Source organism: Chamaea fasciata, unplaced genomic scaffold (genome assembly GCF_029207755.1).
Source record: "Chamaea fasciata isolate MVZ Bird 193981 ecotype frontalis unplaced genomic scaffold, bChaFas1.0.hap1 SCAF_4, whole genome shotgun sequence".
Lineage (NCBI taxonomy): Eukaryota > Metazoa > Chordata > Aves > Passeriformes > Sylviidae > Chamaea > Chamaea fasciata.
Genome location: NW_027094089.1, coordinates 77799990 through 77911320, shown reverse-complemented (window position 1 = coordinate 77911320; position 111331 = coordinate 77799990). Strand labels below are relative to the sequence as shown.

Sequence of the window (111331 nt, the reverse complement as noted above, 5' to 3'; positions counted from 1 at the left end):
TTGCACAGTTAAATGAACCAAGCTGAGAGCAGAATGTGTGGAAAGAAATTTCCCAACGTTCCAACCCCCGTGAATTTTAGCACAAAGGAATGAGAAGGGAACATGTATCTGACTGCCTGTTCCAGGAAGGTGAGAAGTTAATCATCCAAGAGCAACCTAGGTCTGTTCTGCCTTTATTCAGGAATGTCCTGATCTACTTCAGTTCAAGAAGGTGGTCCAGGAAAACATTCCTAAAGGACTACAGATCTATGATATCAGGGGCAGGCCCTCCTCCTCTGCAGGACATTCCCAATTTTCAAACCATTCCTCAGCATTTGAGCATCACTCTGTAATTTCAGTGTGGGCTGCCCAGACTGACCATCCTGTGCTGGTCACTTTTGGTTTGATGGAGTCCCATGTTTCTGTTTGCAGACTGAATGGTTTTACCTCTGGAGTCAATGACTCCTTACAGAGAGATTCAAATTTCGGCATGGAATTTTCTCCTTGAAGCAGTGGCACATAAAAAGAAGATTAATTTCTGATTCCTTGCTTTGATTTGAGGTGGTTCATAAATTCAGTTTTAGGTGATTTTGTACTGAATAAAAAAAGCCAGTTTGGGCAAAAACATCCAAAAAGTCACATGTTACAAGCTGATACTCCAGAATAAACTTATTCTCCTGGTTACAGCCAGGTCTGTAATTTTCTACATAGTTAGAGGCATTTATACTTGCAGTATAACAACCTCTCACAGCAGCTTATCCTGTCTCTTTAGAGGGAAATCATCTTCTCACTAGTCATTATTTAGGTCAGTTTGTGATTTATTGATTTTTTTCTTTTAAATACAAGTGTTTGAGAAAAGGTAAAGATGAAAAAGAAGACAAAGCAAATAAAATGCAAAAATCAGTTGTGCATTTTAAATCTGTGCTTCACTTGCACATTTGGATCCAAACTGTTGGTCATGCAAATTGTTCAGAAGATGTTGACAGACCCTTCAATAAATTCCCATTTCTCTTCCACAAAGACTTCTCTCCACAAATACAGAAAGGATGAAAGAGTAACTGCAGGGAGACAGGACAAACCTCCTGAGGCAACTCAAGCACAGACCTTGATGGTGATGGAGAACTCAGAGAGCAAGAGCTCTTGAAATGTGTTTCAGGCCACATTTAATTCAGGGGATGGAGAAAACTACTGGAAACACTATTTAAAATATTGATTAATGCAGGAGAACTTGCAGGAGGCATGATTGAATTTGGTTACACGGTTACACTGAGGCTGGAAAATGCCCTTCCCATGATTCAGGAGGCCAGTCAGAGCCATCCTTAAATAACTGGTGTGTTTTAACAAAATAATCATGGCATTGATGGATCAACATTGACTGGAGGAAAGGGAAGAAGGGTAGCCCCTTGGATGGAAAATTGCTCAGCTTAACTGCAGAGTGCAAGAAGATAATAAACTATTGACATCTCAGCCCTTGGAGAGGGAGATGATGTAAAAAGTGACAAATCAAAAAGTCACCATGAATTTGTCAAGAACTGGGGAACAGTTGTTCAGGGAGCAGCACTGAAAGGTGTGGTGGTGCGGGTTTTGGTTTTATATTTGTTCCTCTGTTGTGGTTTATTCCTTGTACCCCCTCCTGTTCACTTCCCTTAGTTCATTCCAAGTTGCTTGTCCAGCTCCTTTAGTTGCCAATCATGTTACATAACCAGCTGGTCCTGTCCATCACTCGGGGGCCTCTCCCTGCATCCAGAAGGTTCCAGGAGAGGCGTCGAGTGATTGGGCAGGATTCAGTCTTCTCTCTCCCCTTTTCCTATGATTTGTTGTTATCCCTGTATGTTGAGTCACTCCCTGACTGTTTCTCATTGGTCCCATGTTGTTCCCATCCCTCTGTAACACCCCCCCTTATAGGCCGGCTCCCTCGGGTGCTCTGGGTCTCTCCTGAGGCAGAGCCCTGGGTTGCGGACCTAGTGTCCAATAAACTCAGTTGCTTCATCTCAGTTGAGTCCCTCCTTTGTGCTTCCTGCCTTCGCCATATCCCTGCTCCTGGTGACAAGATCCCCGGTGTTGCCGTGGTGCAAGGGCTGGCCGGAGCCGAGCGACACGGGGCACCGCATCAGAGTGGTGCCCCACGTGGGGCATCCAGTGAGCAGCTGACAGGAGCGGCAGTGTGGTGGCCGACATGGCTTGGCCCATAGCCAGTCGGACCCTGCAAGGAGATTCCTGTCCCTTGTGGATTTTACTGAGGAAGATCGGTGCGCCACACACCATCAGTGGAAGCAGCCCTTCGTGAGAAGGGTGCACTCCTGAAGGGCGAAGAGGACAGCTTCCCAGCGCCCAGGGGAGTCCTCTTCAGGCGGAAAGTCCCGGCACAACCTGTTTTCCAGTTCCTGACCAGAGAAGTGGTAAGTGCTGCTGCTTCTCAGAAAGCAAGCACTTTTTTCTTTTTTGCAGAGGTTTTAATAAACCTCGAGGCTGTTAAGCTTTAATTGGGAGACTCACTCAAAGGGTCCTGCTTCGGGGTGTTTTCAGACTGCGTGGTCCCTGGGGCCGGGGGGGGGGGGGGAGGTCCTTTCCTGCCCTCCTTGGGTTATTTCCGGGTCTGGGTTTTGATTTTGTTCAGTTCCTTTACATTTTTTGGGTTTGCGGGTTGGCTGCCCCCTGACATGTGGTCAGGGTGGGAGTTTTTGCTGATCCCTTTTTCATTGTGTGAGGCACCCTGGGGGAGTGTACTTCAAGGTACACTATCCGGTTTGAAGTGTATTTGGCAGTGGTTAATCTGCTTTAAAGTGTTGATTTCTGTGGTTGTGCTGTGGAGGTGGTGGTCTCTTAACATCGAGCTGTAATGGGTGCACGGCTCTCCACCACTCAAAAAGGATTTTATTGTAATGTAGTTGGTTTGTTAACAGTTAGTAATGTTAAATTCTCCACGGGCGAGTTGAAAAGGTTTATTAGACAGCTCTTCCTCCACTTCCCAAAACGTCTCCAGATTCTGTCACTGACCCCTGCTTTTGGGATGTGATGATTTTTAAATTTTCCTATTTGGCAAAATCCGGAGATCTGCAAGCTGCAAAATTAAGGTTTTGGCCAGTGCAGATTAAAACTGCACTTCTGAAGATAAAGGGAGTGGAGAAAGAGCAGTCCTGCAGAGAAAAGTTCGTTTCTCCCAGTTCTGCTACCCCTTCTGTCAGTCCCCGAACCCCTCATCCCCAGTCAGGAATCCTAAAGGGAGCAGTGGGAAAGCCTGTGCAGTCGTAGTCCGACTGCTCGGGGTTTTTCCCGTTGCAGCCCTGGCCAGGCAGCTCGGGATTATTCCCTTCCCCGCTCTTACCCTTTAATAAACCCTGAGTTCGTTTCGGTTTGGCTGAAGGTGAAACATGACAAAATGGCGCCTTCAGCCACAGTTTTCAAGATGGCGGTGACCACATGACGCGGTCATCTTCTTTGTCTTCTTTTCCCGCCATTTCCCCTTCTTTTTCCTACAATCCTTTTCATCCCTCTTCCAACCCGTTCCTTTCCCAAACCCCTCCTTCTTCCCGAGACGTCATGTCTCCACCCTTTCCCTGGACTCTTCCCTCTCACTCTGCCCAAGGATCCGCTCCTCCCCTGATGTCCCAAACCACTCCCCCAGAATGCCCCAGGCTCCGCCCTCCTTCCAGTTCCCACAGTCTTCCTTCCGGTTCCCGCGGCTGGGACTCAGAGGAGGAGGAGCTGAAAGCCAGAAGTGCCAGCCCCAGCCAGGTCCCATCCTTTGCTCCGTTTACTTACCAGAGGACAAGGGGTGGGAACACAACTAATATCACCTGGCAAGCACTATCCCAGCATGTTGTCAAGGATTTGGTTAAGGCACTCAAGGAGTATGGACAGGATAGTCCGTACTTCCAGAGATTGTTGAACGCCCAGCTCGCCGGGATGGTGGCAGTCACATTTGATCTAAAATATCTTTTCAAGTGCCTCAATAGTAAAACAGAGTATAAACTCTGGGAGGCCACTTGGAGAGATTTTTTAAAGGAAGCCCTCCCGAGCTTGTTGAGAAATCCTGACACTGCCAAGGACATGCATGGGGATGAAATCACCCTAGATCATTTAATGTGCAAGGGTGATTGGGCGGCAGCCTCCGATCAAGCCATGGCCATTCCAAAACCTGTTCTTGAACTTGAAACAGCCAAGGCAGAAAGGGCGCTTTTGGAAATGCCACCTCTTGGTCCCCTCCCGAACTATCTCGAGGTTTTCCAAGGTTCCGCGGAGCCATACCTGCAGTTCATTGAAAGGCTGACAGCTGCTGTGGGACAGAAAGTTAAAAAGCAGCACGCGAGGGAGGAAGTCCTCGAGCAAGTGGTGTTCTCGCATGCCAATGAGAGATGCAAAGCAGCAATTACGACACTGCTTGATAGCCTCCTACCACACTACAGGACATGCTGCAGGTTGTTGCTGACATGGTTCCGCTAATGGGCCCACAGCCAGGATGACAGGGGAGGACGACAGAACTGCTGCGGCAGCCAAGGCACTGGAAACAACGCCTGCCCCATACACGCCAAGACACATTAAGCGGTCCTTTTGGGGGCCTTCTGACAGACCTTGCGCGTTGTGTGGGAAGAGGGGGCACTGGTGCCAGCAATGTCCTCTCAAGTTGGAATTTGATAAGTTCAGGAACGGAAAAGGGGAAGGGGAGAAAAGGGGTGGTAAGGGGAAAAACCCGTTTAAACATCTACAAAAAAACTAAGGGTGAGTGTGGGACCACCCAGTGCGATGACGCAAATCAGGTGGCCCGAGCCAAGGGGGGAGGGAAGGGGAAAGGGAGAGAGGCTCCTGAGAAAAATGACATCTTTTCTCACGTCTCCTACTCAGATTAAGACACAGGGTCCTCTTCGGGATCCTTCTCCAGACGTGACACAGGGTCCTCTTTTAGAGGATTCGCCACCTGATTTGACAACACCTTTCATTTTGCCTCCACCAGAAACGTCCTTAACAACATTGATCAACGAGCCTTTTCGCCTTAGCCTTGTTGAGCCGCTGCTCCTTCGCGACAGGGACTGGCACACGGCGGTTGTCGCCGAAAACCAAGGTACCTGGCATCGCATTGAGGGGAAGTATGTCATCATTGGGGATTGTAAGTGTACCCCTGAAGAAGTCGAAGTTGCTCCAGGGATGCTAACCTCCAACCCTGAGCACTTTGTGTTATGGCTGCACTGCCTTAACCCACCAGTTTTCCTCCCCAAAGGGCAGATCATCACCCAGGTGATCCTGTTCCTGATTGGTCTGAGGTAAGAGGGGCTGAAGGCACTCCTGTTGTTAACGCGGTCAGGGTCATTGGGGAGGACAAACCCAAAGAGACCTGTAAGATCACGGTGCGTGGGGAGACCAAGGTCATCAAAGGTCTCCTGGACACGGGGGCGGATGTGACAATCATACTGAAAAGGTTGTGGCCGTCACATTGGGCTCTGCAATGCATGCCTGGACACGCTGAAGGTGTAGGAGAGCTTCAATTGGCACGACAGTCAAAGAGCATGGTAAAAATTGAGGGGCCAAAAGGACAATTGGCGACCCTTCGTCCTTTCCTTTTGGACTACAAGGCACCCCTGTGGGGCAGAGATCTGATGGCCCAGTGGGGGGTCAAGATTGACATACTCGACCCTCCACAAAGTTTTTGGGCAGCGGCTGCTGAGGAGCACCCCATCCAAAAGCTGAATTGGCACAAGAATGAACCAGTATGGGTAGATGAGCGGCCGCTTTCTAAACAAAAATTGAAGGCGCTCAATGAACTGGTTGAGGAGCAGCTGAGAAAGGGCAACATCGAGGAGACCACCTCGCCATGGAACTCCCTGGTGTTTGTCATTCAAAAATCAGATGAGACCAAGTGGCGACTCCTCCACGACCTCCGAAAAATTAATTATGTAATTGAAGATATGGGGTCTCTACAGCCAGGGACACCTTCCCCAACCATGCTCCCCAAATATTGGAATCTGGCCACTGTTGACATAAAAGATTGTTTCTTCCAAATTCCTCTACACCCCGACGATGCCCCGCGCTTTGCATTCTCGGTTCCTACCATCAACCGAGAGGCTTCTCAGAGGAGGTAGGTATTGCCACAGGGCATGAAGAACAGCCCTGTGATCTGCCAGTGGTACGTCTCCTCCCTGCTGTCTCCTGTCTGTGGAGCCGCACACCAGGCCATCATTCATCATTACATGGATGATGTCCTCATGTGTGCCCCAACCGATGACCTGTTGACCCAAGCGCTTGACCTTACGGTGGCTGCACTGGTTGCTGCAGGGTTCGAGTTGCATGAGTCAGAAATTCAATGGATGCCACCCTTGAACTACCTGGGATTGGAAATTGACAAGCAGACCACTGTTCCGCAAAAATTGGCAATTAGAACACAAACTGAGACTCTGGCGGATGTGCATCAACTGTGTGGGACATTGAACTGAGCGAGGCCTTGGCTGGGCCTCTCCACCGAAGACATAGCCTCCCATTTTCAATTCATTGCAAGGGGGAGGAGGGCTGAGTTCCCCCAGGTCACTAACCCCAGAGGCACAGAAGGCATTGGAGAAGATTTAGGTCACCATGTCCACCAGGCAGGCAAGTCGGTGTGACCCTGACTTGCCCTCACACTGACTTGCCCTTCAGATTCCTAATACTAGGTAAGCTGCCACACTTTCACAGGGTGATCTTCCAATGGGACAAGAAAATCCTAACCATCCCAAGGAAGGACCGAAGTGGGAGAGATCCTCTCTCAATCATAGAGTGGGTCTTTCTCAGCCACCAAAAGTCAAAGAGAATGACACGGCCACAGGAGTTGATGGCGGATCTGATCCAGAAGGCCAGAGTACGCATTAGAGAACTGGCCGGCTGTGACTTTGAGTGCATTCACGTGTCAATTCAGTTGAAATTGGGCCAAATTACAGGAGCGATGTTGGAGCACCTGCTTCAAGGGAACGAAGCACTGCAGTTTGCCCTTGATAGCTACTCAGGACAAACTTCGATTCAGCGGCCTGCCCACAAAATTTTCAATTCGGATGCTCAATTTGAATTAAATCTTGAGAGCATTCAGAGCAAAGAGCCTCTTGATGCTTTGACAATTTTTACAGATGCGTCCGGAAGGTTCCACAAGTCAGTGATGACTTGGAAAGACCCTCAAACTCAGCAGTGGTGTGGGAATCTAGACAGGGAACACGATCAGAAAAGCTCACGATGTACGGGAAAGACAGGACTCCCTCTCCGCCTAGTGCAGCCTGCACAGTTGTACACGCCCAGTTTCTGATGTAAGCAGACGGAATGACGTAGTCGACCTAGGCTATATAAGCTCATTGAAGCAGAAAATAAATGTCATTTGCTGTCCATCAAATGGGTGTCTGCGAGCTCTTGACCCGAGCAGCCTGAGGTGGCTGCCGTGCCGTTCCCAAACCAGGTCGCCTAGCCTCTGAGAGGCAACAATTGGTGCCGAAACCCGGGACGTTCCCCGGTAACTGGGAAGTTGGGTTCCAGATTGGGAATTTCGTCCGAATGGGTGAACGGCACCCGGAGCGGTGGGACCAGCCCAGCGGGGAGGACGTTCCCAGACCAGTGAGGACAATGGAGGCGCTCGCTAAGGTCGTACTTCAATTGCATAAGCAGTGGGGGATTGATTGTAAGCCCAAAGATTTTACTTGAGCTGTTACTAGGCTCCTGCAGATCGGTGCTGTTGACCGTCCAGTGGATATACTCCACCCAGAGGTTTGGGACAAGTGCACCAAAGCTTTAGTGGATGATTGTAGGGATCTAGGCAGGTATCGCGGCCAGAAGATCTCACGGTGGATGGGTAAGATAGGATTCCCCTCCCCCTGAGCACAACCAATTGTACTTGCCCGATTGATTACATAAGCGGACAGAGTCTATATAACCCCGTGTCAGCAGGAAATAAACGCCATTTGCCGTCCACCACATTGGTGTCTGCGAGCTCTTGGCTTGAGTGGCTTGAGGTAGCCGCCATGTCGTTCCTGAGCCAGGTCGCTATGCCTCCAGGAGGCAACAAGTGGTGCCGAAACCCGGGATCGTTCCCCATAGTATCCAGGCAGTTGGGATCCAGTTTCAGGAGTCGCCTGAACGAGTGAACGATGGCCAGAGCGGCTGGACCAGCCCGGCAAGGAGGACGCTCCCGGACCAGCAAGGATAATGGAAGTGCTAGCAAAGGTCGTAAGTCAATTATATAAACAGTGGGTGATCAATTGCAAATGTAAGGATTTTTGTTGAGTCGTTACTAGGCTCTTGCAGATCAGTGCAATTGACCGTCCGGTGGAGATTCTCCACCCAGATATTTGGGACAAGTGCACCAGGGCTCTCATGGACGATATTATATTCTCGGGAAGCGGGAAAACGCCTTAAATCACAGGGCAAAGTCACGCAGGCTTTGCAAAAAGCATTACAAGAACAGGAGACTTGGAAAGCAACTCAGAAATGTCTCCGTTTCACCCCTAGGCTGGGAGTTGGAGCTACCACGCAAACAGTGCCTGATGGCTGCTCCGCCGAGTCCGGTGACTCGCGGCACAAAGAGTGCTCCCTGTAGCCCTCGTGTTCCCCCACCCCTGCCCACCAATGTCCACCCGCTCGCGATTCGCTCGCGGAACAAAAACTAACGCGGAATGGGCTTAGTGAAAAGGCTGATGAAGTCGCTGATAAATCAGAGCCCGGAGGGGCTTGGGACAAACCCCCGCCATACGTCCTGGACAATGGCGCCGGGCGGCAAGAAGAGGGGCAGGGCGAGGAGTTTTTGGGCGCCACAAACTTGCGCCGTCGGGAAAGTTGGGGGGAGGAGACTGCCAAATCTGGCAGCAAAGAGGCGGAGGGTGTCAGCAGGAACCAAAAACTCGATCAGGGTGCGTGCCGCAAAACATGTGGCTACAAAGCAACGACCTCTGTGAGGAAGGGGCGGGGCAAGCCTGGGGGGCGGAACGGGCCTGGCGGGAGGGACAAACCCTCCCACAGGAGGCGCGAGAGGGGCCAGAGTCCAACAAAAAGGTACCGGTCCCTGGAACCATCTAGCCAGTCGACTTCTGCCTCCGAATCAGACACAAGCTGGGATGAATGGCCACACAGCCGGTCTGACACTGACTCAGATTCAGAGAATGAGGGAGTGGGTGCAGGCCTCGGTAAAAATAAAGACCAAGGTTTTCCTGTTGTGGTCGGGAAGAAACGGTCGAAAGAAATCCCTCTCAGTGATCGGAAAAAGATACAAATTGCATGTGCCGAGTGGGTTCCTCCGGCAGTTTTGGCGTTCCCAGATCAGCAAATGGAGGGAGGGCAAAAAGCGTTTACCCTGGTCAACCCCAAGGACGTGCAGGTGATTGTCAAGACAATTGCCGATAAGGGTATCAACTCTGCAATGGTCTCCACACTCATTGATAGCGTCTTTGGGAATGATGACATGCTCCCCTTTGACATTAAGCAAACATGTCCGTTGATTTTTGACGGAGCAGGGATGATCGTTTTCAAACAAGAGTGGGAGAACAATTGCACAAAAATCCTAGCGCACATAACTGGGGCAGAACATCCTCTGCACGGCTCCAGTTTACAACGCCTAATGGGCACTGACCCAACAATGATTACCCCATATTAGCAGGCTCAGAACTCACGACCCCCTGAGGTCGCCGCAACCACTCATGTGGCCAGGGATGCCATTTGTACTGCCTGCAGAGTTATTGCTAAACCAGCCCCGTAGTCCTCAATAAAGCAGAGTGAAAGCGAAAGCTTCACTCAATTTGTGGACCGCCTTCAAGCGGCCGTGGACTCCTCTAACCTACCCCCAGGGGCAAAAGTCCCGGTTGTGGCTGAGTGCTTGCGTCAGCAGTGCAACTTAGCAACCAAAGAAATCCTGCGATCGCTGCCGCCTGGTTCAAGCATCACCAGGATGATCAAACACGTCGGAAAGGAAAAACATTTAGCCCCGATCCAAGCGGCTGTTTGCACTGCCCTAGCCAATGTGATGGAGTGCTTTAAATGCGGTCAGGCAGGCCACATGGTGCAGAACTGCCCCCAGCTGGACAGCTTATCACAGCCACCTCTCCCGCGTCAAGGCCGGCCCAGAGGACCATGCTGGGCCTGTGGGAAAAAAGGACATGTGACCAAAGAATGCAAGGACAAGCTGCAAGGAAATGTGAGAGGGAGGGGGCAGTCGGGCTGCATGAGGCCCCCTCCCACCTGGGACACGAGGCGGCCTGCCTATGCCAACCCCAGATGGGGTGGGGAACTTCTGAACCCACTGCCACCCCGAGAAGCGACCAACTTTATGGTCCACCCAACGCCCCAGCCAGAGCCAACTACATCATTGAGGCAGCAAGAGACAATCCCAGGGAGCGAGACCATTGGGTGGCCCTGGCAGTAAAGTGTAACAGACCTCCAGTGGTGTGGGGAATTTGTCGCCTTTACAACACCACCATACCACCCTGGAAATACCCTGCAGACGACATCGCCATCAGCGTTCCCTTTCTTATCGACACGCGCGCGGATGTCACAGTCATTCCAACGACACATTGGCCGCCACACTGGAAGCTAGAGGAGGCTCCCACAGTAGGGGGAATCGGACGACTGTCCCGAGCTAAAAAACGTACCCTGCTGGTGGCAATAACACTCCACACAGACCAAGACCCTGAAAAGACTGTTACGCTCTTTCCCTATGTTATAGTAGGAGTCTCACCTTTACTAAGGAGAGACATCCTAGGCCAGCTGAGGGTCGGGGTGACAAATTTAACTTGAGGGCCACTGCCGCACACCCACCCCCACCAATTAGACTAACCTGGAAATCATCCGACCCAGAGTGGGTCAAGCAGTGGCCCTTACCAGAGCCTCGAATGTCTGCCCTCCTCAACTTGCTTGATTGCGAGCTGTGGCAAGGTCACATAGAGCCTTCCACCAGTCTGTGGAACACCTCGGTCTTCGTGACGCCCAAGCGGAGCGGAGAAGGTTTTCGACTCCTCCACGACCTACGTGAGGTCAACAAAAAGATCCAACCGATGGGACCCATGCAGACCCTGTCACCAGCAAACTCCGCAATCCCAGAAGGCCAGCCCTGTGCAGTGCTAGACATCAAGGACTGCTTTTTTTCAATACCCCTGCACGAGGATGACAAAGAGCAGTTTGCCTTCCCTGTGGTGTTCCCAAATGGTCATCATCCAAATTTATGTTTCCAGGGGAAGGTATTGCCACAAGGCATGGTGAACTCACCCACCATCTGTCAGATCACCGCTGACCGAGCGCTGATGCCGATCTGTCACAACAAGCCAGCCGCCACCATCATTCAGTATATGGACAACATCTTGATCGCCGCACCTTTGACGAGCCAGCTGGACCAGCTAGTATCAGCAGTCACACAGACTTTGCAAACTAACGGATTTGAGATTGCAAGCGCGAAAATAAAAAGAGGACCTTGCGTGACCTTCCTGGGAGTGACAATCACAGAATCCTACGTAACACCCCCTCGAGTAAAGATCAGCCGAGACATCAAGACACTCCACGACGCTCAGCAACTGGTAGGATCTTTGCAATGGCTCCGTAACATCGTTTTGGTTCCCCCAGAAGTCATGTCTCCTTTGTATGACCTCCTCAAAGGAAAGCAGCCATGGGAACAGATGACTCTAACCCCAGAAGCGACCAACTCACTCAATTTCATCGAGCAGCAGATATCCTCCAGCGCGCTTTCAAGATGGGATCCGAGTATGCCACTCGACCTGTATGTACATTTCACAAAGGGAGGGGGAGTAGGAGCACTGGCCCAAGGACCTCCACACAGAGCCACGCCTATACAGTGGGTGGTCCTGGGAAAACCATCATGCGCATTCTCCCCGGGTGTCAAATGCATAAGCAATCAAATTATGAAAGGCAGAAAACTCGCGCTGAGCTACCTAGGCATTGAACCAGCCAAGATATTCTTGCCTTTCTGCAAACAGCTCTCCATTTTGTCTGTGGCAATGTCGGAGCATTTCGCTACGGCTCTCACCAGCTTCGCGGGAGAGATTCGCTTTGCTGCCAAGCCTCCGTGGACTCAACTGCTAACGGTTGTGGACATTGACCTCCCACAAAAGGTTCTTGACCGACCCCTACCAGGACCAACGGTCTTCACAGACGCATCCTCAGTAACATCCACTGCAGTAGCAGTGTGGCAGACAGAAGATCGATGGCATTGTGTTAAAATGACAGACTGCACGCTTTCAGTCCAGCAGTTGGAAGCATCCACCGTAGTACTGGCATGCGGACTGTTCACAACAGAACACCTCAATATAGTCACCGACTCAATGTTTGTGGCCAAACTCTGTCGAGCCATGTCGGGGCCAGGGGTATCAGTATCCATGACAGTGATGACGATAGAAGAGGCTCTCCTCTCTTGAAAAGGCACCATGTCTGTTATCCATGTTAACAGCCACAGCCCGATCAAAGGCTTTTATCAGACAGGTAATGACAAGGCAGACTCTGCGGCAAAGGGACTGTGGACCTTGAGGGATGCTCATCAGATGCATGAATCCCTCCACATTGGAGCAAAAGCGCTAGTAAAGAGATGCGGAGTCCCCGTGGCCGATGCAAGACATGTCACAGCCACTTGCCCACACTGCCAGAAAACACCACTTTGGTCCAGTGGAGTCAACCCTGGAGGCCTCAAAGCCTCAGAAATTTGGCAGTTGGACTTCACGCTGTGTCAGTTGTTAAAACCCTGAGCCTGGTTAGCCGTGACCGTGGACACACATAGCGGAGTGATCGTGGCCACGCAACATGCTAAGACCAACTCCAAGGCAACCATTCAGCATTGGCTGACAGCCATGGCATGGCTTGGTATCCCAAACCAAATCAAAACAGACAATGGCCCGAATTTCATGTCCAAATCAGTCCAAGCCTTTGACACCAAGTGGAACATTAAGCTAGTGCAAGGTATTCCATACAACAGCACAGGTCAAGCAATCGTGGAACGGGCAAATCAGACTCTGAAAACCAAGCTAGAAGTGTTGGCTAAAGCAGAAGGTTTTACTAATGCCATTCCCCCAGCAGACCAAGGTCGCCTATTAGCCGCAGCTATGTTGGTCCTGAATCAATTCTCCAGGGGAGACGAGGTAAAGAGCCCAATTCAGAAGCACTGGGCAGTGCAGGCACTGGAAGAAGGTCCACCTGTTGTAATCAGGAATGAACTAGGTGATTGGGAGCATGGCTGGAGACCGGTCCTGACAGGGCGAGGGTACGCGGCAGTCAAAAAAGATGATAAAATTAAGTGGTGTCTCCTTGAATCGGTCAAACCCGAGCTGCAAAGTAAATCCAATGAGAATTGTGAGTTTCTCTTCACAGGACTGGGTATGTCGGCGTCCCCATAAGCTGTACATTCCAGCAGCAGAGGAGAAAGACCAGCCGCTGGAGACTCCATTGACATCCAGAACCTCCACGTCGGTAAAACTTGAATGTCACAGATGCCTCCGTGTGATTTTAATCCTAGGGCTAATGATAACAGTGCAAGCCAAGCCAGAATCTCATCCTTATCAGCCATTTAGGTGGCTTCTCCGAAACCCTATGGATGGCAGCATTATTAGAGAGACCACCTCAGTTGGTAGCCCGACCTTTGAAATTACAATCGGAACGGTATTCCCCGAGATAATAGGACCCAAGTCCAGGTCAGTGTGGGGAAGTTATTGGTGTCCTAGTTCGAATCCTGGGAAAAGCTACTGCAATTACCCAGGATACTGGTTCTGTGGGTACTGGCGATGTGAGGCCATTGTGGTAAGTGACCGATGGAAACCACCCAAAAAAAATGAGTTTTTGAAAGTAGAGTGGGCACCGAAATCATGCCGGCATCCCAAATTCGCACTCGATGTGATACCTTATGAGAGGGGTACATGTTTCCACTGGAGAATGGAGATCCTAAGGCCAAACCATACTAGTTGGGCTGTGAGAAGATGTGGTCAGTGTTCTTTCGCAAGTTTGGCACAGACGTTGGGAAAGTAATACAGATTACTAGACTCCCACTCCAAAATCCCATGGTGGTCGGACCAAACAAGGCCCTGGGAGAAAAGGGCAGATGGCAAAACCTTTGAACCATAATCGCCAAGAGCCTTACTTCTACCTCTACCCCACCAGGTCACTCTCCAGCTTACCAACCCCTTTCTCAAAATTTACACGAAGCAACCCCCTTCAGCTTGTTTTACCGTGTAATAAAAGCTACCTTCTCATCCCTGAACCAGACTAACCCAAACCTTACAGATTCCTGCTGGCTATGCTTTGACTCCAAACCTCCTTTTTATGAAGGTGTTGCCCTTAATGCTTCCTTTTACCTCTCAGATGACCCTAACCCAGCTCACTGCAGATGGGACACCCCTCGGAGAGGAATCACCCTTACGTATGTTTCAGGGCAAGGAACATGCATAGGTAACGTAGCTCTCGTGGGACAGAACAAAAAACTGTGCACAGTCACCACCCACATTGATAAATCAAAAAAATGGGCAATTCCATCTGTCCCAGGAACATGGGTTTGCCATCGTACAGGAGTCAGTCCTTGTGTGTACCTCAGAGATTTTGATGCCGCTAACGACCTTTGTGTGTCAGTCATTATTGTCCCTAGGGTCCTGTATCACTCAGACGAAGAAGCCCGACAGCTCGTAGAAGTGCCCACCCAACTTCAAAAGAGAGAAGTAATATCCAGCATCACCATCGCGATGCTGCTTGCATTGGTAACGACCGGCACCGCCACCGACATCTCAGCCCTTGCGACCCAGTTGCAGCTGACCATCGACAAGGACCTACTGAGGCTCAAGAGATCCATTTCCTTCCTGGAGAAGTTGCTTTCCTCACTTTCAGAAGTAGCCCTGCAGAACAGACACAGACTGGACCTTTTACTAATGCAACAAGGAGGCCTTTGTGCCGCTCTGAAAGAGGAATGTTGCTTTTATGCAGACCATACCAGAGTGGTCAGAGACTCTTTATGACGGAGCTCAGAAAGAGACTGACCCAAAGGCAAAAGGACAAAGACTTACAGCAAGGATAGTTCGAGTCACTGTTTACTAAATCTCCCTGGCTAACCACTCTAATCTCTACTTTGGCAGGACCGTTTGTTATAATGCTGTTAGCATTGGTTTTCAGTCCGTGCATTTTGAATAAGTTGGTTTCATTTGTTAGAAGTCATTTACAAAAGGTTGATGTCCTGCTCGTTGAGCACCACCAGTTAACTTAGACCGCAGATGCACTAATCGTTGGAAGTTCTTGAGTTCTAACCAGTTTTAATAAGCTCTTACAAGTTTTGAAAAGTTGCAATTAACAAAGTTCCCTTCTGATACAGTTCACTCGCTGGCGGACTAAATTTCCCATGGGGGGGGAAATGGGGGGATCTAGGCAGGGATCGCAGCTGGAAGATCTCACGGTGTACAGGTAAGATAGGATTCCCCTCCCCCTGAACACAACCAGTTGTACCTGCCCGGTTGATTACGTAAGCGGACAGAGTCTATATCACCCCGTGTCAGCGGGAAATAAACGCCATTTGCCGTCCACCACATTGGTGTCTGCGAGCTCTTGGCCTGAGCAGCTTGAGGTAGCCGCCATGTCGTTCCTGAGCCAGGTCGCTACGCCTCCAGGAGGCAACAGATGATGTTATGTTCTCGGGCAGCAGGAAATGCCTTAAATCATGGGGAAGAGTTACGCAGGCATTGCGAAAAGCATTGCAGAACAGGAAACTTGGAAGGCAGCCCAGAAACATCTCCGTGTCACCCCTAGACTGGGAGTCGGAGCAACCACACAAACCACGTTTGATGGCTGCTCTGCCGAGTCCGGTGAGTCGTGGCACAGTGTTCCCTGTCGCCCTTGTGACCCTCCACCCCTGCCCACGAATGTTCACCCTCTCGCGATTCACCCGCAGAACAACTGAAATTGATGGAAAATGGGCTCGTTGATAAGGCTGAGGAAGCCATTGATAAACCCAAGTCCGGAGGGGTTTGGGACAGACCCCCACCATACGCCCTGGACAATGGCGCCGAGCGGCAAGAAGAAGGGCAGGGCGAGGGGTTTTCAAGCAACACAAACTTGGGCCGGCGGGAAATTTGGGGGGAAGAGACTGCCAAATCTGGCAGCAAAGAGGTGGAGAGTGTCAGCAGGGACCAAAAACCCAATCAGGGTGCGTGCCGCAAAACATGTTACTATAAGGCAAAGGCCTCTGTGAGCAAGGGGCGGGGCAAGCACGGGGAGCAGATCAAACCCAGGGGGAGGGACAAACCCTCCCAGAGGAGGCATGAGAGGGGGCGGAGTCCAACAAAAAGGTACCAGAGTCCGGAATCGTCCAGCCAGTCAACTTCTGCTTCTGAGTTAGACGCAAGCTGGGACAAGTGGTCACGTGGTCAGCCTGCCACCGACTCAGACTCAGAAAATGAGTAAGTGGGTGCAGGCCTGGGTAAAATCAAAAGCCAAGCATCTCCCATCATGGTCAGGAAGGATCGGGTGACCGAAATCCCTCTCACCGACTGGAAAAAAATACAAAAAGTGTGTGCCAACTGGGTTCCACCGATGGTCTTGGCGTTCCCAGTATGACACACTCCCGGTCCAGACGGAGTACGAAATGCTTATATCCCTGTTAACCCCAAAGACATGTAAGCAATTTTTAAAGCAATTGTTGATAAGGGCATCAATTCTGCTATGGTTTCCAGCCTCATAGACAGCGTCTTTGGAAATGATGACATGCTTCCCTTTGACATCAAACAGACATGCAGGTTGGTTTTTGATCGGGCAGGGATGATTGTCTTTAAACAGGAGTGGGAGGACACCTGTGCAAAATGGCTAGCGCAAGTGACAGGGCCAGAACACCCTTTGCACGGCTCCAGCCTACAACGGTTAATGGGCACAGACCCGACAATGATTACCCCTCAACAGCAGGCTCAGAACTTGCAACCTCCCAAGGTTGCTGCAATTACTCGCGCGGACAGAGATGCTATCCGCATCGCCTGAAGGGTCATTGCCAAACCAGCCCCATGGTCCACGATACAGCAAAACAAGAGTGAAAGCTTCACTCAATTTGTGGACTGCCTTCAAGCAGCCGTGGACTCTTCTAACCTGCCCTCGGAGGCTAAAGGCCCAGTTGTAGCTGAGTGCCTGCACCAGCAGTGTAATTTGGCAACTAAGGAAATCCTGCGCTAACTACCACCCGGCTTGAGCATTGCTACCATGATTAAACATGTGACAAAAGAGGAACACCTAGCCCCAATCCAGGCAACTGTCTGCTCTGCCAAGCTAATGTAATGGCATGCTTTAAATGTGGCCGGGCAGGCCATACGATACAGAGCTGTGCTCAAATGGACAGCTCACCGCAGTCACTTCCCTTGCGCCAAGGTCGACCCAGAGGACCATGCTGGGCCTGTGGAAAAAAAGGACATGTAGCCAGGGAGTGCAGGTCCAAGGTTCACGGAAACAGGAGAGGGAGGAGGCAGTCGGGCTGCGTGCGGCCCCCTCCCACTTGGGATGTGAGGTGGCCCGCCTATGCCAACCCCAGATGGGGCGGGGAACTTCCGAACCCGCTGCCCCCCTGGGAAGTGACCAACTTCATGGCCCACCCAACGCCCCAGTCAGAGCCAATTACATCCTCGAGGCAGCAAGAGATAATCCCAGGGGGTGAGACCCTTGGGTGGCCCAGGCAGTAAAATATAACAAGCCTCCAGTAGTATGGGGAATCTGTCATCTCTATAACACCACCATACCCCCTTGGAAACACCCCCCAGATGGAAACACCCATCAGTGTCCCTTTTCTGATCCACACAGGCGCGGATGTTATTGTCATTCCAGAAACGCACTGGCCACCCTGTTATGAATAAAATTAATGTTCCTACCCCAGTTCAAACCTCTTGGTTTATGTACTTGCCAGTTCCTGTTCCAACCCCAGTTCAAGTCCCAGTTAATGTACTTACCCCTTTTCCCTCAAAAATTCATTGTTAAAGAGTTCTCACCTGTTTTATATGCTTATTCTCCTACTTTTAGTCTTCTGTACCCCTTTGCCCCCTTCCAACCCGTCGAGTAATCCAGCCACTGCTCCCTAGAACCAACTTCCTGACTCCCATGAGGCTTTGCGCAAATTTGCATATTGAAAATCATACTACGGCCCAGGAAAAAAACGACTCTTAGACAATGAGCCATGCCAAGAACGAAAGACTATGAGAAAACGAAAGACACTATGAGAAAAACTAAGATCCCAGGAGTCAGATTCAGCTTAAAGAGTGGGTCACCATAACTTGAACAACACTCGAGCGAGAGGAACCCCCTAGACTCCTGAGCCAACATCAGGTCTCTGGACGATCCCTGCGAGGATAGAGGCTCCAGCCCTGCCGGCGATGACAGGCCTGCGTGATCCTCCTCCCGGGCGTCGACCATTGGGAGCAATGGTGGCAGCGCGCACCCCAAGCCCCCACCTCTAGGCCCTCCTCTAATAGAGGCATAAAAAGGGAGCAGAAGGTCTCTTGGCCCTTTTATTTACGACAACCCTGATGGAGGTTGAAGGAGGCTCCCACAGTAGGCGGAGTCGGAGGACTGTCCCTAGCCAAAAAGAGCACTCTGCTAATAGCAATAACGCTGCACACAGAAAAAGGGCCCAAAAAGACTGTCACACTTTTTCCTTACTTCATGACAGGAGTTCTACCCTTGCTAGAGAGAGATGCCTTAGCTCAATTTCAAGTCAGGGTGACAAATTTAGCCTGAGGGCCACTGCCCCACACCCACCCCCACCAATTAGACTAACCTGGAAATCATCTGACCCGGTGTGGGTTGTGCAGTGGCCCTTACCAGAACCTCGAATGTCTGCCCTCCTCAAACTACTAGATCGCGAACTGTGGCAAGATCACATAGAACCTTCCACCAGTCCATGGAACACCCCAGTTTTTGTGATGCCTAAGTGGAGCAGAGAAGGTTTTCGAGTCCTCTATGACTTGCACAAAATCAACAAAAAAATTCATCCGATGGGACCCGTGCAGACCCTGTTGCCTACAAATTCTGCAATCCCAGAAGGCCAACCCTGCGCAGTGCTTGACATTAAGGACTGCTTCTTCTCAATACCTCTGCATGAGAGCGACAAAGAATGGTTTGCTTTTTCTGTTGTGTTCCCGAATGGTCACCGTCCAAATTTACGCTTTCAGTGGAAGGTATTGCCCCAAGGCATGATGAACTTGCCTACTATTTGCCAAATCACTGTCGACCGAGCGCTGATGTCGGTCCGACACAACAACCCAGCTGCCACCATCATTCAATACATGGATGACATCCTAATTGCCGTGCCTTCGACAGGCCAGGTAGATCAGCTAGCGTCAGTGATCACACAAACTTTACAAACAAATGGGTTCAAAATTGCAAGTGCAAAAATAAAAAGAGGACTGTGCGTGACCTTTCTTGGAGTACGAATCACAGACTTATACATGACACCCCCTCAAATAAAAATCCATCGAGACATTAAGACACTCCACAATGCACAACAACTAGTAGGATCTTTGCAGTGGCTCCGCAACATCGTTCTGGTTCCCCCAGAGGTCATGTCCCCTTTGTATGACCTTCTCAAAGGGAAGCATCCATGGGAACAGAAGACCCTAACCCCAGAGGCGACAAACTCACTTAACCTCATCGAACAGCAAATATCCTCCAGTACACTTTCAAGGTGGGATCCAGGTATGCCACTCGACTTGTATGTGCCCTTCACAAAAGGAGGAGAGGTAGGAGCATTAGCCCAAGGACCCCCAGACAGAGCCAGGTCCATACAGTGGGTAGTTCTGGGAAAGCCATCGTGCGCACTCTCCCCGGGTGTCAAATGCATAGGTAACCTCATCACGAAAGGCAGAAAACTTGCATTGAACTATCTGGGTATGGAACCCACCAAGATATTTTTGCCCTTCCGTAAACAGCTTTCTACTCTGTCTATGGCACTGTCAGAGCATCTTGCCGTAGCCCTCGTTGGTTTCACAGGAGAGGTGTTCGATACGCCGCCAAACCTCCATGGACCCAACTGCTGACAGTCGTAGATATCGACCTCCCACAAAAAGTTCTTGACCAACTCTTACCAGGACCAACAGTTTTCACAGACGCATCCTCAGCAACGCCGACCACAGCAGCAGTGTGGCAAGCAGAAAATCAATGGCACTGCGTCAAAATGACCGATCACATGCTCTCAGTCCAGCAGCTCGAAGCATCCGCCTTGGTATTGGCATGCGGACTGTTTACAGCAGAACATCTCAACATCGTCACTCACTCAATGTTCGTGGCCAAACTCTGTCTAGCCATGTCAGGGCCCAGTATATCAACATCCACTACAGCAGCAATAATAGAAGATGCACTCTTTTCCCAAAAAGGCACCATATCTGTTATCCACATCAACAGCCACAGCCCGATCAAAGAATTCTACCAAATAGGCAACGACAAGGAAGACTCCACGGCGAAAGGACTGTGGACACTGAGGGATGCTCACCAATTGCACGAGTCACTTCACATCGAGGCAAAAGCGCTGGCAAAGAAATGCGGAATCTCCGTCGCTGATGTGAAACATGTCGTGGCCACCTGCCCACATTGCCAAAAAACACCACTTTGGTCCAGCAGAGTCAACCCTAGAGGCCTCAAAGCCTCCAAAATATGGCAAACAGATTTCCCACTCTGCCAATTGCTAAAACCTCCAGCGTGGCTAGCAGTGACTGTAGACACACACAGCAGAGTAATAGTAGTCACGCAGCATGCTAAGACTAATTCTAAGGCTACCATACAACATTGGCTGACAGCCATGGCGTGGCTAGGTATCCCAAGCCAAATTAAAACAGACAATGGCCCGAACTTCGTGTCTAGATCAGTCCAAGCTTTCGCCACCAAGGGGAATATCACCTTAGTGAAGGGTATCTCATATAACAGCACAGATCAGGCAATAGTGAAACAAGCAAACCAGACTGTGAAAACCAAAACAGAAATACTAGCTAAAGTGGAAGGCTTTGCCAATGCCATTCCCCCGGCAGACCAGACTCGTCTGTTAGCCATGGCCATGCTGGCTCTGAACATGTTGTCATTAAGAATGAACTGGGCAGTTGGGAACATGGGTGGAAACTAATCTTGACAGGTTGAGGGTATGCTGCAGTTAAAAAGGACGGCAGAATCAAGTGGTGTCCTCTTAAATCTATTAAACCCAATCTGCAAAATAAGTCTAATGAAAATTGTGAGTTTTTTTCCATAGGACTGGTTTTGCAGATGCCTTCATCACCCGTATGCTCCAGCGACTGAAGAAGACCAACCGCCAGACGATTCCATGGCAACCAAGACTTCTGCATCAGCAAAACCAATACATCACCAATGCTTCTGTGTTATCTTACTCCTAGGGTTGGTGATAGTGGTGCAAGCCGAACCAGAGTCCCATCCCTATCAGCCATTTCAGTGGCTTCTTCGGAACCCCACACATGGCAGCGTTATCAAAGAAATCACCTCGATTGGTAACCCAGCCTTTGAAATAACTATCGGAACTGTATTCTCAGAAATAGCAGGACCTAAGTCCAGGTCATTGTGGGGAAGTTACTGGTGTCCTAGCTCAAATCCTGGGAAAGGCTACTGCAACTATCCAGGATACTGGTTTTGTGGGTACTGGGGATGTGAAACCATTGTGGTAAGCGACAGATGGAAATCACCCAAAAGAGATGATTTCCTAAAAGTAGAGTGGGCACCGAAATTGTCCCAAATTCACACTCGATGCGAAACCATATGAGATGGGAATATGTACCCATTGGAGAATAGAGATCCTACAGCCAAACCATACAAGCTGGGCTGTAGAGAAGATGTGGTCAGTATTCCTTCACCGACCTGGCACAGACATTGGGAAGGTGATACAGATTACCAGACTTCCACTCCAAAAACCTGTGGTGGTCGGACCTAATGGGGCCCTGGAAGAAAAGGGCATATGGCAGAAAACACCTACGGCTGACCCCCAAACCATAGTTGCCAACAGTCTTACTCCCACCTTTGCCCCACTGAATCGCCCTCCAATCCACCGGTCCCTCTCTCAAAACCTGCACGAAACAACCCCCTTCAGTTTGTTTTATCACACGATAAAAGCCACCTAATTATCACTGAACCTAACTAACCCCAACCTCACAAGTTCCTGCTGGTTGTGTTTTGACTCTAAACCCCCCTTTTATGAGGGCATGGCCCTTAACACTTCTTTTTACCTTTCAAACAATCCCTACCCAACCCTCAGTGGATGGGATACTCCCCGGAGAGGAATCACCCTCACACATGTCTCAGGGCAAATACAGCCATAACTTATAGGCAATACAGCTCTAACTAAGCAAAGCAAAAAACTATGCACAAGTACCACCCACACTGACAAGTCCAAAAGATGGGCTATCCCATCCGTCCCTGGTACATGGGTCTGTCACCGCACGGGAGTCAGCCCTTGCATGTACCTTAAAGACTTTGATGCCTCTAATGACTTCTGTGTGTTAGTTGTCATTGTCCCTAGGGTCCTATACCACTCGGACGAAGAACCCCAACAAACCATTGAGGTGCCCACCCAGCTTCAGAAAAGAGAAGTACTATCCGGCATCACCATTGCCATGCTGCTCGCTTTGGGGATGACCGGCACCACCACCGGCATCTCCACCCTTGCAAACCAGCAACAAAGTTTGTCCCAGCTGCAGCTGACCATTGATGAGGACCTACTGAGGATCGAAAGATCCATCTCCTTCCTGGAAAAATCACTTTCGTCACTTTCCGAAGTTGTCTTGCAAAACAGACGTGGACTGGACCTTCTGCTGTTGCAACAGGGAGGCCTCTGCGCTGCCCTGAAAGAAGAGTGCTGTTTTTATGCAGGCCACACTGGAGTGGTCAGAGACTCCATGGCCGAACTCAGAGAGAGACTGGCCCAAAGACAAAAGGACAGAGATTCCCAGTGGGGATGGTTTGAGTCATTATCTAACCAGTCTCCCTGGCTAACCACCCTAATTTCCACCCTAGTTGGACCACTCGTTATGGTGTTGTTGGTGTTAATTTTTGGTCCGTGCACATGGAATAAGTTAATTTTGTTTGTTAAGAGCCGTTTACAGAAAGTTGACATGCTTGTAGAGCATCAACAACTAACTCAGGCAGTAACTTGTACTAATCATTTTGAGTTCAGTAAGTTTTAATAAGTTTTAAAAGTTACAGTTCACAAAAGTTTTCCCCGAAGTCTTTTGCCTTTCAGCACAGTAGGTTTGCCATAGACGGGGGGGGGGAAATGTGGGAATCTAGACAGGGAACGCGATCAGAAGAGCTCACGATGTACGGGAAAGACAGGACTCCCTCTCCCCCTAGTGGAGCCTGCACAGTTGTACACGCCCAGTTTGTGATGTAAGCAGACGGAATGATGTAGTCGACCTAGGCTATATAAGCTCATTGAAGCAGAAAATAAATGTCATTTGCCGTCCACCAAATGGGTGTCTGCGAGCTCTTGACCCGAGCAGCCTGAGGTGGCTGCCGTGCCGTTCCCAAACCAGGTCGCCTAGCCTCTGAGGGGCAACAAGTGGGAATCAGACGATGTGGAGGTGGAAGGATCGCCTCAAGTTGCTGAGTTGGCCACAGTCATCAGGGCTTTCGAAAGGTTCTCTGAACCATTCAATTTGGTCAGAGATTCAGCATATGTTGCTGGGGTAGTGTCTAGGGCAGAAGGTCAATACTGCAGGAAGTGTCCAACATTGCACTCTTTGACCTGCTTTCAAAACTAGTAAAGCTGATTTCCCACCGAAAGCAGCCCTTCTACGTAACGCACACAAGGTCGCACACGGACCTGCCGGGGTTCATTGTAGAGTGAAACAGGAGGGTTGATGCTCTTGCTGCCCCGGCTGAAATGGTCCCGCTGCCTAACATCTTTGAACAGGCCAAGATAATCCATCAACTCTTTCACCAAAACGTGCCAGGTCTGGTCCGTCGGTTTCATCTTACCTGGGACCAGGCCAAAGCGATTGTGGCCGCCCGTCCCAGTTGCCAGAAGCATGCGCCTCCAACCATGCATGCTAGAGTGAACCCCCGAGGCCTTAACAGCTGTGAGGTGTGGCAGACAGTCGTCACACAATTTCCCTAGTTTGGGAGGCTGAAGTATGTGCACCTCTCCGTGGACACCTTGTCTGGTGCCATCTATGCTTCTGCCCACACAGGAGAGAAGTCTGGGGATGCCATGAAACACCTGCTCCAAGCCTTCTCTTTCATGGGCATCCAAAAGTGTCTCAAAACCAATAACGGCCCAGCGTACACGTCCAGGGAATTCTTCAGTTTCCTGCAGCAATGGGGGGTAGAGCACAAAACTGGCATCCCCTACTCCCTGACAGGTCAGGTGATTGTGGAAAGGACCCACTTAAATCTGTAAAGGGTCCTTGGTCAACAGAAGCAGGTTCTTAGGATTGAACCTCCCTTGGTGAAACTTGCCAGGGCCTTGTTCACCATCAGTTTTCTAAATTGTTCATTCGAGTCCCTGAACCCGCCCATAATCAGACACTTCGGGGCAGCTGGCCAACTGGCTTTGTGCAAAAAACCTCAGGTCCTTGTCAAGGACCCAGAGACCTTAAGAGCGGAGGGACCTCACAATTTAGTCACCTGGGGACGTGGGTACAGCTGTGTCTCCACTCCCACCGGTTTGAGGTGGATCCCTTCCAAATGGGTGAGGCCCTACGTTCCCAAGGCCTCTGGAGGGGGCAAAACATTGCAGGTGGCAACAGCGTCTTGGAGAAGGAGGAGGAAGGAGACAAACAAGAGCCTGGAGACAGACCGCCCTTCCCTGTTTTCCCCCAAGTGTCTCTTCACTAATTAAGTTTTTGTTTCCAAGTTTTCCAGAGGCCCGGATCCAGCACGGTTCAATATGAGAGCACCTGCTGCAGCATCTTTCATCCAAGCTGCAGTGCTCTTCGGTCTCCTGCAAACGACCACCTCTTGGATTGTCCCTCAGCCCAACGCCAACATATGGAGAACCCTCGCACAGGCCATGGGACAAGATCACATCTGCTTGTCCTCGGCCTCCGCCCAGAGCCCAATGTCATCGTGCCTTGTGGGGATCCCTTTTGAAGAGAAGGAACTCCCCTCTGCTCTTCTGCAGCTAAGAGATCAATAAAACAACAAGGCTCCAGGTCGTGTCGTCCGGTCTTTTCACGCGCCCAAAGCTTTCCTTCCCTCCAGGATTCGCACTCCCCAAGCCTCAATTGAGACTTGGTTTGACCGCAGAATTACCCTTCCCGTACATAACCCCTTGGTGCTCTGGCAAGATTGGGTGTCAAGTTTAAGCCAAGCCCCTGCAGAGCCACAGGAGCTGGAACTCCTGAGCTCTTCCCAAGCCTTCTTTTGCGTTCAGTTTATTTTCACCCTGCCCAAAGGCCAAGAAAAATTATTTGCCCCTGTCTACCAGATCAAAGGTGTTTATAAGGCCGGAACGTGGTGTGACAGGATCGCCCACGTTAAGATGGCCTCCACTGTTGATTTCAAACCCCTTTCTCTCCCCAAAGGAGTTTTCTTGATTTGCAGGGACTGAGCCTTTCCAGGCATGCCCTCTCATCTCACCAGAGGTCCCTGCACTATCAGCAAGTTGGGGCTGTTCACACCCAACAAAATCCAAACTATGGATTGGGCACGCAAAAATGTCTCTAGACCTGCAGCAGTCCAAAAAAGAGACCTGGCAAGTCTCGACCTGGACTGTAATTCGGAAATTATCCAGTGGTCCAGGGCAAAGGACACCGTCGTAACAGTTTTTCTGCCCTGGATCTCAGTGGCCAAATCTATGGGTGAATTGGGCCGACTGAAATGCTGGGTGGCGAAGCAAGCCAATTTGACATCCAAAACCCTGTCAGACCTCCTTCAAGACGAGGAGATAACAAGGCAGGCGACTCTCCAAAATAGGGCGGCCATTGATTACCTGCTCCTTCTCCATCAACATACATGCGAGGAGTTTGAAGGCCTTTGTTGTTTCAACCTGTCATCCTGGGCTGAGGATGTCCAACAAACCATCACCAAGATCCAAGATATGGTTGGGAGCATCAAGCAGGAGACCAAGGACTGGTTTGACCAGCTGTTCGGGCATTGGGGACTCTCAGGCTGTATTGGATCCACAGTCAAGACTGGACTTCTGATCTTATTCATTATTATTATCGTTTCTATTGCTTTTGGATTCATAAAGAGGATGATTTATAGACTCGTTTCTAGCTCCACCACACCTTATAATGTTAACCACACTACTGTCCCCTCGGCACCAGAGGAGATCGAGATGGACGATCTGAATAATCCCAGAGACGACGATCCTGAAAATGTGGTGCCAGAACAGAGTGGACAGTGGCTGGTTCCTTTCGAGAACTGGCCCACCAACCAGCAGTGGTTTGGGGACTTGTATCCAAATTCTGAATATTTGGCCCCACAAGTTCAATTTTCCTCCTTTTAATAAAAACCAAAGGGGGAGATGTGGTGGTGTGGGTTTTGGTTTTATATTTGTTCCTCTGTTGTGGTTTATTCCTTGTACCCCCTCCTGTTCACTTCCCTTAGTTCATTCCAAGTTGCTTGTCCAGCTCCTTTAGTTGCCAATCATGTTACATAACCAGCTGGTCCTGTCCATCACTCGGGGGCCTCTCCCTGCATCCAGAAGGTTCCAGGAGAGGCGTCGAGTGATTGGGCAGGATTCAGGCTTCTCTCTCCCCTTTTCCTATGATTTGTTGTTATCCCTGTATGTTGAGTCACTCCCTGACTGTTTCTCATTGGTCCCATGTTGTTCCCATCCCTCTGTAACACCCCCCCTTATAGGCCGGGTCCCTCGGGTGCTCTGGGTCTCTCCTGAGGCAGAGCCCTGGGTTGCGGACCTAGTGTCCAATAAACTCAGTTGCTTCATCTCAGTTGAGTCCCTTCTTTGTGCTTCCTGCCTTCGCCATATCCCTGCTCCTGGTGACAAGATCCCCGGTGTTGCCGTGGTGCCAGGGCTGGCCGGAGCCGAGCGACATGGGGCACCGCGTCAGAAAGGGATCCAGGGATTACAGGGGATCAGGAGGAGTCTGAACCAACATGGTGATGCTGTTGCTGACTCTGCAAATGCCACGCTCAGATCTGTTACTTAATTAACCTGATTACTGGATACAGACCTGGGCAAGAATGTGGAATCCAGAGGAGCCCAAGAATGACAAAAGGTTTAGAAAATATGGCCTATGAGATCATGAGGCCTCCAAGAATTTGTTTAGTCTAGAAAATGAAGTTTTAGGGAGAAGATTATAATACTATGTGAAACAATGCAATCTGTAAAATGTTATTGTAATTTGATGCTCGTTAATCATTCTTCGGATCTGCTGGACACAGCACAAAGAACCTGAAATTCACAACCAAAATACAGTTTAGATGCTGGGGAAAACTTTGGGGCCGTTAAGGCCACTTGGGTGCTGGAACCAGCTTTCTAGGAAGATTGCAGAATCCACTTTATTCTAGGTTATAGAAAGGGTTGTCTTGGCTTTGGGCAGGAACACTGACACCTCAGAGCAGCAGCTCCTGCTTCAAGTCTTAGGCCAAAGTGCTTTGGTCCTGAAAGTGGTATTAGTACACCTTGCATTTGCAAATACACAAAACAGATGGTGGAGGCACTGCCAGGCATTTGCAGCTATGATGGAAACGAAACGAGATTTTCCTTAATCCATGCCGAAATCTGAGACTTCACCTTGTGAACAACCTCAGGCTCGCAGGCCCTGCTCCGGGGCCAACCTCAACGGCGTCAGGGGAGCTGCGAGAGCCCAAGAGGCCGGTGAGAGCCGGGAGCGCTCAGATAATCCCGGGGCAGTTAAACCGCCCGCTCGGCCCGCGTGGGGTCGGCCCGGACAAAGGCCGCGGCCCCCTCCCTGCGCCGGCCGAGGCCACGGCCCTTCCCAACAGGTACCGCACGGCCGGGAGGCCGCGGCGGCGACGGCGGCCTCGCTCCCGCAGGCCGCGGGGCCGAGGCGGCCATGTTGCGGTCCTGCGGGCCGCGGGAACTTTGGGGGAAGTTTCTGGGGCGGCCCGCGGCGGGCAGCGGGCCGGGGAGGGCCGGCGGCGCGGGGCCCTGCGGCGGGCGGGCGGAGGCGGCGGCGCCGGGGCCGCGCTCCGAGCCGCGCACACGCGGAAAGCGCGCGGCGCTCGCGCTACGGCGGCCCCGCCCCCGCCCCGCCCCCGCCCCGCTCCCCGCGTCCCCATTGGCCGTTGCGGCCGTCAGTCAGCGGCCGGGCCCATCTCGCGCTCCCCATTCATGCAGTTTGGTTGCGTGTTGGTGTATTTTACTGTTTGCAATAAAGAGGGGGGGATTTTTTTTTTTGTTCAGTTTCTGCCGCAATTAACTCTTGGTCCCTTAAACATCTTCCTTTTTATTTTGGGGTTTTTTTCCTGTCTATTTTTTTTTTTTTTTTGCAGGACGGTCGGAACAGTTTTTCGCCGCTTCCATTTATTTTTCGATATCTTATCTCTATTAGGTTTTGCAATCAACTATTAAGGTGCAACTATGCCCAAAAGAAAGGTAAGTACGAAAAAAAAATAATTAAGAAACGAGGGAAGGCAGATGGGGAGCGAAGGGGGAGAGATTAAAGCGGCAATCGCGGAAATTTAGCTGTTAAAAAAAAATTTAGCGCGCGCGCGCGTGTGCGTGTGGAGTTTTTTGGGTTTTTTGGTTGGTTTCTCTTTTTTTGCATTTTTAATTTTTGGTGTATGTCCTAGAGCGGAGCGGGGAGCGGAGGGAGAGGGCTCGGGGCGGGCAGGGCAGCGCGGCGAGTTCACTTTTGGGCTGTTTTGTTTGGGAAGGAGGAGAAGGCTGGAGCAGCAGTGTCTCCATGCTGGATTACAAACAGCCATAGTGCTGTGCTGCCCCTGTGGAGAACGCGGGGCAGCAAAACCCTCCCAAAACCTGCGCCACGACGCCCCCAGAGCCCCCCACCAACCTCCACCAGCGTTTTAATCCCCATCGCGCCATTCCCGGCTGGATTCGCCTTTAAATGTCGTCTCTTTCTCCTGCGTTTGCCTTTGTTCTCCTTTTTTTTTTTTTTTTTTTTTTTTTTTTTTTTTTTTTTTTTTGCCTCCCACTTCTTGTCATACCAGATGGTTGTGCAATGGTAATTTGGGGCCATTAGGCGGCGCAGAATTTGAAACTGGCCTTCAAGGAAAGCGGGGAAAAGGGATTTATCACCGTAGTCAGGAAGTTCGGGGCAGCGGGAATATGGGGCGCCCCCCCCTTCCCCTCACAGCGCGGGCTGGGGGGGCGGGGCGCGGACACGGTCGCCCCTCTGCCCCCGAGGCGCCCGCTCGAGGGGTTTCGACCCGGTCCAGGCGCCTCACGACCCCGGACGGGGCCGCCGGGGGCCTAGACCGAGTCGAAACACCTCGGGCGGGCGCGATTGCCGCGTTCCCGGTTGTCCCTCATTGTCCTTGCGGGGCCCGCGGCGACCTTGTTGTGTGAGGGGAAATTGGCGGGAACTTTTCGAACTCGGCGTGATGACGTATCGGAGGCGGCCGCGGGGCATTGTGGGAGTTGTAGTCCATGAGGCGGCAGGAAGGGGGGTAGGCCGCCATTGCCGCGGGTGGTGTTGGGGGGCCCTCTGAGCCCCCCCCCCCCGGCTCCCCTCAGGGCTCAGATGCAGTCATAGAGGATGTTGTTGCCGTCTCACCTCAGTGTCTCGCTTTCCTTGCAGGCTCCAGCTGAAGGCGAGGCAAAGGAGGAGGTAGGAGTTGTGTGTGGTCCTCACTCCAAGAATTCCTATGGGCTTCTGCAGAAATTAGGAAACCCACGCAGCTCATGAGGGCTGTTCAGTCCCTGGGGGTGGCCTGTGCCTGTGTTTGGGGTGTTGAGGGCAATCACTGTCCCCTGAGGTGGCAGGTGACCCCCCGTGAGGTGGTGCTGGGGGTCCAGCAGCTCCCCTGGGCTGAGGTCAGGGACAGGTTCTGGTGGGAACATGCACCTTTTAGCCTCACAACTCTTGCAAGCAAAGAAACTTCTTTCCTTACCGTGTCAGCAGAGTAAAGTAGTAGCAGCAGAAAAGTGCTGAGCAAAGATGCACTTCTAGGAAGTCATAGGATATCCAGAGCTGGACCTACAAGAATCATGGAATCACAGCATGGTTTGGGTTGGAAGGATCCTAGACTCATCCAGTGCCACCCCCTGCTACGGGTAGTGACACCTTCCACCATCCCAAGTTGTTCCAAGCCCCATTCAGCCTGGCCTTGGACACTTCCAGGCATCAAGGCCCTCACTATAATGCCCATAATTTCATAAATCCTAGGATTTCTATGGGGCTTCCTGGTGCCATGTTACTTTGGGTGGCAGTTACGAGAAAACTTTGCTTCATGTGCTCTCTGAATTTTACTGACATGCCTTTTTTTATGCAGCCAAAGAGAAGGTCAGCCAGACTATCTGCTGTGAGTATCTGTATTTATCCTTTAATATTTTATCACTTGGGATAGGGACAGTTAAAAATAAACTATTGGGGATTTCCCCCCAGAACTGGGAAAGGCACACTTAGAGTATTGCTATATTTAAAGTTCCATTCCATGTTTCCATTCCCTGAACGTCCCCAAATCCCAGGCTTCTCCCATGAGATGCAATATCTACGTTAGTGCACATTCCATCTGGGCACAAGTATCCAGAGTTGAGGAACATTGATTTCAAGATGGATTTGTCCCCTGTAGGACTTCTGCATATAAATGCTCGTGGCTCTGTAAATCACCCGCTCTCTCCTTTGCCTGGTAATTTGCCCATTGATTTTTCACGGGGCCAACAAATAAAACTCAAAAGTTATCAGCATAATGCTCATAAAAAGATAAAAATAAGTATGTATTTCTGGTATTCACCTGACTTGTTTCTTGTGTTTTTTGCAGAAACCTGCTCCACCCAAACCGGAGCCAAAGCCCAAAAAGGCAGCACCTAAGGTAAGGGTCTTGAACTGAAGTTGTATTTTCCTTCTCAAGGTATTTACAGGGATAAACCTCCCCCCCCAATTTACCGCTTCGCTTATTCATAATTACCCTGAAAGCTTTAAGATGGAATTATGTGAGCTAAAAGAATGGGAAAGACATAATTTTATCCAATTTCTACTTAAGGAATGTGGTAAACTGAGCAGATTTGAAATCCCTTGTGGCGAGGCTTTGCTGCTGCTTTACAAGGCCATTCTGAAGTTTCATATAGTGCATTGTTGGGAAAACGATGCTTGAAATAGAGATCAGAGACTCAATTAGAGGAGGCATTGAAAATCGTGCTTTTAATTACAGTTTCTTACCATATTTCTGTTCTGAGGCCCTTTCTGCAGTTAGTTATCAGTTTATCACATTTTAATCACTGGGAGTTCTAGAGACCCCTTCAGCTGGATATTTTTGAAAGTGTCAAAAACATTGGCATGTCTGACAGTATAATTAAAATAGAAACTATTTAAAGCTCATTTTTAGTTTGGAGCAACAGTTTGAAATTTCAGAGGGGGCAGTTCTGCAGTCCCTGAGGGATTTCCTTCCATCCCCTTCTTACCAGATTTCACAGCCATCAGTTTGCAGTGCTTTTTAGTTAGATTTTTCTGTAAACATTTAGGATTTTCAGCTAACAAAAAAAAACCAACCAAACAAAAAAAACCCAATAAACACCTCAGCAACAAAACTTCAGGGATTGTTTTTAACCTGTTCCCATCATACGTTTTCCTTGTGGTTTGGGATGATGAGGTGGGAAAAGCACAGGGGGAGAGGGGCTTTGGTTGTGCAGGGAGATGATGGGCTGGGAAGCAGAAGCTCTTTCATTTTCGTTTGGAAAGGAATTGGCAATTTCCTGTGGCCCAGCAGACTTCCAGGTGAGGGAACTGTTCCCCTCCACATCCTCTGTGTGGAGCAGCAGAGATGCCATGGAAAAGACAGAGAACCCCACATGTCATTTTGTGCTCAGCTCTGTAATATCAGTGCTGTGCAGAGCGAGGTTTTCCCATTCCATTTTGCCATGCAGCTGGAATTCTAGCCCACATTCTTGGCTGGATGGAGCACTGGACAGTCTGCATGCGCTTCCCTCTAGTGGCTGGTGCCCCAGGCAGAGCAAAGCCAGCTGCTGGTGGCACACAGGGCAGGGCAGCAGTGGATGGTCCACATTATTTTATTTGGGTCTTTTCCCAAGTTTGCTTTTTTATTTCCATGGAAACATGGCAGGGTTTAGACACCAAAACTGTCTTAGCTGAATGTGAAAAGTTGGAGGAACAGGGATGCAAGAGTTAAGGTCTGTAAGGGACTGGCAAAGCTTTGTTTGGGCCCCAAGTGCACAACTGGTGTTGTGGTCTCCCTTTGGAATTGTGCATGGATCCCCTAGGAGCTGTGCCTTGGGAATTGCCCCCAGCTGGAGTTGGGAAGCATTGATGCTCGTGCTTCTGAGGTGCTGTTTGAAGCCAGGACACGTGAGTTGTGTTTTTGGCTCTCCAGAGCTCCTCAAACTGCATCCACACCTGTGCAAAGGGTGATGGAGTAAGAACTGTGGAGGGATTTTTATTTCATGTCTGCCCCAGGTGTTTTACTTGTCCGCTTTCAGGACCTTGGAATGGTTTCCTCTGTGTCAGAATAGATTTCACCTTTTCAATTTTGCCATCTTGAAAAACATGGAGCTGGCAAAGCAGTTTTGTCATTTCTAAAATGCAGGACTGATCATTGGACTGTTGTTGCTATCTGTAGAGCAAAATTACTGAGGAAAATGAACACAATGCTGTTGCTGAGGACCTGTTGTGTCCTGTGGGACCCTTTCTCTCTCCAGTCAGTCCAGCCGTGGAAGTCAGTTTCCCTGGATTCTCCTCCAATGCTTTCTGAAGAGGGACTTTTCCATCACAAGAGAATTGGTTTTAGCTCTATTAATACTTGGTTGTGGTTTTTTGGGGTTTGTTGTTGTTTTTGTTTTGTTTTTTGGGTTTGTTTTCTTTTTTCTGGTATAAGGGAAAAAATAAGCAGAGCCATAGCGCAATTGTAATTCTAAATCTCACTGCCAAATAGCATGAAGATACTGGGCATTCCCAAAACAGGGACTCCTGTCACCACACTATCAGAGTTTTCCAGGTGGGATGAAATCCCTCAGGCTGAGGAGTGAGAGGTTAGAGAGGAAAGAGACCCTCACTCACTGAATGTACTTGACCCCACCTTAGACTTCCTGCATTACTGGAGGATTTGCTCCTAATTTTGGTGAATCTTTAATAATTGAAGAATCAGGTGACTTTACCCCTTAATACTCTTGAGTTTGCCCTCAGGAGCTCATTTTTAAGGTGAATTAACTGTGCATTTAATAACTGAGGGATTGAAATAAGAAAGTAAACTTCCTGTAACTTTCTGGTAATTCGTAGTCACTGAGACAGATGTCCTGAGTGGATAAATGTATATCCAGTAATTTTCATTTATCCTCACTCAGCTGTGAGTAGATCTTGGAGGGTTTCTGGTTCCTCTGTGGGAAGTAGATTAATCAAGCAAGGGGCTGAGGCAGTGCTGTTACTTATTGGCAGCAAGAGGCGCATCCTTGGAAGTGAAACTAATGAGGGTCAGGTATTTGGGTCAGGATCTGACCTTGCCTATGGAAAATTGTTACTACAGAAGCATCAGGTTTTAGGTTTTGTTTTGATTTAGCCTGATTCATTTATAAGAAACTGCACTTACATAATAAATGCAACTCTCGTGTGGTTAGCAAAGTGATGCTGTTGAGCCCCCAGTTTTTCTGGCATGGAAGTGGTTTATTATCACAAGGAATATTTCTGGCCGGGAAGGGGGAAAGTCCTTTGCCTACAGCTTTGTTACAGTTTTCTAAACAGATACTGCTGCATTAACAGCACATCTGAAGTGTTCTGGTGTTTGCACATGTTGGTTTTGTTCTGTGGCTGTCTTTCAGCAGCAGGGCAGAAGTACAGGCCAGTTCAACATTTTTTAGCTAATTTAATTGAATGCCTATTTAAAATAAGAATTCTTTTAACCCCAGCCATGGTTGCTTTTTATATTATGCACTTCCCTGTAGCACATACAGGACAGATAGAAGGAAAACATTTTTCCTGTAAACTTTGATCTCCTCTTTTTCACCAGGAAGTTTGGGGGGTGGAAGGAGGTTGTGCAGAGAGGTTTGGAGTTGAGAACATGCTGATGTACAAGGTGGAAATTAGGATTTAATATTTCACTGTCTGTTTTCTTAACAGAAAGAAAAAGCAGCAAATGATAAAAAGGAGGACAAAAAGGCAGCAACAAAAGGGAAGAAAGGAGCCAAAGGCAAAGAGGAAACTAAGCAAGAGGATGCTAAAGAAGAAAACCACTCTGAAAATGGAGATACCAAAACTAATGAGGTACTTTAGCTCCACTAAATCTGGGAACAGAGCCAGATGTGCTGGAAGTACAGCTGCAGGAGCTCTGCTGGGTTCCAGAGGGGGGGGGGTCACAGCCACACTGTGAGGACAGAGCAGCTGTGGTACCTGACCAGGGCAGCTCCCAGGGAGAGCCTGCAGGAATGGCCTTCTCCCTCCAGCTCCTTCCTGCTCTGTGCTGGAGCCCTTCCACAGGTGCTGTCTGCTGGCCCTGGTCCCTCTTGGGGCTGCCTCACAGCAATGCCCAAGATTTGAGCAGCAGTGGAGCCCAGGGACATCATCACCCTCCAGCTCTCAGCTGACTTTGCACATCCCCTCTGGACTGCTGGGTTCCTCTGCTGCTCAGCACTGCTTGGTGCTGGGCCAAAGATTTGATTTTGAGTTCTGCACAATTCTTTAAAACAATTATTTGCCTCAGAACAATTCAACAAGAGATTTGCAAAGTAAACTCAGTCTTGTCTCTTATCTGCAGCCTCTTCTCACAGGTCCTTGCTGTGGCAACTCCTTACCTCAGCTGCCTTTTGCTAGGTCCAGCTGCAGGCTTCCATCAGCTGCTGAGGGATTGTCCCAGCAGATTCCTTGCTGGAATACTGAAGCAGTGTTTTCTCAGGGCTCTCTTGGCCCATAGCACAGCCCAGCCCGTTGTGTTCTGTCACTGACAGTGGTGTCTCTTCATGGGTTGAGTGTCACCATCCAGCAGCCAAGGGTGCTTTATTCTTTCATTTCTAAAACAAGATCAGGAGCTGCTTGGTTAAAGCACTACATGGCTAATGTGCTTCACAGGGGCTTTGAGGGAGCTTTGCAGGTTTGGTGTCTTGACTTGGAAAGTAAAAGCACATTTTTATAGAGAAAGGTGAGAAGTGAATCCCCAAAGTTCAGACAGAGCAGGATTGTGGTTGATGTGCAATTCTTCCAGTGCCCCACCATGGGGGCTTGAACTTCCCCTAACATATCACTGATGCTAATTAAAATACATTCCAAACCTCTGCCTCTCTGCAGGCACTTATTCCAAAATTACCCCACTAATTAATACTCCTCTGTTTTCATTTTAACAATTATCAGCACACTGTTGTGTCGATACTTTCTGCGCATTCCTGTCTATCCACACAAAGCCTTGTCCATGTCTGTGTTAACAAACTGGTCTCGTTTTGATGCTGGTTAGATTGGAATCCAATTAGCATTACCAATAATATTTCTATTCTTCCCAACCCCTTTTTTAGGCACCAGCTGCTGAAGCATCTGATGATAAGGAAGCCAAGTCCGAGTAATGTTAACCCTGCCCTATATCTCCATCATTTGGTATCCGTACCTCCATGCTGTATTGTTAACAGAGAGGAATATTTTTATCAACTATTTTATAAATGCAGGTTTTTTTAGCATGAATTTAATTATGGAACATCTTCATCTCGGTTACTTGGGAAATTAAATCCCTAACAAGCAAAACAACAAAAAAAAAGTCATTGTTTTTAAATTTTGTGATTGTAATAGTTTGTATGGTACATGGAAAGAATAAGTGGTGGTAGCTTTTGACTTCTGTCAGTGTGTCCCTTTTTGTGTAAGTCATGCTTACAGACTTCAGATTTTAATTTTTCCCTTGTATGTGTTATATGGTTTCTTAAAGTGGGGAGGTCTCAAAACAAATAACCGTGTGAAACATTCCAGTGGTTCTGTGGGTTGCTTTTATAAAGAAGGTGAGCTATTTTCATGAAAAAAACCTAAGAGCTGGAAATCTGTTGTTTCCCAAATGTAATTTTATTTTGTCAGTTTTGAAAAAAAAAGAAAAATAAATAAATAAAAGTGTAATCCTGTTTTTAAATGAAATACAAACATTTCTTTTCAAAAAGGGCAGGTTGGTTGTATGTACCCACTGTTAGGAATTTTGCTGGATTTATCTTAATAAAAAAGACTCCTCAAAAGCTGATTGTGGTTTGTTGCTTGTGCTGCTGGAAAGCTCCCAAATTCCAGGAGAGCTGCAGTGGAAGAGGGAGAGCCCATGGAGCTGGAGAGCTTTGGGCTTTTGGCTGGGGCTCGAGCCCCTCTCTGCCTCAGTTGTGCGACTTCCCACTAATCCAGGCTTCCTTATTCTGGGAAAGAACTTGACCAGACCAGTGAACTGGGGTTAAGTCCCAGTCCTGTTGTTACAGCTTTTTGTGTAACTTTATCAACTCCTGCTAAAACCTGCTTTTATAGAAAGTCGCTTCACATCCATGACCAACTACAGGATATATTTAATAAGAAGAAAAATGTCTGCAATGCAGAAACCTTCTCTCCCCCATTAAATTGCTCTTCAGCCCAGCAATGGGAAATTCCAGGAGCTTGAATATTTTGTGTCCAAACCCCAAACAGCGTCTCAGTGAGAGTGTCTTGGATTCAGTGGGGCTCAGGAGCTGTCCCCCAGGGCCACTGGAGGATGTTTAAATGTGGATTTCATTTTCCAGGCCTGAAGCACTGGTGATTTTTATTCCTGCTGCTCCACCCACTCTGTACCAATGCTCTGGGTTAACTGGGCTGCAGCTTCCTCAGCAGTGAAGGTGAGGGAGTTCTGAGGGGCCTTTTCCTTGGCAGCGTATTCCCTTAATCCAGCAGAGATTTTGGAGCATGCTCTGGTCTCTCCTCCAGTGAACTGGTGGAGCAGTTAACTGGATTCCCTGTGCCTGGTGAAAGTGTGCTGAGATGTGGGTAAAACCAGGGAGACTGAACATCCCAGTTGGAACATGACCCAACAGTAGTTCAAATGTTCAAACAGTTCATCCTGACTGACATCGAAAAATGATTCACTGGATTTCCACTCTCCAGAGAGGCTGGGAGAGCTGGAGGTGTTCAGCCTGGAAAAGAGAAAGCTCTGGGAGACCTTGGAGCCCCTTTCAGTGCCTGAAAAGGCTATAAAAAGCAGGGAGAGAGACCTTTTATACAGGAACATAGTGACAGGACAAGGGAAAATGGTTTTAAACAGAGGTCAGGGTTAGATGGGATATTTGGAAGAAATGCTTCCCTGTGAGGGTGTGGAGGCCCTGGCACAGGGTGCCCAGAGAAGCTGTGCCTGCCTCATCCCTGGCAGTGCCCAGGGCCAGGTTAGATAGGGCTTGGAGCAACTTGGGATAGTGGAAGTTGTCCATGCCCGTGGCGGGGTAGATTAGATGATCTCTAAGTTCCCACACAAATCATTCCAGGATTCCATGATTCCATGAGTTTAGCCAGCAGTCGGTGAGACATCCCAATGGGCCTGTACTGCTCCAGGGAGACAATGCATATTGGAAATATTTTAGATTTGTGTTATTTCCTACCCCAGTGGTTTCCCTAAAAGGGCTTCAAACAGGAATCCAGTCCTGCAGGAAGGTGAAGCCCCTTCTCCCAGCCCTGGTGCTGTGGGATCGTCTCTGTAGCTCCAGCCTTCAGTCACTGAGCATTGTCTCAAGCATTGTGATTTAAGCAGCAGACACTGGATATAGTTGATATTTTCTTAGCACAGGATACATCCATCTGCCAAGGTACAAACACCCTTTGGAATGAGGTCACTCTGATCCCAAGTCGTGCCTCTCCATCTGCATCCAGAGGTTGTTACAAAGAACATACAACTGAGTGTTTGGTTTTGGTTATTTCTTTTTTGAGTGCCAGGGTGGGAGTTGTTTGTAATTCTATAACTATTGTTCTAATCAAATTCCTCTTTCAAATAAGTACAGAAAATTGCCCAAGAACACTTCGCTCAAATTCATAACTTTTCGAAGCCATGGGGTACTGAGAGAGTTGCACAACGGAATGGATTGTCTGGTTTATGCCAAACCCTCCTCCACAGCTGTCCTGGTGTCTAGACACTGGATCCATGGCCAGCTCCACAGCAGCCCCCAAGCCTGGCTTGTCTGAAAAGGAGAGGTTTCAAACTCCAGAGTCAACCTACTTTCAGGTTAATGTGGAATTTGTGGAGAAAGTGCCTTCCCCGAGGTCCTTGGCTGGCTGTTCCCTGTGTTCCGGGTGTTACGCATCTGATGCTGGTTAGGAAAGATCCACAGACTGCTGTGGATCTGATTATCATTATCCATCATAACAGTTGGGGACCTTGAAGATGAAACTGTGAAAAGATTCATGAGTCTGAAGATAGTGATGGTTCTGAGGTGATGTCACGGGACAAGATTTGAGTGTTTGCAACACCCTGCCATGGTGAGGTGTCCATACAGCTTGTCAGGATGAGAGGAGACAGCCTCAGGTTGCATCAGGGGAGGTTTGGGTTGGATATTAGGGGGAAGGGAGTAGTCCAGCCCTGGCACAGGCTGGAGTCACATCCAGGAGGGATTTAACTGTGGATGTGGCACTTGGGGACTTGGCCAGTGGTGGCCTTGCCACTGCTGGGGGAACAGTTGGACTCAATGGACTTGGAGGGCTTTTGCAACCTAAAAGTTCCTGTAACTCCATGATCCGGCTTTTGGGGCAGGCTCCCAGAGCAACACAGTGTCCTCACACTGTGTCCTCACAGGATCTTCAACAGAACTGGGCAAACATTTGCTTTTGTTTGTTCAGAACAATAAACCCACTGAAAACCACTTCAAAAACACTGGTCACTGTCCTGGGAGGGACAGGGAAATCAGAGGAGGCACTTCCAGACTTCATCCTGGTCTCCACCATCAGCAGTGTGCTGGAGCAGCACAGGAGGATCGGGAGGGAGAAGGCACAGATGCCTCAGCAAGCAGAGAATGGAATCACAGTGAGGTCCTTGGGATGTAAGAAAAAGGGGAAATAGGGGAAAATAAAATAAAACAACCCCTCCAAGCACATAAAAGGAAGGGTTTTGCAGGTTCATCCCACATCTACCTTTGCTCCTTTGAGTGAGCAACTGTACACACACACACACACACACACACACACGCACGCACGCACACATGCACGCACACATGCACACACACACACACACACAAAAAAAAAAAAAAAAAAAAAAAAAAAAAAAAAAAACCCACACCAACCACACCACCAAACACCTCTGCTCAGGAGCCAGGCTGGGAAAGCTGGGGGTGTTCACCTGGGGAAGAAAAGGCTCTGGGGAGAGCTTAGAGCCCCTTTCAGTGCCTGGAGAGGCTCTGGGAGAGCTGGAGAGGGACTCTGGACAAGAGATGGAGGGACAGGGCAAAGGGAAATGGCTTTAAGGTTAAGGAGGATAGATTTAGATTGGTTATTGGGGAGGAATTCTTCCCCGTGAGGGTGGGGAGGCACTGGCACAGGGTGCCCAGAGAAGCTGTGGCTGCCCCATCCCTGGGAGTGTCCAAGCCTGGGCTGGATGGGGCTTGGAGCAACCTGGGATAGTGGAATGTGTCCCTGCCTGTGGCAGGGGGCAGAACCAGAGAATATTTGTGGTCTCCTCCAAACCAAACCAGTCTGGGATTTTGTGACACTCCGACAGGTCTGATTGTCAGATCAAGAGCAGCTCCCTGGCAGTTAATGGAGTAACACTGGTGTTAATCTGATGAAGGAGAAAGAAAATTGAATCCCTGCAATGGAAACGATGGCTCCTCCCTCTGACTGTCCCAGTGCTGCTGCTCCTTTCCTGTGCAGCTGCCGGGAGCCCCCGCTCTGAAACTTGATGCCCTGGATGGGCTCCAGGAGCCGGGAACACCCCGGGCCCGGCGCTGAATGGCTTTCGAGGAGCCTCTGTCCTTGGAGAGAACAATGTCAACGTGGCTTCGAGAGACTGTCCCAGTGCCCGGAGGAGCTGGAGGTGGTCACAAGTGAGCATGGACAAGGGGACAGATCGTGTGGCCATTGTCCCTTGCTTTGGAAGGGGTGTGATTGGGTTTGGGCTAGGGTGAGTCAAGGAGGAGATGGGGGAAGGATCAGAACTGCTCCCACACCTTTCATCTGTTTCCAGAGAAGCTGTGGCTACCCCATTCCCTGAAGTGTCCAAGGCCAGGCTGGATGGGACTTGGAGCAACCTGGGCTCGTGAAAGGTGTCCCTGCCCAGCAGGACACAGAATGAGATGGGCTCTAAGGTCCCCTCTCACCCAAAACCACTCTGTGATTCTATGATTCTATGATCTGCCCTGATTTACCCACCTCTGCTGGAAGATGACAGGGAGGGGCTAGTGGATGAGGATCCCAGAGGAATGACACTTCCTCCTGCAGCACCAACCAGGGAATCACTGGAACTGTGTCAAATGGAAGTGATGTCCCGGGATTAGCATGAACTTCAGGCTGAGGTAACACCTGAAAGCACTGAAAGGCAGTTGGTGCTGAAGTGATAGAAAAGGGAAAAACAGCAAATTGGAAAGCTCTGTTCCTAAGAGTGGGAATCCAATTGACACCATAAAACTCTCAAAGGCAACTTAATACAATTGGACACATCTTAAACAATTCCAGACGTTCTTAAAAGGGGAGGAGGGGAGGAAGCATAAATAACACAGGGAAAAATGCTGGATTGAAACCTAAACACAGAGTGGTCAAGACCACTCCCCCCTCCCACTCTCAGCAGCATTCCCACTAATAAGGGGGTTACAGGGCACGGCTGTTCCTCTTTGGAAGTGCTTCCCTCCTGGCGAGCGAGGTGTGCTGCTTCCACTGGGGTGAAGTGTAGCACAAGCCTGGAATTCTCAGAGCTGCTCCAAAGTTATCCCAGAGCCAAAATCTCACAAAATCGCCGAGGTTTTGTTTGTTTAACATGAACAATTCGGGGAGGGGGTGGAAGTGCATTTCTTGGAGCTCAAACCAGATGTGCGACATCCCAGCCACAAACTCTGGCTTCTGCGCTGTTTGTTTTCCCCCCAGGAAGATAAAAGGAGCTGTGGAGAAGGTTTGGATTGCGGCAGCTCTCGGGTTTCACCCTGGCTCCGGGGGCACTGGCAGAGGCTGTTCTGTGGGACCACAAACGAGCTTTGCTGTTTCATGGATCCGGGGCTGCCGCTCCCCTCAGAACACGGCTGGAGTTGGAGGTGGGCTGTCCCTAAGCCTCAGGCTGAGCCTCAGCTTTCCAGCAGACTGAAATTTTAGCTTGGTTTGGTTTCTTCCTTCATATAAATCCAGCATCGTGGAGGTGCTGACCAGAAGTACTTCCTCAAGTCATGGTTCCATTTTGTGTCAGCTCTGCCAGGAGAGAAAGGTCAGTCACCTCTCCAGGCCTCATCCGAGGGCAATCCTGCAGGATCTACCTTCTCTTCCTATAAATCCTTCCATGCTGCCAGCAGAAAGTTCCAAATCCAGGCCAAACATTCCCCGCTCTGGTTTCACCACCCATGTGGTTACAGCCTGGTTATCAACAGAGATCTTGGAGCAAACCCCTACTTCCCTGCTCTGTGTTTACTCCTATGCTCCTCTATACCTATGGCATTACCCTGGGAATAATCAAAATAATTAACAAGTGTAATTAACTGTTGGAGGGGAAAGGAGACTTTTAGGACATTATATTAGCAACAATTAAATAAATTACCCTTTTTGTCTCGCAAAGAATTGACAGACGGGGGGGAAAAGGAGGTGGGATTTGTATTCCCTGGTGTGGCGGCACAGGGACAGTGAATAGAGGTTGGTATCTCTTGTGTGGGGACACAAAGCAAACAAAGAGGCCCCAAAAGAAATTACAGAGTGGCAGATGCAAAACGAACATATTTCACACAATGAGTAATTAAACCATGTAACTCATTGCCCAAATGGAGCCCCAGAATCGTAATGGCTTAGGAAGTGATTACACCAATTCTTGGAAGATGATCCGGTGGGGCTGTGGGACACAAAGACACGTCACCAGTGCAGGACCAGCAACTCATGGTGGTGGGAGAGGAACTGGAATTGTCCCTGGCTCTGGACCTCTGGAAGGAGCTGGGGGGTGAGTGGACAGAGGTTTGTACCTCCCTTTGGTCTGAGCCCCTCCAGCCACATTCCGGACACTTTGAAAGGAGGAAAACTTCTCTGCTGTCCGCTGTATGTGGCTGTTGGTGGGGACAGACACATGACGTGGATGTACCCAAGGTACCACCTGTGTCCCTGCCAAGCCCTGTGCCACTCACCTGGGCTGTGCACATCTCCCTGAGCAGGTGTGTTATATTCTCCATTGGAATATGGAGAATATTCTCCAAATATTCTCCATTTGCGCTGAATTTTTCCCAGGAAGAAAAGGGCACCACATCCTCCTGCCCCTGGCAAAACTCCCTACCCAAATGCCACCCTAGGGCCCAGGTTTTCTGGGTGCTGCTGGTGCTGAAGGTGAGGTGATGGCCACCACTGGGCTGGAGAAGGGGTCCAGATTCCCAGCCCCCAGTGCTGCTCCATTTGGGCTTGGGAATTATTTCCAATGCCCTTTTTGGCCCATCTTGGCTGTAAACCTTCTCGGCTTCACTGGTGGCAGCACCACCAGGTGCTGCAGCCTCTGGTGGTGGTCCTGGCTGGGGATTCCTGCACGGCTGCTCTGCACACACAGCGAGGTCATCCCTAGGGATCTGGGGTGACAGCACAGGGATCAGGAGCAGGTACCAAGCTCTCAGGGTGTCACTGGATGTGGCACTGTAGTGGTGGCTCAACAGGGCTGGGGGATGGCGGCCCTGGGAGACCTTAGAGCCTCTTCCAGTGCCTAAAGGGGCCCTAAAGAAAGCCAGACAGAGACTTGAGATAGCCAGAGAGTGAGAGATCTCCTGGCCTCAGCAGCCCATGACATCCTTGAGAGAGCAACAACGTGCCCACTGCTGCAGCAGGAATCGGTGTATTTGCAAAGAGTTTATATGTTTATGTTTTATAGATATCACAGACTGCTTTGGGTAGGAAGGGACCATAAACCCATCAAGTTCCACCCCCTGCCATGGGCAGGGACACTTTTCACTAGCCCAGGTTGCTCCAAGTCCTATCCAGCTTGGCCTTGGACACTTCCAGGGATGGGGCAGCCATGGCTTCTCTGGCCAATAATATCATATTATAAATAATATACATAATGTTAAATATATGCATATCTCTCTCTCTAAAATGTGATTGTAGGTGCCAATCCTGTTCAGATCAGGAGTAACTGTGTGGTGGATGTTGAAGCTTGGGTTGATGTCCTGGCACCAAGGGCTGTGCACCCCTTCAATGAGTGTCCCCAGATGCCCCACAAGGTCCCCTTTCCCTCAGCAGGGACAAAACCTGGTGGTTTTGATTATTCCCTTGTTGCAGCCCTTGATTCTCCGTCTCACTTCTCTCAAGAGCTGCATGACAGAACCAGTGGTTCCAGCCCATTTTGGCGACCACTTGCTACAGGAACCTCAGGAGTTTCATCAAAAGCCTAGATGGATTTTGGGTGTCAGGTTTTATTCATTCCAGCATTGGCTGACAAAGCCCATTACATCATCCCTTTGGAAGAGAAATGCTCTGCAGCTGCCTGTGTGGCGCGGGGTGGGGGGGGATGTTTAAAAAATAACACAGATTTTTGTTTCTTTCTTTCAGGGCAATTTTCCTCCCAGTTGCTGGAAAACTGAATGCTAAAAAGCTTCAAAAGTGGGAAGGAAAAGGGTAGTGTGCAGCAGTTCCAGCCATTCCTGCGTTTATTATTATTATTTCCTTTCCAAAGACCAAGGGGGGAAAAATAGCCCCATTACCCCGCGCATCCAGCGCGCCCAGCCAGGCGTGAAAAGCAAAGCCAGTGTCATGGCAATGGCAGATGGCACGGAGCGGGAGCGGCGGCGGGAGCGGGAACGGGAGAGGGAGGGAGAGCTCCTGCCTCGACTTCCGCGCAGACTGCGCTCCTAATTAGCCTCGGAGCAGGGACTAATTAAACCAGGAGGTAAGACAAGTGATTACTTTTCCTTGCAGAGGTGGGGTGCAGGAGTGATGTGGATGGAGCTGGAGCTGGCGTTGGAGTTGTCCTTACATCAGTGGTAGGAAACGATTTCAGTCTCGGCTCATACCTCCCGCGCTGCCAGGGAGCAGGGAGCCACAGCAGCTATTCCCTGCTCTCCCAATGACCACAGGCTGCAAAGAACGTGGGATTGCAAGGAAACACCCATGGGGAGTAGAGAGGCACTGTCTGGATACTGTGATGATGACGTCAAAATGTGACATTCTCAATTATTAGCACTATTTTTGGCACCCAAGTATCCAAAGTACCCCCTTGAACTCACCCAGGGCCCGAGCAGAACCTCCTCTTCCCTCCTCCACAGTTGTTTTGGAGTATTTTTTCATGCTCCGTAACTCATTCCTTTTAATCCACCTTTTCTGGTTTCCTATAAAAGAAGCAGTTGGAAGTAAATTATTTTCACTGCCATCGAGCTGGGCACAAAGCTCTCAGAAAATGGGATGTAGGGAGGAAAATTATGATATTATATAATTATAATACAGAATTATATAAGTATTGCACTATATTATATTATATAAAGTACAGTTATTCTGTAAAAGTATTAATTTTTACACTGCAAGAACTGGAAGTCCAGAGCTGCTCTTGCAGATGTGGGCACTGATGATTCCTGCTGGTATGTGCTGGGCTTTCCACAGCTTTTATGAATGGGCTGAACTTTGCAAAAAAACATGGGAAAACCTGTGACTGTGGAGCCTTTGGAACTTCTTTACCCATTCCCGAGCAGATGCTCCATCCCCAGGACAGATACACTGGGTGAGCACAATGCCAATACTGCTGCCTCTGCTCATCTTAAAATAGCCCCAGCTCCAGCCCTGCCCTGCCTGCCAGAGCACTGGGAGCATCCCTCCACCTGGACCACAATTCCAGTCCCTGGGGATCAGTGGGATTTCCAGGGCAACATCCCCCTCTTGCAGCGCATCATCTGGATGATTCAAACTCAAGCGTTGCTGGATTTCACTGGGATTTCTGCTTCCCAGCGAAACACCGGACAATTTGTGTTTCTATTTTTACCCTGGATTAGTCAAGGGTCGCTGCAGGACCAGATCAGGGGTGCTGGGCTTTCCGTGGCCTTATGCTTCATCCCATAAATGCTCCTTGCCTTTGGCAAGCCGGAGAAAAGCCCAAGAGGACAACTCCTCTGCTGCCAGGGTTGGGTCCCCGAGGAGCTGCCAGGGCTGCTGCAGCTCGGCACAGCTCACGGCCTCACCCCCTTCACTGCACTTCCCATCCTGGCTTCCCTCACACAGAGGTGGTCAAAGTCACTCCAGTCTAAAAAGCATCCAGGATTATGAGAAAACTTGGGAACATCTCACCAGCAGCGCTGTGGCTGGATCACCACAGTTTCAACCAGGCTGGGATGCTCGTGGGATGAAAAGAGACAGGGAGAGTTTGGAATTTCCAGAGAAATTTCTAAATTCCCACCTGTTGCTGTTATTTAATGCAGAAACAAGGAAAAAACAAACCTGTCTGGAAAGAAAAAACATGGAAATTGAGTTTGGGGTTGTTGTAAAGGGATGGACTATGTCCATGAAAAATATTAGTAATATTTAGTCCCAAATCACTGCTGTGAGGTGCAGGTATTGATAGTCTGGATCTCACATCGATCAGAATGACTTGTAGTTATCAGCAGCTCCAGGATTTTCCTGCCCTCCAGCAAACACATTTTTCCTTTTTCTGGAGGTTCGGTCATGTTCTGTTTCATTTCATTGCTGAGAGAAATTAAAATGTTTCTTATATCTGCATCTGCATCTGGTAACAGGGCAAGAATTCAGGAAACTGAAAAAAAAATTAAATAATCCATAAACATTAAAATATATACATATAAAAAAATAGGAGCTTCCTCCCTGTATTCCCTGAGCACATGAGGTTGCTTCCAATGCACATTTTATTTTAAGGTGAGTTATTTTGTTGCCATAGTGACATCATTCAGGTTTCCAACCGCTGCCGTGTTGGTTTTCTCCCAGGCAAGACTTGTCACAAGCAGTCAGCATCCCCAGCCCCTTCCCAGCCAGCAGCTTCCCACAGAGCTGCAGGATTCCCTGGAACTCCAGACTGCAGGATGAGGTGTCACCACTCCCTGCTAAGGCACAGGGGGACACGGGACCTGGGGAAGTCAGAGAGGAAAGGCAGGCATGGAAAAACTCTGACCAAAAGGATTTTCCTCTGCTCATTCCTTATCCTTCCTCCTCAGTCCCTGCAGCGAGCTGTGAGGTCAAAGATAACCCAGTAGCTTTATTAATTAGCACTAATTAATACTCTCAGCTGCTCTGGTGTCATTGTGCTCATCTACCCCAGGCCCTGACATGGGCAAGGATAAATCCTGTTTGCCCCCAAAAGCTTAAAATCTCCATGAATCCTATTTCTTGCTGCACAGGTGTCTCATAGATTTATTTTATTACCAAGAGATCTGCACTAAAATAAAGATTTTAAATGCAAAGGTCTGTAATTATGTTAACAAAGATGCAAAGGAAAGGGATTTCCTGGTAAGGGAATATTTGTGGGGTCATTTGGGTGAAATGGGCTCTGTAAGTGTATTGGAAATTAATATTTAATTTTATGTATTTTTATATTAAATATTTAAATTCATTGTGTTTTTATGATGCTAAAGACTTTTAATGGGAAATGGGTTTTTTTAGCTTTAAATCATTTAGTTAAAGCAGGCAGAGTGTGCCTCATTAGCCTAAAACCTATTTCATGGGTGCCAGGCCCTATATGTGACCCAGAACCCAGGTGCCTGTTCTACTGCAAGGCCAAAAGGAGCTTAGAAAAAAGCTGTTTTAAAGGTTTTCTATGTTTTTAATTTTAAATAAACCATTCCCAGATTATCAAATCGAGGCTACATTCCCATGGCAGACCTGAGCCCTGTGTAAGCCTTCCCGGGATTGCAGCATCTGGCTAAATCCAGCCCAGATTAAAGCAAAGCTTTCATTGCACAAACTCTCCCTGAAAGGAGCAGGATACTCCTGATGCCGGGGAAAGGACGGAGCTGGGAATTGCAGGCAGAGGATAGGAAATGCCAAAGGCAGCAGCAGGATCCAGAGGAGAGGAGGCAAGGTCCTGTGCTGTATGAGGAGCTGGTGCTGCGTCTCTGCAGAGGGAATCTGGGAAGCAGAGCCATTCCGGGAGCATTCCAGCCACGGCTGTTGGGTGTTCCTGAGATTACCCCAGCTCCCTGATGGAAACCCTCTGGAAGACAGCCTGAACACACCAGCCCACAGCTCAGCAACAGCCTCCACAACAAGGTTCTGTGCTTGCAGAGGTTTTAGCCAAAGCCATTGTTTTAACACCATTTTTTAATATTTATTTTTGAATGTCTTTGACAGGGGGAAGGGTGGAAGGGGCTCCCAATTTAATTCCATAATCCCCCTAAGCCTGGCTTAATGCACTCACTCTGCCTGGCCTCTGTGAATTTTACAGTGGTGTTTTGGGTGGTTGCAGCGCTGCACTGGAAAATGCCCCATCCTTTATTTCGCAGCTATTTGAGGGAAATGATTCCCAGTGCTGGAAGCCTGGTTGTTAAATCCATATTGCCAAAGGAAACAAACTCTGTCACCCAGATGGGGCTGGACCTTGGGGCTGCCACGCAGATTCCTGGATGAGGTAGCTCAGAATCCAATTGAAAACTCCCAAAAATAACATTAAAGCAGGAGCAGGAGACTTTAGCAGTTGGTGAAAAATGTAATTTTTGGCTGAGGGGGTGGGTGGGGCGGCAGGGAACAAAGCAGAGTGCCCAGCTCTGGGACACCCGGGTCCCCTGGGATGAGTCCCCGCAGGCAAGGCCATGGCTCACCCCAACTGCCCTCGGGTGGGAGGGATGACAGTGCTCCTGGAGGGAAATTCCAACAACAGATTTTGTCCTGCTGCCTTCTTCTCCCAACAGGGAGGGAGTGCTGCAGCCTGGTTTGTTTCCCACACGTTCAAGAAAGACAAAACGGAGCTTTAAAGAGTCTTGACACATCTCATGAGCCTCTTGTCTCCCTAAAGTCCTCCCTCAGTTCTCAGCTCCCAGGATTTCTCCAACATCTGCTTGAAACCTGCACCAAGAGGTCAGCATCACTCTCAATGGGATTTTTCCATGTCCCATTTCAGGATGCATTGTGTCTCCCATGGAAATGTTCCTTGGCCATTCCAGCAGCATCCTGGAGTCAGCAAGGACAAATCCCACAAATACATGGGCATGGGGGGCTGGCAGAGTCCATAGGCAGCAACAAAGTCAAGATGGGAAGATGGGTTTGGAAGAAAGTCAAGTTCTGAAAGGTGTGACCTGTAACAACCTCAGTCACCAAGCAGGAGGAAGGAGAAAAGAGAGAAAAAAAAATGAAAAGACAGATCTTCTGACAGCACAGAGCAGGAGAAAGGTGTCCAGAGACATCAGGAAACACATGGAGAGAAGAGGATCCTTAATAGAAAATGGCAGATCCTTTGGACTTCAAGGACAATGTGGAGAAGGAACGGGAGATGCTTTTTTCCACCTCTACAATCAAATTCCACACTTCTCCCATTATAATCCAGGGATAACAATGAAAACCTCAGGGAAATAGGGACTGATGGACAATTCTGTCCTTATGGACACCATAAGCCTTCACAGCTTCACCTCTGACCTGCGCTGGTTTTCCAGCAGAAACTCAACCACACAGAACTTGGGGACTTCAGAAACTCTAAACACACTTTTAGGGAAACGAAAGGGAACAGCCAAGGGCAAGAACTTGCAGGTGTTGAAAACCACCTCACTGGAAATTAAATTAAATTAGGTCTTTGATTAAAAAAAAAAACCAAAACCACTTTAAAGGACCTTCCAATAATGTAATGCCTCTCTGAATCAACATGACACACAAAACATACTCTAGCAGGTTATGTTCCAAGGCCTAATAATTTAAGGCCAAAAATAAAAAGAGATTCTGAAATCTGAACTCCTGAGGACATCAGAGGAAAGACTTTTCCCAGAGATACAAAGCTGAAAGGCCACAGGAGAATGTGAATGTCCATTAAATGATGGAAGTGCAAGAATTAAATGAAATATGGGGTCACTTTACTGCAGAGAAATTTATGGAAGTTTCCATGTTAAAGCTTTTCCTTACGAGGGATAAGAGGGAGATGTCGTCTCAAAGATCACAAGAAGAATCAATAAACAAAAATAATGGGAGGAGAATTCCTTTATGGGACAGCACTTTGAGAAAAGTTGCAGAATCCCATCCTCAGATTCCATGATTAGTGACTTACAAAGTTCATTTTAAACTCACACTCCTGTGGGCAAATTTACACAGGACAGTTTTCTAATCTATCACCTCATGCAGTAATTGAGAATTAATTTTATAAGAATGTATTTAAAGAGTATTAATGAGCTTATTTACAATGTTTTCCTGTTAGGGATATCAATAAATGTAAAAAATACATCAAACTGTTTCATAACTTTTTATTTCAATAAAAGCAGCACTCTAAAAAAACCCTATTGCAGTTCTTCCCAATATTTCTGTTATTTTTGTAAAATGAAAAATATAATTAAAACATTAAAATCCTCAAACCTTTATGGAAAAGAGTATGGGATACAGAGGGATATAATTTTATTAAAATTGTTCACTTAGCTGATGGAGTTCCAGTAAAACTTGCATGTCCAGGGAGAGGTGACGAATTCCCAGTTGCAGTCAGATGCTTTGTGCCCAGGCTTCCAGGAGAAGCCAAAAAATGCAGGATTTGTCCCTAAAAACCTAAAAAACCACAAACAAAACACCAAAGGATTATATACAAATATTTAGCATGGCCTGAAGTTGCTGAATTAGCCCAGTAGTGATACCAGGTGGTATTTTTGGGTGACATCCTTTTGCAGGGGACCCCTGGACTGGTAGCAGCCACGGGCATGTCAGGAGAAGTTGGAAAAGGTTGAGAACAGGGAGTTTGATCCCAACCAGGGGACACAGGTCAGAATCAGGCCTTTAGACAGGGATCATGCTGACTGCAGTAGTAACATCAGAAATAACAAAACCTACCTGGTCACTTACACCCAGTAGTAATTTTGCTGCTATAAAACTTGGGGTGTTCCAGGCAGTTTGAGGAACAAAGCTGGAATTCAGAGATGCTGAGGATGGACCTGACACTGACATCATTCCCCTGGTGCTTCTGCTGGCACAGCCCAGAGCACACAGGGACACAGAGCCACCCCTTTTCCTGGGTGTTTGATCCACAGCTGGATTTGGCATTTCTGTGTGAAGCAGAGATAAGGAGAAATGTTTAGATCATAGTTAGAAATTCCACTGCGTTGCAAACCAGGCTGATTAAGTTCCCCCAGTTGCAGCAGGGCTGCACACACTGATCACAGCTCAGAGCAGCTAATGGCTGCCATAAGGAATATGAGATATGGATCAGTCCACGGAGCAAGGGATGACCCTGCTCCAGGCAGGCAGAACTTAGGCTGAATGGATTTTAGGATTCTCAAAAAAAAATCATATTTACATCACCAGAACAAGTAATTTATTAATAAGATGAATTATTGCAAGATAGAATTTAGAAACAAAGGCGAGCGGCGTCCTGGCTGTTCCTCCATCGCCTTCCTATGGGATAATGTTGCACCTAACTCTTGGATGTCTGGCACCATCTAGAGGAATGATTGGAATGATGCAGCAGAGAATTTAAATATTAAATTATTAAAAATAGCAAAAATCCTAGAGCAGATCTTGTGTAATATCTAACAGCTATTTAGTTATTATTTAACAGCCCTTGTTGAGGGACAGAACCACAGGAAAGAGTGGGAACTTGGAGATTTGTCCTGCAAAAACAGGATGTCGGTTTGCAGACAAGAGCCCTGCACTCCAGCAACTGTAATTAGTGCTAATTACTTTGCACCTAATTTATTTTAAAAAATAAACTATGTGTCAAAATTTGAGGTTTCTGTATGTAAAGATCATAAAATAAGCTTGGACATTTCAATATTGCTTTACTCACGACTGTGTAGCACAAGGCACCAACTCCTAAATTCTTTCTAAACAGCTCTTATTTTTTAAATCAGTTAAACAAAAACTTGGTTCTAATTTAACTGCTATCCTTGTTTGCCATTCAGCTCCATATGAAAGGCCCAAGATGAGCAGGATGTTCACAGAATTCCTTGTGGGTTGCTTCCAACTCAGGGTATTCCATGAAATGTACAGAGAGAATATATATATATATATATATATATATATATATATATATATATATATATATATATATATATATATATATATAAAGCGCACAAGCCAAAAATGCTTAATTTGTCCCAGTGTTTAAATCCAGCTGGATTCAGGCATGTGCATCCCCATCTACATTTATTGGAAAGGTACAATGCAGGTAAACACACCACACCTGCACAATCCCACTCTAAGCTTTCTTTTTTTGATTTTTAATGTACATTTCTGGTTATGCTAAACCACAGTTCTGTTTTCACACACAGCTAAAACAGGATTGATTCATGACGACAGAATAATAATAAAATATGAGAGAGACACCTTTACCTGGTATTACAAGCTGATAGTGGGGAAGTTCATTTAATTTTGTAGTCAAATTAACCAGGGGGTTGAGTTTTACTTTTAACTACAACGGAGAGTAAAACTGCCTACAACACCAAATGGGGAGAAGCGATGGGTATTTGAATGTCATCAGTTCCTACTCCTAAAATCCCTCAAAAACTTTAGTTTTCATTTATTTTAAGAGCAGTATGGAAAGAAACAGATACAATCCATCTTCTTCCTTAAAGCAACCCTGCTCCTGAATCCTCATTAGTCTGTTCTCCTGCCACCAGCTGCTGCTGGCATTTACATAACAGAGCTCTGCTCTGAAGAAAGATGAATCAGCACATCCATAAAATCCTGCTTTCACTCCGAGATTTACTATCACCCCCAGCATGCTACTGCTTGGATGCAGAGGATCTGGAAAAAGATGAGTCATCGAGCTGCAGGATCCTAGAGTGGTGTGGAAATGGAGCTCCTGGGGAAGATGACTCCTGGAGGGGAAAACCCGGGAGAGGTGGGAAGAGGTATAGATAACAGCCCTTGTAGCAGGCTTGGGCAGTAATGAAGCAACTGGGAGAGCGATAAGGAGAGGAAGCTGAGGTGCCAAGGATGTGTTGGGAAGAGGCTTGGGAGTGACGGTACAGCAGCACAGTCCAGCCACAGTGAGGCTGAGGGAAGTTCCCAGTGAACTGTCTGGAAATGAGGAATGCTGATTGTACCTGCCTCTGGTGCAGGTACCTGCAGCACACACAGGACACACCTGGGTCATTCCCAACACTTTCCCCTCCTGCTGGTGCAGGAATCCATATAAGCCACGATGTGGAGCAACACGGCTGAGCACTGACGCAAGGTCATGGACTGAGCACCAAGCAAGGAGTGGCCAGACTCCCAGCTGGAATGCTGCAGGAAGGACACAAGCAAGGCATGGATAAGCTTCTTTGGGAGCATTTTTTATCCCAGGCTTTTGAAAGCCCCTTTCAGTCACTGCAGAAATCCCCATGGATTCATATACAGGCCCAAGCAGAACAATCCTGCCTGGCAGTGCTGCAGCTTCACCTGTGCCACCCCCGAGCTCAAATAAAAGCAAATCGTGAGTGGCGAGATTCAGTAAGGCACCAAATGGTGCCAAGGAAATGTCACATTCCTAAAGAATTACAGAATCATGGAATACCAGCATGGTTTGTGTTGGAAGGGGTCTTAAAGCCCATCCAGACCCACTCCCTGCCATGGGCAGAAACACCTTCCACCAAACCAGATTGCTCCAAGCCCTGTCCAACCTGGACTTGGACACTACCAGGGATGGGGCAGCCAGAGCTACTCTGGGCAGGGCCTCCTCACCCTCACAGGGCAGAATTGTTTTCCAATTTCCTACCTAACCCTGCCCTCTGGCAGTGGGAAGCCATTTCCCTGCCCCGGCACAACAGGCCCATGTAGTCTCTCTCCATCTTCCCTGTGGGATCCCCTCAGGAACTGGAAGGCCACAATTAGGTCACCCTGGAACTTTTATTCTCCAGGCTGAACAATCCCAATTCTCCCAGCCTTTCCTCACAGCAGAGCTGCACTATCCCTCTGAATAACTTGGTGCCTCCAGTGGATTTGCTCCATGTCCTTCCTGTGCTGGGGACCCCAGGGCTAGAGGCAGCTCTGCAGGGGGGGGTTTCACCTAAGCATGGATAAATTAAGGAGCTGTTGGCACTGGAATGCACCAGGACATGGTGCTGGGCAGTATTTATGGGGCTGTTTTTTCCCTGACATGGAATTCTGTTCAGCTCAGGAAGATGGATTTGTACTTTCAGGGCACATTATAAAACATCATCTGCATTTCCTCATTTGCCTTCCCAGCGTGCATGAAAAGATGAGCTTGCAGTTCTGGGCTCTGAAGACAGGTGGGAGAAACATCACCTCTCTTGAGAGTGGGATCAGTGTGTGCTTCTCCCCGCTGGAAGCTTATTCTGAGAACAGCAGCTTCACACTGTCTCTCCCAGGAAGCTCCACAGCTTCGGAGGCTCCGGGGTCCTGCTGGGAAGCTGGGAGAGCTGTTACTGTTGGGAAGCCACTGGAACTGGCAGCTTGGTGAGGTGGCACCTCGTGTCTGCCCACTGCAGAGCTGAGCAAAGAACCTGCCCTGAAAACATTCCAAGGGTGATTGTTTGGAGCCTACAAGGAAAATGGAAAGGGCCTTGGGACAAGGGGAAGTGGCTTCCCACTGCCAGAGGGCAGGGTTAGGTGGGGTATTGGAAAGAAATTGTTATTGTGAAGGTGCTGAGAGAAGGGGGCCCAGAGAAGCTCTGGCTGCCCCACCCCTGGAAGCCCATCCAGGAAGGAAGTGTCCAAGGCTAGGCTGGACAGAACTTGGAGCAACCTGGGATAATGGAAGGTGTCTCTGTCCATGGCAGGGGATGGGACTGGATGAGCTTTAAAGTCCTGTTAAACACAGGTCTATTATGTTCTGTGATCCTATCACCTGCCACTCACAATTCAAGAACTTTAGAGGATGATGAAGACAAAACAGGGTCCACACATCACCCAGTTTATCCAACCTCCTGGCACAAAACAACTTCCAAAGCCAGATGAAGGGGCAAGTGAGTACAGGTGAATGATGTGGAATAGTTCAATGCCAAATCCCCAAATCCTTCTCCCTAGATTGGCTGAGTGCCTGGAGGCATCTCGTGGAGCTGCCAGCAGGAAGGACTGCATCCTGACTGCTCAACAGGAAAACTCGGAGCCAGTGCTTCACAGCAAATCCAGGTAATATACGCTCAAACTGCATTTATTCTCAATATTTCCAGAGCATGGATTCACAGTGATTCAGCTCTTGGTATTCCAGGCACGAGGAGAGGTTGTCCTTTGCTATTCTGTGATGACAGTGGTTTTTACCCTGCCAAGGCTCTGGAGTTCTAACACAAAATGTCAGGTATTTGAGATAAAATAAAATTCACTTGTTGTTTTAGCAACTTGTTACTGAAGTGACACTGATTTCCAGGACTCTGACAGGCTGCTTCCCATGGAAAAATACTTATTTCCACTAAAACTATCTAGTCTGACCGTGACCCCTTTGTTAACTGAGGTGGATGGGTGCTGTTTCCATCGTATTTAAATTTCCTGGTCACTCGGAGCAAACACTTTTGACTCCGAAAGCCAACCGAACTTGAGACACTTCCCAACAGCCAGGCCTTGTTTACCGGGAGCCCGGGAGTGCTGTCACGGCCCCACCGCGCAGTCCCGTGTCCCCTCCAGGGCACCCCCGTGGGCTCCATCCCCCTACTCTTTACAGGATCCCTAAGATTCTCGAATCCCTTCATTCTTTCAAAAACTGCTTCATCTGAGGCACAGGTGGGGCTCCATTTCCCAGGCGCCGCCGGGCAGCGGGCCACGAGCACTGACACCGAGAACACTGCGACCGTGAGGACCGGGAAGGGCTGCAGCCCTGAGGGCCGAAGCCGCGAGGACAGCGGCCCTTAGCACTCCCTCGTGACGGCTACCGGGCCCTCTGAAGCACAGCCCGGCTCAGCGCTGCCCCGTGACGGCGGTCAAAGCCTCAGGCACATCCCGGCTCAGCCCTTCCCCTTCCCCTCCTCCCTCCTCCTCTTCCTCCTCTTCCTCCTCCTCCGCCCTCAGCCGCCGCCCGGAAGTGGCGGGCGCCCCCCCGCGGCGCGTCACCGCCCCGCCCTTCCTGCCCCCCCCCGCCCGCCCGGCGCTGCCGCGCGCGCCCCCCAGCGGCGGGCGGCGGCGGTGCGGGCGGTGCCGGCGGCGCTCGGTCCGCGGAGCCGCGATGAGCCCGGGCGGGACCCGCGCCCGCACCCGCACCGGGACCCGCGCCCCGCACCGGCACCGCCGCTCCGGCATGGGGCTGCGCCCGCACTAGGAGCCGAGTCCCCCCGGGGCGCCATCCGCCACCTCCCCTCCCCCTCCCGAGGAGGATGGCGGCGGCGGCCGCCCCGACCCAGCTGGAAGCCGGTGGGTATCGCTGGCGGCGGGGGCTGCGCTCCGCACCCGCTCGGTTCTAACCGTGTCTAACCCGCTCTCCCCCGCCCCTCCGCAGAGCTCTACTACCTGATCGCACGGTTCCTGCAGTCCGGACCCTGCAAGAAATCCGCCCAGGTGAGCGCGGAGCCGGCGCTCCGGCCGGGCCGGGCGGGCGGCGACGGGACGGGACTGGACGGGACGGGGCGGCGGAGCCGCTGCGCTGCGGTCGCCGGACTCACGTCCTTTGTGTGTGTCTGTGTGTCCCTCTGTCCCCAGGTACTGGTGGAGGAGCTGGAGGAGCACCAGGTAAGGCGCCTGCCCCGGCGGGACGGGGGAAGCCCTCGGCACGGCGGGGTCGGCGTTTGCCCTGCCCCGTCTAACCCAGCCCATCTCCGTCCGGGACACCCGGCGGGAGCGCGGCTGCCCCGCGGCGGGGCCGGGGGCAGCGGCCGGGGGGCTCCATCCCCGGGGGAGCGGACGGGCACCGGAGGGGCTCCCCGGGGAGGGGTCGCTCGGGCTCTGACGGCCGCCCCCGACCCCGTGTCCCTCCCGCAGCTGATTCCCCGGCGCCTGGACTGGCAGGGCAAGGAGCACCGCCGGAGCTTCGAGGACCTGGTGAGACAAGTTTCACTCTTGACTTTTCCGACAACTTCCCCCCGCTCCCCGCGCCGCCGCCGCTGCACCGGGCGCGCGTCACCCGCCCGCCCCCCTCCCCCCGGCCCCGTTTGTGTGTTCCCCCCCACCAGGACTGCGGGCTGCGCCCCGCCGAGGCCGCGGCGGGCGGCGGAGTGTGGAGGGGAGGGCAGGAAGCGGAGGCGCGGCGGGGCCAGGGGCTGCCGGTGGGACCCCCGTGGGCCGCCCGGTAGCACCGGCGGAGCGGCCGCGCCGCGCTATTGTGGGGCCGGGGGTTATCCGAGGGCACGCACTGGGGCCCGCCGCGGCCAATGGCGCTGCGGCTTACAACGCGGAGAGCGGTGCGCGGCGATGTGAGGCGGTAGCTGATTGGCCGCGGCGGCGCCGCGGCGGAGCCGGCGGGGCGGGGGGCGCGGGGCGCGGGTCCCTCCCGGTCCCCCCGCGCCATCGCCGCCGCCTCGCCCGCGCCCCCGGGGCTGCCCAGCTCCGGGCCGGGTTCGGCCGCGCTCCCGCGGCCCGGCGATGGGGGGACGTGCCGAACGTGCCGCCGGGCCCGGCGCTGCCGGGCTGGGTCAGGGATTCCCGGCCTGCGTCGGCCTGCGCGAAACCCGCCCCTCACCGCGGCGTCTGGGCCTGCTGTCAGGCAGGAAAGGAGGGGTTAGGAAGTGTAGTGTTGTGGCTGTTAAATGCCGGTGAAATACACGGAGCGGCTGCTTTTGCCGAGGAATAAGCCCTTTGAAAGTGTGTCATTGAGGAAGGTCAGCCTCCCCGCAAGGCCGGGGGTGGGGGGCGGCCCTTGGCCCCACACACCCCGAGATGTGTCTGTGGGAAAGCGGCAGAACCGAAGCCGTTCCAGTCCTTTTCCAGAGGGTCCAGACGGCCTTGGTTTCATTTCTGGGAGCTCTGGGCAATGACGTGTGGCGCTGATGTAGCACTTTGCAGTTGGAACGCTGTGAACTTCCCTCCCAATAGCGTTTGTGGCATTGATACCTGTGACCAGCACTGGCACCTCACCTGGAAGGAATGGAAAGCACGTCCTGGCCTCTCCCGGCTCCCATGGAGCAATGGTGACGTGGGATTTTGCCGTGACTGTTGCTCAGACTCCTTTGCATCTAGCTCAGGAGCCGGTTTCCTACTTTAGCAACATTGTAGGAGCTCAGGTGTGTAGAGAACTTGTGCCCAGAGGAGACCTTTGGACCTGCTGCCTTTCCCTTTCCAAAGTTTATTCAGAATTTCAGGTGAAAGCTGGGCTTCCTCACAGCTCTTCTGGATAATTCTGGGACTGTAAATTGAGTGAGCTAACATAGAGTAAGTTGTGCACTGAATAAATTTTGGTGTTCTATGGTCTTCCTAGAGAATCTGAAATCTAACTGTGGGCCGTCTCAGGTTTAGCGTGGGAGTGCACCTAGTATCCAAGAGGAATATTAGCAGTGTCACTGTGAAGTCCAGTGTCAGGGAGAGTGGTTTTGCCTGTCACTTGGATTAACATATGATTTTTTTCCTTTCATTCTCTGTGGCACAGATATAAAAGCCTTAAAACCTTTTTAAAATGTGTGTGTGAACATGTTGAAACATGTACTTTTCTTTAATGTTTCAGAAATGAGAGAAAAACCATTTTGAAGTGAATTTTTTAGTTAATGGGAAATTTTTTCTTTATGAACTCATAATTAAATTCAGGATTTTTTTTTCATATGTTTTAAACTGATCAGCACTAACCAATGCTTTTAGTTTGCCTTTTTATCTAGTATTATTTAACAGTTTCTCTTGGTGTACAGTAAGGACCAGGATTATAAATGAATCGTTACAGTGAGGCAGGTTGATGCTTTGTGGTATAAGCTGAGTTTCTCTCTGTGAATTCTCTGAGTATTAAGGATGTTGAAGAAAGGCTTTTTCTCCCTCATTGCTTAGGGTTTGCTGTGTTTGGAATTTGGACTTTTGGCTGCTTATGATTGTTTATTAACCTGAGCTCCTCGGCTTCAGGGCTGGCTGAATGTCTGAATGCCATGTTCAGAACAGACCCAGGGTTCTGAAGGACACAAAGCACTCCGACCTTCATTTTAATTATCTCAGGCACATAATGAACTGAAATTAAATTGGAGATGCCAGCAGTTGGAGGTAAAGGTTTTTTTCCTACCCATTTCTGCATTTTACAGACAGAAACCCAAAGTCATTTACAGTCTCAGCTGGGTGGTGCAGCTACTCTGGTCAGGCAGGTAATTGAATTTGTGAGAGTTTACAACCCGGAGAAGTCTGATTTTTTGTTTGCCCAATATTCAGACAGAATATTTCTTGCTCTGGTGTTTCAGCGTTGTTTTCCATCCTTGGTGTGGCTGTTCAGGTGCTGAATGGTGTTTTTCAGGAAATATGCACATACTGTGACCACTGAGGACATTGTTACTGCTCCTGGGCTTTTGGGAGTGTTAAATTTGGAGCAGCCCAATGGCTACTGGTTGGTTTTTATCCAGGGAATGTTTACTCCCACTTCACTCAAGTTTTTAGGCAAGATCTGAAAGCTCACTGTGAGATTCCTTTGTTTTGTTTTTGGTTTTTTTTTTAAACTTAATCTTTTACTTTAAATGTCAAGCATCACAGGGCAGATGAGTAATTTAAGACACTCCTGTAAGAATTGTACCTATGGAGCAAAACCACACAGAATGCAAGTTCATGTGTGTTTGTGTTCCCTTTGTTTTTCCTGTTTATTTTCACGTTGGAGCACTTTTTGCCTGCAGCATGTGACTGCCTCTAGGTAATCCCAGAGTCACAGAGTATCCTGAGCTGGAAGGGACACACAGGACCATCAGGCCAGCTCCTGGCCCTGCACAGATACCCCAGCAATCTCACCCTGTGCATCCCTGGGAGCGTTTTCCAAACCCTCCTGGAGCTCTGGCTACCTTGAGACCATGCCCATTCCCTGGGGAGCCTGTTCAGTGCTCGATACCCTATGGAGAAAGAACTTTTCCCTGATTTCCACCTTAATCTCTCTGACACACTTCCAGCCATTCCTTGGATCCTGTCCCTCTTTCAGGGAGAGAGATTAGAGCTGCCCCCCAGGAGGAGCTGCAGCCCCTGATGACTCTCCCCTCAGTTCCCTCGTCTCCAGGGCTGAATTCTCCAGGTGTACTCCACAGTGGTTTTACTTTCTCACTGACTGCTGGTGGTCGTGAGATGTGGGATGTGTTTGTAAAGGGAAGGGTGACAGAATCCCAGACTGGTTTGGGTTGGGAGGGACCTTCCAGCCCGTCCCATTCCACACCCTGCCATGGACAAGTACACTTTCCCCTGGACCAGGTTGCTCCAAGCTGCATCCAGCCCAGCCTTACGAAGGTCTGAAGGGTGTCCAACTTGCAGGCAATTAGTGCTCTGGTTTTAAATGAGCCGCAGCAGTTCGGTGTGGAGTCAGCTGTTGTACAGATGAGTCAAGCTGAACAGCTCTGATTATCAGCACAGTCTCCAGTGACCTGCTGTTCCACATCATCTTTGTTTATTCCTGATAAAGGTGACTGGGTCTGCTCTGGTTTTAAGAACTTTCTGATGGGCTGAGTCTTCTGGCTCAACCTGTTTTGGTCTTTCTGCTGAAAAGCATGTAATTCCAGGCAAAACAGAAAATCAGCTCTTGTTGGACAGTGGGGAATTTGCATCCATGAGCGGCTGTGCGGGTATGGAACAGCTTATGGGATTTGGCTCCGAGTTCCTGCCTTGCCCATCTGCATTGATTTAAAACTAGCCCTGAGTCCGAGGTGCTGGTATTTATAGATCCTGCCAATCCCAGCATTAGCAGAGCAGGGATGTTACAGTTTTGTCACCTCAGGAAAATGTCATCTGGTAGCATGGTTGTTCCAACCTGTTCTCTCCAGGGACCCCAGTGGGTAAAGGCTCTTTAAATTCCAGTCTATTTGCATATTGTTGGTATCTTGTGCAAGTCCAGTGTCTGAGCTTCTTTTTGCTTAGATACCCTCTTCGAGGTTGTGGGTAATTTCCTGCTTGCTCAGCTGCCTTGGCCTCTTGGCGTCCTCCACTGCTTTTTGATACACTTGTCAATTGATTCTTAATTGATGGTTATTTTGGCAAAAGAGGAAATTGTTGGATGACTACCTGGAGGAGAGAAATCCACTGCTGAGGCCCAGCTGGGCCTGCCCAGCAGGAGTGGGGACAGAGCAGCCTGTGAAGGGCCACGTTGCTGCCTCATGCCAGTCTGCAGCTCCTGCCTCAGATCTGTGCTTTGAAGAGATGTTCCACTGGGCTTCCCAAAAGAGATGACTCCCAGAGCTCCCTGGTTCCCATCTCTGGCTAAACAGACATCTTACCTTGAGCAGTAGTCACTAAGAGTCTTTTTGGGGTTGTTTGTTCCCTGTTCATTTGAAACCTTCCTTGGAGGAGGAGTTGTCAGCAGCTGTAGAATCACAGACTCCTGACTTGGAAGGGACTCACAAGGATCATCAAATCCAGCTCCTGTCGCTGCACAGACACCCCAGGAATCCCACCCTGTACTGAGGGCATTGTCCAAACAGGGATCAGAGTCACACCGGAGATTTTGTTTCAAGGATCAAGAAGCTGCTTCTCCCAGCTCCAGGGAGGACTCTGCTTGTGGTCTCTGAGTTGATGCTGCCAACCACAGGACTTTGAACAGGTTTAGGGGTTGAATTTCTCTGAGCCCTGACGTGGCTTCACTAATAGTTCTTTCTTTGTGCTTATCACTGGAGGAGCTTATCTCCGCCTGGCTCAAGCAGTCACAACTGGGAGAGTTTCTTAAAAAGAGGAGATTTTTTAAAAATAATAGATTGACTTCACTTAATCCTTCACTTTTTGCATCCATTGTACCTGTGTGGTTACTGTGTCAGAGAACTCACCTAGTTCTATTGCATTTTTGTGCTCTCATTTTTTACCTTTTATAGTTTTTTTCACATGCTAAGGCAACAAAACATATTTTCTTTATGATTTATCCCAAGATGCAGCATTTGTTCTCACTTAGCTTGTTTTCAGCTCTGCATTATTTTCACATGCGTGTTGTGGGCCTGTATTACTCATCTCTAATTTTTTTTCAATTTTCTGATTATTTTCTAAAATATTTTCTCATTATATTCTAAAATATTTTCTAATATATTTGAGGAGTTGATAATATCCTTGCTGCTGTTTCATTTTGCCATGTGGGATTTGGACGAGCACAGACTAAGAGGTGTAGCTGTACCTTTGCCTTTTTCTATCCTTCTTTTAAGGAAAATCTGATCTGGGAAACATTGGTTTTTTTCAGCTGGATGTTTGCAACTTCGTGTTCTAGAAAAATACTTAAAATCCATTTATAGCTCTCTCACATAGAAGTGAAAGGAAGGATTTTTGATTCAAGTTCTTCTGGGAACCTGAAAACAGAATTACTTGTTTAGCTCTGGGCTGTGATTTAAGCATTTTTTCTGGAAGTTATTATGGAAAAAAATCACCAGGAGAATTCACTGCTCTTGCTGCCTGCCTATGGAGCTGTTTGTTATTAACAGCAGTGTTAATATTCAAATTAAGGGCTGCATATTTGAGGCTGTTGTGGGTTGTAGAAACATGGAAATGTGCAGGGAAAGAAGTGTGATCAGGGAATGCTGTCGGGCCCCAAGTGTGTCAGTGTTTGCTCTTTGTTATTCCCTGTTAAATTATGCCTTCATCTTTAAGCCACCAAGTCCTTTTCCATTGTGGAGTTAGTCAGGACTGCTTGTGAAACACCTTGGGCTCTGTCTCTGCAGTGGGATATTTGTCCACCTTCCTAAGCATGGAATGTGGTGAAACTCCCAAACCGGCTCCAGGGTGAAGAGGGGAGTGTTTGCTGTGCTACCCTGGAAAAATGGTTTGGATTTTTTACATTTCCAGAGGGAATGATATGTTTTGGGTTCTTTTGGTGCTCTGGAAGTAAAATTTCAGAGCTTTTAGGTTGGTCTGTTTTGGTCTTTTAATCTTAAGATTGATACATCGCTGTGTATTGGCAGATGGTGACTGAGGGGCTTGTTACTGGTTATCAGAGATGGAAATAAGAATTTCATACTCAGATTTTACTTAACTGCAGATTCTCTGTCTATAACTTCCCTTTCAGACCCTTTCAGAAATCTTACAGACTGAAGGGAGGCTGCTGCAGCATCATAAAATATTTTGCAGCATGAACACATTTACAGTGTTTCAGGAATGAGTCAGAATGAGTGGCAAATACCAAACTTTGGAAAATCCTTTTCTCTCATTTCAACTTCTGTTATATCCCATCATTTACAGTGAAAGAGAATTCATGCTCATACACTGAACTTCAGTGGCTGTACCACTGGGGAAAAAAAAGCTAAGGAAAGGGAAAAAAAGCTAAAATGACTGGAGAAACCTGTCAGTGCAGGAGAGCATTCACAGGGTCATTCCTTGATGCTCATTCACAAGATGAAAAGTCTTGGAATGAGAACATGGTAATGCACTCATCAGGTTTCTCATTCCTGCGCTGAAAAAAATGATGATTTTGCATCTTTAGAATCATCATGATTGATGAGATGATTCTTTAACCAGCAGTGACTGAGGGATGAGTAGGGGGAGGAACCTGTCTCTTCTCCAGGAGTTTCATTCACATTGGAAGAGTTTTTAGTCTGATGTAGTTAACTGATACTTTATATATTTTATTACATACATTCCCCTTTTTGGTTAAAATCTGAATTATGGGACAGTGTTGATCCTGCTCATGGTACAGGTGGTGACATTATCCAGCCCTACCTGGCTGTGCTGGGTCCTGTAGCTCCACTGCTATTGCCCAATTGGAATGAAAAAATTCCCAACGACGTGTCCTAATAATCTGATGACACAGTTGAGTGAACAATGTTTTGGCAGCAGGGCTGAGGGAATTACAGACCTTCTCCTCCTTCCTGATGCCTGGCACTCCCTCCGGTGTGCTGGGGCAAGGAACTGGGCAAATCCCTGGGATCTGGGTAGGCAGGAGGCTGTTGATCCATGAAAAGAGGTGCATGGAGTTGTGTGTCCTGTGTCAAAGGACGTCTGATGGGCAGATTTTCCTGCCAGTTTGTAAATATAGGAGTCAGGCAGTGCAGGACATTCTGGATAATGAGGCACAATTTATTTGTTGTTCAGACAGACTCTCAGAAAAACTGTTGTCACTCTGTAGAAAACAGCCTCTGTCCAAAGGGAAAAATAAAGGATGTTTGCCCAACATGACTAAATTGGAGCCTACACATGTGAGCCTTTAAGATACCTACTCCCAGGAGCTGGAAAGTGGAGACTGAGTATTGATTTTAGGGTAATGTTTAGGGGTTTTAGGTAATTTTTAAGGTTTTTATTCTTTTGCACGTGTACTTCATGCAGTGATGTCAATGCTGGGATGCTTCAGTTAACCTAAAAACGGGAAGAGAATGAACTGAAAGGTAAAAAAATGCTTTAAAAAAGTTCCTTGAGCAGAGCACTGGTCTGTGGATTTTTGTTTCTTATTAAGGGATATCTTAAATTTACAATTAAGCTATTGCAACCTGAAATTTTTGATGTGGCTTTCGCAGCACTCCACATCACCTTAAAATGCATGTATAATTTTGAGGGGATTTTCGTAACTTTACATGTGAATATGAAGCAAAGTACTACCAGAAGAAGGAAAAATAAACCAGTTTTCAAATGTCTGTGTTTGTGTGTTTAGGTGGCTGTCAATGCACACATCCCTCCAGATTATCTTCTGAGGATCTGTGAGAGACTTGGACCCCTCTTAGACAAGGAAATCCCCCAGAGTGTCCTGGGGGTGCAGACTTTGCTGGGTGTTGGGCGCCAGTCTCTCCTGAGGGCAGCAAAAGGTAAGCTGCTCAGTTTATCTGGGCTTGAATTATATTTTATTGATTAACCCCCTTTCGTTGCCGTCCCTGTTGGGATATCTGCGTGTTTGCATGAGCCCTGGTTTGTCTCCTGTTCTTGCCGGCTTTTTTCTTCCTAAAATGCAGTTGTTGCTGGCCCTGTTGGATATATTTTCTTGGGTTGGAAATGCCATTTTAAGCAATTCTTGCCTACATTTGCCTGATCTTGTTACTTCCTCTGCCTCCTTCCCCAGCGTGTTGGTGTTTGTGTAAATTATGTGAATGGGATTAGGGGGTTGATGTGTCTGAAAAATGCCATTTTTTCCGTATACATTTACACACATCTGTGCCTAAAATCACTGTGCGGGGCTATTTTACAGCCTGTTTTTTTCCATTCTTTGACTTCCTGACTGTGTAGATACAAGAGAGGGTGGTGGCATTTGAGGCAGCTTTTAGGGAGCAGGAGAAGGCCAGGCTGATTCTTCAGTGACAATTCCTGCTTGTCCTTGCTTCAAGTTAATTTGAAAGCCCTCATTCCTTTCATGAAGAGAGCACCAGTCCTTTTCCCTTTGAAAAACTCTCTCTGCTGGAGAGAATGATCCTGAGAGCAGTTTTGTGTTAGAACTAAAGAGATCTGAGAGCCATCTGCCATTGAAGTGATTCCTCCTTCCCTCCTCACTCCATGCCCTTGCCACTTCCTCCCTGCAGGAGCCAGAACTTCCGTGAGCCTGTGATGTGCTGATTCAGAGAGCTGAAGTGTTGCAAAAATTTGTTGTAGTGAATTAAATGAGCTGGTGGAAAAGGATCACAGGCCTGGAGGTGACACAGGAGGAGGAGCAGCATCCTGGGAGAGGAGGAGGGATGGCAGAGCAGGACCTTCCTGTTTTGGTGGCAGTTGAGCACTTAATTCCCTGCATCCTGTGAAGTCACACCGTGATGCTGAGGAGCATCTGCTGATCCATTGGATATCTCCTGAAGGGATGAGCTGTTCCCAAACGCATTGCCCTGCAGAGTTTTGGGACTGAGTTGTTTTACCTGTGCTTTGCTGGTGCAGAAATTCAGGTTTGCAGAGAAACATTTCTTTGTTTCACACTCAGTTTGCAGCTTAGAAGTATACAGCAGCAAAATGTAAAGAGAAAATAAACATTTTTCTGCAGGGGAACAGAAGGGTTTAGGTGGATGGATCTATTTTAGGAAGTCTGAGTGCTGTTTTTAATAAGTATGATTTAATACTCTGTGCAGCAGTTTGGGGTTTCATCAGAAGGTGTTCTCAGGAGTCTCTGAGTCACCTCAGCTTGTGCACGTTCAGAGACCAACATGGTGCTACACAAATCCACCAACCTGCGGCACTGTCCTTCTGTTTCAGCACTTACCCACCGTGGAAGCTCATTTCTCTCCCTCCAGATGGCCAGAAATGGAAGAAATCCAGGTCTAATTTCTGAGGCACTTCTAATAGTCTCAGAAAAATCACTATTGTTCTAGAGAGGAGCCTCTCTGAGGCCAGTTGGCAGCAGAACGCTGGAAAGCCTTTAAAGAGAACAGTCTTCCCTTTAAAACAATGATTTTTTTGGGGGGGAGTGGGGTGCAGAGGACAATTTGAAAGGAGGGCACATTGCCACTTATTGCAGGAAAACAGATTTATTGGAAAAAACCCTCACTTCTCTCACTTTCAGGCAGCAAAATGTGAATTCTCAAATGTGCAGTTCCTAAGCAAAGGTGCTTTAGGTGTTGGCATTGCAGAAGGAAAACACAGCAGAATTCAGTTGGGCCTGGGTATAAAGTGCACCCACTTTATAAATTCACTTTTTCTCTCCATGATTTAGAGTCAATAATCACCCAAATTAAGCAAAAATAAGTTGAAACCATTTACAGTGACGCTGCTGAGGGACTGGAAATCAGAGTCGCAAACTTTAAGTGAGGAATCTGAGAAACCATTTAATCAGACAAACCTTTTCTGGGCTGTTGTGGGTGGTGCTTAATCTCTTGATTATTTAGTGTATTGATTATTTCTTGTCCCTTGTCACTCTTGCTGGTGCAGACTTCAGACACACACTATGGAAAGGATCTGCATTTGCAGCTCTGCACAGGGGCCGACCCCCCGAACTCCCAGTGAACTACGGAAAACCACCAAACGTGGGTGAGTCTGGAAGTCCATAAAATGTTCTTTTCTCCTCTCTGTATTTATCCCTGTCCCACAGAAAGTTCCTCTAGCTGACTAAAACCCTACTCTGGGTTTGAATTAATGTTTCCTCTGACATTTCATGATCAATTAGTAGGATAATTTTTGTGTTATTCAGGCTTCTATTTTCCACAGTGTGTGTAGCCATGTTTTGCATGGTTGTTTGGAGGGCAATGGGCTTGACTATTTTTTTATGATATGCCTCTATAATACATACATGTGGCCGTAAGACTGGATGGGCATGGTCACAAGAGCATGGAATCCTGGAATCATCATGGAATCTTAGCCAGAACAAGGCGTCTGGCTCCCAGGGAACTTTTTTGACTCAAGAATTCCTTTTAGTTGGATTATGACAGAAAACAGACTGCTTGCAACATCCTTCTCCAAGAAGGAAATAATCACCAAAGCAGCATTTGTGTTCCTTCAGCCTCAGTTGTCCACACAATTAGATAAAGAACTTGTATAAAACTCAGAGATACATGTGAGCTCTCAGCTTACATCTCATCACTGAGCTGCTCTGTTTTATATAAACTCAAGTGCTTGCCTTGTATGGTTTGAACTTTCATTAACTGTTTTTATAGAAAAAAAAAAAAAAGAGATTTTTTTGCAGGCATAAAAGTATATGCTGGTTTATTTCTTTTTAGGGTATTTTATCTCTGTTTGTGCGAATGGATACATTTTCCTGGTTTGTCAGGAAGTCCTTTTACATATGGATCCTCCCTCTCTTTGGAGAAGTAGGGATAGTGCTGGCAGTTTTCTGTTTTTACTCTATCTATGTATTTATTATTTTAGGCTTGTTCTGCAGGTACTTTACTGTGAGCAGTTGTGCTGATGGATTACTAATCGTCTGAATTGTATATTTATTGCACACAACTCCTCTGGTTGTATTTCTGCACGAATTCTTGGATCAATTCTTTCATCAGGCAGGGTGTTTTTGGAATATGTGGTATTATTAATGAGGCATCCTGGCAGATTGGACTTCAGCATTTGTCATGCTTTCATGGCAAAGGGCTGTGCCGCTTGCTTGGTAACTATTTAGTGAATTAAAGAACAGAATAATTTTTTGTTTGGGTGTTTTCCTAATAGTTGGGGTTTTTATTAAGAAATGCAAAGGTATTATATGGAAAATGGTCTTTCATAGCCAGGAAATAATTTTTTAGAGTATTGAGTCCTGGAAGAATACATAAACTACTACTAAGAGAGGAAAAGGTACATAAATGTTAAAATCAGGATTTGACTTCAGGTAGGAGTTTGATTTTGGGATTCCTTGTTAATCCTGACAAGGAAGTCAGAAAATTCTGTGTCTATTTGTGCCAAGTGGGTGTTCTTTGCTGGTGAATGGTGGTAGCCAGAGGTGCTGCAGTGTGTATGTCTTAAGTACAAGATGAAGAAGTGTGCCCGACCTCTGGTATTTTGGCATAGCCATGAATTTCCACACTGTGCTGGGTCAGGCAGATGGACTTTTCTGGAATTACTTGCTGAAGGAGTTGGACTGAAATAAAAGATACCCATTAGTGTGTATGCAGGAGTGAGGTGAGTGTGTAAGTACCTGTGCAAAGTGGTAAATAAGGTACAGAACGAGCAGCCAGGATTATTCTCACATCATTTCCCTTCCAGTGATAAGGATTTAAACTTTGCACCAAATGCTGAGGGAATGGGGTCACTGATGGTCCAACTGGGATCAACAGGGAGGGCCCAGCTGCAAGTGCCTTTCCATGTGGTTGGGATGGGACCTTGTGGTCTGTACTCCAGAATAAAAGGTCCTGCACAGTGGAACTGGAGCGGGAAATCCATGTTGCCTTTTCCCAGTGTGTTTGTGCAGAGTTGGGAATCTTCTCGCTGGGGAGTTTCTGGGAAAGTGCTGAGCTGTGGAAGTCATTCCCAGGGATGTGGTGCCTGTGTGGTGGGGCTGTGGTGATCTGCTGGAGGGGGACAAGGAGGGAAAACACTGGCAGAGCTTCCTGCTGCCAACAGGATGACATGGAGGAGGAGAATTTGCTCGAGCCTTTCTGGGCAGCTTTTGTGGTAGTGGAACTTCTAGGGCTCCCTTTGTGCTCTTCCAGACAGAAAGTGGAAAGACTGGTCATACAGTACCTCAGGACTGGGAGTGATTCCCCTTTGATAAACCTGCTTTTGACACTACTTCGATTTTGTCAGGGCTTCTTTTTTTTTATTGCAGGCAGCTCAGGGCAGATCAGAAAGAAGGTTGTTTTCACTCTTTAGGAGCTGCTCTAACCTGAGGACGGAAATCTTTCTGTGGGCAGCTGTTGTTAGTGAAAACAACACAAAATTTGGAAGCAGACGGTTTTCAGCATGGTCTCAGTGGGCAAGCATTTCAGCTGGGTGGAAATTCACAGTCAAGGTGATCCAGCTACCTTGGGCCTGCCAAAGAGCAGCGCTGGGATGAGGTCAGGAATCGATAGTGGTTCGTGCTGGAAATGAGTTCAGCAGCTCCCAGAGCTGGAACACACTGTGCTTCCACTGCTTTTCCTGGGTCCAGGCTCTTTGTGGCCACACAGCCATTCTCTGAGAAGGTGTTTTCCATGTCGGAGCCAACTGTGTTTGTTTCCTGGCATTCCTGTGAAATCCTGGCTTATGTCTCTCCTGTGAGTGGTACCCGATCCCTGCTCAGCTTTGTGATGAGGGCAAAATCTGGGTCTTCATTACAGAGTCACAATGCTTCTTGCCGAAGGTTAACCGGTCTGATAGGAGCTCATCACCCCTGAGAAACTGATTTTAAAACAAACATTTGCACCAGTTCCCCATTTTCTAATTTTCCTTGCAAAAAGTGGATTGAGACAAGGGGTTTTAGGGAGAGCAGGATTTCCAGCTGGTGCTGCTCAGTGACTGCCTCACTGAAATGCTTGAATTCCTTCTGAGGTTGTGATTTAACTTTGAAGTCTGGGCTGTCTGTTGATTGTTTTTTAAATCTAGCTTTCACTGATGGGTTGTTGTTGCTGGGTTTGGGGTTTATCCTTCCTAGGTGAGCTTTCTTGTAAGGGTTTTTACATTGTGCTGTTACATATAGTAGAATGTGAGGTAAATTGTGGTTTAAGAATTGCTGTTGTCAGCTTATGTGACTTGAATTAAGCGCTGCAATTTTCCTCAAGGTGCGGCCTTCCAGGACCAAGGACTGTGGGAAAGAAAGAGAAAAATGCCTGTGTTTTACAGGTTGGTAGTTGGAAGAGCTGAGATGGCCCTTCAGTGTTGGGACAAAACTGACTTTTCTTATCAAGAAGGCTGGATCTCCTCCCTTTTTGTGGGAAATTACTGTCTTGAAAGTTTTTCCTGGCAGGGAATAGTGAGGGGGTGGACTTGGCAGCTGTTATATCCAGTGTGGCATGAAATACATCGGTTAATGAGATAGGTTGGTAAAATTTTTTAGGGTTACTAAGTTGCTTTTTCTCCATGTGGGAATTGTTGTTGGGTTTTAGTGCTTTGGGGCCTTATGAGGACAATAACTTCATTGTTCTGCAGAAAGGAAACTTCACAGGGATTTTTGTCATGTGGGGGTAATTCCCTATTTAGATATTGTGTATTAATCTTCCTAAAAATACAGGAATGGAGAATGTTTGGTCTGTTCCTTTGAAGTAGCGATAGGTTTTTTTGTCCAAAGATGCTGTTGCCTTAATAAAGTTGTTGCTCCTCATGGCTCAACAATAGCTCTGGATGTCTCTGATTGAAGCATTTCATAAACAGAGCTTTTTATTTGGTAATTATCCATGGGAGATGGAGGAGTTTTGTCCCCATTGTGCAAATAGGGAAATAAAGACAGAAAAAAAAAAAAGAAATTACTTTCATATCCGCTGAAGCTGAACTGATTGCAAGGCTGGGAATCCACCAGAAAAGTGAAGTGCCGAAACTGAGATTTTGGTGCCTTTTGGTGCTTCCTTCACGGGATTTACAACAAACAGCAGTGGTAAATGTTCAGAAGGGGGGACAGAGAAAATACTGTGATTATTAGGAATATTTTGACATGAGACTGTATCTTTTTGATTCACACAGTTGTTTGTGCAGTTAAAAAAATATGCAAAGCCATCTGAAATTGCTTACAGGCAGATACACTGTTATTATGTATTTAAATATATAAATATATATGTATTGAAATGCTTGAAGCCTTGAAAGGCACAGCAGAATCACCATGTTGCTGAATGACTCCGCGTCTCTGTTGGCACACAGGGTAGGGGAAAGGGAGGTGTAATCTTTTTAAGAATTCAGCTTTTAAGCTGTCATGCTTAAAGAGTAAATAAAATAATGTGTAGGCAAAGCTGAGGTACCTTGTAGAGCATTTATCACTGTGGGATCTCTGTGTTAGAGGTAGGAAAAAGAGTTTAAAATTTCAGTTTTACTTTGCTCAGGGAAACAGTTTTGTTTAACAGCCCTGTATAATATCAGGTATCAGTTGAATAGTAGGTAGGTAGTAAATAATTTGCTTTAGTGTGTTTTGCTTTTTAGTATTGCTGAATGTGTGTTTTTACATGCAAAGCAAATATTGACTGAAGGCGAGGTTATACTGGAGTCTGATGGCTTTTGCAAGCATCTTTTATGCAGCTTTTTTCCCCTCATGTGTCATGTTTCAATTGCGTTGAGTGATTAAAAATAATCCACATTTCAGAGCCCAACACTGAGAAACAAGAATGCTTTCTTTAAAGCTGGAAACAATTTCTTTTCCTTGCTTGGGTGTAAATACTTCAATGGTATCAATTTACACAAGGAGTTACGCATTAGGAGCCTTTTGAAAGGGCATTTCTTGACTTTGTAGATTAATTTTTTAACATACTCCATGATCTTTTTTTGTGTAGATTGGCAGCATTACCATGAGACAATTAAGAAATGGTTCGAGTTTTTCACTAGGCTTTTAAGCTAAAGGAGTGAAAGGCACTTAAGAGCTTCGTGGGACTTCTGTGAAGCCCAGCCCACATCAAGGTGCTGGGGAAGATAAGAAGTTGCTCCAGGGGATCTGCTATCACAGGGACTCCACAAACCCACCAGCACAGTTCTGTTAGATCCTCAAGTGCCACTGAAAAACCCTCTCAAAACTTTCAAATCCAAAGTTCAAGTGCTGTGAGTGAGGATAGGCTAGGGAAAACAGTAATAGGATTGGTGAAATTAAATACCCCAAAATGGTCTCAAATTGTGCATCCAAAGGCTTTTTTTACAGCATGGGTTTGTGGATTTAGGTTTTAGGCTGTTCTTGGAAGGGCTGCTGGCTATGGAAATAGGAAGGAGTTTGTTGTTGCAGTTTTTTTCTCCTACCTGCCATTCTGCCACTGGGAGTTTTCCATCAGTGCCACCTATTTCTTGTTCTTCAATTCCTTTGCCATGGGAATGCAAGGATGTGGATGTGGATGTGGAAGTCTTTTGGCCCTCACATATGATTTGGAAGCCATTCCAAGGAAAGATTTTTATTGCTTTTTATCTCTTCTTTTATCACAAAAAAAGCACTTAAAATAAACTATTATTGTACTCTTTTTATAATTGATATTAGTAACATGCAATTTCCTAAATTTCCTTTCTTCCTTCAAAGATTTCCCTTAAAGATTTTCCACGTCCGTGTAGGATAAATATATCTGTTACCTGTTCATGAATTGAACATTGGAATAACTCCCAGTTGTGGTGGGAATTCTTCATTCTGCTTTCGTTTTTGGTGAGGAAGCAGTTGCAGCCTGTGGTGGGTATTGAAAGGCTTCATCAGGAGTGGGATTTCTTTTTATAACTCTGCACAGAATGTTCTGATAAGGTGGAAGAGGTTCATGTTTATTACTGATTCTAATAATAAAGTTGTTAATAAATACCATATTTGATTTAATACTTGTTTACTCTGAGTTCTGGACAAAATTCATGTCCCACTCTTCTTTTTGCTTTTTTTTTCTCTCCCAGTTCATATCCTTTCTGCCAGGCAATTAACTGGATGTGGCCGTTTCAGCCACTTGTTCCCAACATCCACCTACCAACACATGAAGATGCACAAGAGGATTTTGGGGCACCTCTCCTCTGTTTATTGCATAGCCTTTGATCGCAGTGGGAGGAGGATTTTTACAGTAAGTTTAAAGTTTGGACCTTTTGCTTCTCGAAGATTGCTTTGTTTGGTTTGATTTCTTTCTTTCCTGCGTCCCTCAACAGCCTCTTAGTCACTGATTGAGATGCAGATATGACTTTGTTCAGCTGCAAGTTGCTTTTCTACTAAATGTACTTTCCTGGATTTGCAATGTGTCAGTAAATCTATGACAATTTTTTAAAGTTATTCTCCAGAATGCAGTGACATCCATTTCTTTGGTGATGCCCTTGCATTTTGCTGGGCATATTTAAAAATCAACAGGTTTTTCAAATGAATGTTGCATTTTTAGCTGTTAATGTTAATCCCTGTGCATGGAGTGACAGGACAAGGAGGAATGGCTTCCCAGTGCCAGGGGGGAGAGGGTTAGGTGGGATATTGGGAAGAAATCCTTCTTTATGAGGGTGGTGAGGCCCTGGCACAAGGTGCCCAAAGAAGCTGTGACTGCCCCATCCCTGAAACCAGGTTGGATGGGGCTTGGAGCAACCTGGGATAATGGAAGGTGTCCCTGCCTTCCAAATAGATCCCTTTCCAACATCAACCATCCTGTGATTCCATGATTCTCTTTTATCAGATTGAAAGCCTTGACTCCATGAGATGATTCCCAGACTCCACAGTTCATAAAGTCATAGTATCCCAGAGTGGTTTGGATGGGATGGAATACTTCAAAGTCATCCAGCCCCACCCCCTGCCATGGGCAGGGACGCCTTCCACTGTCCCAGGGTGCTCCAAGCCCTGTCCAACCTGGCCTTGGGCACCGCTGGGGATCCAGGGGAAGCCACAGCTTCTTTGGGCAACCTGTGCCAGGGTCTCACCAAACTCACAGGGGAGAATTTCTTCCTAAAATTGGGTCTCTGTGGAATCCCACTGAGTTGTTCTGTCAGTTCACGGCAGTTGGGGGTCCCTGTCCATCCGCGATGATCCGTGTGTGACATGCATAGAACGTGTCCTGTATTCTCTGTAATCTTTGGGAATTCCTGTGGAATTCCAGGGGTCAGACGACTGTTTGGTGAAGATCTGGGCCACGGATGACGGGCGCCTGCTGTCCACCCTGCGGGGCCACTCGGCCGAGATCTCGGACATGGCCGTCAACTACGAGAACACGCTGCTGGCCGCGGGCAGCTGTGACAAGGTGGTCAGGGTGTGGTGCCTCAGGACCTGTGCCCCCCTCGCAGTCCTGCAGGGCCACTCAGCTTCCATCACATCCATACAGGTGAGCACTGATGGGGTTTTCCCCTAATTACCTTGAATTACAGCGGTATTAGGAGCTGTGGAGGTCAAGGATAAAATTTTGTCTATGATTTGTCCCAACTCAAGGGTGTTTTTCCTGGCTGACTCAGTCCTATGGTGCCTGGGGATCGTGCTCTTGCTTCCGTGTGCTTTTAGCTCTGTGATCCCACTGCAGCTTCCTTAGGTCTAGAAAATGGGGGATCTGATGCTCTTCTAGAGCAACTCAGAGAGCAGCAGTATCTCCTTGGCTCAGCTCGCTGACGTGTTTGGCATCTTTGTTGGTGCTCCTGGCACAGCACCTGACCCAACACTTCTGTGTTCACAGGGAATATTTGTTTTTCAGAAGGATCAGTCAAAATTCCTTACTCCCCGTTTCTTGTTTCCTTGTTTTCTTAGCTCGTAGCTTAAAGAGCTGCTCTGGATGTTGTAGCAAATGCAGATTTTCTTTTAAAAAAACCTCACAACTGCCAGGCAGAAACCCTCCAAAAAAACGAAATTCCAGGATAAAAAAGACAATCCCTGCAATTTGGCAGGTGGTGCACAAGGAGGGGAGAGTGAGTGGGGCTGTTTGGCTCAGAATCCCTCTCTCCTGGAGTGGAGCTGTCTTGGATTCAGCGCAGGCTTCTCCATCGTGCCAGTATTCTCCAGGAGTCACATTTCTCCCCATCTTCTCTACACTTCCAATTTTGTCTGATTTCAACCATGTTAAGGTGGTTGTGTTAGAAATGTATTATCCAACCTGGCTTTATAGCTGGTGTATTATTTGTTTACATGTGTATATATAAATCTCTGTGTGTATGTGTTTCTCTCAAGCTCTTTGATGATTTAGAATATAATCAGTCACTGCTTTTTGACGAAGCAGTGCTGGATTCCTTTATCAAATTACCAGGTAGCCTGAGGATTAAAGGTATTGCTGCAGCTCTGAAATTAACAATAAAAAGCTTTCCCACTCCTTAGAGAGGTTTAGGAAGATAAAGGAGGGGGTATCCTGCTATGCAGCTGTTCTTCATTAGGCTTGGATGCAGGAATAGTTGTATTTGCCGTGTTTGATCCAGTTCTATCCTAGAAAGAGCTATTTCCTCTTGTTTTTGCCCCATTTACACGGTCTGGTCTTGTTTCGTTTCTCCAATTTCCTATGTGTGGTAAAAATAAAGAATTCCTGACAAAAATGTAGGTGCTCTCCATTTCCTCAGGCTTATTTTTATGGAATTTCAGGTTCTGTGCTTACCCCCGGTCTCTATACTCGTGGGGAGAAACTAATGTGTAGTGATAAACATTCTTGTCAACAAGTTTCCAGCATGAAAGAAGAGAAAATGGGAGCTGGTTTAATTGTTACAATTTTTATTTTTAGTTCTCTCCAGCAAGGAAAGGAACAACTCGATACCTCACTTCCACTGGTGCCGACGGAACAATCTGTTTCTGGCAGTGGCATGCGAACACCATGAAATTCAAGTGAGACTGTTTAGATAATTACAATCATTTGAACTTAAGGAGGAATTTATTTTTAATTTTGGCATGGAGAAGAATGCTGAGATAATGAAATAAGGGTGTTTTCTTGCTCAGTAAACTGGTGTGTGGGGCAGGAGCACTTTGGGATTCTGTGCCGTTGGAGCCCAAAGGGGAGGCAGAGATTGGGGTTGTTACTTGTGAGGATTGTGCTTTGCAAGCCAAAGTTGTGGAAGAAATTCCAGCTTTTACATTCAGGATTAAATGCCTGTCCAAAATGTACAGGCAGAAGAATTAATTTGCTTTTAATCAGAGGAATGTACATATGTAGATGTCATCAAACCCATATTTTATCTGGAGGAAATGCTATTGGATTAATGGTTTGTCAGGGTCTGTTTTAAATAGATTTGAATTGGCGAGGAAAATGATAAATCAGTTAAATAATATTCTCAGTTTAGAGAACTGTTGTTTTCTTATTAAACTAAGGAAGAAAATTCCTAAAATGAAAAATAAATTCCAGCAAACTCCAGATGAGAATTATAGAACTACGAGATTTAAGATGAGCTTGACCTCAACCTGCTGAGCTGCAGGGAACTCTTTGTGTTAAATAAAGAAGGAAAAAAATAAAAATACTGTGTTTTGCATGTAGGGATCGTCCCGTGAAATTCGCAGAGAGGTCCAGGCCTGGTGTTCAGATCTCCTGCTCATCTTTCAGTTCTGGTATGTGTCCAGCATCAGCTGTTGCATGAGTTTGGGGCTTTGGTGACAATTCTGTTACTTCTCTTTCAGTGCAAATAGTGTTACACCCTTTTTCAGTTAATATTATCTCTTTCAAAATGTGACTACTGGAAATACTCCCTGCAAAGTGTCTGCCTCAAGCCGCTCCTTCTCTTTTTTCCTATAATTTAAGCTAAAAATATCTTGATCACTTCCAAGGCTTTCAGTCTCATGTTTTGCACATCAGAGATTTTTCTCTGTAACATCCTTTTATAACTTTACCTTGTAAAGTTTTTGAGTGAAAAGTTGTGGAAATCCTCTGTCAAAGATTACACTTTTGCTAATCTTTCAAATTTGTCTGAATTCTAAGAGTATCAATTCAATGTTTTGGAAGATCTTGGCTTTGGAAAACCTCCTTTGCAGCTTTGAATGAGAAAAATACGATTTTTACAAAGAAAATTATGTTATTACTCATTAAATTTGCTTTTTGAAATTGAGAACTTTTGTAGAGTCACATTCCTTTTTAAAAGCCAGGTATGCTGAATTAACTAAGCCCATTTCAATGCAATAAACCGTACAATAGTGTCCTTTCTGAGCAATATTACAAAAAAAACAATAAAATATCTTAATCACTGCATCCCAACTCAGCAATAATTTCTCTGATGTGTGTTAAGTAGATACTGAAACTGCTTTTAAATATTTTGTTTGGCATTTGCCTGTTTACATTGAAATTTTCTGTTTAAAACTAATTCTGAAATTTAAAACTAATTCTGGGAATTCTGAAATTAAAATAAATGAAGTTAAAGTAAGTGTTTCTTTGGATGACTTTTCTTCTCACAGAGAATTTTCTGTTTTAGGTGGCATGTTCATTGCAACAGGGAGTACTGACCATGTGATAAGAATTTATTATTTGGGCTCAGAATCTCCAGAGAAAATGGCTGAGTTGGAATCTCACACGGTAAGAGGCAAATCCAGAAGGAAATCTCTTTTTCCCCAAACCTTTTCCTCATTTCAGTAACTTAATTTCTGTACATCCTATTTTTTTATTTACTGTTTAGAATTTGTTTGTCTTTCAACATTGTGGTATTTAAATGCCTGGAAATTTGTGGCATGTTTCTTTTTAAATCCCTCTGAGGCAAGAGGTTTCTGCAAAGTAGGCTTTATGTGTTTCATTCCCCCAGAAAACTGAGGGACCAGGTGATTTTCCCCTATTCTTGAAAAAAGTTTGTGTTGAAATGAGGAATTAAAACAGCTTTAATGCACGATGTCATTGCACAATGTCATTTTTTTCCAATAAACTTGCTATTGAATGTTTAGTTAAATGAACATAAGACAAAGTAATTCAAAATTTGGACTGTGCTGTCAGAATTTGGATCGTGATGGTAATTTCATTTAGAAAATAAAGCTTAAAAGCGTGGTTTTTTAGAATAATGCAGAAAGGTTCCTATAAAAATTCAAACTACAAATTTACCACCTCAGGAATGTTTTATGGATTAAGCCCAAGGTCTAAATTGATTCTCTGAACTTCAGTGGGAGTCGTGGCTCTCACATTGAAGTATCCAAGCCAACACAACTAACAACTATTTTGCTCACAAAAGAAAAGGATGTTTTCTGTATTGAACAAGTTTGGAAGAAGCTGTAATTCCTTTAATTTCTTTAAGTCCACTCTTAATCCTGCAGACAGCTGTCAGCCCCCCCTAAAACAAATCCCAGTTACCAGGAGATAGAAACATTAGTGGGAGTAAGGAGAGCAAATCATGGAGCCAGCACAAGTAATTGACAAATTTAAAAAAGGGCAAAACTATGTCTAAAACATAACATTTGTTTCTCAACGATTTGTAGGTATTCATAAAGCCAAGGTTTGCATTTTTTGGATTCAATTTTTTGATGCACTTTTATGCTAGGTCTAAAAATTGCAGGAAACCATCTCCTCTCCACATTTCAGACACAATGTGTCTGGGGAAGTTTTGACTTCAAATACAACTTTTCTATACTTGAATTTTTTGACAGGTTTTTTTTTTATTTGCTAAGTAAGAAGCTCATCATGGAGATCTTTTAAGCTGAGTTTTTCACTGCTGTTGTTTTTCTCCCTCCTGTTTAGGACAAAGTGGTTGCAGTGCAGTTCTGTAACAATGGTGACAGGTGAGTGCTGGGTTTTGGACCTGACAATGATGATACTTAATTTTCCAAACAACATTTCATGGAAAATTTGGCGCAACAGGAGGATTTGCCCATGGGCTTGGCTTAATCTTGGACAAATTATTGCAGTGTGTTGCAAGATGTGTGTCATGTCCACAAGCTCGAACTCGTTGTCCTCTGCTGTAACAACAAAAATGTTCTGTAACTGTGTTTTTGATTTGTTTTTTTCTTTCAAACAGCAAATTTGAACCCAAATTTTATAACCTCCCTGTGTAAGAACCTTCCCAGGTAGCCCCCACAGAGGGGTTGCTTGTCGAGGAAGAGCATTGTAATCAATGTAGTCTAAAGCAAAAGTTAGTAAATACAGATGTTTTATTCTCAGCTTTTGCTCCTATTCCTTATTTTGCTGGGCAGGAGGTTTAAAGGATGTGCCTTTAAGGGATGAGCCTTCCAAGCCCAACTGTGGCTGTGCACCTGTACTTGGAGAGCTTTGTCGTGTGGAATTATGTGGGAATGTGCTGGGGTAATTGTACCACCAGTTCCTTCCAAACCAAGTGAGAAGGAATGAGGTCACATACTCTCTGAAAATTATATTCTGTAACAATGCTTGGAATGGAAAAGGGGTACCTTATTTTTTATTTTAGTATAAAGAAGTAAAGTTAAGAAGAAAATTAATTTGTCACAAGCATTTTCAAACTCTTTTTCATCACAGTGAAAAATATCAGATGAGGGAAACTGAAAAGGTGAAACAATTACTTCATACAATTGAATAGATCTGCCTTTTAAGTGTCATTTTATATATAAATGGAATATACTTCCAAAGGTGTTGGCCATCCTGTGAAAATGTATTACTTGAGGAGCTTTTTTCCCAGTTTCTCAACAAAAGTTATTTCTGTGACATCGATGGCCAAAGCATTATGATGTGGCTAAATACGGTTGCTGCATGCTTGAATTTTTTAACTAAGAAAGGGTTTAAAAATTAAAATATTCCTGTTCAGCTGCACAGGCAGGACAACCTCCTTGTGCTTCATTTGGCTCTTTCCCTTGCCTGTCTTCACCCTGTCCCTAAGTTAATGCATTATAATTTATGCCAGACTCCTGGCACGCAGTTTCCCTTTCTTTGCTGCCACTCTGAGCTGCTCCAGGGATTTGCTGATGTCATTAAAAAGGGAATGTGCAGCTCGTATGAATTACGACATTGAAGTCATTCCAAGGCCATCTGCTGCTGGAGCCAAATGTAATTAATGTTGTGGGCTAGAAACTCTCTTGTACCCTACAATATCTGATAGGAAAATTGTAACCTCATGAGTAAGAGAAGTAGAGGTGCACAAGCACACACTTCCAAGTGCATGTATATAATTTATTTGTGTCCATGTGGGGATGAAAACATCTTTATTTAGAATTTTGTGACTTTTTTTTCTTTCCCTTTGCCCCACAGCTTAAGGTTTGTCAGTGGAAGCAGAGATGGAACAGCAAGAATCTGGCACTACCATCAGCATGACTGGAAGAGTCTGGTCCTGGATATGGCTACAAAAATGACAGGGTAAAGCAAAGCAAGCAGAACATACCTCATGGGCACATTTACCTGCAAGCTAAATCATCCATTATATTGAAAACTGGTTATTTGCTTCCATTTTGAGTTGATTTCCATGCATTTATTGCAAATGTTGTGAATTTGTCAACTTACACAGTTAATTCACCCCCAAATAAATAATAATCTGTTCGTACTTCACCATCCTAATGGTTGAGGAATATTTAGTATTTTACACATGAAATAAGAATGTCAAACGATTTATCTCACAGAAAGAGGTTTTGGTAGAGCCCCAGTGATCATTTGCTTATATCTATCTATCTGTCTATCTATCTATCTGTCTATCTATCTATCTATCTATCTGTCTATCCAACATGGCTCTTAGCATTGTAGTTCCACCTCAGGTTTCCAAGTAAGAGGTGACATTAGTGTTTCGTTCTCAGGTTCAATTAGGGGTTTGGGTTTTTCTTTTTGAGATCCTCAAGTGACTTCTTTAAGTGCCCTGTAATTGAATTGTAATTGAATGATCACAGCAACAAAGAACAGAAATGGAGAAATCCATTAGGCACTTGCTTTGCAGAATTCTCCATATTTCAGTGGTTGCATTTGCAGTGTTTGCAGTCGGAAGTGTGAGTTGGATTTATTTAGCAGGTTCCTGCTCGTTGTGGAGTTTACTGATTGATGACTGATAAGAAAAATATCTTGTAGGAAAAACCTAATAGAGCTGAAAGGATAAATTGGGGTAGGAAAGGATGATGGCTTAGGAACAGGAGAAAATACCTTTTTAAGGAAATAGAGCTCTATAAATCTCGGTGGCACTGAATATTTCCCGTATTCAGTTTTTTACCATTGCAGAACCATCCTTCATTCTCCTGACTTAGCCAGAGTCACAGAGGTGCCTGTGGTTCATCCTCCCCCGAATTTCATATTGAATTAGCTCTCCTAAATGTTCCCATATGTAGTTACTGATTTATTCCTTTTTAAATTGCTGCTTTCCTTAGAAACAATGTGGCATCTGGAGAGGACAAGGTCACCAAGCTGAAAGTTACCATGGTGGCTTGGGATCGATACGATGCCACCGTCATCACTGCAGTCAACAATTTCCTCCTCAAAGTGTGGAACTCATCCACTGGGCAGCTTCTCCATAGCTTATCTGTGAGTACAATTCCAGGGGGAATCCCAAGTGGATGAAGTTTGGTCTGAGATTGATTGGACGCTGAACTCATCACCATTCCCATGACAAGGATTTGGTGTTGAAGTATCCAGCTGACCCAGGCCTGCTGGGAGGAGAGTGTACCATGGGGGAAGGAGCTGATGTGCAGAATCCTGGTGATTACTGGCTGACAGGGAACTCTCTGGAGGCTTCATTTGTGCCCTGATGTCTCCTTCCTCCCCATCCCTCCCCATCTCAGTGGTGTTGATCAGTGACACTGCCAAACCTGTAGCAGGAGTGGCGACCCAACACAGTTCCAGTAAATTGAGGTGTCCTGGGTGACTCCCTGATCTGGGGTGTCCTCTCAGTAATTCCCAGCACGTCTGGAGATACCACATGGAGAAATAAAACTGCTTTTTTTCCCCACTGCTGTCTTTGCAGGGTCATGACGATGAAGTTTTTGTTCTGGAGGCTCATCCCTTTGACCAAAGGATTGTGCTTTCGGCAGGACACGATGGGAATATTTTTGTCTGGGATATAGACAAAGGAACAAAAATTCGCAATTACTTTAACATGGTAAGAAGGATCACAGAAGGTTTGGTTTTTTTCTTTTTTAACAGAACTGGTCTTGAGACAAATGTAGATTTCATTAAATACCTCCAGAGCCAGTACAGCTGTGAGATCTTTGGTGATCTCGCCCTATGTCTGCCATGAACATAAAATGTAGACTTCCAGGTGGTTGTTCCAGAACACACATTGGGCTGAAATTTCAGGACAGAGAGAAAATGTGAAGTTTTACTTTGTTATTCAGTTTAATAAATAAAAGTGTAAATGAGTCACGAGCAAGATGAGAAATCACAGAATGAGGATTCAGTACATGTTGGAGCACAGGGAAGATGGTTGTGTGAAAATGCTCTTATAGAAAGTGTCTGGTTGTGAAAGGAATTTTCTATGCTTGGTACAGATTGAGGGCCAAGGCCATGGAGCTGTTTTTGATTGCAAGTTCTCACCAGATGGGCAGCATTTTGCCTGCACAGACTCTCATGGACATCTGCTACTATTTGGTTTTGGATGCAATAAATATTATGAAAAGGTGGGTTGAATGAATTTAAAACTTCCCTGTCTTGACCTGATTTTGTCTTAGAAGTGTTTGTGTTACAATTTATTCCCTCACCCTGCCCCAGACAAAATAATAATTAGGTCAGGGAGCAGTTGCTGTTTATCTAAATCAAAAAGATTTAACAAGAGACTCTATAGGTAGAGGAGAAAAGCATTAACTTCTCTGTCCACTTCTCTTGGACAATTTTACTGTTGAATTTCTGCATCAGGCCTTGGTAATAAACCACATTTGTGGTAGGAATCTGTTCTCTGTCATAACATTCCTTGTGCTGATCCCAAGTGTAGGAGTTGTGGTTTATAGGAGCCATTTCAGAGCAACAAGACAGCTGTAAATGGCCATTGATTTATTTTCTAAATTGCTTTTCTTTCAGATTCCTGATCAGATGTTCTTCCACACGGATTACCGGCCCCTGATCCGGGATGCCAATAATTATGTGCTGGATGAACAGACTCAACAGGCTCCACACCTTATGCCTCCTCCATTCCTGGTGGATGTTGATGGAAATCCTCATCCCACGAGATTCCAGCGACTGGTGCCAGGGAGGGAAAATTGCAAAGATGAACAACTTATTCCTCAGTTGGGATATGTGGCTAATGGTACTCTGTCTGAACCTCATGAATAATACAAGTGTGGCACAGTATTGAGCACCAGCTCCTGGGATGGTGCTGTGAGGATGTAGAAATTAATGGTTTATATTTAACATACAGGTAGAAGAGGATGTGGGGTGGGGTTATGTGTGGAATCAAATTGACTGGAGGCAAGAGTATTCCAAAATCTGTGGATTTTTCCCAGGTGTATGGCAGATGTTTAAAGCATTGTCTATTAATCTCTAACTCAGAATGTGAGAAAAAAAGCAAGTAGGTGAGGAAGACATGAAAAACCACCTTTTGTTTTTTAAAACAGTTCTTTTTTTTCTTGTAGACACAAACTGTAGCTAAATGCTGATCCCAAAAAAGACCTTCCATTCTTGCCTACTGAAGCATAATTTCTTTCTGCTCTTTCTAAGGGTTTGTGTGTTCTACATGTGGTCTGGAGTTTTGGGTTTTTATTGTAATTTCTCTTCTAAACTTTACCTCCATTTATTATATGAGAGCAGAAAGCCAGCTGGTGATCAGATGTTTCGCAGAGCAGAAAAATAGTAGTGCAGAGTTTTAAATGGGATTATTTCAATGGTGTTTGGTAATACAGAAATCCATCATTTTACCAGCATTTGTGGCTTTGTTCTTGTCAAGGTGATGGTGAGGTGGTCGAACAAGTCATCGGGCAGCAAACCAATGACCAGGATGAGAGTATCCTTGATGGAATGATCAGAGAGCTCCAGAGGGAACAAGATCTGAGACTAATTAATGAAGGAGAAACTCCTCCAAATCCTCCACTCAACAGATCCCACTCTGTTAATGGAGGTCAGTGTCCAGCCTTGTCTCCACCAGTTTCTTCCTCATCACAGGAAGGGCTGATCAAAGTATTAATGTCAGTTATGAGACAATGTCTTTGAGGATGCTTTTCTCTCCACTTCCTGTACACCTTGTTAACCCCTGAGGAGCAGTGGGATGTTCTGTGGATTCCAGCGGAGAAATTATAAATTTAAGGGGCAGCTGAGGGCACCCGATGGTCTAACTGGGCTGCATCTGATTACTTGGAGTTATTAGATTGGAATTATTCCTGCTATAAGCCAGTTTCCTGAAAAATAAGCATGAAGTTCACTGTATTGTCTTGATATCAGTGCTGAGATGAAACGTCATAACTGCAAAATGCCAGAATGAAAGCATATAATTAGGGACTGTCAGTGGAATACAGTGTTGTGACAGACTAATGGTTTCCTGCTGCAGCACAAGTGAGCATCAGTGCTAATAAAATAAACATGTTGCTCTGTCTTAGTGTTTCCTTAGAAAGCTTGAGATTATTCTCCCGGTAAGTGTTCTGCTACTGTGATTTTATTTTTAATACACAAAGTGATTAAAAATTGAAACCACACTCAATCAGATATGAGCAGCTGAGTGAGTGCAGCTGATGTGATGGAGCAGATGCCCAGGACTGTGCTACAAGACAGCCTGAGCCTTGGGAGAATTCGCAGCTGCTAATAAATCACTTCTAGGTTAAGTGACTGATTACATGTGTTTGAAGGAGATTTCCTGGCAAAGCTCATTAGGATTTTGGATGTGGGATTGCTCGTGTTTCAATTCAAGAAGGAGTAAGAAAAATATGGGGGAAAAATACCAGAGAAAAATGTAAAAATGCATTTTTGCTTTGATCTATGTTGGTATTTCAAAAAAGGTTGCCTAAAAGGCAGCTTTAACTCACAGTCTTTTCTGCTGCTTAGGATATGTTGATGTGTTGTACAGCCCCAGCTCCCAGTTTTATCTGTGTGTCCCTGTAGTTGTGTAAAGGAATTTCCAGATATGAGTCGTGTGGAAATTAAAGCAGTTCCCTTTTAAAACTTGCATTAATCAATGAATTTGCCTACATGAACTGCCCATTTGAGTAAGTTAATTGGGGTATGCATAAAGTATTTAAATAACCAGATATTTTTATATAGCTTTGCACAGCCATAAATGCAATATTATCATGTGTTTTACCGTATCTAAGCCTGTGGGAATTGTGTTGAGGGATAAGTAAGGGCAACGATGGCAGTGATTCCATTATTATCAGCCTTTGTTTATCAATCTTCATGCTATCCTTTAAATTTTAATCCACAATTTAAAGCTCCTAAGCTTTCAATTGTGCATGGGATACGGAGAAGGAGGGGTGAGGGTGGGCAGGCCCTGGCACAGGATGCCCAGAGAAGCTGTGACTGCCCCTGGTTCCCTGGGGGTGTCCAAAGCCAGGTTGGACAGGGATTGGAGCAACCTGGGATAGTGGAGGGTGTCCCATGGCAGAGTCTGGCACTGTTTGACCTCTAAGGTCCCCTCCTAACGCAACCATCCTGCGACTCCATGATTTTATTGGTGGTTCGTGGGCGTGAAGAACCTCTTTCTTTGTGTTTCCCCCAGCTCTTCGCAGCCCGGGCTTGGAGGTGGCCTCCCCACCCAACGTGGGGCTGCGCCGGAGCGGGCAGATCGAGGGCGTGCGGCAGATGCACCACAACGCGCCCCGCAGCCAGATGGCCACTGAGAGGGACCTCATGGCCTGGAGCAGGAGGGTGGTAGTCAATGAGCTCCCTCCTGGCATCAGCAAGTAAGAGGCTCAGTGGGACGAGAGATTCGATTGTGTGGTGTGTAATGACCCTTCCACACTCCAGGGATGATGTTTCAGTGACGCATCAGCTTTGGGGCGCAGTTGGTTGGGGGGATTTGGAATATTGGGATGAGAATATTGGGAGAGTTGAGAATGGTAATTCCTTCTTTTCACAATTCAGTCTGTCTTCAGTACTTCAAATGCCACATTTCCCTCAAGCTTTATTTTAAAAAGACTTGAAAAAAATTTTAATAAATTTGAAAATAATTTCGGCTGCTCAGCTAATGAGTTTGCTTCTTTAACTTGTGATTCCAGGAGCGAATGGATGGGTGCTGCTAGGGAGATTTATGCACAGATTTCTTAGAGCAGCAGAAGTATTTTAATATGTATATTAAGGAGGCTGTTGAGTTCCATGATGATTTGATAAATTTGTGTGTTTCTTATGCATAATTAGGGTTCAGGAAGAATGTCGAGCTGCCAAAGGTGAAATAGAAATCAGTTTATACACTGCTGACAAGAAGAGAAAGCCATCCCACACCTTACAACGGGTAAGTTAATGCCCTGGAAGAGACAGCTTGGGTGGGAAGAAGTTCTGAGCACTGGGCAGCAAAAATAAGACCAACAAAAAGCCCCAAACCAATTTTATTGTATTATTTAGAAAATCAATAGTCTTAATTGTTTCACTGACTCACTGTCTTCTTTCTTCTGTAACTGTGATTTGGCTGTCTGTGATATCCAAATAGTGGTAAATCTCTATCCTTGAGGCTTCAGTGGTGGGAAGATGCTGGGAAAGGAAAATTGCAGAGCCACAGTGGGTTTTCAGTTTGACCTGTGGAAAGTAGAAGTGCCAAACTTTTACAAGGGGCTGGATTTATCTTATGCAGAGACTGCAGGAATTTTACAGAAAGAATTTGTATTTTCAATCATTTCCTTTCCAAAGACTGCTGCTTTATAAAGTAGAATTTCTGTTGAACCAAAAGTCCACACCTAAAACATCCACAATGTGTCAGAGATACTGTCTAATTCTCCAGCTAATTCTTACTACTCAATTGTAACTTCGGTGTGACACTCAGCCACTGTAACCAGGCACCTTGTAACTGTGTAACCCATGAGTAACTCCCTGATTTGTCCCTGTCTGTCCTCCTGTCCCCCTTGGCAGAGCGAATTCCAGGCGGGAGGCGGCCGCTCGCTGCGCAGGAACCAGCGGAAGCGGCAGCATGCGTACCAGACTCGCTCCACCATTGAGCACAGCCAGCAGGGAGCCAGCCAGAACCCCTGTGCACACCACGAGTCCGACAGCTCCTCTGAGGTCTGAGCCTCCCAGCAGCCTCCAACAGCTTCCCTGTTCCCAAACCCCAGAGCACATTAAGGTTCCCTGTGTCCGCTGGGGGAGGAAGTTTGTGCAGCCGAAGCTCAGTTTGAGCTGGAGCTGTCAGGACTGGTAGAGGAGGGCAGTAAACAGAGGTTTTTCAAATGTATTCATGGCAAAAGGCAGTGTAAAAATAACATTGGCCTGTTCCAAGATGGGGATGGTCACCTCACAGACAGGGCAGAGGGATTTAATACATCCTTTGTCTCCCTCTTCAGCATGGATGATGGAGCAAGGGCATCCCAGTGCTCTAAACTGGAGAGCCATGACTGAGGGTGACCAACTTCCAGTCAGCCCTGAACTTGTGTGGGATCTGCTGCTTGAGCTGGATCCTTACAAATCAATGGGGCCTGAGAGGATTCATCCAAGAATCCTCAAATTGCTGCTGATGCCATCACAAAGCCTCTTTTGATGATTTTTTTGGGCTGTCTTGGGAATCCAGAGAGTTTTTGACAGAGACTGAACCCAGGGAGTGGCTGGAGCTGTGCCAGGGCAGGATCAGAGAGGATTTTAGGAAAAGGTTCTTCCCTCAGAGGGTGCTCAGGCACTGTCCAGGCTCCACAGGGAATGGGCACAGCCCCAAGGCTGCCAGAACTCCAGGAGCATTTGGATGCACAGGGTGGTATTTTTGGGATGTTTGTGCAGAGCCAGGAGCTGAACTCTGATCTTTGTGGGTCCCTTCCAGCTCAGGATATTCTGTGATTCTCCTCATGGGAAGAAACACTCAGGTCATTGAGTCTCTGGGATTTGCGGTGTTCCTGTGGCTTGTTGGGCTTGGAGAGTGAAGGATCGTTTACCTAAATGCCAGGACAGTGTTCAAAAGTAGCTTAAAACAGCTCCTGTATTTTTGGAAACCTGAAACATTTTCAAGTAAATTTAAATGGGTTGTGTTAAACCACTTGCTATTTTGGGATTTCATACAGCACACGGATTCTGGGTCAGGACTTTGATTTCATTTTGCAGTGCTTTGATTTCATCTACATATGTAGACTGCTGTTGAAAGAGATTGAATATTGGTATTAATCATTGATTTTGGCAAGGGAAGAACTTAAAATATACCAGATAAATATAACTTGTTCTCCTTAAGGAAGAGACTGAACATTATTGCTTTGTAAATGCATTGAAAGTAAAGAACAGCTCAAAAAGCTGGGCCCTGGGCACTAAAATTCATTAATCAAACACTTAAATAAGAACTCATTCTATAGTTCTGATACAATTAAAATTCACATTTGTTTCTATAGGAGCTATATAAGGATATATTTTAATATTAATTAAGATATAGGAAGAAATCGTGGATTTATTTAAAGCTCAACCAGCCCTTAAATAGAAAGCTTTCCTCAGGTGACACAACTTGCTTGCAAACAAAAATGATACATTTTACCCTTGGCCCCGGAGTGAATCCTGTTGTGTTCACTACAGGAAGATGAGACTGTTGGCACAAGTGATGCATCCATGGATGATCCTGTGGCAGCCTGGCAGAGTGAAAGCAGTTCCAGGTACTTCCACTGGGCTCTGAATTGGTAACACCGGTTTATTATGGGACTTAAGTGGGACTGTTGATATTGAGATACTCAGACTTCATTTTGAAGACTGATTTTTAGCCAGTTCATCATGAAACATTTTACATTGTGATTTTTTTCTGTTCTTTTTCTTTTCAAGGTAAAAAAACAATTCTAAAAAACCTTTTATAGGAAAATACTGTCTTTAATTAAGAGCTACTTGAAAAAATCAATTCCAGTTTGCATATAAATACTGTACATGTATTATTTGGTATTATAGAAGTCAAAACTGGATTTTTAGGCAAGTGCTGTAGTTATTTAAATGTTTCATGCATTTTTTGCTGCCAGTTCTTATGAAGTCAATCTGTGAATCAGTGAGATAATGAGAATTGATATCAGCCATAGAGATAGTTTTACTGTAAGTTTCAAATTGATAAAAGAAGTTACTGAAATCACAAATCGGAAAGGACTTGTTTTTCTTTAAATTCACATGATAGCAAAATTCTGTGCTAATTCTGAGCGGAACCAGGAGAGCAGATCGAATGTTTGGACTTTCCAATCCACTCTGGGGAAACTGAAGTTTTCTGTTCTCTTTCTTACAACTTTTTTATTATCTGCAGTGATTCATCAAGCGAATATTCAGACTGGACAGCAGATGCTGGGATTAATCTGCAGCCTCCAAAGAGACAAACCAGGCAGGCAGCTCGGAAAATCTGTAGTAGTTCTGAAGATGAAAATATAAAGGGAACAAAAGGGCTGGAGCCAAAGCGAAGGAAACTTAAACAGCCAAGGAAAAAGGTCAGCAAGTATAATTCTTAGTGTCTTTTGTACTTTATGAATATATATGTGGGTTTTAGTGGTTGTTTCCAAAGTAAAATTTTTCATAAATGGGTATAGAATAAAAAAAAAATTATAGAGATCACAGTAATTGTGGTACCAAGAAATTTTGTTTGTTTTATTGTGCTTCCATGTTTCCCACAGGTGGCTCTTTATTACAAATGCCATTTTTTTCCTCCCAGATTTATGCTCTTCTCCACAGTCAGGTTTACAATAGGCTGGTTTAATTGTAAAATTACAATGGATCTGTATTGTATTAACCTGGTCAGATCTCTTTTTTCCTGGTATTTTTTTAAAAAGACATTTACGATACTTACAAAAATACAATTTATTTCTTTATTATAGAACCACAGACTGTTTTGGGTTGGAGAGATCTTAAAGATCATCTTATCGCACCCCCCTGCCATGGGCATTTTAATGATTTATGAAGGTTTTGATTTTCAATTATATTTATAACAATCCTGTCTGTCTCTCTGCTATTTAGTGGAGGTTTTGGGAATGATGACACTCCACATTTTGCTTTTCCTTGTATCTTACCTGCAGTAACTGCTGCATGATGAGTTTTCCATAGTAATTAACTGTATTCTGAATATTGTGTCGATTGCTTTCTAAATTAATGCAAATATTTAACTTCTGTACATGACTTACCTATACAATCTCCTGATACGCTGTGTTTAGAAAGCCAGTGGGCTGCTGTCCCTGGAAGGTGAGCCCAGTGAGGAGTGGCTGGCCCCGCAGTGGATCCTGGACACCATTCCCCGCCGCTCGCCCTTCGTGCCCCAGATGGGAGATGAGGTACTGCCCTCAGCAATTCCCACATTCCCAGGGGAATCAGCAGCTCTGCTTGCTTGGGACTGTTCTACCCAGCAATATTTGCAGGGAACTGTACTCAGAACAGGCTGATTTTTGATAAACTTGTTAATTCCCAGGCAGCCCAGGCCCCGTGTCCCTTTTTCTGCACAGATAACTTGGGATTAGCAAGAAAAATTGGCTGTGCATCTTCACCTGCACATTTCTTAATGATCCCAGTTTTAAAGCACAGAGAAGGTGCCAGTTTGGGGGCTGATATAAATATTTTTAACTAGAAGAGTGTTTTATGATGGAATAAATAGGTGTGCAATGTGTTCTGAAAGGGATAAGATCTGGTATAGAATGAATGGGAAGAGCACAATCAGTAAAACAATTTTCTCTACTTTTTACATTTGCTCCTCTTTCTCTCTTAATTTTATCTTTTTTTTTTTCTCTTTTAAGATCATCTACTTTAGGCAAGGCCATGAAGCTTATGTGAGGGCAGTGAGGAAAGCCAAAATTTATAGTATTAACATGCAAAAACAACCATGGAACAAAATGGAACTCAGGGTAAGTTCAAGAAATACTTCAAAGAGCTGAATGTCTCTGTAATGTTAAACTGACATGAAAAACCAGCATGAAAAAGGTAAAGAAAGCATTGCTTTAAAATGTTAATATCAAAGTTTTAATTGTAAATATTAAAGTCAGTTTTTATTAACACAAAGTTTTTACATCTGTTCACTTCCCTGTTTTGGACTTGATTCTCAGGGGTCTCTTTCAACACTATTTTTTTTGGCTTCAACACTGAATTCATTCAGAACCCAGCACTGCAGTGCTGTTTGTGGCTCTCACCACTCTACAGTGCCCTGAGCACTTGAGTTCTCTTTCTTGTTTTTAATGCTGTGGTAAGAAATAAGAAATCATGATGTAAACACCTGAATGTGTGTAAGAGTTCTCTTTAAACACTGGATCTTGCTTTGAATGAATTCCCAAGACTTCCACAGTGTTGCCATATTTTTTCCTGTATTCCTCAGGTTTCATATAAGGAGAAGAACCCTTATATATGTATTTGTATTCACCTAACCATGCCAGTGCTTCTATTAATGAAAATAATTGCTTTACTGGAAAAATACCTGGTTACCAGTCCCAGATACTCAATGATTCCAGCTGTAATTTTCCGAGGCATCATCAGTTTCTGAGGAAAAGGAAATAGCTGTTCACTTAGGATGGACTTTGACAGGACATGAACATAAAGGCTATTGTGGAATTTCCGTTTTCAGAGGAAGAATTTCCCTTTTTCCCCCTTTGCGAGAGTGAGGGGCCCTAGGGTATGTGAGGGAGAGCCCTTGGTGTGCTTAAAACTGGGTTTGTTCTTTAGAACCTTCTTAAATAATTCTAATGTAGAAGTCTGTTCACAAACCTGCCAAGGGAATGAGCTTTTTCTTTTTGAGGTGACTTTGATTGATTTTAGTGTTTGGAGAAGAAAAATTAATGGATGAAATTACCTGTGCTGTAGAGTGGAAACATATTTGGGTATTATTAATATGTTTCACTTTAAAATTGATATTTTTGTTGTTGGCAAGGTAAAATAATGCTGTTCCATGCTTCTTGCTAACTAGGAACAAGAATTTGTGAAGACTGTAGGAATTAAATATGAAGTTGGGCCTCCCACACTCTGCTGCTTGAAGCTTGCATTCCTGGATCCAATCAGCGGCAAAATGACAGGAGAATCCTTTTCCATAAAGTAAGTCACTGGAATGCTGATGACATTCTTCAAGAGCTTTCCTTGCAGTGTAGAAGCTTTCCCCTCCTCCTTTCTTATTTCCTGTGCAAGGCATGATGATGGCAGTAATGGCTATCCCAAATGCATGGAATTTGAGGACTGTGTAGTTCATCTAGATATGTATTTCGGGGTAATAATAACTTTTTTTGCTCTTATTTCCTGAAGGTACCACGATATGCCAGATGTTATTGATTTCCTTGTGCTGCATCAGTTTTATAATGAAGCCAAAGAAAGAAACTGGCAAATAGGTGAGTATTTTTTTTCCCAGTTCCATGTGTTTTGTGCCATTTCTGCAGCTGTTTAATGGGGTGTAGTGTCTTTATTACATGATGCAAAAGACTATTCACACATGACATTGTATTGGAAACTTCTATTTGATGTTTGCTGTAATTCCTGTTGCAAAAAAAAAAAAAAAAGAGAAATGAGAGAAACTGTTCCAAGGGCAGTGAGAGCAGGAGAATCTCCTGATCTCTTGGAATCATGAGGTGTGAAGTGGCTGTGAGTAATTCTCAGAGATGGGCAAGTCCTGCCTTGAGGACAAGGGCTCAACTCCTGTGGTGCAAAATTTAAGGATGGAAGTAGGGCATTCACAAAAGAGGGAGCTGATTCTCTAAAAGGAAATATTTAGCAATTCTTGATGTTGTTCTTTTTTTCTGAATGCAATGTTTGCCCTTCCAGGGGATAGATTTCGCAGTATCATTGATGATGCCTGGTGGTTTGGGACTGTGGAGAGTCAGCAGCCTTTCCAGGCAGAATATCCTGATAGTTCCTTCCAGTGCTACAGTGTCCAGTGAGTATTTCCATGTCCTGGGGCTCCTACACAACTCAGAGAACTTCAAAAATAGGATCAAGAACCTCTAAAACTTGAATCCCATTTTCTATTTAAATACATACCCAGACACTTTATTTACTTATTTAATTTCATGTATTGTACTTCTTATTTGTTACTCACTATTTATTTATTTTGGAATATTTTGAATATTTCCTTAATTTGAATATTTACTTATTGAATTTTTGAGTTTATTCTTAAAGCAATACTTCTGGTATGAACAGCAGTGCAGTGACTGTATAGGAAATACAAGAGAAAAATAGGGAGTTGGAATGTCTAATTCCAAACTGGAGTGATCTTTTGGGAAAAATCTGGTAAAGAAAAGGTGTATTTTTATATTCAGCTCTAACTTGTGAATTTGAATGAATATTTTAATAGCTGGGACAACAATGAAAGAGAGAGGATGAGTCCATGGGACATGGAACCAATCCCAGAAGGAAGTAAGTGTGTGTTGGATTCCTGTCCCCGCACAAAGCAAACAGCTTTGGGGCCCTGGATTTACCCTCTGGAATTGTTCTTCTCCAGCTGCATATCCGGAGGAGGTCGGTGCTGGAGTTCCTGTGACCCCAGAGGAGCTGACAGCTCTTCTCTACAAACCCCAGGAAGGAGAGTGGGGGGCCCATTCCAGAGATGAAGAATGTGAACGAGTAATCCGAGGGATTGAGCAGCTTCTTTCCCTCGGTATGTTTGGAGAGAAAAGGGAGAAGGATTAACAATATCAGGGAGGTGGCACAGGGCTGAAGAGTAGATGGGATGGTGTGCTGGGAATTGGTGTGGAGTATTTGAAATGAACTCTACTAAATTACTGAAAAGAGCCTTTTAAATTTCGTATTTCAGTTTCCAAGCTAAATCTTTTTTTCTGGGACTTCAGCTGATTTCCTTCAGTGGGGCTTCCCAGTGGGTCATGTCTAAAGGTGAAAGACCAAAACATATAATTAAACCCCTCAAAACCAACCAGCAAATCCTCACTAAATACCCTCACCTCCAAATTCCTTGTAACTGATTTGTAACCATTTAATAGCACACTGTGCTTTAAATTCTGCCTCTGTTTGCACCCAGGACATGTCTGTGTTCTTACTTGATGTTGCATGTTGTAGTATTCCTATCGTAAGTGCAAATGCCACGTTCCTTTCAGGCAGATTGGCTGCTGGCACACGAATCTCAGAAGTAATACTTAAACAGAAAGTGTTTTTTCAAGAGCAGGAATAGATGGTACAAGAGGAGGAGCCTTGCCCTGTGGGTAATGACATCCTCAGGTGTAGATCTGTGTTGCTTTTGCCAAATTCTTCGAAAGAAACCCCAGAAACCATTAAAAGGAATCTTGGAATAACATCCCTTGGAGGCATCTCAATGATTATGGTCTTTTGTCTTGCAGACATTTCTAATCCCTTTGCTGTTCCAGTGGACCTTAGTGCCTATCCCATGTATTGCACTGTCGTTGCTTACCCAACTGACCTCACCACCATCAGGAGAAGGCTTGAAAACAGGTTTTATAGGTGAGTGTGGGTTTGTAGCTGACATTTATTGCATTTATTAGTATGTGGAGCTGAATGCTGTTTAAAGTCCTTCAGCGACTGCATGAAATCAGATTGGCCTTGGGCAAAGTGAGTCTTCCTGAATAATAAATTCTCCTGGCCATGTTGTTAAGGCAAAAGCTTCCGTAGCTGGACCTGGAGTGTTGGTTTAACACTGTGAGCCTGGCTCTGTGTTGGAAGAACATGTTCGCTTTGTCTCCATCCCTGCTGCCTTTGAGCAGGGTCTTTGCTTGTGTTGCAGTTGCCAGAAGGGGACCGAATAATGCTGGAAACTGGAAATCTCAGTTTTTCCCGTTAATTTGGGAATAGTGTCCTGCTCTTACTTTCCCCTCTTAGGACCACCTATTTCTGCTTGATCTGAATTTCCAATTCCATTTTTACTGAAGAATCCTACTGAACGTGGAAGAAAAATAACATACACCTTCCTCTCCATCCCATTCCTTTAATTTTGTGTATTTTTCAGGAGAATCTCTGCCCTGATGTGGGAGGTAAGATACATTGAACACAATGCCAGGACTTTCAACGAGCCAGACAGCCCCATAGTCAAAGCAGCCAAAATTGTGACAGATGTCCTGCTCCGCTTCATTGGGTGAGTTTGGACCTCACAGACCCCACAACTCCAATTACTTGGATCCTTCATTGTGTACCTTGGTTTTTGTCATTGTCCTGCAGAGATCAGAGCTGTACTGATATATTAGAAATCTATAACAAGGTGAAAGCAGAAGACCTGAGCAGTACTGATGAGGAAGAGGAGGTAAGATCATTTCCTTCCCTTTTAAAATTCAGCACATGAAAGAAATCTTGATTTTTGTTGAGTCTTTATTTTATGGGTAATTGCACTGAGTTTTGGAGGCGAGGCTCTTTAGGCTCACCTGAGAAAATAAGCTCCCTGAAGTAAAAAAGCTTCTTGGAACGGTCTGTCTTTAATCTTCTCTCAGTACATGATGTTTTGTTGGAAGGATGAGTAATGAGGGAAGCTGGGAAGTGGAGCTGTTCCTCAGTCAGAAGGACAACAGCTCTCCATTGTCAGCGAGGCAGCAAAGCTGATTTCCTTATGTAATTCTATGTCATTTCCCATCAGTTGATCTCTGGAGTGAAATGTCAGGTAGAATACAGGGTAGATATCACTACCTTGAGCTGCTTCCCTCTGCTGACTCCTTCCCCCCTTCAGTGCAGTTTGGAGGTAGTTCCTGTTGCCAAGTACCCTGTGGTGGTTGTTGGGTGGTTGTTCACCCTTTTTCCATGGCTGAGGGTTGTCCAGACCTGCCTGTGTGTGAACATTCCATTTGCCTTTAGGTGGCAGAAGTAGATGTGGATTCAGACGCTCCAGGCACTTCCTCTGGGAAAAGACGAGTGAGTAAAATTTCTGTTTTGGTCATTTTAAAAAAAAAATCGATTAAAAAAAAAATCTCCAGCAGTCAAATTTCGATGCAACTGGTAAATATAGCAAGGCTTGACATGAAATACTGCAGGTTCTCATGGGTTTGAGTGTTACATATGACCAGAAAAGACAAACTAGTTTCATTTGCCTAATTTGCATATTGCTATGTTATCAGCTCTGCTTTAATCTTCCTGGATTTCTGTTTTTAATTGAAGAATGCTTAGGAATTATTAGGAATCTTGATACCGTCTGCAATACCTGTTTCCCTGCAGGTGAGACGAAGAGTGAAGAGGCAGCCCATGAAAGCCAGTGCTGATGCTTGGAAGGAGCAGTGCCAGCAGCTCTTAAACCTGATTTATGAACGAGAGGACTCAGAGCCTTTCAGGCAGCCTGTTGATCTCTTCTCTTACCCTGTAAGTACAGCTTCCACATCCAGAATTGTTCTTCCTTTGGCAGAACATCCATGCTGGGCATGGCTCTGTCCTCTCCCTTTACGGGCTAATGTTTTCAGGGAATTATCTGCAACAACTCTCAAAGTTAAAGACTGACTTGAGCCACTGGATGAACACTGAGATGATGTTACTGCTGTAGGATTTGAGAGCTTTGATTTTTCTCCTGTGTTTTCTCACAGGATTATCGAGATATTGTAGACACTCCCATGGACTTCAGCACTGTGAAAGAAACTTTGGAAGCAGGAAACTACACCAGTCCCTTGGAATTCTACAAAGATATCCGTTTAATATTCTGCAACTCTAAAGCTTACACTCCTAATAAAAAGTCTCGTGTAAGTAATAAATTTTAATGCCTGGTTTTTAACACAGACCTTGTCCATACATGAATAAAACACATGAAATGAGGTCTGAAGAGCAATGCACTGCTTGGTGTAATAAAAATAACCAGCATACACCAATTCTGTTGTTATAAACTTGCTTTGTTCTGCTCTCCCAGATTACTTCTAATATCCATTTTCATGTGGGACGATGATGACTGTTGCAGCTGTTCCTTGCAATATTTGTAACAGAAAACTGGTCACCAGTTGCTTAAATTTTTTTCAATAATTTATCGCTGTAAACAAGGCTATCAGTTTGATAACTGCACATACTGTGGATGAGGCTACACAAAAGCAAGGCCTAGAAAGAGGATGGGAAAGTAGTTTAAAGATTTTGACATCTGGTTTAGAGAAATTGGGACTGAGGACATTTGGGTTTGCTTCTCTGTAGGTCTGTTAGAGTGGTGTAAGGACAGTTCACCAGGGATTTAGTGCAAAAACAAAGATGAGGAGACATGAAATCCATTTGGTTTTCCCTTGGTATTCAAGTTATCTAAAGTCCTGCTTCCATGCGTCATGGGGATTGACAAAGGGGACTGCATTCCAGTAATCCAGAAATCCATTTTCCTTCAACTCTGGAAATATTTTGTACTGTTATTAAATCCTTTTATGAAAACACTTTCTGTTGCAAGAATACACGTGGCCCATGGAAGGAAATAATCTGTAAAGAACCTCATGGTGGAACATCACTGTGAATCTTTTCTTGGTGCTACAAAGTCTGGACATCTTTGTGATGGCTTTTGGTTGATCTTCAAGTTGCTCAACTCTAATAAACCTGACCATTTTTCCTCACTGCAGATATACAGCATGACCCTTCGACTCTCTGCCTTATTTGAGAATCACATGAAAAACATCATCTCTGAGTACAAGTCAGCAATGCAATGTCAGAAGAGGAAAAGGCCTCGGTACCGAAAACGACTGAGGAGCAGCAGCAGTTCCCCCTCAAGCAGCAGAGCATCCAGGTAAAACAGGGATGGTGAGCCTGGCTGGCAGTGCCATTCCAGAGGACAGGGGTGGGTGTGCTTTTGGGAATAACCAGCAGCAGTGTTGCTTGTTCCTTGATGAACTTGCTCTTTTGGGAGATAAAATCATGCTCAGTTTGTAGGTTGTGATTCTGGTAAGTGAAAGATGATGTGGTTACAAGCGTTAACCCTGGAGGAATTGAAAGATCAGCTGTCTCTTTGCTTTTTAACTGTGGAAAAAGTGTTGTGCAACACTTCCCTACCTTCCTCCAGTACATTATCTAAGTAAACTGACTGTTGGTTTTAAAAGGGGAGATAAAATCTTGTCCCTGCAAACTCCTGTACCTTTAGTAAACAGCACCATGGTGTAACTATTTTTATCACACCAGGGAAAAAGAGATCACTTTGCAGAAGAAATGAGTTTTGTATTTGAGTCTTTGGTGATAACAGATTTCTCTCTTTGGGATATTCTGTGTTTGCAGCCCAAAAGGGAAACAGAAGCAAATGAAGACTCAACCTAAACCCAACCAAAATACCTCACTGCCCCTGACCAGGACTAACTCTTCAGTCTCATCTCATGGTGAGGAGAAATCCAGCCTTTCTCTTAGAGCAGCTCGTCTGTGCAGGTTGAGTCTTGTCCTCATGAGACATATGCAAAACCCGCCTGTTGAAGGAGCAAGGTCCTGGAAATGTGTTGTCTGTAGGTTGTTTTAGCTGAGTTTGGCTGTTGGGAAGTTCTGGGTAAGGATCAGGGTATTGGGAACTTGGGTCTGAATAAGAATTAGTCCAGTGCCAAAAGCCCAGACTTCCTGCCTCTCTCCTACAGCAGTGATGGATAATTAATTAAATTAATCCTACTTGGAGTTAAACTCCAGAGGAATCTGTCTTTCCGTGGCTGCAGAGCAGTTTGGTGAGATTACCCTGACTCAGGCTGTTAACTCAAGGCATACAGAACCTCCCCAGACACAGCCCTGTAAATAGAATATAAAAATCACCCTGTCCCCTTGTGGTGTCCTGTCTGAAGTTTCAGATACAGCAGAAGAACCTCTGGGTTCTGCCACTGGTGAAGAGCTGGAGGGTCAACCATCTTCGTCAGGCTCAAATGCACAGAGCCGGAGTGGAAATGCCATAGATCCAGGGAAAAGCAGACCAGTCAGGAGCAAATCTACACCAGTGAAACAAGGTAGGAAATAATAAGATTCTGTGCTTTGACTGACTGGTTTCACTAGAGGTTAAAGATCTTGCTTCTGTCTGATGTTTATGGAATTACTCCCTCAGTGTAGCATTATATATATACCTAAACCATACCAAAAAATTGAATTTACTTTACTCCTTTACTCTGTGGCGTTCTTCTCTGAGGGCTGGAATGCAGATGATTCCTTGTGCACTTTAGTAAAATCCTTTAAAATCTCTTCAGATGGAAAACTTGATTGCTTTTAAACTCCTACAGCTCCTTCAGGAGTTATAGAAAGCAAACTAAGAGAATCCCCACCCCCAATCCTTCGCCTTTTATTAATCAAGCTGAAACCAAAAATGAAAGAAAGTTTACAAAAACATTTAAATATTTTTCTCACATGCCAAACAAAGTAGTTGTCATTAGAAGGGAGACAGTTCAGGTGTGGTAATCTCGGGGATGAGTTGCTCAGAGTTTCCACTGAGGTGGGCACTATATGGGCATTTCCTGAACCCTGGAGCCTTTCCCAAGTCCACACTCCTGTGCTGTGGCAGTGCTGGATGCTGCAGGTGAGGTTTTCCTGTCCTGTCTTAAAGAAGATATTTAATCTTCATTGTCAGATTCATAACCCTGAAAACCTGGAGGATTTTGGGTCCCAAGCCAGCAAGATACTTTATTTAATTTTCATTTAAGGTGTTCAGCAATCCCAGTGAGCTTTCTTGGGTCACTGACTCTCTTGAGTTATGCTTTCCATTAATATTCCCTGGGTAAGCCTTTGGAGCATTCGATAGGGAATAAATGCTGCTTGTAGAATGTTACTTTTGTGTATATTTAGAAATGGATTTTAGAGTGTTCCTGCCTTGGCACCCCAGGTAGGATTCACCTGACTGAGTTTTAGATGTTTGTGTCCAACCTGGTCACTCCAGGCTCCTTTTTTTGCCTGGATCTTCACTGAACTCTTGCTCAGGAGAGTTTGCAGCCATTGCTTCCAGATAAAAACTGTGTTTACTTTGATAGATTTTCCCCTTAGAGCACCTACTTGTGTCCACAGCACATAAAGGGTGAGTAGCTCCCAGTGGATCACCCTTGAGCACACCTCAGGCAGCTGAGGAGAATCCCAAAGGCAACTGAGGCAAATCCCACTTTCTGTGTCCTGTTTGGCTGTGGTGTGATGCTGATGGGGTTATTTCGTGTTTGCTTAGATCACTCTCCTGATGGGCCACTCACCAACGGGGACGGCAGAGAACCCCGGGCAGGAGTCAAGAGGAAGCTGCTGAGCGCCTCAGAAGAGGACGAGCACCTGGAGGAGGCAGAAGAGGAGGAGGAGGAGAAGAGAGAATTAAAGGAAAAGTCTGGTTTGTCTTCATCAGAAAGTGGGGAATCGGCATCCAGCTCTAGCTCCGAAAGCAGAAGCGGCTCTGATTCCGACTCGGAATCAACCTCCAGAACAGACCAGGATTACATCGATGGTGACCATGACTACAGCAAAGTTGTGCAATCCAAAAAACCCAAACGGAAAATCAAACGGAAACTCACTGGGGGCAAACGGAATTGGCAGGGGCGCGGGACTGGGAGGAGGGGCAGATGGGGCAGGTGGGGCAGGTGGAGCAGAGGGGGAAGAGGGGGCAGAGGTGGAAGAGGCTGCGGCAGAGGAAGAGGCGGCGGCCGGGGAGGAAGGAGAGGCCGAGGAGGCCGAGGGGCCTCACGAGGAGCCACCAGAGCGAAACGCGCCCGGCTCGCCGACGATGAGTTTGAAAACCTCTTTGGGGGACAGTTTGGGGAGAATGTGTTTGGGGGGAGATTCAGCCGACCCCCTCGGATCAAAACCAGGAATGAGGGCAGGAGAACTGTCCTGTACAATGACGACTCCGACAATGACAATTTTGTGCACACCGAGGATCCTTTGAACCTTGGTACTTCCAGGTCAGGCAGGGTGCGGAAAATGACAGAAAAAGCCAGGGTCAGCCATCTCATGGGATGGAATTATTGACAGATGGAAAACTTTGGAACAATTTTAAAAGAACTTCAATGGCCTTCTACTGCAGGGATTTTACCAGAAATTCTACCAAGCAAGTTGTGCGGGGACTCCACTCACGTTTCACAGTGGTGCTTTTCCATCCTGTCAGTTTGTGTTTGTTTTAAAGCTTCAGATCTCCACACTTCATTGGTCAAAACAAGCCTTAGTCATTAGGCCTTAAATTACAGAAATTCTTCCCCACACACTACGAGTTCATCACATTACAGAGGCTTCCAGCTTCTCAGTAGGAACATGACATTTTCGAGTCACGCTTATGACTTCTCTCCCTCGTTTTGTTTTTGTATTATAGAAATAGCACCTTCTTACAGAGTTTTTATGTGGTTTCTGCCATAAATCCTTAGACACAGTAATAATTATAACTTTTGCACAATACACCAATCCTAAAGGCAGCTATAAAATGTTTACAGTTTCTATATTGTAAGAAGGATCTGGATTATTTTAATCTTCCCAGGCCAAACGTTGTTGGAATTGTGCTGAACTGAAGTATGTCCATACTACAGTTTTGGGGGTCCTGATGTGCTTTCTATCGGTTCTTTATTCGTGTAAAAACAGTGACAAAGGGTTGGTGCCTTGTAAATATGTAGCAAACCTTTGATGTGGTGTGTCCTATGTGTGCATTAACTTTATTAAAAAGAGAATACTTGAGAAGTATGAATATCTAGACAAAAGGTGCCAAATGCAAAAGTTACTTGCATCTATTTTCTTTTTGTCCTCTCATATTTTTATAGTATTAATCGAGATTGTGCAGCTAAAGGGGTGACTTCAACATTTGAAAGGTTCCTCCTCTTCAAAGCATGATTTTTAATAGTAGCTCAGCTACCTCTTATTTACAACTACTGGAAACTGAAAAGAAAATAGATGCTGTTATTCAGAGCGTGGTGAAGAAGAGGCGAGAAGGAGCGTAGAGGGGTGGAAGTTGTGAGTAGCTTTATCTTCCTTGTGTTGCCACTATGAAAACGAATGCAGTGGCTCTCAGAGTTCTCAGCAGCAGATGTTTGGGATTTGGTTGTGCAGGGGGGCTGCCTGGCCCCCACTGCCCTGTGCTCCATTGGAATGTGGTTCAGGCCCTCTGGCCCCTTGGAGGTGCTGAGGGAGCTGTTGCCCCCCACCCCCCCCTACTATCTCTTGTGTCTCAAGCTTCCAGAACAGAATTCCTGTTGCACTGTGCTCTTGTTGTCCTGGGAAAAGCTGACTTGAAGTCCTCTGGCAGTGGTAGTGCAGTTGGTGAGGAGATCCTTGCTCTGGCTCCTCGGTGACCTCAGCAGTGGCGTGGGCTGAGCTGGAGGTGAGCAGCCTCTTCCTTCCTTCCTTCCTGGGCTCTGGCTGGAATAGATGTGGGATTCCAATTTCCTCCCCTTGTCTTACAGTTCAGGGTCAGGTTACAGAGAGAACAAGTCAGAAGAGACTACGAAGTTCCAGTGGAGTTTTTCAAGGTTTTTAGGGGTTTTTTGAGCTTTCATCCAGTATCCTGAAGTTCTTCTGTGCACAGCTTGGTCAACAATTCTGGAAAACCTCAGGCAGCAAAGAGTGACCCATGTATATTCTCAAATGCTGAAGGAATTTAATTTTTGACTTTCTATATTAAGCACTAGCTATTTTATCTCGCTTTCCAAAAAAAATCCTAGTTAGATGCAAAAATGACTTGAAAATAAAAAACCAGAGGTTTAGTTTTGTGATGGAGGAGAGTATATCCTAAATTACTCGTTAATACAAGTTTATGGTACAGTACAAAACCCACACTTTTAATTTTGTGAGGAATGTTTGGAATCAGCTGTAATCCATTGCTGGACTTGGTTTGGTTTTTGATGGGGAGTGGGGAAAAAACCAAGTGCAGAGACTCTCCTAGTTCTGTGTTGGGCTTTAAAGTATAAACACCTGTCCTATCATCTCTCTCATATATCTGTATATATACATGCATTTATATTTATAAGAAATGTTATTTGTTTGACTGATTGGTCTTTTTACATATGGTAACCAGGAATAGCATGTATGCATTGGTCCATAGTTGGAATCATATCCCTTAGATCAGTCCTGTGAGCTAATGTAAACACTATGGGTTCTGTCCTAAAGCCTGAAAAGCTTGAAATGCAAAAGAAATGCTTTTTCCTCTATTTCTGACTGGCTGAAAATCCACTTATTCCTTATTTATTTTGTATAGGGGTTGGGGAGAGAGAAACCACAGGGATTCCAGAGAAATAATTTTATAAGTTGGTGTATTTTAGCAGCAATTAGAGTAAGATTTAATATGTTCTTAACTGTATCTTTTCTCTATACTGTGAAGATACCAGTGAAGCATCACTTTGCTGTGGCGTAAGTATTACTGTGTCCCATGACAATGAGCTAGAGCAGGGGGTGCTGGGACAGCAGAATTTAGTGTAAAAATTGAAAAAAAAAGTTGGGTTTTTTTTTTTTTGTGCATGAGAATCTTTTATAAGCATGACAAATAACTTGGGTTTAGAGCTGTTCTTTTTGCTTGGATTTGTGTCTGGATTTTTTCTGAGTTGGGCAGTTGATTTCTCATAGTTCTGTGGAATAATTACTCTTTCATAGGAACTTGAATGCTCTCAAATCCCAAATCCTATCAGGAGCCACTTACGGGTGTGGATAAACTTAGGATGAGCCCACCAGCTGAAGCAGAAGCAGATTTTAAAGTCATTTAGACCATCCAAAAGTCTCACTGCTCCAGACCCTGCCAAGCTCCGGGCAGGCTGCAGAGTCTGGAATGTGCTGTCTTTCCTTGCACTCTCAACAAAAAACTCCAGACTCTGCCTAAGGAATGGGATTTAAGGTCTGATTTTGAAAGGGATTCCTGAGGGTGAGCAGGCAGGCCAGGGGCTCCTCGGTTCCTGTAGGTGTTTGGGCATTGGTGCTCTGTTCCCGTGAGATATCCCACTGGCATATCCCAATCCTTAGCTGCTGGGGTTCCTCAGGGCCCTTGGAGACACCTTGGGAACACCTTAGGAAAGGCTTCAGGCCCACACACTCCATCCTCCACAGAGACAGGGCTGAAATCTTGTGTGTCTTTGCTCTCAGCTTCTCCCAGCCCCAATCCACCATCCCTGCAATGCTCCTCTTTCTCTCCAGACCAGGGCACAGATGACAAAGCTTATTTGGCAGTAGTGAGATGCTGTTGTCTTGGACATTAGGGAAAATTTTTCATGGAAAGAGTGGTCAGGCATTGGAAGAGGCTGCTCAGGGAGGTGGCAGTCACCATCCAAGAACTGAGCACATGTGGCCCTTAGTGATTCAGTGGCTGTGGTGGGATTTGGTTGAAGATTGGACTTAATGATCTGGGAGCCTTTTCCAACCTAAATGATTCAGCCCAAACTTCACCTGCTTTTTATTTTCTCCATCACCTTTTATTTTCTTTTTCGCCATGCCCCACCTCTGTCCTGTAGTTTTCTTTCATAGGCTATTTATTTATTCTCTTGGAAACTTTGGATATCGTGATGAGTTTTATTTCAGCTGGCCTGCCTGGCTGTTAGGTTTAATCCAAATGTTTCTGTTGGTGCTTGAATTTGGATGGATTTGGATAGTTTTATCCCTCCTCCCTCTTTCCATCACTCCTTTCTCCATCAGCCAAGCAGAGGCCACCCCCTAATTCCAACCACCCCCATCCTGCAGACACAAAAACTGAAAAGAATTGTGGAGAAATAATTCATGGAGGATTTTTGACTGCTTCAAATTCTGCGTCCTGTTTGCGTAGTTTCATTTTCCTGGAAGGTTTCCTCAATGTCCATCTCAGCTGCTCCTCCTGTGGGGAAGCAGGACTGAGTAGTTCAGAGAGCAGGGAAAAGAGCTGGCACCAGGGGTGTGGCAGGGAGTTTTTAATTAATTTAAAAAAATAAAATATTTGGAGACTCTCTTGACTCTCAAAAACAAGATGACCCTTGCCAAGCATTTGGAAAAGCTGCTCCTGAGTGTCTCAGGAATGTCTCTGTGCTCCAAATCACAGAATATAAGCATGAGAAAATTAATTTAAATCACTAATTTCCTGTAAAAACTTGATTCATTCCATCTTTGAGTGGTGAACACCAGGGAAAAGTGAACAGCTGTAGGTTTAAGGATGTTGTGTCCTGATCTGGAGCGTCCTGTCATGGATCTCATGGGTTAAAAACGTCTTTGTGTGTTTACATGTCTTAATTTTATCTTTTTATTTAAAAACCATCCTGCAGAGTTTTATAAAATGCTGATGATTTCCTGAAGGAGCAGTTAACCCTCCTAGGCTAACTCTATATTTAATAGGTAGGGAACTGTTGTTGTGTTCTTACAATGTGTATTATAGCAAATCCCTGTGCATGAGCGACAGAGACTTTTCAACTCTTCAATATATCCGAGGTTTACACATGGTAAAAGAAACTCCTTTATGTACAGTAAGTAACAGCCTGCAAACTTTAGTCTAAAAACTCATCCTTTTTTTAGTCTTAGAAATGCAAAGCCCTGTTGGAAGCTTGCACATTTTTACTACGTCGTGTTCAGCCCACAGCGAACTCACACAACTGTGCTACGAATCCCTGAAAAATACAGATTTCCAGTGGGAATTGCTGTCACAGCCTTAACTCTAGTGTTCTAAAAATGGTGCTGAAATACATTTTTGTGCGTGGATGTGGGTACCTGATCCGAGTCTGTGAGACTTCTAAGGCAAACCAAGCACTTGGAATTACTACTCCTGGTAGTAACTGCAGCCATGCTGGGGAGCTGGCAAATGTGTAAATAGTTGGGAAATAATTCCACCAGTGGAAAATTAGGAGCAGTTCCTCAGTTTGGGGGTTTTCATTGGCAAGCACTGCGGATCTTCCTAGGTTTTGGGTCTGTGAGGAGCTGTGTGTGGGGGATGGGGGGTGAAATCCTGCTGAATATTTGCAGGTAAAATCCAAATCCGCCGTTTCTTTACCTAAAATTCTTCCTCAGAGTGGTGGCTGCTCGGGTGTGTTCAGAACTCAATGTCTGAGGATTATTTTTCTGTAGAAATAACTAATTCAGGCTCTTCATTCCTCCATGAGTCATTAGAGCAGATTTCATGTAGAAATACCACTTGATGTCAGAGCAAAATTCACATGATTTAGGCTCTCCAGGTCGTGTTCTGGATTTAAAATACTCAAAAAATGCACAAAACTATTAGAATTATGTCTACTTTCTATATTTTTTTTTCAGGTGATATTTATGCCCATATCTTCACATCCGCTATCTCAGGTCCCTTTAATGAATACTTCAGGGATTTTGATGCCATATGTTGGCAGACCAAATGTAATATTTATATGCAATGAGCTGTTAGTTTTTTGTATTGTACAAATGTAAATTTGTAAAGATTTTTTTCTAGAGTTTTTTTGAAGTCACTGATGTAATCTAGGATGTTTCATTTTCCAGCTGTGGGATTGTCTTAATAAAAAAATAAAAAGAGAAACTCTTACTTTCGCTTTGCTTTGCTTCCTGAGTAGTGGAGACATTAAAAGGTGAAAAAAAAAAAAAAAAGGCTTTTGGTGCAACTGGATACTTTCATAGTTTTAATTGGAAGTTTTATAAACTGGATATAGAAGCTTTCTTTATAAATGGATAGAGAAGCTTTTATACGCTGTGAAGATGTTGAGCAGGATGGGATGGAGACCCTCACCGCAATCACCATCCAATCTGGCTCCAAAATACCGTTTTTCTGGGGAAAAAAAAAAGGATAGGAGCAGCTAATGATTTCTTGGAAAACAAAGGGGAAAATGCCTAAAAGCGCTGTGAAATGGCTAAAAATGCTATGAAAGGAGCAGGGGAGGAGGCTCTGGGCGAGGTCCCTTGGCCACTGTGGGACACCGGTAGGTTCAGGGGGTGACTTGGCTTGAGGAGAAGGTTGGACTGTTACCTAAGGAATATTTCATGGGAAACAAGTAGTTACTCCTCTGTTCTTGCCCTTGTTAAACAGCAGTGATAACATTGTTTAAACAGGATTTTTGGGGGTGGATGGGGCTGGGTTTGTGTATAGCTGCCGGGGGGGCTCCATGCTCGGCCAGGGGCAGGTGCTGACAATAAATATATGGAATAAACGCAGGAGGAATTTCTTCCTGGAAAGGGTGGCCAGGCATTGGAAGGGGCTGCTCAGGGAGGTGGCCCCATCCCTGGAGGTGTCCAAGGACAGACTGGAGGTGGCCCTCAGTGCTCTGGGCTGGTGACAAGGTGGGGATCAGGCACTGGTTGGACTTGGTGGTCTGGGATTCCAACATTAATGATTCTGGAGTTCTATTTTGTCATTCTGTTTTGACTTTTTCCCTCATTAATCTGCTGACTTTTTTGACATTTCACTATATTGTGCTGATTCTAGTGGCATTTTCTGTCCGATGGGAATAAATATCTCCTTTTTAACACTCATTCTCCAAACTGCAGGGACAAAAGTGCTGCTGCTTTTTTTTTTTTTTTTTGGCCTTGATGGTTACAGAGAACAAAATTAAACTTATTTTGCAGCGATGCTGAAGCCCCCTTTATGTACATCCATCAGATGGCATTGGAGGGAAGGAAGGAATTCCACTCCCTTCAGAGCTACTTGACCTTTGCTAAACCTCCCTTGGCTGTCCCTCTATATTATATTGATTTGATATTATATTGATATTATATAATAGCTGTTTTATACTTTAAATCATTATGTTTAGGTCATATGTGATAATACATGTTATAAAGTACGTTATATAAAATACCCAGTGGTACAGACCAACTGTTTATCCCCGTCCACTTTCAAAATGTGTTTTGTATAAGTACCTTTCTAAAGGTATTTTTTACAGATGTCTTAAGAGTTCAGCTGTGATTTTTGTGCATTGCAGCGTGGAATGGACTCAGCACTGCTTTGCAGTGATGTGTGGGACAGCTGGGTAATCCCGAAGCTCATTTCCAGCCTGGAAAACTCCAAGAGCACCTTTTTGAATTCACTCTCGCGGTGCTCCAGGGGTGCAGGGCGCTGCCGGTGACATCGTGGGCATTTTAAGGCCCCGCACAGAGCTCTCCCGACCCACGCAGCAGGCAGGAGGCCAAGCTTTGCTTCCGTCCATTTCCGGTTCACAATAGCAAGGGGATGAGCCGAATCCAATGATGCCTGAGCTCAGTGAGTCGAGTTCCAGGAGTGTTTGGACACCGCCTCAGGCCCAGGGTGGGATTTTGAGGGATGGTGCTGTGCAGGGCCAGGAGCTGGGCTCCGGTGCCCCCTGTGTGTCCCTGCCAGCTTGGCAGAGTCAGTGACTGTGTCATTTGCCCTTCCTTTGGTACAACCAGGAGCTGTCTTGGGTTCGCTGTGAGGCTGCTGGCAGTTCGGAGCCGTTCCGAAGGCCGGGGGTGCCGGGTGGGCCATCCCCTCCGTGCCCCGTCCGACGGGACTGTCGGGTGTCCTTGTTTCTGGGTGAATAAAAGCGTCTTTGTGCCGAGCCTCGGCGGATCAGGTGTGGAGCCGGAGCCCGTCCCGTGACGCAGGTGCGGGCGGTGCTGGCAGCGCTCCCGGCCCGGGCCTTCCTCCCGCTCTGCCCCGGGCAAACCTTTCCCTCCGCCGGCGGGGTCCGGCCCGGGGCTGACGCAGGACCTGCCCTCCCTCCATCAATATTTGCTCTGCTGTCGGGAGCCAAGGCTCGCAGCGCTCCCGCAGGAGCTCCAGCCTCACACGTCCCCGCAGACGGTGCCGGAGCCCCGCGGAGCATGAGGGACCGGCTGGCCGAATTGCAGCAGCGAGCGGCGGCCGAGGGGGACCCGCACGACGACTCCCTGCGCTTCGACAACCCCGCGTTCGTCGGCGACGACGCCAGCCCCGTGGGCCGGGCGCTGCGGGAGGCGGCCGAGCTGTGGCGGGCGCTGGAGCGGCTGGAGCAGCTCTCGGAGAGCATCGACAGGACGCAGCAGTCGGTGCTGTGCTGCACCTCGGAGGAGAGCATCGCCCGCGAGAAGAGCGGCCTCGGCGCGGCCCGCGCCGCCTTCGCCCGCCAGGCCGCGGCCCTGCAGCCCCGGCTGGGAGCGCTGCCGGCGGCCCCGGCCGGGGGCTCGGGGCGAGCGGGGCCCCGCGTCCGCCAGACCCAGCTGTGGCTGCTGCTGCGCCGCTACGGCGCCGTCCTCGCCCGCCACTACGCCAGGGAGAGCCGCTACCGGCACCGGCTGAAGGAGCAGATCCAGAGGCAGGCGGAGCTGGCGGGCGTCAACCTGGGCGCTCAGGACGTGGATCTGCTGGCCGAGAGCCCGCAGGGGCCTCGCATCGTCGGCCGCGACCTGGAGGAGCTCAAGGCCAAGCATCACCTGGGCCTGGCCCAGGCGCGCCAGCGGCAGCTGCTGGAGCTGGAGGCGCAGATGCTGGAGCTGCGCGGGCTGTTCCTGCAGCTGGAGGGGCTGCTGGCCCAGCAGCACGGCGCTGCCGACAGCGTGGAGCAGCACGTCCTGCGCACCCTCGACTACGCGGCCCAGACGGGCGGCGGCGTGAAGAGAGCCCGCAAATACCAGCGGCCGTCGCGGAGCTCGGCGCTGCTGACGGCGGCTCTGGGGCTCTGCTCCTGCTGCCCCTGCCTGCCTTTCCCCGGCCGGGGCCTGCGCTGAGCCGGGGCTGCAGGGTGGATTGCGGCAGAGCTCGGGGGTTCACCCCGCGCCGGGCGACAGACGGTGGGAGGGAGGCTGTTCTGTGCTCTTTGAACAGTGGGACAGTGACGGTGGGGCAAAAGAGTGATGCTGAAGATGGTGGCAAGCGCCAGCAGTGTATTATCCCACAGTACAACTTTTTATACTTTTTCTCTGTATCACACGCATAGCACGCACTGCCTTTTGCATTATAGTTGGCTAACAAACTGTGCACACGCCTTCTACCCTTTTGTAATTGGTCATAAATTTCCCCATTTCTCGTTGTATATGTCGACACACATCCGCATTCCACACTTCTTCTCCCTCAAAGTTGTTCACCTGTCTCGTTCAAGCTGTAACCCATCAAGGCCAAGGCTGCCCACAGCCCTGTTCCTGCTCTCCTACATGGCATGGGACGTGGACACCGTGTATGATGGTGTGAGGACTGTGAGTGCCTTGTGTAATGGTGTGGAGGCCATGCACACCTTCCTCGATGGCATGCAGACCATCAAGCACAACTTGCTGAGGGATGCAGGATCCGTGCACACCTCACACGGCCGCACTGGCATCACACACACCTTCCCTGATGGCACAGGGACTGTGCACGCCTTGGATGGCAGCGCAGGGACCAGCTGCACCTTGCACAGTGATGGAATAACCATTCACACCTCACCTGGAAGCACGAGCACCAGGAATCTCTTGCACGGTGACAGGAGGACCCCCAGCACCTTTCCTGACTGCACAGGGACCCTGCACACCTTACGTGGAGCATGAGGACCAGGCACACCTTGTGCATTTATATAAGGACAATGTACGCCTTGTGTAACAATGTGAAGACCGTGCACACCTTGCCCCATGGCACAGGGGCCTTGCACACCTTGGTGGCATCATGGGGACCATGAACCTCCACTGCAGCGCCCAGCCGAGAAAAGCGCTTTAAACACTCCAAAACCTGACTTCAGAACTGTAACATTTCTCAGTTTTGTTACTGTTTCAAGGAGAGAGGGCGGAAAAAGCCTGTTGAAGTTTTTGGCAGCTCTGTGGTTAGGTGTGAGGGGCCTCAAATGGTTTGGTGCCACCGAGGAGCAGCATGAAGGTTCCTCCACCACATCCTAATCCTGATTCTCCCCACTTCCTCCAATTTCTGCTTCCCAGGGATTATTTGGTGCATTCATGTTGCATTTTGGTCGTTGCTGGTTTGTCAGGCAGCGGGTCAGCTTTGGGCTAGGTGTTCCTAATGGCTCCTCCCACACTCTGACACCACGAGAGGATTTGCGCAATTTTTTTGGGAATTTGCCGGCTTTTACTTCAACCTGCACATTTCCAAACCAGACAATATCCCACATCTGCTGGAAATGCTGGAAACTTCGAGTGGCCCTTTTTTCTGGTCCCCATATCGCCACACGAATTTCCCAAAACCTTTCAAATTAGAGCCTGGGATCTGGTTAAGATTTTTTGGACCCTTTTTTGGGACCCCTCTGTGCCCTGGCAGTTCCTGGCAGCTCATCCCAGTGCTCTGAGCCACCCTTACATTTATTTTCATCCTCTGGCTGAGCTTTAATAAAACACTTTCTCCATAACCTCTTGAGTGTGGAGAGTTATTTCTTTGTAGCAGGGAGCCCAAAGCTAAGGATGAGCAAAAACTGAATGACTTCTCACTGTGTTGATTGAGCTAAATTCTTAGGAATGTAGAAAACTTAATTTTCAGACTGATAAATTCATATTTTCTGTTCACTGGAAGACCCCCACATCAGGACTATCCATCCCTGTGAGAGCTCTGGGAGCCAAGTTGTGTGGTCTCTGGTCCTGCCCTCTTCCTCCTTCTGTATTTTCCATTTGTGAGGTCTAAATGAATATTCCCTTTTCATTCAAATTTTGATGAATGGAAGTTCATGTTTATCTAATTTTCATTTTAAAAAGAAATCCACAACTTCTAGACCATTGGAAACACTCCTTGCATCTCACATCCAACCCCACATTTACTGTGTGGCTGCAAAAGCAACCTCCCGGGAAACACTGAAGTTATTTACAGCCTCCCAGGATACAAAGAGGAGGGAAATAAACCTGCTGAGGTTGGGAGGCAGCAAATCTAAGCTCAATAAAACATATTTAACCTCCATTCACGCCCCACTGTCACAGCTCCGTGCAAACAACCTCCCTGGAGCTCTCTCGGGTGGCTGGGCAGCTTCTGGCCCAGCAGGTTTTGCTACTCAGGAGATCATTATCCATAAAAATCAGGGAAAAAAAAGTTGGGTCACCAGCAGTGCTTCCAGCCAGGACGTGCTCCCTGAGGATTTCATGGAGCACAATTCCCCTGGAGCCTGGCACAGAGGGGATGGTCCTGTGCTTGTGGGGCTTCAGCAGCCACGAGATCTCCTGTGTGTGGGATTAGCAGGAAAATAGCTCTGATTTGTGTTCAGGGATCCATGAGGAGTTGAAGGAGGAGGAGAAGAGGAGAAACTTCACACCTTGGAGTGGATCTCCCCCCCAATGGCTTCAGTGGTTAATGAGACTTTATGTATTTATGCATTTATTATTTTCTGCTGCCTGGTGGCCTTTCATTAAATAGTGGCCTCAGACAGGATCTAATTACTGCAGAGCAATTAATGGTATTGTAATGTGGGCATGAACACCCAACAGGATGGGAAAGATTCCTTTCTGTTCTGACTATGGGACTCATCTGGAGCACATTTAAGAATATTCCTGGAGATGGTGACACTGAGGTGGAGAACCTGCTGTAACAATTCCAAGAATATACATGAGAGAGCTCTTTTAATTATGTCCCAAATGAGCATCAGAAATACAATAAATTCACATTTAAAGGGAAAAATAAGATAAAGCCAAAGTTAAAAATTCAAACCCCTCAGCTCTGCTCTGTGTTCACACACATGGAAGGCACTGAAAGTGAAATTTTTGATAAAATGTGTTAAAAAGGAGCAGGAGGAAAACCCCAAAGCCTTTGTAACTGTGCTGGCAGCACCTGCAAAGTCTTTTAGTTGAAAAAGTGTCACTGAAAAAAAATTTTTTAAGAACACAAAATCTTTTGCTGACATTTAGAGAAGTAAATAATTCCAGAGCAAATTAATCACCCTGCAGAACTCGTTTTAAAGGTGAGGTGGGTTA

General features: G+C 46.5%; 3 protein-coding genes and 2 long non-coding RNA genes across 10 annotated transcripts; 3 read left to right on the top strand and 2 right to left on the bottom strand.

Annotated features, from left to right (window-relative positions):
* Positions 1-28149: 28149 nt before the first annotated feature.
* HMGN5 (high mobility group nucleosome binding domain 5) lies at positions 28150-36148 on the top strand. Of its 3 annotated transcripts, XM_066182170.1 has the most exons (7): positions 28150-28173; positions 28377-28420; positions 29586-29615; positions 30280-30309; positions 30769-30819; positions 34071-34214; positions 35453-36148. In XM_066182170.1, the coding sequence occupies exons 2-7, from the start codon at positions 28406-28408 to the stop codon at positions 35498-35500; spliced, it is 318 nt and encodes a 105-aa protein (XP_066038267.1). In that variant the 5' UTR covers positions 28150-28173; positions 28377-28405; the 3' UTR covers positions 35501-36148. The 3 variants fall into 3 exon arrangements, with proteins under 3 accessions (XP_066038267.1, XP_066038266.1, XP_066038265.1); XM_066182169.1 differs by lacking the exon at positions 28150-28173 and having other exon boundaries at positions 28184-28420; XM_066182168.1 differs by lacking the exons at positions 28150-28173; positions 28377-28420 and having other exon boundaries at positions 29529-29615.
* A 4406-nt stretch (positions 36149-40554) lies between these two features.
* LOC136288696 (uncharacterized) lies at positions 40555-46463 on the bottom strand. Its single transcript, XR_010720551.1, has 3 exons — positions 45330-46463; positions 44282-44383; positions 40555-41291 (listed from the first exon to the last, which is right to left on the bottom strand). It is a non-coding gene; the product is annotated as an uncharacterized lncRNA (long non-coding RNA).
* Positions 46464-49452: 2989 nt separating this feature from the next.
* Positions 49453-55619, bottom strand: LOC136288697 (uncharacterized). Its single transcript, XR_010720552.1, has 3 exons — positions 55548-55619; positions 50001-50212; positions 49453-49721 (listed from the first exon to the last, which is right to left on the bottom strand). It is a non-coding gene; the product is annotated as an uncharacterized lncRNA (long non-coding RNA).
* BRWD3 (bromodomain and WD repeat domain containing 3) lies at positions 55306-105102 on the top strand. Of its 4 annotated transcripts, XM_066182166.1 has the most exons (40): positions 55306-55451; positions 55537-55595; positions 55737-55766; positions 56016-56075; positions 63736-63886; positions 65922-66020; positions 71943-72103; positions 73109-73330; positions 74699-74799; positions 75443-75513; positions 76368-76468; positions 77612-77652; positions 79088-79192; positions 80182-80335; positions 80775-80909; positions 81298-81426; positions 81824-82049; positions 82686-82856; positions 84444-84627; positions 85082-85175; positions 85787-85936; positions 87416-87492; positions 88116-88293; positions 89011-89127; positions 89584-89691; positions 90741-90865; positions 91070-91152; positions 91583-91694; positions 92112-92173; positions 92259-92414; positions 93109-93229; positions 93732-93857; positions 93941-94022; positions 94565-94621; positions 94922-95062; positions 95281-95433; positions 96277-96440; positions 96923-97020; positions 97465-97623; positions 98817-105102. In XM_066182166.1, the coding sequence occupies exons 1-40, from the start codon at positions 55415-55417 to the stop codon at positions 99602-99604; spliced, it is 5388 nt and encodes a 1795-aa protein (XP_066038263.1). In that variant the 5' UTR covers positions 55306-55414; the 3' UTR covers positions 99605-105102. The 4 variants fall into 4 exon arrangements, with proteins under 4 accessions (XP_066038263.1, XP_066038260.1, XP_066038262.1 ...); XM_066182163.1 differs by having other exon boundaries at positions 55737-56075; XM_066182165.1 differs by having other exon boundaries at positions 55537-55766.
* A 2206-nt stretch (positions 105103-107308) lies between these two features.
* Positions 107309-108190, top strand: LOC136289001 (syntaxin-1B-like). The gene has a single exon (XM_066182466.1). The coding sequence runs from the start codon at positions 107309-107311 to the stop codon at positions 108188-108190; it is 882 nt and encodes a 293-aa protein (XP_066038563.1).
* The last annotated feature ends 3141 nt before the right edge of the window (positions 108191-111331 follow it).

Bases quoted from the DNA above. Each gene is read 5' to 3' on its own strand.
- HMGN5 (XM_066182168.1), top strand. From the start codon at position 29,544: ATGTTGTTGCCGTCTCACCTCAGTGTCTCGCTTTCCTTGCAGGCTCCA. The intron at 30,310-30,768 runs GTGAGTATCTGT...TGTTTTTTGCAG, and splicing joins GGTCAGCCAGACTATCTGCT to AAACCTGCTCCACCCAAACC. The intron at 34,215-35,452 runs GTACTTTAGCTC...CCCCTTTTTTAG, and splicing joins GAGATACCAAAACTAATGAG to GCACCAGCTGCTGAAGCATC.
- BRWD3 (XM_066182163.1), top strand. From the start codon at position 55,415: ATGGCGGCGGCGGCCGCCCCGACCCAGCTGGAAGCCG. The intron at 90,866-91,069 runs GTAAGTCACTGG...TATTTCCTGAAG, and splicing joins GGAGAATCCTTTTCCATAAA to GTACCACGATATGCCAGATG. The intron at 94,622-94,921 runs GTGAGTAAAATT...GTTTCCCTGCAG, and splicing joins CTTCCTCTGGGAAAAGACGA to GTGAGACGAAGAGTGAAGAG.
- LOC136289001 (XM_066182466.1), top strand. From the start codon at position 107,309: ATGAGGGACCGGCTGGCCGAATTGCAGCAGCGAGCGGCGGCCGAGGGG.